General features: G+C 36.2%; 5 protein-coding genes and 1 pseudogene across 7 annotated transcripts in view; 2 read left to right on the top strand and 4 right to left on the bottom strand.

Annotated features, from left to right (window-relative positions):
- Positions 1 to 33821: 33821 nt before the first annotated feature.
- On the top strand, positions 33822 to 55105 carry traf6 (TNF receptor-associated factor 6). 3 transcript variants are annotated; one of them, XM_056462024.1, is made up of 8 exons: positions 33839 to 33897; positions 34012 to 34091; positions 39613 to 39911; positions 41614 to 41764; positions 44296 to 44454; positions 44604 to 44675; positions 44785 to 44862; positions 47863 to 55105. In XM_056462024.1, the coding sequence occupies exons 3-8, from the start codon at positions 39613 to 39615 to the stop codon at positions 48730 to 48732; spliced, it is 1629 nt and encodes a 542-aa protein (XP_056317999.1). In that variant the 5' UTR covers positions 33839 to 33897; positions 34012 to 34091; the 3' UTR covers positions 48733 to 55105. The 3 variants fall into 3 exon arrangements, with proteins under 3 accessions (XP_056317997.1, XP_056317999.1, XP_056317996.1); XM_056462022.1 differs by lacking the exon at positions 34012 to 34091 and having other exon boundaries at positions 33822 to 33897; XM_056462021.1 differs by lacking the exons at positions 33839 to 33897; positions 34012 to 34091 and adding an exon at positions 36004 to 36177.
- LOC130231449 (proline-rich protein 5-like) lies at positions 55034 to 65149 on the bottom strand. Its single transcript, XM_056460781.1, has 9 exons — positions 65137 to 65149; positions 63155 to 63248; positions 62883 to 62963; positions 62751 to 62799; positions 62427 to 62484; positions 62249 to 62340; positions 57544 to 57684; positions 57357 to 57456; positions 55034 to 55390 (listed from the first exon to the last, which is right to left on the bottom strand). Exons 1-9 carry the CDS (start codon positions 65147 to 65149, stop codon positions 55137 to 55139), a joined length of 882 nt encoding a protein of 293 aa, XP_056316756.1. The 3' UTR covers positions 55034 to 55136.
- A 2149-nt stretch (positions 65150 to 67298) lies between these two features.
- Positions 67299 to 94123, bottom strand: LOC130232934 (transient receptor potential cation channel subfamily M member 5-like). Its single transcript, XM_056462917.1, has 24 exons — positions 94031 to 94123; positions 93764 to 93944; positions 93519 to 93685; positions 92078 to 92255; positions 91933 to 91997; positions 91662 to 91847; positions 91447 to 91543; positions 89534 to 89652; positions 88020 to 88358; positions 86346 to 86489; positions 85903 to 86026; positions 85321 to 85466; positions 85123 to 85235; positions 83116 to 83214; positions 82762 to 83023; positions 75862 to 75980; positions 75647 to 75779; positions 75385 to 75559; positions 73087 to 73255; positions 70520 to 70698; positions 70177 to 70309; positions 69948 to 70020; positions 68799 to 68889; positions 67299 to 68647 (listed from the first exon to the last, which is right to left on the bottom strand). Exons 1-24 carry the CDS (start codon positions 94121 to 94123, stop codon positions 68535 to 68537), a joined length of 3498 nt encoding a protein of 1165 aa, XP_056318892.1. The 3' UTR covers positions 67299 to 68534.
- A 13453-nt stretch (positions 94124 to 107576) lies between these two features.
- On the bottom strand, positions 107577 to 126239 carry LOC130231448 (transient receptor potential cation channel subfamily M member 5-like; annotated as a pseudogene).
- A 5020-nt stretch (positions 126240 to 131259) lies between these two features.
- cdkn1ca (cyclin dependent kinase inhibitor 1Ca) lies at positions 131260 to 132846 on the top strand. Its single transcript, XM_056462916.1, has 3 exons — positions 131260 to 131933; positions 132067 to 132178; positions 132414 to 132846. Coding segments are annotated over exons 1-3 (639 nt in total). The 5' UTR covers positions 131260 to 131407; the 3' UTR covers positions 132415 to 132846.
- Positions 132847 to 139911: 7065 nt separating this feature from the next.
- The window catches only part of kcnq1.1 (potassium voltage-gated channel, KQT-like subfamily, member 1.1), a 103559-nt gene continuing 99291 nt past the window's right edge, over positions 139912 to 144179 (bottom strand). Inside the window, exon 17 of the mRNA XM_056462915.1 lies at positions 139912 to 140513. Within this exon, the coding sequence (XP_056318890.1) occupies positions 140316 to 140513 (198 nt within the window). The 3' untranslated portion in view covers positions 139912 to 140315. The remainder of the gene's footprint in view (positions 140514 to 144179) is intronic.

The following is a 144179-nucleotide window of genomic DNA, read 5'->3' as shown; positions in this document are numbered from 1 at the left end:
GTGTGTATATGTATGGAGTGCATCATGTGTGTAGATGTATAGAGTGTATCATTTGTAAAGAGTGCATCATGATTTTATATGTATATAGTGTATTATGTGTCTATTTGTATAGAGTGTATGATGTGTGTATATGTATAGAGTGTATAATGTCTGCATATGTATAGAGTGTATTATGTGTTCATATATATGTGTAAAGTGTATCGCGTGTGTATATGTATAGAGTGTATCATGTGTGTATATGCATGGAGTGCATAATGTGTGTGTAAATGTATAGAGTGCATCATGTGTGTATATATATATATATATATATATATATATATATATATATATATATATATATATATATATATATATATATATATGTAAAGTATATCATCTGTGTATGGTGTGTAAATGTATAGTGTATGTGTACAGAGTAAAGGGTGTATCATGTGTGCAGGCTGTGTTCGTCCACTCTCAGCCACTCTCTGACTGTGGTCATCAACTCCAAGTGGCTCAGTTGGTAAGCAACTCACCTCTCACCTCTCACACCAGAGACCCGGGTTCTATCCCAGACCTTGACAGGCATCATGTGTGTGTATATGTATAAAGTGTGGATATGTATAGAGTGTATCATGTATGTATATGTATCATGTGTTTGTAATTGTATAAAGTGTGGCTATATGTAGACCTGTGTATATATCTGTAAAGAGTCCATGATCAGTTGATGTATATAGAGTGTATCAAGTGTGGATATATATATATATATATATGTGTTGTGTATATGTATCATGTGTTTGTCGTTGTATAAAGTGTGGCTATATGTAGACCTGTGTATATATCTGTAAAGAGTCCATGATCAGTTGGTGTGGATATATATATATATATATATATATATATGCAAAGTTTATCATCATGAGTCTGAGTGGATATGTATAATGTGTTTGTAATTGTAGAAAGTGTGGCTATATGTAGACCTGTGTGTTTATATGTAAATGTATAGAGTGTATCATGTGCTCATATATATATCTAGTGAATTATGTGTGCACTTATATGTAGAGTGTCTCATGTGTTTATATGTAAAGAGTGCATCATTAGTCTATATTAATCTATATGTATAGAATATATGTATAGAATGCATAGAGTGTATCTTCACTCTATATGTATAGTGACTTGTGTGTATAGGGTGTATCATGTGTGCATATGTAGAATAGGATCATCAACTCCAAGCAGTTCAGTTGGTAAGTAACTCACCTCTCATGCCAGAGACCCGGGTTCTATCCCAGACCCTGACAGGCATCATGTGTGTGTATATGTATAAAGTGTATGTCATATATCATCATTTGTATGGAGTGTATCATGTATGTATATATTTGTGTGGCTATATGATATGTGTTGTGTATATCTATCATGTGTTTGTAATTGTATAAAGTGTGGCTATATATGTAAAGTATATCATCTGTGTATAGAGTGGATCATATGTATATGTAGACTGTGGTCATCAACTCCAAGTGGCTCAGTTGGTAAGCAACTCATCTCTCACACCAGAGACCCGGGTTCTATCCCAAACCTTGACAGGCAGCGTGTGTATATGTATAGAGTGTATCATGTGTGTATTTCTGTAGACTGTCATGTTTCTACATGTATAGAATGTACCATGTGTGCATTTGTATGGAGTGTATCATGTATGTATATATATGTGTTGTGTATATGTATCATGTAATTGTATAAAGTGTGGCTATATGTAGACCTGTGTATATATCTGTAAAGAGTCCATGATCAGTTGATGTATATAGAGTGTATCAAGTGTGGATATATATATATGCAAAGTGTATCAACATGAGTCTGAGTGGATATGTGTTTGTAATTGTAGAAAGTGTGGCTATATGTAGACCTGTGTGTTTATATATGTAAATTATATCATCTGTGTATATGTATAGAGTGTATCATGTGCTCATATATCTAGTGAATTATGTGTGCACTTATATGTAGAGTGTCTCACGTGTTTATATGTAAAGAGTGCATCATGAGTCTATATGTATAGAATGTGGAAATGTATGCAGTGTGTATATGTATGGAGTGCATCATGTGTGTAGATGTATAGAATGTATCATTTGTAAAGAGTGCATCATGATTTTATATGTATATAGTGTATTACGTGTCTATTTGTATAGAGTGTATGATGTGTGTATATGTATAGAGTGTATAATGTCTGCATATGTATAGAGTGTATTATGTGTTCATATATATGTGTAAAGTGTATCGCGTGTGTATATGTATAGAGTGTATCATGTGTATATATATATATATATATATATATATATATATATATATATATGTAAAGTATATCATCTGTGAATATGTATGGAGTGCATAATGTGTGTGTAAATGTATAGAGTGCATCATGTGTGTATATATATATATATATATATATATATATATATATATATATATATATATATATATATATATATATATATATATATATATATATATATATATGTGTGTAAAGTATATCATCTGTGTATGGTGTGTAAATGTATAGTGTATGTGTACAGAGTAAAGGGTGTATCATGTGTGCAGGCTGTGTTCGTCCACTCTCTGACTGTGGTCATCAACTCCAAGTGGCTCAGTTGGTAAGCAACTCACCTCTCAAACCAGAGACCCGGGTTCTATCCCAGACCTTGACAGGCATCATTTGTGTGTGTATATGTATAAAGTGTGGATATGTATAGAGTGTATCATGTGTGTATGTATAGAGCAGGGGTCAGGAACCTTTTTTCAGCAAAGAGCCATTTCTGATTTTTTTTAGCAAATGGATTTTTTTAGAGCCATTGGGGATGTGTGTATGTAACAAAAGCTTTATTTGTGTCAATGCACAACTCAAAAATAAACTAATATGATGCATCACAATGAATGAATATAGGACAATTTATAGATTTTTTTTTTCTTTTCTTGAGCTACCTGGAGTTGATTAAGACACCCTACTGATACTCTGTACATATACACTCTATACATACACTCTATACTCTAAACACACAGTGTATCATGTCTGCATATGTATATAGTGTATTATGTGTTCATATATATGTGTAAAGTGTATCATGTGTGCATTTGTATGGAGTGCATTGTGTGTGTATATGTATAGATTGTATCGTGTGCATATGTATGTGTTTGTGTAGAGTGTATCATGTGTGGACATATATGTATCGTGTTTATATGTAAAGAGTGCATCATGAGTCTATATGCATAGAGTGTATCTTCACTCTATATGTATAGTGACTTGTGTGTATAGGGTGTATCATGTGTGCATATGTAGACTAGGATTATCAACTCCAAGTAGCTCAGATGGTAAGTAACTCACCTCTCATGCCAGAGACCCGGGTTCTATCCCAGACCCTCACAGGCATCTTGTGTGTATATGTATAAAGTGTCGATATGTGTAAAGTGAATGTCATATATCTTTGTTACAGTCAAATGTATATATTATGCCTGTCTGTTTTGCTTGTGTGTGTGTTCGCTCGCTCTCTCTCTCTCTCTCTTTCGCTCGCTCGCTCGCTCCCTCCCTCTCTCTCTGTCAATTCTTAGGTACGCCCATTCCAGTTTCCCATTCGTCCGTGAAGATGTCAATCTCTATTCCACCCTGTGACGTCATCGACATCTCTACCAATCACATTAGGAGCTCACCGTTTAAAGGGACGCGAGCGGGGAAGCTCGTTCTGCTTTTTGCTCTGTCTTGTTTGTCTTATGCTGCTTGCTTTTGTGTGTGTTTTGGCTTATGATGTGATATTGATGTTAGTTTAGAGTTTTGATTTTGGTCTTGTTCTTGTTGTGTTCATAGCTCTTGTTTGTGTGCTTGTAAATATCCCTGATCTCTGGCGTCAGCCTTTCCCTGGGATTCGAGGAGTTTAGAGGTCACGTGACATACATTTTGCATCATGTAGATAACTATACTGTCTAAACACACTAGTTTAGAAGTGAGCGCCACCCGCTGTAAGTTTTCTTCGTGTTTTTGGTTAGAAGAGTAGGATTAGATATAGCGTGAAAACGCTGAAGATGTTCTGTTTGTTTATATTCTATTAGATAGATTAGAGGGTCATAATAGCTAGATTTGGGCGTTTTGTTATATTGCTTTCATTTATTTGGCGCCACTTAATTCTCGTTTCCCCAACCATAATACGTTGATTTATTCTCTTTTGTGTGATCTTGTAAATAATACTTTTCTTTTCTGTTTGCCTTTTCACTATTGTAAATAAATTCACCTATTTTTGGCAGTATTTTGGTTGTTGTTTAAGTTTTGCCACCTACTCACCACAAATTTTAACCACCTTTAAATGTTGCCGCTTAATCCCTAGAACTCAACTATAAAGTCGTAACAATCATCATTTGTATGGAGTGTATCATGTATGTATATATTTGTGTGGATATGTGTTGTGTATATGTATCATGTGTTTGTAATAGTGTATGTGTACAGAGTAAAGGGTGTATCATGTGTGCATGTGTTTGTATAGAGTGTATCATGTGTACACATATATGTAGAGTGTATCGTGTTTATATGTAAAGAGTGCATCATGAGTCTATATGTATAGAGTGTATCATGTGTGTATATGTATGGTGTGCATAATGTGTGTGTATATGTATAGAGTGTATCATGTGTTACATATATATATATATATATATATATATATATATATATATATATATATATATATATATATATATATATATATATATATATATATATATATATATATGTAAAGTATATCACCTGTGTATATGTATGGAGTGCATTATGTGTGTATATGTAGTGTATGTGTACAGAGTATAGGGTCTATCATGTGTTTTAGAAAAGATACAATACATGGTGAGAAGTATAGCCCTAGGCTGCAAAAATTAAGCAAATGTAAGTATTAAGTTCTTTAGCCTTTATAGTGCCCTATTAAATTGAGTTGGGGTGAAGTAATGTTTCGATTTCTTTGACTATCATGGCGATGTTATTACCTCAAATCTTAAACGTGCGCACACTGCAAGATATGAAAACCACGGCACAGTATACACTACAAAATAATATTAAGGTTATCGAGCTGATGGACCACATCACCTGATTGCAGTATAACTTGCTTTATCAATAATTGTTATTTATTATAGGCTAGGTTACAAATATTTGACAATCTGCCTCTCCATGCAAAACACTCTCATACACTCAAAATATGTTCTCTTTTGCATAGCTATCAGTGGCACTTATGAATGAAATAAATGGGTGTATCCGCAAGCAAAGTAAATCGTATATTATTTATCGTCTGTTCAACTTTCCTCTGTCCATTTCTTTTCCCCACGCATGCAGAGCGAACATGCAGAAAGAAAAAAATGTGCTTGTTTAAAAGAACGCATCCTCTTATACCCGGGACTGAATGTTTTTTTATACTGTATGCTATTCTATCCCCTATCCTAAACATAGCCAACATAAAATATAAGTATTTAAGGTTTCTAAACGCACCGTTTTAATGTTTAGGCATTGTTTATTGCATATGTATAGAGTGTATCATGTGTCTATATGTATAGCGTGTATCATGTGTATATGTACAAAGTTTAGGGTGTATCCAGCCTGATCTCATGAGAAAACGTAAGTATTTTACGTTTTGTCAGTTTAGTGGCTAATTCGTACGAATTCGTACGGGTTCAGTTGTACGAAATTGTACGATTTTAAAAAGGAGGCGTGGCACCTAACCCCACCCCTAAACCCAACCGTCATTGGGGGATGAGCAAATCGTACTAAAATGTACGAGTTAGATCGTACGAATTCATACAAATTAGCCACTAAATCAAAAAGTTACGAATTGCCGTGAGACTGTGTTGGTGTATCCTGTGTGCTTATGCATGGAGTGTCTTCATCAACTCCCACTAGTTCATTGGTTACATGACTCACCTCTCACGCCAGAGACCTGGGTTCTATCCCTGACCTTGACAGGAGTGTATCGTATGTGTATAGACTTTATCATGTGTGTATAGAGTGTATCATCTGTGTATATGTATAGAGTGTATACAGAGAGTGTAACTTGCTTTATCAATAACTATTATTTATTAAAGGCTAGGTTACAAATATTTGTACCACTACATGCAAAACACAGAAAACCATTTCTGCCACTACATGCAAAACACTCTCATGCACTCAAAATATGTTCCCTTTTGCATAGCTATTAGTGGCAGTTAGGAATAAAATAAATGAGCGTATCCACAAGCAAAGTGAATCGCATATTATTTATCGTCTGTTCAAGTTTCTCTGTCCATTTCTTTTTCCTACGCATGCAGAGTGAACATGCTGAAAGAAAAAAATGTGCTTGCTTTATTAATATATATAGTGTGGACATGTATAGAGTGTATCGTGTGTGCATATATAAATAGAGTGTATAATGACTGTATCATGTGTGCATATGTATAGTGTAACGTGTGCATATTTATGTAGAGTGTATATGTATAGAGTTTATCATGTGTGCATATGTATGTAGGGTGTATCATGTGTGCATATATATTAGGGGTGTCAAAATGAATTGTTTCTTCGGTGCACCGCGATGCACATGCGGACAAATCGGTATCGGTTCAGTAATAATCATAACCGGTTATTATGTACTGACGTCATTTATCTCATATGCGCTCTGTCGCGAGGGAGGCGAGCGTGGGTATTTACAACACTACAGGCACCAACTACTTAAAAACTTCACTGTGTGTGTGTGTTTTCTGGAAAGTCTTTCACTGGCACTTACAGCAGAAGCCCCTATTTGTCTGCAATTGAGGGAATGAAAGTACTCCATTTCTCTCTCTCTCTCTCTCTCTCTCTCTCTCTCTCACTCTCTCTCTCTCTCTCTCTCTCTCTCTCTCTCTCTCACTGTGGCCCATTTCACCTGCTGGCGTGACTTTTCCTCTCGGCTGCTGGCGTGACTCTTCCTCCCCTCTCTTTTCCTCTCGGCTGTTTGCAAATTTCAGAATAAAGCGCGGCAGCGGTCGGTAACTCTGGTGTAATTTTAACAGGAGTGGGCGGTCTCACAATATCGCTCCTGAGCGAGTGAGCAAGCAAGCAAGCGTGCATGTGTGTGTGTGTGAGAGTGCGCGTGTGTGTGCGTGTTTTTGTTTGGTGTTGTCTGTGTTTGTGTATGTGTGTGAATGAGAGACAGTGTGGTGCTGTGTGTCCATGTGTGTTTATACAGACAGCTTGTTATAGCCACCCCCCAAAATACAACACTGTGTATGGAAAGCATCTTCAATGCACCGTGATGCACCAAAATATCGAATTGAACCGAATCGATGGCATGATAATTGTAACCGAACCGAACCGTGAGACCAGTATAGGTTCACACCTCTTATATATATGTAGAGTGTATCATGACTGTATCATGTGTATAAAGTGTATCATGTGTCTGTATGTGTAGCGTGTATCGTGTGTATATATATTGAGTGTATCATGTGTGTATTTGTATAGACATGTATCATATGTATAGGGTTAACATGTGTGTATCATGTGTATTTCTATAGAGTGTCATGTTTGTATATGAATAGAGTGTATATGTACAGAGTATAGGGTGTGCATATATAAAAGTTGTTCATCAACTCGCAGTAGCTCAGTCGGTTAGTGACTCACCTCTCACGCCAGAGACCCAGGTTCTATCCCAGACCTTGAGAGGCATCATGTGTGTATGTGCATAGAGTATCTGTTTATATAGAGTATATGAGTAGTGTATCACGTGTTTATTTGTAAAGCGTGCATCATGAGTCTATATGTATAGTGTATTACGTGTGTATATGTATGGAGTGCATAATGTCTGGGTATAATATAGAGCGTATCATATGTGTATATATATGTAAAGTATATCATCTGTGTATATGTGTGGAGTGCATCATGTGTGTATATGTATAGTGTATATGTACAGAGTATATGGTGTATCATGTGTGTGTATATGTAGGATTTGTTCAACAACTCCCAGTAGCTCAGTTGGTACTTAACTCACCTCTCACACCAGAGACCAGGGTTCTATCCCAGACCTTGATTGTAGACATGTATAGATCAGGGGTTAGGAACCTTTTTTCAGCAAAGAGCCGTTTCTCATTTTTTTGACTAATGAAGTTTTTTGTGTCATGTTTGTCTATGTAAAGAGTGTATCATGTGTGCATTTGTATAGAGCGCATCGTGTGTATATGTATAATGTATGATGTGTGCATATATATTAGGGGTGTCAAAATTAATTGTTTCTTTGGTGCACCGCGATGCACATGCGGACAATTCGGTATCGGTTCAGTAATAATCATAACCGGTTATTATGTACTGACGTCATTTATCTCATATGCGCTCTGTCGCGAGGGAGGCGAGCGTGGGTATTTACAACACTACAGGCGCCAACTACTTAAAAATTTCACTGTGTGTGTGTGTTTTCTGGAAAGTCTTTCACTGGCACTTACAGCAGAAGCCCCTATTTGTCTGCGATTGAGGGAATGAAAGTACTCCATTTCTCTCTCTCTCTCTCTCTCTCTCTCTCTCTCTCTCTCTCTCTCTCTCTCTCTCTCTCTCTCTCTCTCTCTCTCTCTCTCTCTCACTGTGGCCCATTTCACCTGCTGGCGTGACTTTTCCTCTCGGCTGCTGGCGTGACTCTTCCTCCCCTCTCCAAGTAACTCACCTCTCATGCCAGAGACCCGGGTTCAATCCCAGACCTTGACAGGCAACGTGTGTGTATATGTATAAAATGTGGATATGTATAGAGTGTATCATGTGTGTATTTGTGTAGACTGCCATGTTTCTGCATGTATAGAATGTATCATGTGTGCATTTGTATGGAGTGTATCATGTATATATTTGTGAAGACTGAATCATATGTGGAAATATGATATGTGTTGTGTATATGTATCATGTGTTTGTAATTGTATAAAGTGTGGCTATATGTAGACCTGTGTATATATCTGTAAAGATCAGTTGATTTATATGGAGTGTATCATGTGTGGATATATATGCAAAGTGTATCATCATGAGTCTGAGTGGATATGTATGATATGAATCATGTGTGGATATATAGAATGTAGATTCGTGTTTGTAATTGTAGAAAGTGTGGCTATAGGTAGACCTGTGTGTGTATATATATATATATATATATATATATATATATATATATATATATATATATATATATATATATATATATATATATATATATATATATATATATATGTATATGTAAAGCATATCATCTGTGTATATGTATAGAGTGTATCATGTGCTCATATACTGTATATATATATATAGAGAGAGAGTGAATTATGTGTGCACTTATATGTAGAGTGTCTCATGTGTTTATATGTAAAGAGTGCATCATGATTTTATATGTATATAGTATATCACGTGTCTATTTGTATAGAGTGTATCATGTGTGTATATGTATAGAATGTATAATGTCTGCATATGTATAGTGTATCAAGTGTTCATATATATGTGTAAAGTGTATCACGTGTGTATATGTATAAAGTGTATCATCACTATGTATGTATAGAGTGATTGATGTGTGTATATGTATGGATTGCATAATGTGTGTGTAAATGTATAGAGTGCATCATGTGTGTATATATATATATATATATATATATATATATATATATATATATGTAAAGTATATCATCTGTGTATGGTGTGTTTATGTATAGTGTATGTGTACAGTGTACAGAGTAAAGGGTGTATTATGTGTGCAGGCTGTGTTCGTCTACTCTCAGCAGCTTAGTCGGTGTGTAACTCACCTCTCTTGCCAGAAACCCAGGTTCTGGTCCAGATCTTGAGAGGTCTATATGTATAGAGCAGGGGTCAGGAACCTTTTTTCAGCAAAGAGCCATTTCTGATTTTTTTTAGCAAATGGATTTTTTTAGAGCCATTGGGGATGTGTGTATATAACAAAAGCTTTATTTGTGTCAATGCACAACTCAAAAACAAACTAATATGATGCATCACAATGTATGAATATAGGACAATTTATTTATTTATTTTTTTCTTTTCTTGAGCTACCTGGAGTTGATTTACACACCCTATTTATACTCTGTACATATACACTCTTTACACTCTATACTTACAGTCTATACTCTAAACACACAATGTATCATGTCTGCATATGTATAGAGTGTATCATGTGTTTATTTATATGTGTAAAGTGTATCATGTGTGTATATGTATAAAGTGTATCTTCACGCTATATGTATAGAGTGTATCGTGTGTATAGGTGTGTATAGGTAGACTGTGGTCATCAACTTAATGTGGCTCAGCTGGTAAGTAACTCACCTCTCACGCCAGAGACCCGGGTTCTATCCCAGATGTTGACAGGCATCATGTGTGTGTATATGTATAAAGCGTGGATATGTATAGAGTGTATCATGTGTGTGTTTCTGTAGACTGTCCTGTTTCTATTTGTATAGAATGTATCATGTGTGCATTTGTATGGAGTGTATCATGTATGTATATATTTGTGTAGACTGAATCATGTGTGGATATATAATATGTGTTGTGTATATGTGTCATGTAATTGTATAAAGTGTGGCTATATGTATATATCTGTATAGAGTTCATGTATATAGAGTGTATCATGTGTGGATATATATATATATATATGCAAAATGTATCATCATGAGTGAATATGTATCTTGTAATTGTAGAAAGTGTGGCTATATGTAGACCTGTGTGTGTGTGTGTGTATATATATGTATAGAGTGAATTATGTGTGGACTTATATGTAGAGTGTTTATATGTAAAGAGTGCATCATGATTTTATATGTATATAGTGTATAACGTGTCTATTTGAATAGAGTGTATCATGTGTGTATATGTATAAAGTGTATCGTCACTCTGTATGTATAGAGGGATTTATGTGTGTATATGTATGGAGTGCATAATGTGTGTGTAAATGTATAGATTGCATTATGTGTGTATATACATACTGTATATAAAGTATATCATCTGCGTATGGTGTGTAAATGTATAGTGTATGTGTACAGAGTAAAGGGTGTATCATGTGTGCAGGCTGTGTTCATCTACTCTCAGCCACTTAGTCGGTAAGTAACTCACCTCTCTTGCCAGAAACCCAGGTTCTATTCCAGATCTGATTTTTTGGCAAATGGAGTTTTTTTAAAGAGCCATTGGGGATGTGTGTATATAACAAAAGCTTTATTTGTGTCAATGCACAACTCAAAAATAAACTAATATGATGCATCACAATGTATGAATATTGGACAATTTATTTATTTATTTATTTCTTTTCTTGAGCTACCTGGAGTTGATTTACACACCCTATTGATACTCTGCACATATACACTCTATACATTCACACATATTATGCACTCCATACGTATACACACATACATGGTACACTCTGTATAAAGAGTGCATCATGAGTCTAAATGCATAGAGTGTGGATATGTATGCAGTGTATTGCGTATATATGTATGGAGTGAATCATGCGTGTATATGTAAAGTGTATATGCACAGAGTATAGGATGTATCATGTGTGCATATGTATAGAGTTTGTTCAACAACTCCCAGTAGCTCAGTCGGTACGTAAGTCACTTCTCATGTCAGCGACCAGGGATCTATCCCAGACCTTGATTGTAGATTTGTATAGATCAGGGGCTAGGAAACTTTTTTCAGCAAAGAGCCGTTTCTCATTTTTTTGACAAATGGATTTTTTTTGTGTCATGTTTGTCTATGTAAAGAGTGTATCATGTGTGCATTTGTATGGAGCGCATTGTGTGTGTATATGTATAGATTGTATCATGTGTGCATATGTATGTGTTTGTATAGAGTGTATCATGTGTGCACAAATATGTAGAGTGTATCGTGTTTATATGTAAAGATTGCATCATGAGTCTATATGTATAGAGTGTATCATGTGTTACATATATATATATATGTAAAGTATATCATCTGTGTATATGTATGGAGTGCATTATGTGTGTATATGTAGTGTATGTGTACAGAGTATAGGGTCTATCATGTGTGCATATGTACAGAGTGTGTTCATCTACTCCCAGTAGCTCAGTTGGTAAGTAACTCACCTCTCAGGCCAGAGACCCAGGTTCAATTCCAGATCTTGATAGGTCTATATGTATAGAGCAGGGGTCAGGAACCTTTTTTCAGCAAAGAGCCATTTCTGATTTTTTTGGCAAATGGAGTTTTTTTAAAGAGCCATTGGGGATGTGTGTATATAACAAAAGCTTTATTTGTGTCAATGCACAACTCAAAAATAAACTAATATGATGCATCACAATGAATGAATATAGGACAATTTATTTATTTTTCTTTTCTTAAGCTACCTGGAGTTGATTTACACACACTATTGATACTCTGTACATATACACTCTATACTCTAAACACTCAGTGTATCATGTCTGCATATGTATAGAGTGTATCATGTGTTCATACATATGTGTAAAGTGTATCATGTGTGTATATGTATAAAGTGTATGTTCACTCTATATGTATGGAGTGTATTGTGTGTATAGGGTGTATCATGTGTGCATATGTAGACTGTGGTCATCAACTCCAAGTGGCTCAGTTGGTAAGCAACTCACCTCTCACGCCAGAGACCCGGGTTCTATCCCAGACCTTGACAGGCATCATGTGTGTGTATATGTATAAAGTGTGGATATGTATAGAGTGTATCATGTGTGTATTTCTGTAGACTGTCATGTTTCTACATGTATAGAATGTAACATGTGTGCATTTGTATCGAGTGTATCATGTATGTGTTGTGTATATGTATCATGTGTTTGTAATTGTATAAAGTGTGGCTATATGTAGACCTGTGTATATATCTGTAAAGAGTCCATGATCAGTTGATGTATATAGAATGTATCAGGTGTGGATATATATATGCAAAGTGTATCGTCAGAGTGGATATGTGTTTGTAATTGTAGAAAGTGTGGCTATATGTAGACCTGTGTGTATATATATATGTAAAGTATATCATCTTTGTATGTACAGAGTGTATCATGTGCTTATATATATATCTAGTGAATTATGTGTTCACTTATATGTAGAGTGTCTCACGTGTTTATATGTAAAGAGTGCATCATGAGTCTATATGTATAGAATGTGGATATGTATGCAGTGTATCGTGTGTATATGTATGGAGTGCATCATGTATGTATATATTTGTGTATACTGTATCATGTGTGGATATGATTTGTTGTATATATGTATCATGTGTTTGTAATTGTATAAATTGTGGCTATATGTAGGCCTGTGTATATATATGTAAAGAGTCCATTGATGTATATATGATCAGTTGATGTATATAGAGTGTATCATGTGTGGATATATATATATGCAAAGTGTATCATCATGAGTCTGTGTGGATATGTGTTTGTAATTGTAGAAAGTGTGGCTATATATGTAAAGTATATCATCTGTGTATTGAGTGGATCATGTGCTCATATGTATAGAGTGAATTATGTGTGCACTTATATGTAGAGTGTCTCATGTGTTTATATGTAAAGAGTGCATCATGAGTCTATATGTACAGAATGTGGAAATGTATGCTGTGTATCGTGTTGTGCATTGACACAAATAAAGCTTTTGTTATATACACACATCCCCAATGGCTCTTTAAAAAAACTCCATTTGCCAAAAAATCAGATCTGGAATAGAACCTGGGTTCTATTTGAGTAGAATGCAGGTTTGTAAAGTCGAAGGCGAGCAGGGGGTAAATCGGCCATACGGGGGATCTCAGGTTTACCTCGCCATTTTCTACACTCGGTACACTTATGTTGATGATATCTTACAGCCTCTCGTCCTCTCAAAATCCAATATTGTCGGCGGATCTCAGCATATACTCTTTCAGGACCGGGGTGATGCAATTTTTCATCAAAATGCTGTATGAGTAGCTGACTCAGGGGATGTTTGGTTTCTAGTATTATGGGGTGAACAGTTTCTGGATCAAGCAATTCACTGCGTCGTAGACGCCCACCAACTCTAATGAGTCCGGTAGATTTGTCCAGCTCTGGAGCAAGAGTAAGTAACCGACTGTTAGAGGGTAAGGGTTTGCCAGTTGTCAGTGCCTCTAATTCATGGGAAAGCATGTAGCTTGTGCTTCCTTCAGTAGGGTGATCTCGGCCTCTGCATAATCTTTGGCGGATAAATCTTCTGGTTTCTTGTCTAGGCCAAATTGTTCCAAAGCTTTGGACTCAACTGCTTGTGATAAACTGTGAAACTGCGAGAATCCCTGAATGGCCTGGGAAAAGTCTATTCTAGTTAAGCCACAAAAGCTTATCTTTGTTTCATCATCCGTGTTGTCAGTGTTTGGCTTCACTGAGTCATTGGGCCAAGTAAGTGGGTCTTGCCGGAGGAAATGAGGCCCTAGGTTCCATCTTGTAGGTTGTGCAAGCTGCCAAAGTGATTTACCACGAGTGATATCATCTGCCGGGTTATCTTCAGACTTAACATACTTCCATGCTTGAGGAGAGGTTAATTCTTGGATCTCGGCAATTCTTGTGCCCACAAACACCTTGTATCTACAGGACTCCGATTGAATCCAGGTCAGCACTACTTTTGAGTCACTCCATAATGTTAGGTGTTGGATGGGCAGAGTAAGCTCTCTTTCTAAAAGGCTTGCCAACTGAGCTCCAGTTAGGGCAGCGCAGAGTTCCAATCTTGGAATAGACAGCTGCCGCTTAGGTGCAACTCTGGATCTTGCTGCAATGAATGAAACCTCCACTTGGCCTTCTGTATGTTGTGTTCTAAGGTATGCAACTGATCCGTATGCAGATTCTGACGCATCGCAGAATATGTGAATATCCCTCACACATGTCTCAGCATCCAGATGTGGGCTAATGTAACATCGTGGGATTACAATTCTCTCAATGTTTTTCAGCTCCTCTTCCCATGTACACCAGGCTTGTTGAAGATCATTGGGCAGTTTGGGGTCATCCCAATCACGACTTTTGTCCCACAACCGTTGTATCAGCACTTTAGCCCTGGTGGTATATGGGACAATATAGCCCAAGGGATCATACTGGCTAGCCAAAACATGATAGATGTATCTCAATGTGGGCACTTGCCTTTCTCGCTGCCAGGCCTTGTAGCCTAGTGTGTCTGTTTGACAGAGCCAGCGTAAGCCCAAAGTGGACTCTGCAACATTCCACTGTTTTTCTGAGAGCCACAGTTCATTCTTCTCTGATCTGGCTTCAAGGGGAAGGTGGCCTACAACGGAGGGAATATTACTCGCCCATTGTCTCAGTTCAAACCCACCTGAGGCTAGAAGGGATTGTAGTTTATTCACCAGTTTTGTAGCTTTGTCTTCCGAAGGTACACTCTGCAAGAAATTATCAACATAAAAGTGTCTCTCCACAGACATGCGTGCATCTTCATGTGGTGATGTGTGGTCCCGGGTATGTTTCAAAATGGCGAACGTGGCACAGCATGGGCTACATGTTGTTCCGAAGGGCAATACCTGCCACTCATACACATTTACTGGGCTCTCTCGCTGGATGTTCCTCCATAAGAACCTGAGCAGAGGTTTATCCTCTGGCAGCAGGCGAATTTGGTGAAACATTCCCTTAATATCACTTGTCACGGCAACTGTATGCTCTCTGAATCGAAGTAATATGCCCAGGAGAGTGGAAGTAAGAGTTGGACCTGGCAAGAGATACTCATTGAGATTGTGACCCTCAAACCGAAACGAACAATTGTACACCACTCCGTTTTTTCCATTATGGCAAACCATATGGTGTGGTATGTACCAAGACTCCTGTGACTGGTCTACAGCTTCCAGTTTAATTTTAATGACATAACCAGCTTTCTCTAGTCTGTCAATCTCTTGGTTGTATGATCTTGCCCACTCTTGGTTTCTGCCAAGCCGTTTTTCTAGGCCTCTGAGCTGAGGAAGGACTGCTTCCTTTGGTGCCTGTAGCATTGGCATCTCTTTCTTGCGTAGCAGAGGGGTAGCATACCTGCTCACTCCATCCACATCCACCCTTACAGTCTTAGACTCAAGCAAATTAATGGCATCTTGATCACAGCGTGAGCGAGTCACTTCCTTTTCTGTTTTGTATGGTAAGGTGTCTATTTTCCATAGTCGTTCAACATTTTGCAGAAGCTCCGATGATGAGACAACTGAGGTGAATAGGCATTGCTGTGCTGAGAGCTGATGCTGAACAACATTGGCAGGTCCTTGCAATGTCCAGCCTAATCTAGTTTTGACACCAGCAGGACCACCTGGTGGACCAAAGCGCACTGGTTCAATTGGGGCAATCAGATGATGGTGGTCAGAGCCTATTAGTAACAATGGCTGTACTTGAGAGAAACTATGAAGGGGCAGACTCTTGAGATGATTTCTCTTGTAGAGCTTGAACTGGATGTGAGTGCTTTGCTAGCCCTAAATGGTTTGCAGTGAATGCACCCCGTATTTTGAATTTCTTGTTGGGCTGAGAGGCAGGGGATAGAGTGAAGGACACCTTGGCACCTGAAAGCACTTGTGTGTCATGTCTGACTGTCCTCAGAGCAAGGTTCTCTGGCTCACCATTGATCTTAAGCTGCTGCGCTGCCTCATGCAATAAGATGATGCGCTCTGAACCATCATCTAGTATGGCGTAAGTTGTCAATGTATGTTTGCCATTGTGCAACAGTACCTTACTGATTTTTAGAAGAACCTGGCTGCCACCTACTGGACGGTCTAGGTATAGCGTTTGACTCTCTTGCTGCACTTTGGGACTCTTTGCTGCTGCAGACCTGCTATTTACCTCATGCAGAGTGGTTAGATGCTTTCCTGTGCAAACCTTACATGCGGCTTTCAACTTGCATTGTGCTGCCTGATGTCTCCCTCCACACTTCCAGCATCTTTTATTAATTTTAATCCAGTTAGCTTTCAGCTCAGAAGGCAGCTGTGCAAAACACTGCATCAATCAAACCAGCATCAAATCAGCACGCCAGATATGTCTGGCCTTTACAACATGTATAGAGTGTATCGTGTGTATCATGTGTGCATATGTAGGCTGTCGTCATCAACTCCAAGTGGCTCAGTAGGTAAGCAACTCACCTCTCACACCAGAGACCCGGGTTCTATCCCAGACCTTGACAGGCATCGTGTATGTGTATAAAGTGTGGATATGTATAGAGTGTATCATGTGTGTATTTCTGAAGACTGTCATGTTTCTACATGTATAGAATGTAACATGTATATGTACCATGTGTTTGTAATTGTATAAAGTGTGGCTATATGTAGACCTGTGTATATATCTGTAAAGAGTCCATGATCAGTTGATGTATATAGAGTGTATCAGGTGTGGATATATATATGCAAAGTGTATCAAAATGAGTCTGAGTGAATATGTGTTTGTAATTGTAGAAAGTGTGGCTATATGTAGACCTGTGTGTTTATATATGTAAAGTATATCATCTGTGTATATGTATAGAGTGTATCATGTGCTCATATATATATCTAGTGAATTATGTGTGCACTTATATGTAGAGTGTCTCACATGTTTATATGTAAAGAGTGCATCATGATTTTATATGTATATAGTGTATTACGTGTCTATTTGTATAGAGTGTATGATGTGTGTATATGTACAGAGTGTATAATGTCTGCATATATATAGAGTGTATTATGTGTTCATATATATGTGTAAAGTGTATCGCGTGTGTATATGTATAGAGTGTATCATGTGTGTATATGTATGGAGTGCATAATGTGTGTGTAAATGTATAGAGTGCATCATGTGTGTGTGTATATAAATATATATATATATATATATATATGTAAAGTATATCATCTGTGAATATGTATGGAGTGCATAATGTGTGTGTAAATGTATAGAGTGCATCATGTGTGTGTATATATATATATATATATATATATATATATATATATATATATATATATATATATATATATATATATATATATATATATATATGTAAAGTATATCATCTGTGCATGGTGTGTAAATGTATAGTGTATGTGTACAGAGTAAAGGGTGTATCATGTGTGCAGGCTGTGTTCGTCTACTCTCAGCCACTTAGTCGGTAAGTAACTCACCTCTCTTGCCAGAAACCCAGGTTCTGTTCTAGATCTTGAGAGGTCTATATGTATAGAGCAGGGGTCAGGAACCTTTTTCAGCAAAGAGCCATTTCTGATTTTTTGGCAAATGGAGTTTTTTAAAGAGCATTGGGGATGTGTGTATATGACAAAAGCTTTATGTGTGTCAATGCACAACTCAAAAACAAACTAATATGATGCATCACAATGTATGAATATAGGACAATTTCTTACTATTTTTTTCTTTTCTTGAGCTACCTGGAGTTGATTTACACACCCTATTGATACTCTGCACATATACACTCTATACATTCACACATATTATGCACTCCATACATATACACACATACATGATACACTCTGTATAAAGAGTGCATCATGAGTCTAAATGCATAGAGTGTGGATATGTATGCAGTGTATTGGGTATATATGGAGTGAATCATGCGTGTATATGTAAAGTGTATATGCACAGAGTATAGGATGTATCATGTGTGCATATGTATAGAGTTTGTTCAACAACTCCCAGTAGCTTAGTCGGTACGTAACTCACTTCTCATATCAGCGACCAGGGATCTATCCCAGACCTTGATTGTAGATTTGTATAGATCAGGGGCTAGGAAACTTTTTTCAGCAAAGAGCCGTTTCTCATTTTTTTGACAAATGGATTTTTTTTGTGTCATGTTTGTCTATGTAAAGAGTGTATCATGTGTGCATTTGTATGGAGCGCATTGTGTGTGTATATGTATAGATCGTATCATGTGTGCATATGTATGTGTTTGTATAGAGTGTATCATGTGTGCACATATATGTAGAGTGTATCGTGTTTATATGTAAAGAGTGCATCATGAGTCTATATGTATAGAGTGTATCATGTGTGTAGATGTAGGGTGTGCATAATGTGTGTGTATATGTATAGAGTGCATCATGAGTCTATATGTATAGAGTATATCATCTGTGTATATGTATGGAGTGCATTATGTGTGTATATGTAGTGTATGTGTACAGAGTATAGGGTCTCTCATGTGTGCATATGTACAGAGTGTGTTCATCTACTCCCAGTAGCTGAGTTGGTAAGTTACTCACCTCGCAGGCCAGAGACCCAGGTTCAATTCCAGATCTTGAGAGGTCTATATGTATAGAGCAGGGGTCAGGAACCTTTTTTCAGCAAAGAGCCAATTTTGATTTTTTTGGCAAATGGAGTTTTTTTAAAGAGCCATTGGGGATGTGTGTATATAACAAAAGCTTTATTTGTGTCAATGCACAACTCAAAAATAAACTAATATGATGCATCACAATGAATGAATATAGGACAATTTATTTATTTATTTTTTCTTTTCTTGAGCTACCTGGAGTTGATTTACACACCCTATTTATACTCTGTACATATACACTCTATACATACACTCTATACTCTAAACACACAGTGTATCATGTCTGCATATGTATAGAGTGTATCATGTGTTCATATATACACGTGTAAAGTGTATCATGTGTGTATATGTATAAAGTGTATGTTCACTCTATATGTATAGAGTGTATCGTGTGTATGATGTGTGCATATGTAGACTGTGGTCATCAACTCCAAGTGGCTCAGTAGGTAAGCAACTCACCTCTCACACCAGAGACCCGGGTTCTATCCCAGACCTTGACAGGCATCATGTGTGTGTATATGTATAAAGTGTGGATATGTATAGAGTGTATCATGTGTGTATTTCTGTAGACTGTCATGTTTCTACATGTATGGAGTGTATCATGTATATGTGTTGTGTATATGTATCATGTAATTGTATAAAGTGTGGCTATATGTAGATCTGTGTATATATCTGTAAAGAGTCCATGATCAGTTGATGTATATAGAGTGTATCAGGTGTGGAAAAATATATATGCAAAGTGTATCATCATGAGTCTGAGTGGATATGTATAATGTGTTTGTAATTGTAGAAAGTGTGGCTATATGTAGACTTGTGTGTATGTATGTATGTAAATGTATAGAGTGTATAATGTGCTCATATATATCTAGTGAATTATGTGTGCACTTATATGTAGAGTGTCTCATGTGTTTATATGTAAAGAGTGCATCATTAGTCTATATTAATCTATATGTATAGAATGTGGATATGTATGGAGTGTATCATGTATGTATATATGTGTGGATATATGATGTGTTGTATATATGTATCATGTGTTTGTAATTGTATAAATTGTGGCTATATGTAGGCCTGTGTATATATATGTAAAGAGTCCATTGATGTATATATAATCAGTTGATGTGTATCATGTGTGGATATATATATATATATATATATATATATATATATGCAAAGTGTATCATCATGAGTCTGAGTGTATATGTATGAAGTGGATATATAGAATGTGGATATGTGTATGTAATTGTAGAAAGTGTGGCTATATATATGTAAAGTATATCAGCTGTGTATAGAGGGCATTATGTGCTCATATATATATATGTATAGAGTGGATTATGTGTGCACTTATATGTAGAGTGTCTCGTGTTTATATGTAAAGAGTGCATCATGAGTCTATATGTATAGAATGTGGAAATGTATGCTGTGTATCGTGTGTATATGTATGGAGTGCATCATGTGTGTAGATGTATAGAGTGTATCATTTGTAAAGAGTGCATCATGATTTTATATGTATATAGTGTATTACGTGTCTATTTGTATAGAGTATGATGTGTGTATATGTATAGAGTGTATAATGTCTGCATATGTATAGAGTGTATTATGCGTTCATATATATGTGTAAAGTGTATCACGTGTGTATATGTATAGAGTGTATCATGTGTGTATATGTATGGAGTGCATAATGTATGTGTAAATGTATAGAGTGCATCATGTGTGTATATATGTATATATGTATAGAGCAGGGGTCAGGAACCTTTTTTCAGCAAAAAGCCATTTCTGATTTTTTTTAGCAAATGGATTTTTTTTAGAGCCATTGGGGATGTGTGTATATAACAAAAGCTTTATTTGTGTCAATGCACAACTCAAAAATAAACTAATATGATGCATCACAATGAATGAATATAGGACAATTTATAGATTTTTTTTTTCTTTTCTTGAGCTACCTGGAGTTGATTAAGACACCCTATTGATACTCTGTACATATACACTCTATACATACACTCTATACTCTAAACACACAGTGTATCATGTCTGCATATGTATAGAGTGTATTATGTGTTCATATATATGTGTAAAGTGTATCATGTGTGCATTTGTATGGAGTGCATTGTGTGTGTATATGTATAGATTGTATCGTGTGCATATGTATGTGTTTTTATAGAGTGTATCATGTGTGCACATATATGTATCGTGTTTATATGTAAAGAGTGCATCATGAGTCTATATGCATAGAGTGTATCTTCACTCTATATGTATAGTGACTTGTGTGGATAGGGTGTATCATGTGTGCATATGTAGACTAGGATCATCAACTCCAAGTAGCTCAGTTGGTAAGTAACTCACCTCTTAGCCAGAGACCCGGGTTCTATCCCAGACCCTGACAGGCATCGTGTTTGTGTGTGTATATGTATAAAGTGTATGTCATATATCATCATTTGTATGGAGTGTATCATGTATGTATATATTGTGTGGATATATGATATGTGTTGTGTATATGTATCATGTGTTTGTAATTGTATAAAGTGTGGCTATATCATCATGAATCTGTGTGGATATGTGTTTGTAATTGTAGAAAGTGTGGCTATATATGTAAAGTATATCATCTGTGTATGGAGTGGATCATGAGCTCATATGTATAGAGTGTATAATGTGTGCACATATATGTAGAGTGTATTGTGTTTATATGTAAAGAGTGCATCATGAGTCTATATGTATAGAGTGTATCGTGTGTGTATATGTATAGAGTGTATCATGTATTACATATATATATATATATGTATGTAAAGTATATCATCTGTGTAAATGCATGTAGTGCATGTGTGCAGAGTATAGGGTCTATCATGTGTGCATATGTACAGAGTGTGTTCATCTACTCCCAGTAGCTCAGTTGGTAAGTAACTCACCTCTCAGGCTAGAGACCCAGGTTCAATTCCATATCTTGAGAGGTCTATATGTATAGAGCAGGGGTCAGGAACCTTTTTTCAGCAAAGAGCCATTTCTGATTTTTTTGGCAAATGGAGTTTTTTTAAAGAGCCATTGGGGATGTGTGTATATAACAAAAGCTTTATTTGTGTCAATGCACAACTCAAAAATAAACTAATATGATGCATCACAATGAATGAATATAGGACAATTTATTTATTTATTTATTTCTTTTCTTGAGCTACCTGGAGTTGATTTAGACACCCTATTGATACTCTGTACATATACACTCTATACATACACTCTATACTCTAAACACTCAGTGTATCATGTCTGCATATGTATAGAGTGTATCATGTGTTCATATATATGTGTAAAGTGTATCATGTGTGCATATGTATGTGTAAAGTGTATCATGTGTGCATATGTAGACTGTGGTCATCAACTCCATGTGGCTCAGTTGGTACGCAACTCACCTCTCACACCATAGACCCGGGTTCTATCCCAGACCTTGACAAGCATCATGTGTGTGTATATGTATAGAGTGTATCATGTGTGTATTTCTGTAGACTGTCATGTTTCTACATGTATAGAACGTAACATGTGTGCATTTGTATGGAGTGTATATATATGTGTTGTGTATATGTATCATGTAATTGTATAAAGTGTGGCTATATGTAGACTTGTGTATATTTCTGTATAGAGTCCATGATCAGTTGATGTATATAGAGTGTATCAGGTGTGGATATATATATGCAAAGTGTATCAACATAAGTCTGAGTGGATATGTGTTTGTAATTGTAGAAAGTGTGGCTATATGTAGACCTGTGTGTTTATATATGTAAAGTATATCATCTGTGTATATGTATAGAGTGTATCATGTGCTCATATATCTAGTGAATTATGTGTTCACTTATATGTAGAGTGTCTCACGTGTTTATATGTAAAGAGTGCATCATGAGTCTATATGTATAGAATGTGGAAATGTATGCAGTGTATATGTATGGAGTGCATCATGTGTGTAGATGTATAGAATGTATCATTTGTAAAGAGTGCATCATGATTTTATATGTATATAGTGTATTACGTGTCTATTTGTATAGAGTGTATGATGTGTGTATATGTATAGAGTGTATAATGTCTGCATATGTATAGAGTGTATTATGTGTTCATATATATGTGTAAAGTGTATCGCGTGTGTATATGTATAGAGTGTATATGTATGGAGTGCATAATGTGTGTAAATATATAGAGTGCATCATGTGTGTATATATATATATGTAAAGTATATCATCTGTGAATATGTATGGAGTGCATAATGTGTGTGTAAATGTATAGAGTGCATCATGTGTGTATATATATTTATATATATATGTAAAGTATATCATCTGTGTATGGTGTGTAAATGTATAGTGTATGTGTACAGAGTAAAGGGTGTATCATATGTGCAGGCTGTGTTCGTCCACTCTCAGCCACTCTCTGACTGTGGTCATCAACTCCAAGTGGCTCAGTTGGTAAGCAACTCACCTCTCACACCAGAGACCCGGGTTCTATCCCAGACCTTGACACACATCATGTGTGTGTATATGTATAAAGTGTGGATATGTATAGAGTGTATCATGTGTGTATTTCTGTAGACTGTCATGTTTCTGCATGTATAGAATGTAACATGACTCCATTTGTATGGAGTGTATTGTGTATGTATGTATATATATATATGTGTTGTGTATATGTATCATGTGTTTGTAATTGTATAAAGTGTGGCTATTTGTAGACCTGTGTATATATCTGTAAAGAGTCCATGATCAGTTGATGTATATAGAGTGTATCAGGTGTGGATTTATATATATATATATATATATATATATATGCAAAGTGTATCATCATGAGTCTGAGTGGATATGTATAATGTGTTTGTAATTGTAGAAAGTGTGGCTATATGTAGACCTGTGTGTATGTATGTAAATGTATAGAGTGTATAATGTGCTCATATATATCTAGTGAATTATGTGTGCACTTATATGTAGAGTGTCTCATGTGTTTATATGTAAAGAGTGCATCATTAGTCTATATTAATCTATATGTATAGAATGTGGATATGTATGGAGTGTATCATGTATGTATATATGTGTGGATATATGATGTGTTGTATATATGTATCATGTGTTTGTAATTGTATAAATTGTGGCTATATGTAGGCCTGTGTATATATATGTAAAGAGTCCATTGATGTATATATAATCAGTTGATGTGTATCATGTGTGGATATATATATATATATATATATATATATATATATATGCAAAGTGTATCATCATGAGTCTGAGTGTATATGTATGAAGTGGATATATAGAATGTGGATATGTGTATGTAATTGTAGAAAGTGTGGCTATATATATGTAAAGTATATCAGCTGTGTATAGAGGGCATTATGTGCTCATATATATATATGTATAGAGTGGATTATGTGTGCACTTATATGTAGAGTGTCTCGTGTTTATATGTAAAGAGTGCATCATGAGTCTATATGTATAGAATGTGGAAATGTATGCTGTGTATCGTGTGTATATGTATGGAGTGCATCATGTGTGTAGATGTATAGAGTGTATCATTTGTAAAGAGTGCATCATGATTTTATATGTATATAGTGTATTACGTGTCTATTTGTATAGAGTATGATGTGTGTATATGTATAGAGTGTATAATGTCTGCATATGTATAGAGTGTATTATGCGTTCATATATATGTGTAAAGTGTATCACGTGTGTATATGTATAGAGTGTATCATGTGTGTATATGTATGGAGTGCATAATGTATGTGTAAATGTATAGAGTGCATCATGTGTGTATATATGTATATATGTATAGAGCAGGGGTCAGGAACCTTTTTTCAGCAAAAAGCCATTTCTGATTTTTTTTAGCAAATGGATTTTTTTAGAGCCATTGGGGATGTGTGTATATAACAAAAGCTTTATTTGTGTCAATGCACAACTCAAAAATAAACTAATATGATGCATCACAATGAATGAATATAGGACAATTTATAGATTTTTTTTTTCTTTTCTTGAGCTACCTGGAGTTGATTAAGACACCCTATTGATACTCTGTACATATACACTCTATACATACACTCTATACTCTAAACACAGTGTATCATGTCTGCATATGTATAGAGTGTATTATGTGTTCATATATATGTGTAAAGTGTATCATGTGTGCATTTGTATGGAGTGCATTGTGTGTGTATATGTATAGATTGTATCGTGTGCATATGTATGTGTTTGTATAGAGTGTATCATGTGTGCACATATATGTATCGTGTTTATATGTAAAGAGTGCATCATGAGTCTATATGCATAGAGTGTATCTTCACTCTATATGTATAGTGACTTGTGTGTATAGGGTGTATCATGTGTGCATATGTAGACTAGGATCATCAACTCCAAGTAGCTCAGTTGGTAAGTAACTCACCTCTCATGCCAGAGACCCGGGTTCTATCCCAGACCCTGACAGGCATCGTGTGTGGATATGTATAAAGTGTATGTCATATATCATGTATGTATGTATATATTTGTGTTTACTGTATCATGTGTGAATATATGATGTGTATATGTATCATGTGTTTGTAATTGTAGAAAGTGTGGCTATATATAGACCTGTGTGTGTATATATATGTAAAGTATATCATCTGTGTATATGTATAGAGTGAATTATGTGTGCACTTACATGTAGAGTGTCTCATGTGTTTATATGTAAAGAGTGCATCATAAGTCTATATGTATAGAATTTGGATATGTATGCAGTGTATATGTATGGAGTGCATCATGTGTGTAGATGTATAGAGTGTACATGTGTTTATATGTAAAGAGTGCATCATGATTTTATATGTATATAGTGTATTAAGTGTCTATTTGTATAGAGTGTATGATGTGTGTATATGTATAGAGTGTATCATGTGTGTATATGTATGGTGTGCATAATGTGAGTGTATCATGTGTTACATATATATATGTAAAGTATATCATCTGTGTATATGTATGGGGTGCATTATGTGTGTATATGTAGTGTATGTGTACAGAGTATAGGATGTGTTCATCTATTCCCAGTGGCTCAGTCGGTAAATAACTCACCTCTCAGGCCAGAGACCCAGGTTCTATCCCAGATCTTGAGAGGTATATATGTATAGAGCAGGGGTCAGAAACCTGAGCCATTTCTGATTTTTTTTGGCAAATTGATTTTTTTTAGAGCCATTGGGGATGTGTGTATATAACAAAAGCTTTAAATTAAAAAAAAAAAAAAAAAAAAAAAAAAAAAAAAAAAAAAAAAAAAAATATATATATATATATATATATATATATATATATATATATATATATATATATATATATATATTATATATATATATATATATGTATATATGTATATATATATATATATATATATATATATAGAGTGTATCATGTGTGGATATGTATAGAGTGTATATGTATGGAGTGCATCGTGTGTAAATGTATAGATTGTGGATATGATGTGTGTGTGTGTATGTAAAGTGTATATCATATGTGCATATGTAACCAGCCATCAAAAATTCTTCAATCCATCAGAAATTCTTCAAAAATTATCATCTATCAATGAAACAAAGTTTCACACCATTTTTTAAATTTAGCTGATTATTTTGTCATTATATCTTTAATAAAATTACAGCTTCTAACTTCTGTGTGTTAAAATCAAAAGTAGCTTTCAGTACTGTTTTTGTAATTGCTATTGTCCCTTGGCCATTTTAACTAGATTAAACTAATTAAAGTATATTGCAATAAATTAGCGATTAATAAACTAATCGAAAGGTTGAGTGGCACAATAATAGGAGGCAGTGAACAAGTAACTTCATTCATGGTCATATTCATATTTGCTTATATTTTTGTTTGCTATTACCATGTAGGACATTGTGGCGTATCTGTGATCAAAATCGTGTTGCGGTTTTCCTAAATTGCACCTACCCGCTCAAAACAAAACTGGAAGTCTGTTAAAAGAGAAGTACTGTGTAAACATTTGCACAGATTTCTGTTTGAGCAAGAAGGCGTGCTCTGCATCCTGGGGCCGCTCAATAAGGGGCCTTGTTATATGCGGGTTGTTGACCCTGCTGTTTATAAAATGTGCTTTTCATAAGTGACATAGAAGCTTAGTGTGACCCCCACCTACCCAAAATTCTGACATAGTATGTGGGCTGTGATAGGGCTACAAACAGACTTGCAGAAATGTACTTATAAACCAACGCTCAGTCCTTTGGGGGGGTTGGCTGCTGACATCAGTTGTAAGGTCTTGCCCACGGATGGCATTCATGTATCACTGTGTATTTTTACCCTATGTGTGTTTTAAAAAACAACAGGAGGTTATCTTTTTAATTTACATGGATCATTAGCAAACATAACTAACTACTCAAATTTGTTGCAAAAAAAGCTTTGTTTTTTCAAAGTAAACAAATAGCTTTTACTCACAGCAAAGAGCTTAGAGTCAAATACAGTGCATCCGGAAAGTATTCACTTTTTCCATATTTTTTTAAGTTACAGCCTTATTCCAAAATGGATTAAATTCATTATTTTCCTCAAAATTCTTTACACAATACCCCATAATGACTATATGAAAAAAAATATTTTTTTTAATTGTTGCAAATTTATTTAAAATAAAAAAGCTGAAAAATCACATGCACATGAGTATTCACAGCCTTTGCAGTGAAGCTGTAAATTGAGTTCAGGTACATTCTGTTTCCACTGATCATCCCTGAGATGTTTCAGCAGCTTAATTGAAGTTCACCTCCCAGGGTTGACAGTGCATGTCAAAGCACAAACCAAGCATGAAGACAAAGGAATTGCCTGTAGACCCCTGAGACAGGTTTGTCTCGAGGCACAAGACTAGGGAAGGTTACAGAAACATTTCTGTTGCTCTGAAAGATCTAATAAGCACAGTGGCCTCCATGGAAGATGTTTGGAACCACCAGGACTCTTTCTAGAGCTGGCCGGCCATTTAAGCTAAGTGCCATGGTCACTCTGTCTGAGCTCCAGCATTCTTCCGTGGAGAGAGGAGAACCTTACAGAAGGACAACCATCTGTGCAGCAATCTACCAATCAGGCCTGTATGGTAGAATGGCCAGACAGAAGCCACTCTCCGCCTGGACTTTGAAAGGCATCCAAATGACTCTCAGACCGTAAGAAACAAAATTCTCTGGTCTGATGAGACTAAAATGAAACTCTTTGGAGTGAATGCCAGGCATTACTTTTAGAGGAAACCAGGCACCACACATCACCAGGCTAATACAATTCCTACAGTGAAGCATGGTGGTGGCAGCATTATGCTGTGGGGATGTTTTTCAGCAGCAGGAACTGGAAGACTAGTCAGGATACAGGGGAAAAATGAATGCAGCAATATACAGACACATCCTGAATGAAAACCTGCTTCAAAGTTCTCTTGACCTCAGATTGGGGAGATGGTTCATCACCAAACAGGACAATAACCCAAAGCAGACCATCAAAATATCAACAACTCAGTGAATGTCCTTGAGTGGCTCAGCCAGAGCCCAGACCTAAATCCTATTGAACATCTCTAGAGAGATCTGAAAATGGCTGTACACTGTCACTTCCCTTCCAACCTGATAGAGCTTGAGAGGCACTGCAAAGAGGAATGGGCAACAATTCCCAAAGACAGGTGTGCCAAGCTTGTGGCATCATATTCAAAAAGACTTGAGGCTGTAATTGTTGTCAAATGTGCATCAACAAATATTGAGCAAAGGCTGTGAATACTTATGTACATGTGATTTTTCACGTTTTTTTTATTTTTAATAAATTTGCAACAATTTAAAAAAATCCTTTCTCACATTGTCATTATGTGATATTGTGTGTAGAATGCTGAGGAAATTATTGAATTTAATCCATTTTGGAATAAGGCTGTGACATAAAAAACTGCGGAAAAGGTGAAGCGTTGTGAATACTTTCTGGATGCACTGTAAAACATACTTTCACACCCTCACAAACAATAACAGTGTACATACACACATGGCAGGAGAAGTCTTTTTCTTTGTGTGTTCCTATTATGGATGTTCAATAATGACCTATTATGCCTACAAATATTTACATCTGAAAGTGTGCCGTGTATAAAACATTCTCTTACAGAAAGAGTTGATTCAGTCATTACAGCAAGTTGTGTTCAAGTAATTTCATATCAACATTAAACAATAACAGACTGCCCACTCACTTGTTGCACAAGCAAATTCACAAGATGATGCGCTCTGCAATGAGGGCAAATCTTTTCTTTTTCTTAACTGCCAAAGAGAATAGTCAATGATTTAAGTTAATTTTTACACCAAAGCAGTGAAGACCCTACCCTGTGTTTTTTGGGACTCGTCTAGTTCAATACAGCGTACAAAGCAAAGTTTAAATAGTCTTTAGCCATTTTAAAACGGTAATAGTTGCTTGAGTGGAGATACCCATGTCATTTTACTAGCAGGTCAATGTAAAAGTCAACAAAGTGATCTTTGATAAAGTGTCCACATTTTGGCATGTTCGCACTCTAGAAACTGAAAACGTTTTTTTATAGCAATGCATTAACACTTCAGAATAAAGGGCTAGCCAGCACAATAGGAACTACATACACTTACTCTAGTGACATACATTTACACAGCATACCAGAGCAGTGAAGCCCCAACCCTGTGTTGGCTCCCTGTCACTTGTCCACTACAGTATAGCAACCTAAATGCAAACAATTCAGGGTTCACTGAATTTTTTTTTGTATATTTTTGTCAGAATTTTTGTATATTTTATTTAAGATTGGTTCCCTGTCAGACTCCGGCTTTAATTGATAAGCTAGAATTAAAGCTGCGTTTTCTGTTCATGCACTTTATACAACACTTGAAAAGCCATAATCCAGAAACTGTGATGGTATTCAGTTTCTAACATGATCTCTGAACATGCTCTATGAATTAGATTAATCACCACAGATTACCCTTACAAAGGATAACTACAGTAAACTGAAGTAACTTGCAGTACAACAGCAATTTAAAAGTATAACTGCAGTAAAATTAAGTACAATTGCAAAATTGCAATACAATGAAGTATAAACACAGTTCAAATACAGTACAATAAAGTTTAACAGCATTATAAGTTGCAGTAAACTGGAGTAAAATCAAGTCAACTCCAGTCAACGCCAATAGCCTAGTGGTTAAGTGCACTGATATATAGCACTGTGACCTGAGTTCGATTCATGGCTTGAGATCCTTTGCTGACCCTTCCTCTCTCTCTGCTCCTAATACTTTCCTGTCTGCAACCTCTACTTACCTCTTAATCCCAAATAACGGTGAAAAAACCCTAAAAAATAATTACATAAAAAACAAGTGAACTCCGTCTTTACTGCACTTGTGCTGCTGCAGTCTAATATGCCACTGGTGTGGTAAGAAATGTACTGCACTTGTGTTCCAAGGAGTTTGTTCTTCCAAGAATATTTTGTCCTTTTTTTCAGGGATGTTTTTTGGATTGAAGTAATTTTCTAATTAGTGTTTTAAGAGTTTATTTGCAAAAACAGATAATAAAGAATAACTGCAGTGAACTGAACAGTATAACAGCAGTAGCCTATATACAATACAAAGAATACATACAATTTGTATACAATACAAAAAATACAGCAGTAAAATCTGTAGTACAACTGAAGTAACATTAAATAAACTGAGAGGGGCAATATAGTGATATGTCATGTAATTTATTGGACTTAGGTACAAAAAGTGCACTTTAGCTTTATTATGTCTTGCAGAATTGTAGATGCATTTCTGCAGTTATTTATACTTCTAAAAAGTGCAATACAGTATATAGTGGTGGTACTTCAGCGATCCAACTGAAAGTACTGAATCCTCATTTGGAAACCTTTGTCCATTGAGCAGGAAAAGTAGTAGTTGTACTGCAGTTGTATTGCAATAGCAGTACTGCATTATAGTAGTAGTAGAATCACTTCAATACTATTGCAGAAGTTGTACTGCATTTGTACTGTAATAGTACTTCAGTTGTATTGATGTAATACTGCAATATACTGTGCTTGAGTAATGCAGTTTTTTTCATGTCCAAAAAACTTCACTTTTCAGAAGTTAACTAAAACTGCAGTATTCTTTTTTTAAAACTGCAGTACTTTTTGTAAGGGTAGCATCACAAAAAAGAGCTGGATTGGATTAATTTATCATTGAGGGTATAATAAATACTTCTTCCTACTAAGTAAAGAAATCCACTTTAAAATATTTTGTATGTGTGAATTTGTTCAGAAGTTTTGGTTTGACTTGCATCATTACTTAAACACCCCTCCTACCTATGCACAATCGTTTATGTTTAAAAGAAATTATTTGTTAGAACTCAGAATCTGCACATGAATCTAAAGAATTTATCTTCAACTTTTTTATCCTGTTTGGACATTTTTTTATACACATGAACAAAAATGCATGGCTTCAATCCCTACTTTTCAACGTTTCTGATTGAAGTTGACTCACTGCTCAAATCTTTCCGATTTTTGTTACTATATGAAGAAATTTTGTTTGTTGACTTTGATTAGAGTTAGATAGCTTTCCTGTAATGCTCTTATCGTATTTATTTTCATACACTTTTTGTACAATTGTAATTCACTTACCCCTTTCTTTGTTTTGTTAGTCCTTTTTATCTCTGCATTAGATGTAACTTGATCTCCAGATTGTGGCTGTATATTTTCATTCATGAATAAAAATAAAAAAAATCATCTGCCGTGCTGTTCATGTTAAATCAAAGGCAACAGTGCCATCTTGTGTTATTAAATGTGAATAGACGTGAAATCCAGTGCCGTCTGAAATGTTCTTCTAAAATTTGATTTCTCACGACTCGAGTGTCGGTTTAGTAGTTTCATGTTTATGCTAATGAGTAGGTTATTTTCACTGCCTTACGTGACTAAACAAACATAGGGGGCAGGAGGAAAACGCTTATTTTAAAAGAAAATGTCAGACGACACAAGGTTTATGCATCTATTCATTTTCAGATGTAAAACCCCTATGCGTGAACGCGCTTTTTTTCTTATGATCCAGTAAATCTAATAAAGCACCAAACTGAGAAGAGCAGACAGCTAATTACCTCGATACAGTTCACGCGAGAGTTGTAAGAGTATGGCAAGCCGTTTAACATTTAATCTATAACTCGTACCAGTATCTATTTTTGTTTTACTAGTGCTTATTTTCAGATACTAGCATCTCTTCCATTAATTACTAGTACTTGTTCATTAGAGACTAGAGCATATTCTTTAGATAGTATGGCTTTTAAAAAATACACGTGTGCTTGCTCTTTAGACACTAGTTCTTTTTTATGAAATAGTACTCATTCGATACTAGAACTTACTCATTAGATACCAGTGCTTCTTAGATACTTATTATGTACTACACTTTTGTACTTTTTTGTACTTTTGTACAACTTACTACACATATTTTTTTTTTAAGTTAAGTGATTTATTTTCATTTTCAATTTATTTGGGCTGATTTTTAAACAAACAAATTAAGTTGAACATTACTGAATTTCATTTGCTTGTTTAAATTCAACACATATAAATTGTTTGCAACAATTTTGCAGACATAATTTTTTAGTGTAGTGCATATTCATTAGATACTTATTAACTAGATACTTTTAGATACTTTTACTACTATATATATATATATATATATATATATATATATATATATATATATATATATATATATATATATATATATATATATATATATATATAGTAAATAACTATTATAGTTATAACTATTCTATTGTTAGTAACAAATTAAAACTTTTTTCTATTGATTTCTATGGGACCTGTCATTAAGGTATCAACTATTCAGTTTTGACTAGTATATTTTCCAGCTGGGACTAGTACATATTTTAATGTACTACTAGTTAATCATTACTAGTTACTTATTAATTAGATACTGGTTCCTAAATAATAGATACTAGTACTTCTTCATTAGATACCAGTATTTATTCAGTGAATACTAGAATAAATTTAGTAGATATAGTGCTTATTAATTAGATACTAGTACTTACTAAATAGATTCTAGTTCTTATGAAATAGATACTACGGCTTATTTAAAAGATACTTGTACACATTTATTAAATACTAGTACTTGTTTGAAATGTTATTAGTAATAGTTATAAAAGATACTACTGTCTAATAAATAAATAAATAAATACTACTAATAATGAATAACTACTATCTATTTAATAGTTACTAGTATCCAATACATTGGTACCAGTATCTATTTAATAAGTACTATCAATTAAACAGATATCTAATAAATAAGTACTAGTACCTATTAAATAAATAATAATGATTAGTAGTACCTAACGAATAAGTAATATTATCTAATACATAAGTAATGAATAAATACTATTACCTAAATAATAAGTATTAGTATCTAATACACAAGTACTAGAATCAATTATTTAGGAATTATCTAATTAATAAATACTTAATGATTAACTACTAGTACATAAAAATATGTACCTTTCCAAGCTGGAACAGTAAGCACTTTATTTTTAAAAAGCACTTTTTAGAGAAAAACATACTAGTAGCCTATGTAAAAAATAAGCACCAGTAAAATGAAAATAGATACTAGTACGGGTTATAGATTAAATGTTAAAACGGCTTGCCATTGTAAAAGAGCTGGTCTGGGATCAGTCACGAGGCGCTTTGACCCAGTGACGTTGCGCAAGTGATGTTTAGAGTAACTTACAGGAAGCAGCAGTATAGACGGCGAGGCCGTACCGAGCTAAGTAAGTAAATGAAAACTATTCAGAATAATATATATCTATAAACGATTCGTATATTATACTAAGAAGGTTTTGTAATGTAACAACAATGTCAAGTTAATTTATGTGGTCCCATAGGCGACAGCTGGAAAGTTGCTGATGTAACCCTCAATTGTGTTCTCCTCAAAGTTTAATGAAGTTTTAGATTTAAACTGGAGGTAAGCTAACATGTTTGGATACATTTTAAGATAACGTTTACCCGGTGTATTTTGGGTTTTTTAAGTAACCTATTCTCAACCCTCCACGATAAGCCCCTCCCAGGCGGGTGCGCGCAAGGAAACGTCAAATTAAAACTAAATGCATTTCTGGGTCTTTATCGACCCGTAGCTTTTGTATTACAGCAGAAATTATAGCCTGATATCTATTTTCATGCCACTTTCTATGTGTATTTAAGGATAATTCACCAAAAAATGGTAAATCTAATCATTTACTCACTCTAACGTTACTTGTTCCCAGGGATAGGCAAACATACCTCAGTTTTACATGTATCAAAATAGATAACAGAATAAAGCAGCCACAAATGTATCAAAATAAAATACTGTATTTTGAAAATACTTCAAAATACTTTAACAAGTGAGCATGACTTTTTTCATAAACCTTCCATCAATTGGCCTAATTAAGATATGCTTTTCAATTGTCTCTCTTAGCCTTCTATAATAGTTTTGAATGTATTATGCAGTTTGCTAAAGCTCACCTTCATGTACTTCCGAGTGTACAGTATTAGTGCACACATTTCCAAACAAACATGCCTAGACCAAAAATATATACTATGCCACCAGACCAAACTGTGGGCTGGCCCAAACAAAACAGAAGTCCACTGTGGGGGCTGGCCCACACAAAACAAGTCCACTGTGGGCCCATAGCAAGTCCACACAAAGTGGAGTGTATATGGCCACACTGGGCAAAGTAGAGGTATACTGGGGCACAGTATCTGGGTCAGAAGTATGCCCTATGAGCATGCTCTGTGGGTATATAGTAATTAACAAAATAGTTAGGTCCCACTAATACTAAGTTGAGTCCAGGCACAAAATGTGCCTATACGGTCCCAGTAAAGCACTCATACAAAGAAGTGTGGTTATGAACATGCAGGGCAATTGTGGCTTTAACACAAAAGAAAACTAGTTCACTTCTACTATGTAGCAAAATAGCACATTATTACTTCAACTGCATAATTACATATTTTGAAAGCATAAAGTCAAGTCAGTAATAAATAAAGCCATCTAAAGATATAAAGACAACATGTACTATTTTTCAGTCCTCTCAGGGGCATCAATATATTTATGCCTAATCACCGATCTTCTGCTCTTTCCATCACCTTGTCTCTTGCAAGTTTCCACTTTGGATGCTGCGGCCAAGCTGCTTTTTGTATCAGCATCTAAGTGAGACAAAACAACAAAACATAAAAAATATATTCAGTTAAACAAAACAAAGTAAGATTTTCATGTGTGTATTTTCTCTACCATTTGTACCTTAAGATTTCCAGAATAAAGAGTTTTTGGGAGGAACTTAGGAAATAAAATATTTACAGGAGTTCCAGGATGATAAAGTTCTAGATATTCCAACACTTAAAACAAATTTAGGCTTTGATTTAATTTTTTTTTCAGAGAGAGAGAGAGAGAGAGAGAATGCAAACTAGTTGAATAGAAAACAAACGGATGCATGTATGCAGAAAACCATTTCTGCGCAATTCCCTGAGAGTCCCAGTTGTTAACATGCACGCAGAAAAAAATATGCACTGCTCATGTGTTGTGAGACTGGCGTAACAGCCTTCCATGCAGAGGTGTCTGCACACAGCGAGTTTGCACGTCAACTTTAATCATCAGATAAAACTAAAGTGTAAATAATATGATGATTGTATTTTGACTGAGCTTGACTCCTGTAAGATAGATTGTTTTTTATGGAGCAGAAAGGATCAATTTAATTCTTGTCCACCAGAGTCAGGTCTCTATAGATAATTCTATAAAAAAAGATTAAATTAATATTCAGAGAAAAATTATTTCTTAGATGATCTTAACATATCACACCAGTTGAGTCTTGGTTCTCAGTTGAGGGGAAGCCATGCTAGATTGATCACTTACAGTAGTGATGTCCAGTCCTCATCCTGGAGTTTGGCTCACAGCTGCCCACACATCTGCTTGGTAGCTTCAGGTCCTTGATCGGCAGGTATAACTGTGCAGGACTGGAACTGGAGTCAAAATGCAATCAGGACTAAATGGCATCCAATACTGCAAAGAAAAAAAAGGAGTATGTTAATTGCACAAACACAAAGTTTAAAAAGAAGATATAATTTTTTTTCTTTCAGCAAGCAAATACTAACAACGTGTCAGTGCAGAACCAATGATCTGATCACACAAGATAAGGAAGAAAAAAAAAAAATTCAGTCAAATAACACAGAGACGTGTGAAGAGAAATTAAATAACATGTTAAATTGATAAACTGTTGATACACTCATCATTGACAAGTTGTGACAACATTAATAATGGGTTAATCTAACATTTTAAAGCTTAAATGCTAGCGTGAGGGCAATATGATTTACACAATATGAAAAGCACACTTTTAATATATATATATATATATATATATATATATATATATATATATATATATATATATATATATATATATATATATATATATATATATATATATATATTACATTGTTTGTGAGATCAACAATAATTCATCACGTAACGATAGTTTAAACTAGAGCGTATTATGTGTGTTGCTGCAAAATACTGTAAATTAACTGTTAATTACTTATCTACTAAAAAAGAGAGACTGTTATCTTATTTATTTTTGTTATTAGCAAAACTGAAGAGGCTGATTAAATAAAAGACAAATTAACAAAATGTAGTGTTTCATTAGTATTTGAAATGAATATGTTTATTTATAATGTAATATATAATGTTCACTGAAATGTTTATTATATTGTAATTTTATATGTTCATATTATAATCATTATACTTTAAGAAAAAATCAGGTCTTCGAAAACAAAAAAAAAAATCCTATACTATAGTGATCTAAAAAATAATGAATTGACAGAATCAGAAATATCCTATAGAAAAAAGTGAAATTCCATAAAAAACACAATCTAATCACAGTCTAATAATTCTAAAAATCAGAACCAGATCCTAAAGACAAAGTGGAAATTCTAATAAATTAAGTCATAATGCCCAAAAGAATTTTGCAATCCTATAGGACAAAGTGAAAATCCTATAAGAAAAAATCTGAATGTCCATTAGAATTTGAAACTATGAGGGCATAAATTAAATAAATCAAATTATTGTTTATTAATCGTAATCGAGTTAAAATGTTCAATTAATTGAGATTTTGATCTCTTTAAATCATTGATTGATTGTGGAAGTTGCCACAATCTCTTAAAAGTTTTATTTTTGAACATTTTTGCAATTGAAATCTTCGATACTCAATGTAAAATCAAAATTTTTGAAAACTACAAATGGCTCATTTCCACTGACTGGTACGGTTCGGGTCGGTACGGGTCACCTTTATCAGGCTTGCGTTTCCACTACCAAGGGTACCCTTTTGGTGGGCGTGGTGTATGACAAAGTTTCAGTCGACGTCATTTTCGCTGGAGGAAATGTCTACAATAAAGCTGTACAGGTCACTCACATATCATATGAAAAGCACTTCTCACAAAACAGATGCTTTACACATATACATACTTGTGTAGAAATGTTTATTACTAACTTCCATGAACATGAGTTGATTATAACTGCAGATCAATGACAGTGCGAAACAGCCTCCTGTAACGTCTGTAATTATATTAAATAACTAAATAAATGAACATATATAAACACATACAGCCCCTTTCAGTCTCCGATATATTACCAACTACAGAAGAACTACACACAGCAGACATTTCCTCCGTATTTAGGTTCAAATACACAAAATATGGCCTACAGTCAGTGAAAACCTCTCATCTGTGTCTGTAATCTTCAGCAGCACATGTAACCTCTGTTAGACAGTAATTCCATCATTCTGAGTTCATATTAGTCCAAAAGGTGAAGATAATAAGTTAGTTATACATGGCATTTTGTTCGCGTTTGCTGAATAATGTGCTCCTTTTTTCCGGCTTCCCCTTTGTTTCTTCACGCTTCACTCTCGCGTTTGTCAGTGTCTGACAGGATCGGGTTTAAAAAGCACGTCAATAATCAAGCGCACGTTATTATCATCAGCTCAAGAAGTTTGTTATTTCATATATAGACGTGCGGCGAGCGCAAGGAAGAAAGCGAACCGCTTGCACTTCAGATTGCCTCGTAAAAAACTACAAGGCACAGGGTAGATTCTGCTCTACTTCATGGCTTTGTGGCTGTTTATCAAGACGTCGACAAGGTTTGTTTGAGCCATTGTTCAACCATGGCTCGTTATTATATGTATGTATAATTCCGCTGTAATCTCTCGCTGTGTATTTTAAACATGGCGTTTTTTTTGTTTTCATTCTGACTTGTTGCGTAAGCGAATGACGTATCTCTGTAAACCAATAGCGTTCAGCTGCGCGTCTAGCTCTGCCTTTTAGTATCCTTTCTCGTGTTTGGTACCCTTTTGAAAGGGTGCCAAAAAAGTGGTATGGTTCGGTACGCCTTTTGACAGTGGAAACGGCCATAAAAGCGTACCGAACCGTACCGTACCACTCAGTGAAAACGGGCCAAAAAATCTCCAGTTTTAGTCATTTCCCTAAATCATGTTTTTTTGCAATTGTTCTCTTCAAAACACAATATAAAACATGATATCTCAAAAAAAAACTGAGTTTTTGACCAGTAGACTGGAATATGATTATATATTTTTGTCTCATACTGATTAACTAGGTCAAAGTTTGTAATTAACTATAAGAGCACCTGCAGATCAGCTACTGGCATTTGAAGCAGCCAATTTATTTCTGTAGGTATCGCCACTGTAGAACTGTCGTTTGTCTTATTTTCCTGTCTGATTTTGACCTGCTTCTGGATTAACTCCTGCTATTTGTCTGTTACTTTCTTTATATGTGATGCATAGATTCCATCCATACTTCAAGCATTGATCAACGTCTTTAATATTAGTCAATTTTCTGTTCTGATCTCAAGCCTAGGCAAAAAACTGAGAAAGCACCAATCAAAGGCTGCAATTTTATGATGTCATCATGTAGACTTTTATTATTTTAGAGTATTTTAAAATACAAGACACTTAAGTATTTTGATACAAAATATAAACCCATTTTCATCAACACTTTCAAATACTAATTACAAAATACAGTTTTGTACTTGAAATATATGTATCGTAAGTACTGGCAATCCCTGCTTATTACAAAACTGATTGTCTTCTGTTGAACACAAAAGAAGATATTTTAATGAAAACTGAAATCCAGTAACCACTCACTTCTACTGTATTTGTTTTTCATATTATTGAATTAGATGGTTCTAGGCTTTCAGTTTTTTAAAGCATCTTTTTAGTGTTCAACAGAATAAAGAGACTCATTTAGGTTTGGGACCACTCGAAGGAGAGTAAATAGTGAGTCAGTCAGTTAGTTTTCATATTTTCAATCTTTTTAAGTCATTTTTGAATTACTTGTGTTGGTATCATAAAACCTTGTGGTCAGTTTCTACACTTCAGGTATGCCATATGCATAGCTACAAGTTTATGGTCAACTAATTGCACTCATAAGTAATCTTAATATCATTACAGATGGCTTGCAACGACGTGGACAAGTCCAGCTTCGATGATGTCTGTTGTGACAGCGGACACTCTAGTTGTGCCGCAGCTATGGAGAAGGAGAGGGAGTCGTTTCTCAGCCCGACAGAAAACCACTCCACCATCAGTGTTTCGTCTAGTATAGCTCCAGACCAGCAAGGCTATGATGAAGAGTTTGACCCTCCACTAGAGAGCAAGTATGAGTGCCCTATCTGTCTGATGGGTCTCCGCTCGGCAGTACAGACCCCCTGTGGACATCGATTCTGCGACTCATGCATCAGGAAATCCATCAGGTGTGTAATATTTGATGCACAGAGTTTTTTAAATGAGCAACATGATGAAGATCTCTCTAAGGGCGTACTGGCACTAGGCGCAGTTGTCCCCCGTCCTCTCTTCCCCGATGGCCTGCACTCACACTACATTTTGCCTTCCCAACCTGAGCACACTTCAGTCATCGATGATGCGACAGTTCAATTTAACAGGAAGAGAAGCACTCTCGCTCAGCACAGTGGAGATTGCTTTAGTTATATCAACTTAGTCATTGGGATGCAGTGACACGCAGTCAAATATTTTGCCGAACAGATCCACAACTTTTGACGCTCCTAAATTATTATAGAAGTCCTTGTGCTGCATGTATTAGGACGTTTGCTGAAGGTGACCGCTGATGAGCAACGAGGGGTTTGCATCTTTAATAAACTATGACAGTTTGTGTTCATTAAAAAGTAAGAATGATTAATGAATCCATATGAAACAGTCCCTTTAAAGTGACGTTGCATCTTCAGTTTCGCGCTCTGGCACGCTTTGCACTTACACTACAAGTGTACCTTGCCAAAGCCCAAACGAACTGTGCTTTGGCATACCTCTTCCAACTGGGCGCAGGCACGATTCAGTTGGCCAGAAACAAATTTTAAACATCTTTCATTTATACTCTTTTTTATTTATACGTTTTTAAATGTAAGTGCTTATATTAGCGAGTCTTTGTTATAGTGCAGACACCGGCAGTCAAGTTAAAAGTTCGGGGGGCGTGGTTGATTTGATGTACAAGCGTTTGGTTGGAGGCTTGATTCCGCGGCTTCGCCTGTGGCTCCATCAGGCAGTCCTTCTTGGCATGCCCAGGCTCCAATTTCAGCAGTGTTTTGCGACAGTTTGTACCCGTCACGAGGCGTTGTGCCTTCAAAGCGTCCAATGGGAAAAGGCGCTGTCTTGTTATCCATATTTTTTGCAGTCATTGGTATCTATTTGGTATGTTCAATTTACTAAGGTTGTGTGTTTTTTGGACTGTGAGAGAAAACCCATGCGTGCACAGGGAGAACGAGCAAACTCCGCACAGAAATGCCAACTGGTTTAGAAGGGACTTTAACTGGAGACTTTTTTGCTGTGAGGCAACAGTGCTAATGACTGGGCCGTCGTGTTGCCAATTTGGAAAGGAGGGGGAGTAGGGATGTGTAGGGGGGTTCTTCAAGACGAAGATACTGAGATAAGAAAACTTTATAGTGAGTCAGGAATCGTCTGATTGGAGAATCAATCGTGAGCTGATGTGGGACCAGCTGAGAACAATCAAAAGCACGTGATCGTCTGGAAATTAGTTTATAAATAAACTTCACTTAAAAATATTTTAGTTTAATTCATCTTTACTGATTTTTATAAAGTGAACATGATGAACTCCTACTAGAAGAGTTTACAAAATCAGGTGTTTGATTTATGTTTACACATATCACTCAACCTATGTTCTCTTGCTTTGCATTATATTTGCTCCCAACCTGCACACACATTATTAAAACAAGCTTTGATTATAAAACTAAGCTTTAAAATATCATCTTACAAAGGCTTTTTCAATCTTCAGATATGACCTTTATATTCAATATATCATACAATTGAGCCATAAAAGCCCGATTTCAATCAAAGCATTTTTTTCAATAACACCTTAAATCATTAAGTCATAAAGACTTCATTTGTCAGGATTTACATGTTTAAAATGTCTTATTTCTCTGACAGGGACACAGGGCAGAAATGTCCAGTTGACAACGAGGTGCTGCTTGAGGAACAGCTCTTCCCTGATAACTTTGCCAAGCGAGAGATCCTCTCACTCACCGTCAAATGTTCTAACTTTGGATGCTGTGAAAAAATGGAGTTGCGCCAGCTAGAGGTAAATTTGCTGTTGTGTCATGTTGAATGTGTGTTAAATGATGTTTTCAACATTTGTGCTTGCAACATAAGTCACACCACAAAACCCATAAAAATAAGTGAGTGAAGAAAACATCTGAGAAAATACTTGAAACTTTTGAAGTATTTTTGCAAGAATTGCCCTAAGGTCAAAGAACTTTACGAACTCAAAGTCTGTTAGGGGAAAAAAAAGACATGATAAACAATACAATTAGCAATACAGGTCAATAATAATAATGTTTTCTCAGATTGAACAACAGCTAACATTAAAATTGGATTCTGTGAAACATCCAGCTGATTAATACATTTATACTTTACAGTTGCATTTACACTGCAGATCTTGATGGTCTATTCCGATTTTGTGACTGCATCTGAATTTTTTTGTTGACCAGCTTAGATCATCTTTTAAAAGTGACTCCTATCCGATTGTCTGCATTTACACAGCACAACGCAAAGGCTCTTTTAAAAAAAGAGCGGGCGTTGACTGACAGCTTATAATAAGAGCACGTTTTTTTCAATCTGTTTGCAGGGTTTCATTTATTTATTTTAATCCTTTTTGACAAGTTATTTTACTATAGTTTTTGACAGAAAAGTTCTCATTTGGCCGTCTTTTAATCAAGGCCTTTTTAAACCAGTAGGCATCTTAATGTGATGTTCATGGCATGACTTTTGCACATGATGTATGCAACTGTTTTATATTAGTTACGTGGCAGATGTTGCGATCTAGCTCTCTCTCCCTCTCGTTAACATGAGTAAATACTTGTGCTACATGACAAAATAAACGCTTTTTTTTTGTCCTTGTGTATGAGATTTAAGGTTTGGGACTCTGTTCTGAAATGAAAGCGTCAGAGTTGATGTCATTTAAAAAAAAAAAAAATGTTATGATGCGCGACTCACATTGACAGGAGAAAATCTGATCTATCTGTGACACCGCAGACACGAGGACTCAGATTTGATTCATATCGGATACATTTCCACTTATGAACAAGGCCTGAATCTGATTTGAGTAAATCGGAATCCATGGGATTTGTTCCCACTTACACGTACAGCCATATCCGATCTGTGCCACATGGGAGAAAAAAATTGGAATTGGGTCACCTGAACCATGCAGTGTAAATGCAGCCGACTTTTTTTTAAATTATTGCTAGAGGAGTTTGTACTCTTCATGGAACTTTATTAACATCTTAACATTTATTTATGTTATTAAGTAACTTCACAAAGATAGTCATTAAAAAAGGTCGTTTGCAACAGGGAACCCCAACTCCTGGGTTGTGAAAGAGCTGCTACCTGGTCGCAAGAATGCAAAGTTACTCCATATGCAATCCCACTGCGTTTCTTCTTTAAGAGCCAGTATCCATATTTGTGCACATCTCACACTGTGCCATGCCATGTCAGATCTTTAATATTCCAAACATTGTTTTCTGAACGAAGCGACATGGTGGCTTAGGGGTTAGCATGATCGCCTCACAGCAAGAAGGTCACTGGTTCGAGCCCCGGCTGGACCATTTGGCATTTCTGTGTGCAGTTTGCATGTTTGTCCCATGTTGGTGTGGGTTTCCTCCAGGTAGTCCGGTTTCCCACAGTCCAAAGACATGCCCTATAGGTGAATTGAATAAACTATATTGGCTGTAGTTTATGTGTGTGAATGGGTGTGTATGGGTGTTTCCCAGTACTGGGTTGCAGTTGGAAGGGCATTCGCTGTGTAAAACATATGCTGAATAAGTTGGCGGTTCATTCCGCTGTGGTAACTCCTGGTGAATATAGGGATTAAGCTGAGGGAAAATGAATGAATGTTAAATAAACACAGGCACTAGGATTCAGCTAATGCAGCATGAGTGGAAAACAAACATCCATCGAAAGTTTCTCATATTGTTGCAGGGATACAAACTCAGTGCTCACATTGAATGTTATGGTGAGCTGTATTATTTTGCTGTTGCTCAGTTTGCTCAACACAAATACCGGTCCAATTCAATTCAATTTTCATCTCACCTTTATTTGTATAGCGCTTTGACAATGTAGACTGTGTCAAAGCAGCTTCACATAAAAGGTCATAGTAAATTGAAACAGTGTAGTTCAGTTTGTAGTGTTTAAGTTCAGTTCAGTTTAGCTCAGTTCAGTGTGGTTTAAAGATAACTACTGAGAGTCCAAACACTGAAGAGCAAATCCAATGATGCGCAGCCAAACCATGCAAGCTAGAGACGACAGCGGAGAGGGAAAAAAACTTAACTAATTGGCGAAAGTGAAGAAAAAAAAAACCTTGAGATGTCGTTGATCTTGGATCGAATCAGTGAATCTGGTCCATGCTATGAATAAGATTGGAGATCCCAGATTTACAGGATTTGAAAAATACTTCTGGTTTTATAAATCATGCTATGCATAAACTCCTTTCAGACAGGGACCTTTTATCAGTGGCATTTAAAACCCATTAGCGAGCAGTCATGAATGGGATTGCTAAATATCAGCTGTCGTGGTGGCGTTTTGTCTAAATGTGTTGTCTGACTCTTTCTCTTTCAGAAACACTTGTCTCAGTGCAGGTTTGCCACTGCGCCGTGCCCTCAATGTCAGGAGTCTGTTCCCATAAGCCATCTGGATGAACACAAGAGCCAGAATTGCTTACAGCGGATTATGACCTGCCCTGCCTGTGCTGGGAGCTTTGTGTATGCTGACAAACAGGTAAAAGGAGAACTTTGGTTTCCTGTTTGCATACTGGAGACTTTTAGATCTAATTACAAAACCATTGTTTTATGACAAAAAAATGTATGCTTTGCAAAACTCTTCTTGGTAGTTTCAAATTGTATTTAAACATGTTTTTTTTTGTGTAGATTCACGAACAGTTTTGTCCTTTCGCCAATACAGTGTGTGAATATTGCGAAATGGAGCTCATTCGGGATCAGGTGTGTCACTGTTATGCTTTCTACCTGAAGCAAAACAGTAATTAATTCTGTCTGATACTTTGTACATTATGAAACTGAAGCTGAATGAATCTGTTCTTGCTGGTTTCAGTTGGCGCTGCACTGTGACACAGACTGTCTGAAAGCTCCTGTGGCCTGTACTTTCAGCACTTTTGGATGTCGTGAAAAGGTGGGCCATATCATTGCATAGCAAAAACAGGACATGAGACAATTTTTAGACAATATTTGGTGAAGTTCAGTACCAGTTTAGGTTGTTCATACATCTGTCTTTTTGATAAAGAGAGTTACTATTCAAAACCCTTGCTTTTAGAAAGTAAGCTAGCAATTATTACTTCTGTTCAGCATGGATGCAGCAACTTGATCAAAAGTGAAACTAAAAAGTTACAATTCATTCAGAAATGAATGAATGCTGTATCATGTATCATTGTGCTTCAAAGCAGTTCGGAATAAATGTGAAACTGGAATGAAGGCTGCTGAAAGTTCTGCTATGCTATTATAGAACTTTCAAGAGTTCACACTTAGCTGATGATTGATTATAAAGCTTGTTTGTCATGCTGCCCCGGGAGAGAGCCCTGAGCCTATAAAATTCTCGAGCCTGTGGCTTCCTCCAGTTTGCAAGGCGAGAGAGGAGTTTGAGCTCGGGTAGATCTCGAGAACTCCCCTGCTGTAGTAGCTAATGAACAGATATTGATTGCTCTTAAGAGATAACTACTTACTAGGAGCATGTCTATGGTGCTGATTTTTATTAGTCAATTAACTTAAGTTGCATGTTTTTGGATGGTGGGAGGAAACCGGGGAACCTGGGGAAACCCATGTGAGCACAGGGAGAACGTGTAAACTGCATACAGAAACGTTGACTGGCTTGGTGAGGACTAGAACCAGTGACGTTCTTGCTGTGAGGCGACAGTGCTAACCACTGGGCTACCGTGCCACCCATCTAGGAAAGGAGGAGGAGTAGGGGTGGAAGGGGGGATTCTTCAAAACGAAGATGGCTGTTATATGGAACTTAGGGTATTATAGTGGCTTAGGAATCGTCTGATTGGTAACCAATAAATTGAATAATGCGGGACCAGCCGCAAGCAATCATAAGCACGTGATCCTCTCAAAATTAGTTCATAAAAAAACTTCACAAATTATAGTTATTTGTTCAAATATATTTGTTTTATATATATATATATATATATATATATATATATATATATATATATATATATATATATATATGTATATATATATATATATATATATATATATATATATATATAGATGTGTATGTATGTATGTATGTATGTGTATATATATATATATGTATGTATGTATGTATGTATGTATGTATGTATGTATATATATATATATATATATATATATATATATATATATATATATATATATATATATAAAATAAGATTATATATATATATATTAAGAAATTAACGTTTTAACCCTTAGACACTTAAATATTGCACTGCTGCATCACATGATCAGCTACTAATTTCAAATCTGCTTTTCCTGATGACTCTGAACACACGTGTCACCTGTTTATTTTAGGTTTTAGGCATATAAATGCTCATAATTAATTAAGTGCTTAAAAAAAACATTAATGGTTTGTAAAATACACCCTGATGTCAATGGAGATTCCAATCAGGGATGGGCATGGGAATGGGAATGTATTGTAAAATAAAATACCAATATTACATGTATCAAAATAAACTACAAAATACAGCAGCCACAACAAGTATCAAAATAAAATACTGTATTTTGTATTTTGAAAATACTACAAAATCCTTTTACAAGTGAGCGTGACATTTCTTTTCAAGACTTGCATCAATAGACCTATTGGATCAGTCCCTTCACCAATAAACTGACTTGGTGAACAGTCTTATATTTTAAAAGGATGATATATGAAGAAATTATTTAAGTTTTTTTTGCCCACTTAAATTTTTTAGATACATTTATATTATTTTTTTTGCTATTGAAATCTTCTATACTTACTGTAAAAACATGACTTCCGAAAACTACAAAAATCTTCAGATTTATTTCCATAAATCATGTTTTTTTGCATTTGTACTCTTCAATGAAAAACATGAAACATGATATCTCTAAAAATGGAGTTATCAGTTTTTGCAAATAAACTTCATATACGTCTTGCTGCTGCCGTGTAACGGGAGTCTGTAGTTTTTGACCTCTCTGTATAGATGAGTATTGTTAATTATTTTTTTTGTGTCTCATATACTGTATTGTGCAACTGAAATCTTTAGTCAGACATCTTTTCTCTTCATTAACTATACAAGTGCACCTGCAGATTAGCTACTGGCATTTGAAACAGCCAATGATGCATTGTAGGAATCGCCACTGTAGGACTTTTTTTAATGTTGTTTGACTTATTTTTTTGGCATCTACATCAGCAATCCATCCAAAACTACCATTATTTGTCCAGTTGACTTATTCTCCCAGTGTTTTTCAGTTCTTCTTTAACTGAAAGAGTCTCAATTTACACCCTTAGTGAACACCAGTACACAGTCTTTAGGTGTTTTTATATTTCTAAAGTTCCTCTGCATTTCCACCTGCAGCACTGAGACTGAGAATGATTATATGCTGAAGGCTCCAAATTCCTGTTTTTGGACTGATGTTTTATTGCATCCAGTTTCTTAAGCAACGAAGCTGATGCATTGTACACTATACTGCCGTTGAATATTACTGGTCTTAGCATTGTGCAGTATACTATTTTCAATGATTGTGGACTTACTCCCAAATATACCGCTGCCATTTGTCTGTTTCCTTTGTGTGATGCATAATTTCCATCCATACTCCAAGCATTAACCACCTTCTTTAATATTAATCAGTTTTCTGTTCTGATCACAAGCCTAGGCAAATAACTGAGAAAGCAACAATCAGAGGCCACATTTTTTATGATGTCATCATGTAGACGTCTTACAAAGTATTTTACAGTATATACAGATGTGCTTTATTTACATTGCATACACACTTTTTATGTAACTAGAACATTTCCTCTATTCTTATCCCTTTTAAACAGCCACTTTCATGTAACTCAAGAGGACTTGATGAATTAACATGTAGTAAATCCAGCAGCTTGCATAACTGTAATAAATGGCAAAACTGTATAACATGGAAATGTAAAGACCTTTCAATTTCTTTCAAAATGTCGCAGATGCCAAGAAATGAGCTGGCCCAGCACATGCAGGAGTTTACACAGATGCACATGCGTTACATGGCTGAGTTTCTCCGCAGTCAGACTCTCAGTAACTGCACAATGCCCTCAGCTGCTGCCCACTCTTCCTCAGATGAACGTGGAGCCTTGGTCCGTTCGCCAGATTCTTGTCAGTGCAAACAGGAGCTCCTGAACCTGCGAGAGACGGTATTGGAGCTGGAGGGTCGGCTAGTCCGTCAAGATCAACAGATCCGGGAGCTGTGCATCCACAACGACACGCAAAAAAACCAGGTCATGGAGCTGCGGCGAAAGCTCGTCTCACTAGAGGAGAGCACCCGAGAGCTGGAGGCGCAACAGTACCAGGGCGTCTACGTGTGGCGCGTGGAGAACTTCTCGCATCACCTGCGCAACCAGGAAGCCGGTCAGCCTATCGTCCTCCATAGTCCACCCTTCTACACAGGCCGGCCTGGGTACAAACTCTGCCTGCGACTGCACCTGCAAACCCCCAGTGCCCCTCGCTGTTCCAACTTCATCTCACTTTTCGTGCACACTATGCAGGGTGAGTTTGACAGCCAGCTTTCCTGGCCCCTACAGGGCACCATCCGACTGGCAGTGCTGGACCAGGTAGAGGGGCAGCACCATATTGAAGTGATGGAGACCAAGCCGGACCTGCAGGCTTTCCAGAGGCCCACCGTGCTGCGCAACCCCAAAGGTTTCGGCTATGTAACGTTTCTGCACCTACAGGCATTGCGGCAGCGTGGTTTTGTAAAAGAGGACGTGCTGTTGGTGCGCTGTGAAGTCACACCACGATTTGACGCTAGCCTCAGGAGGGAAGGTGTTCAGCCTCGAGGACCAGAACCTTCACTTTGAGCTCATTTTTGCCACTCCTGCCTTCTTAAGTTCTCATAGACACTCTGCTGAATGGCAGAAATACAGCAAAACCTGTTTTTTTTACCCATGCCCATTTGTTCTGTTGGTTGAATTTATTGTGTGTTTTATTTACAAATGTTTCCCAATGCATTTTTGTGCAGTGCAATCAGTGGTCAAATATCTGTAGGATTCACATCTCAAACTCACAAAATATTGTGTCAACCAAGCTAAGGGTGTAAAAACTGTTGTTTTAATGGTGCTGCTTATGCTAAGTGTTAGCTTTCACGAATTTATTTCACGATACTACGTTCAACTGCTCATTCTGCCTTAAAAGCGGTGTGGAGTGAAGAGTGTAAATACAAGTGTTTGTGTAAAATATATACTTTTAAATGAAGAGATGTCTGACGGAGTACAGAGCAGCACTGTTTATTGTGATCGTAGGGAAGTTTGAACCTCAAGGTCATAGGTTTCAAACTGGATTCCTGGAAGGTCGCAGCTCTGCACAGTTTTGCTCCAACCCTAATCAAACACACCTGATCCATCTAATCAAGGTGGTCCAGACTACTGTTGAACACCTTGGCTGTTTTCTCAATTCCTAGAATGCAGGGAACAGACTTGTGTTCTTGTGGAGACTACAAGAATACAAGGGAGACCGCGAGAACAGTCCTGTCAGAAATGAGATGCTGCGTTCTTCACTGCTTCTTCCTGATGGTCACATGACTTTAACGTTTTTTTTATGGAAAATTATTTAAAGATTATAGGATTTATACAACGATTTAATGTTTTTCCCCTTTTCACAATATATGCCATGCATAAAGACCTGACAAATATATGTTGCACAATATAAATAAAACTCATTATGGTGGCTTGAGATTATATGCATCTCCTCCTAAACCTTTCAAGCTACAACAACCAAACTAACTCCAAACCTCCAAACTATACTGAATTAAGTTGCTTTATCTTTTCCAACTGATCCGACATATGGTTTTCTGAAAACTGACCCGTAAAATTCGGAAAAGTCCCATTGACTTAACATTGGACCAAATTTTATGACCTGTCATACAGACTTGTGTTTGGGCCCATTTAAATCAGACTACCAATCTGCCAATTACTACCTTTCAACTTACTAGCCACACCCTAACTGTCCCATAGACTTCCATTGTAAAAATAACACACCATTTGCTTTATATTGGACATACTTACAACATACCAATCCATACTAGAAACAAACTAACCATACTAGCAACATGCTAATTCATACTGTAAACATACTAGCAACATGCTAATTTATACTATAAACATACTAGCAACATGCTAATTCATACTAAAACCATGCTAAAACATGTTAGTTTGTACTAGAAACATTCTAGCAACATGCCAATTTATGTTAGCAGCCACTTAGCAACACCTTAGTTACCACCTAAAATGCCCTAGAAACCACCTAGCAAAGCCTTCACAATCACTCAGAACACCCTAGCAATGCCTTAGTAACTGCCTAGCAATTACTCAATTCACACTAGCAACCACCTAGGACACCCTAGAAACCGTCTAGCAATGCCTCAGCAAATACCTAGAAATCACTCAGAACACTTTAGCAACCGCCTAGAACACCCTAGCAACTACCTTGCAACACCTTACCAACCACTCAGAACATCCCAGCAACCGCCTAGCCAGAAACATGCTAACATACATGTAGTTGTCAATCTATGCCAACCGTTTCAAACGTCTTAAAATCTACTTCAGTTATTTCAATTTGAAAACTACTTCAACCTTTCAGACGAGGCTTTCTCAAGACACCATGAAGTTTGTTTACGAACTTTACTTGTCTAGTTTTAATATGAATTTCAGCAAATAAACACCCTTAATGTGTTCATTAAGATATTCATGGTAATGTTTACTTCCACCGTCTTGTTAAGGGAAACTCTTGAGATAAATAAGTTTTATCTCTGAACTTTAAGAATAAATATATAAAATGCTGTGCTTCCCACCTCCTTTATTCAACCGCAATGACTTCTGGGACTTCTCGAGCGAGTTTTGCGCTCAAGTCTGCTTCAATGTGTCCTCAATATTAAGAACACATGCAGGAAGTTTCACGCGTCCTCCTTTCTTGCAGTCTTGAGTTTTGGAGCTGAGCTTTGGCAGCTGATGATGACGTTACTCGAGGATGCAAGATCGCCGAAGAACACATACTGAGAAACAGCCCTTGATTAGTTGGATCAGGTGTGTTTGAATAGCCTTGGAGCAAAACTGTGCCGAGCTGCGGCCCTACAGGAATTGAGTTGGAGACCTATGTGTCAAGGTCATTAACAGCTTTAAAATGTTTATAGATTTAAAGGGGTTATATGGAGAATTCAGAATTATCTTTGTGGTTTGAAGTTGAAAATGTCTTCATACAGTCTATTCAATTCACCTTTATTTATATAGCGCTTTTACAATGTAGATTGTGTCAAAGCAGTGTAGTTCAGTTTAGCTCAGTTCAGTGTGGTTTAATAATCACTACTGAGAGTCCAAACACTGAAGAGCAAATCCAACGATGCGCAGCTCTACTGATCCCGAACCATGCAAGCTAGAGGCGACAGCGGATGCTTCAAACCAATATATACTGATAATGACCATCAACGTCATCCGTGATGCTGTGAGTGTGTACGTTCTTCTCAACAAAACAAACACAGCAAAATTTACCACAGTGAGAAAACTGCAGTGAAGAAAGCATCTGACCATAGCAGTGTCAATTAGTTGAAATTTTATTAATTCACCAGCATCTTGTCGACAGATGAGGTAATATTGATATGAGACATGAAAGTTAAGCTAACAAAGCCTTGTTTACTTTAATATCAAAGGACAACCTCCAAAGTTGGAGAATGTTTTTATATTTTTATAAGGTTTTTACATAATGGCAGTAAATGCATTTAGTACTTACTTAAAGATTCCATTTAACCTCTTTAAGGTGTGATCATTTAAGCAACATTTCACTAAAAATAATTTTTTTTATCTATTTCATCTATTGTCCCAGCAGCTTTCTGTCGTCTAATGCTGCACATTTGAAGTCATTTTGATATCAGCCTGGGGAAATCTCTCAGCCTCACATGAAATTCCCAGTCGGGACATATTGTAGTGACTGGACTGTACTAATCATGTCCTATAAATGATGATGTTTTAATGTAACTTTTTTCATCTGGTCACTTCACTTATTTGTGCCTGATACTGCCTGATCATTTCCATTGTTGTAGTGTTCTACGTGCTTCACTTTTTTATTTAATCAATTCAAATCATGTTTATTATGGTGGCTTGAGAAAGACAACACACTGTTATACTACACAAACCTCTTCTTCTTCTTTGACTATTTTAAGAACGCATCTCGACCAAATGACCAAACTAACTCCAAACCTCCAAACTATACTGAATTAAAGTGCTCCATCTTTTCCAACTGATCTGACTTTTGGTTTTCTGAAAACTGAGCCGGAAAATTTGGAAAAGTCCCTTTGACTTAACATTGGACCAAAATTTATGACCTCATTACTTTCTGCCAGACTGTCATACAGACTTAAGTTTGGGCTCATTTAACTCAGACTACCAATCTGCCAATCACTGATGACTTTTCAACTTACTAGCCACACTCTAGCGACTGTCCTATAGACTTCTATTGTAAAAAAAACTGCCATTGACTTTACATTGGACATACTAACAATATACCAAGTCATGCCAACGACCAGGGCTTGACATTAACTTTTTTGATCACCAGCTACTGTGGCTAGTAGTTTTCCAACATTACTAGCCACTCGCCATTTTCACTAGCCACAATTTTATTGTTGGGAAAATATATTTTATCCATATAAATATGACTTTGACATGCTAAAATTCTTTGATTTAGATTTCGCGTTATCTCCACATGCCTCCTCATTCATTTCACTTTTTGTGTGTCGTGCATGAGCTTGCTCAATAATCGTGAGCAAATGGGTCATGTATCATAGTATTACAATTAGTTTTTAATTTACATAATTTCAGAGCACACATTGGACCCATAAATAATCTGTTCAAAGAATGGTTAAAGCAAAAGCAACCGGTGCTGCTTACAAAAAGACAAATCTGGAACTCTGGAAAGCAGGACTGTGGGTGCATGTTCATCACTTTTTGTCATATCTATTTGAAAGAGAACTAATCACATCAGCTGTGTTTCTAGACACAGTTGCTTCATGCAAGGAAACGGGAGTGCACGTGTTTTAAACAGTCGCGCGCATCGCCTCAGCTGTTAGCACGAGTGATTATCCTCTCATTCGGTATTTACCTGCTTTCTTTTGCTTGCGCGAACACAATAATTTTTGTCAGTCGTGTTGCTTCTCAATTCTAAGATCGCCTTTGCATGCATATCGGACCATCCTTAATGTCGAACCCTGCTTTTAAGAATTATTATCTGGGAAAATTATTTTCAACCAGCCAAAGTGGCTAGTGGAAGTGTCTGTCTTACCCGCCACCGCTGAAATCTACCTGCAATATGCTAATTTATACTGTAAACATACTAGCAACATGCTATTTCATACTAAATTCATGCTAACATGTTAATTTATGCTAGAAACATGCTAGCAACATGCTAATTCATACTAAAACCATACAAATTTATGTTAGCAACTGCCTAGCAATCACCCAGAACACCTTAGAAAGCACCTAGCAATACCTTAGCAACCACCTATCAACGCCTTAGCAACCGCCTTGCGGCCACTCAGAACACTCTAGCAACACCTAAGCAACCACTCAGAATACCCTAGCAACCACTTAGCAACACCTTAGCAACTGCCTAGCAACGCCTTAGCAACACCTTAGCAACTGCCTAGCAACGCCTTAGCAACCACCTAGCAACACATTAGCAACCACCTAGCAACACCTTAACAACCACCTAGCAGCACCTTATCAGCCGCCTTAGCTCCCATCTAGCAACACCTTAGCAACCACCTAGCAACACCTTAGCAACTTCCTAGAAACGCCTTAACAACCACCTAGCAACACATTAGCAACCACCTAGCAAGTCCTTATCAGCCGCCTTAGCTACCATCTAGCAACCACCTAGTTACACTTTAGCAACCACCTAGCAATGCCTTAGCAACAACCTAGCAACACCTTAGCTACCACCTAGCAATGTCTAAGTAACAGCCTAGCAATGTTTAAGTAACAGCCTAGCAACCACTTAGAACACTCTAACAACACCGTAGGAACCGTCTAGCAACACCTTAGCAACCACTCAGAACAACATAACAACTGCCTAGAAACACCTTAGCAACCATTTAGAACACCTTAGCAACCACCTAGCAACACCTTAGCAACAGCCTTGCAACCACTCAGAACACCCTAGCAACTGCCTTGCAATACCTTAGCAACCACCTAGCAACCAATTAGAAAACCTTAGCAACAACCTAGCAACACCTTAGCAACCACCTAGCAATGCCTTAGCAACTGCCTAGCAACGCCTTAGCGACCACCTAAAACACCCTAGCAAACAATCAGAACACCTTAGCAACCACCTAGAACACCCTAGCAACCACCTAGCAAAAAACCTGCCAATTCATACAAGAAACATGCTAATAGGTATGTACTTCCCTATCTATACAGACTGTTTCAATCTTCTTTGAAACTACTTCAGTTATTTAAACATTTAAACTACTTCAAACTTTCAGGCTAGGCTTTCTCTAGCCACCATAAAGTTTGTCAATGATCTTTACTTTTCTAGTTTTAATTGCGCTTTTTCCAGTGCTTAATTTGAGAATTGCAGGTCCCGGAACAGATCGGGGTAATTGTGTGTAAAACACACATCGGGGTAATGCGGAATGTTACTCGAGGATGGAGAGGCGTCGCGCACGAAAGTGAGCGGAGCGTGGGTGTCGCGGACGAACGTTAAAAAGGTTGGGGAGTCGCGGAAGAAAGTGAAAGTGAACAGTGGACGGGGGAAGAGGGCGGTTAAGAAGGGGGATTGGTAAAATGAGGTGCCAGATCAGAATTCAGAGGTTCTGGATCCGGCGTGTTCCGGCACAAATGAAGCCCTGGCTTTTACAACGTAGATTGTGTTAAACCAGCTTAATATAGAAGTTCTAGAAAATTTTAACTGTGTCAGTCCAGTTTTCAGAGTTGAAGTTCAGTTTAGTTCAGTTCAGTGTGGTTTAATTTTCACTGCTGAAAGTCCAAACACTGAAGAGCAAATCTATCGATGCACAGCTCCACAGGTCCCAAACCAAGCAAGCTAGTGGTGACAAATGGAAAAATGTTTTACAAGTTAAACTGATAAGTGTATTGACACTGGAAGACATCCTTTTTGTGTTGATTTGTTTTTATTTCCACCACATTATACAGTTTATATATGTCTTTATAAACTATTGTTGAATGTGAAGTCTCTTCTGTCTTTTCCTGCGCACCTCAAGTCACTTTCTCAGGTGTGTCCTACTCACATCTATGGCCTCAACACAGCTGTTGTCCTTCCCAGAAAACGCTCTGCCGCTGACCGTGAGCAGCTGGATGTCAGAGTGAGCGTTTGTGACACTGTGACGTCGCTCGAGGTGAACCTCTCCTTCCTGCTCCTCTACAGGCGACAGCAGAGAGCTTTCAGAGATGTAGTGAGTAATCTTTATCTCAGGGTGACTCAGCTGTGCTCTGCTGCCACTTCGGTCTCTGCAGCCTACAGGGCAGAGGTCATGAACCTTTTTTCAGAAAAGAACCATTTCGAATTTTATTGGCAAATGCATTCTTTTAAAGAGTCATTAGGGATATATATATGAAGCATCAGATGTTGAGCAAGTCCATGTATTAATAAAGAATAATTTATAGAATTTCTTTCTTTTCACCACTCATGAACATTGTTGGAAATTTATGGCGCAACGTTACCATAGAAATGTAAGTGGCATGCCCTTTATTGGTGTCGCGATTCAAGTTAAATCCACAGCGCCGAACACGCGCATTGGTTGAAACGTCCTTTTATTCTTATTCATTTTGCTGTAAAATATATATAATAAAAGGTCATTTTTAATTGTATTTTCAATAGGAAACTGATTTTAGTGACATTTTAAATTTTTTACTGAAGGGAGACCGCTGGAGAGCCACATGTTTTTGGTCATAGAGCCACATGTGGCTCCCGAGCCATAGGTTCCCTACCCCTGCTATAGGGGAATTTGAGGAAGTCATCGATTCACACACAAGGGAAAGGCTTTAGAATTGTAGTTCACCCACAAATGATAAAAATAGCATTATTTACTGGCTTTGTCATCTTGTAAATCTTGCTTGCATGGAAAAGGGTGGTTTTTTGAAGAATCACATGGGAGACTTTTTTCGCAATATGAAAGCGAAAGAGAAGTGGGGCTTTCAAAAAACAAAATGACAGAAATAGTACATTAACTTGAGCTTAACTCATGTGAAAGCTGTAAAGGGATAGTTCACCAAACAACTTTTTAAAAAGTTTTTCAGTTGGAATGTTAGGAAAAAGAAATTATTGACTTCCATACATTCAAAAAAAAAAAAAAAAAAGACACACACACACCACACACGCACGCACGCACACACACACACACTCTCTCTTATTTGTTTATTTATTAACAGAAAAATAATACAACAGCTCTGAGAACTAACATTCAGAAAACACCTGAAAATAATCTTTGACTTTTTAAGCCAAAAGGTCCTAAAATGTATATATTATGCTGGCATGTTAGCCTTAACTACCAGGTACAGTAATTTGACGTAACTGATTGCCAGTTGATGAACATGAAAGGAATAAAATACAGCTGAAAAATAGACTAACCATAACAACAGCCATAAAAAAAATAAAAATAAAAATTTTTTTAAGTGAAAGTTGTTTGAACCATATGGGACATTTTTTAATAAACTTTAAACTCACTGGCCACTTTATTAGGTACACCTTACTAGTACCGGGTTGGGCCCCCTTTTGCCTTCAGAACTGCTTTAATCCTTCGTGGCATAGATTCAACAAGGTACTGGAAACATTCCCCCACACCATTACACCACCACCAGCAGCCTGAATCGTTGATACAAGGGAGGATGGATCCATGCTTTTATTTTGTTGACGCCAAATTGTGACCCTACCTTCTGAATGTTGCAGCAGAAATTGAGACTCATCAGACCAGGCAACGTTTCTCCAATCTTCTTGTTCAATTTTGGTGAGCCTGTGTGAATTGTAGCCTCGGGTTCCTGTTTTTAGCTGACAGGAGTGGCACCCGGTGTGGTCTTCGGATGCTGTAGGTTGGATGTATTGTGTGTTCAGAGATGCTCTTCTGCATACCTAAGTTGCTGCCATGTGATTGGCTGATTAGAAAATTGCGTTAACGAGTAGTCTGACAGGTGTACCTAATAAAGTGACAAGTAAGTGTATGTTATGTTACACTGTAAAAAATGCAGGGTTCCACACAATTTCTTTATGTTGTCCCAACACAAATCGATTAAGTTAACTTTTTTTTTAATTAAGTGGATTGAACAAAAAAAAAAACAATTAAAAACAAAAAAGTTGTCCAGCCCAAAAGCCTAATAAATGTGTTGTTTCAACTCATTTAAATAAGTAGGTTGAAAAAGCAGCAAAAGAAATGTTTTGAGTACATGTTATGTTACTCGAAGGTTAAATGAAATTCCGTTTTTCTTACTTGTGTGCCTGCAGTTCCATAGATAAGGTGAGACCACAAGCTCTACCAGACTCTCGAGCTGACAGGATTCCTTTGAGGGACCTCTGGATTCCTGAATTCCCTATACACATACAGTACATACACAACTGACATGAATAGCATGGTCCTACAGATGGTCATTCACCACGGGTTTGCGGTTAACATTTACCTGTAGCACGAGAAGCATCTGTGTGATGGACGCTGGGATGAGAGACAGATTGTTGCTCAGCAGGTCAGCCAGAGAGAGCTTCATTATGACCAGATCCCTGAAGCCCAGAAGAGCCATCTGTCTGACTGTCAGCTCCTGCCCCTGCGCGCAGCATACAGAACAGAAGACATCTTCATGCAGGACCAAAATACAGCTCAATTCCATCAAATCTTTAAAGAGATGTTCAAAAAAACACATCTATAATATTTGAACACTATATATTTATATTGATTCTCATGGCAGATCTTCAACCTCTCTTTTGTCCACTGTAAAATTGTCATATCTTTAAGGTGAAATCTGTAAAAATCTACAACCTGGTTAACAGCAAGTTTCCTTAAAATATATTGTGAAAAACCATATATTGACTCTTCCAGAATTCCCAGCACAAATTAAGTTGTTATCACACATTAAGTTAACCTCATTGTTTTTACAAATTTAAGTTGACTGAATATAAAACAATTAAGTTATACCCCCAAAAATGGAAAATTGTGTTAATTCAGCTCGTTATAAATAAGTAGTTTGAATAAGCGGCGAAAACATTTTTTGGAGAGCATGACACATCACTTTTCATGTTTTTTTTGTTGCTGTTTTTGTGTTGTTGACATTACTATGGTTTGTTTTAGTTTTTTTAGCAGCGATGTAGTTTTATGTTAAACTTAAAAGACCAGTACGAAAGTTTGACACCCAGTGGTTGAACTAGGTATTGCATTCCTGTATCAAAACAAATGCAATTGCAGGTTGCCAGATTGACGACCAACAGGAGTGAGTCTGACTAATGAGCCTAAAGGCTGATTTGAATCGTGTTCAATATAAAAGCAAATGCATGCGATAGAAGGAATATTTCCATATTAAAAGCTTTTTTTATCCTAACAAACACCTGAAATTGATATTTTAGAAATTGCTATTTCTTGTAGCTGAACAACAGATACAGCTGATCACCTCAGGTACACCTCATGTGCTTTAGTCAGTGTTAAATGCTTATGATGTGAGTTTGAATGTCATTCTACATGACATTTATTGCCATACTACCGAAAGCAGCAGCAGAAAGTTCACCTCAGATCTTGAACAAAAAATAAACAGTTTAAAATTGAACTTCAGAACTGTGACTCAAAACCAACACATATCAGTGATTCAGCATCTACATTCAATAATGTTAAAGAGGTTTAATATGTATAAATTAGATTATAAACCTTAGCATTTCGCTTGAGTGCAGTGAGTGCACTATTCTGTGCTTCTGAATGACTGTATTTAAATTTCTGTCGTGTTTCATCTGGTGCAAACAGCCAAATTGCTCATCACTGCAAATCTCATCATGTAGCATATTGTTAGGACACGGGTTACAATGTAATCTGCTTACCTTATGTTTATGCTTGTAATATTTCTATTATTTGCTAATTAATAACCTCATGTGGAACTCTGAAGAGTAGCATACACACATACGTATATATATATATATACACGTAGTACAAAAACCATATACAGATCAGTGAATCCAATAACCAAATAAATAATAACATCCTCAGGAAAAACAAGTACAATTCAAAGTTAAATATGATAACAAAGTTTGCTTAAAGACCTTAAATGATGTAATGGATTAAATGTTAGCAGGTAAATTATTCCAATCTGTTGGACCCTTAAGCATAAAAGCTCTTTTACTCATAGATTTTTACAATGAGGGACAAAAAATAAGTCTGAACAAAATGACTTAATAATTTAAGGAAAAAATACAAAATTTTGTTGTTAATAATAAGGATACACAATATGAATACATTTAAATATTGAATTTAAACATTTAAATTTAAACATTTAAATTGAAGCCAGTGAATATGTCATCTTGTGTGCAAAGATGGCCACTGCAACATACATTAAACAATGATGTGTGTAAAAAGAACAACCAAAAACAAATCTGCAAAGTCTATTATATGCCATATTAAGCGGAGCAAGATCTAAGTTCGACGCACTCTGATAAACAATATCACAATAATCAAAAATTAGCAAAATAAGTTGAAGAGCAAGTTTCTTGCGAACACTAGTTGAAAAACAATGCCTAGACTGATATAAGGTACTAATTCCAAAGTTGAATACGATTAATATGTGAATAATACGCTCCAAGGTATTTAATCATATCAACTTCATCCAAAGAAGTACATAATTACATTTATTAATTACATAATATAAAATGAGTAACTTTTTGATTCAAGTTTTCGTCTGGAACCAAAAACCATAATGTAAGACATTGAGCGGGTTAAAAGACCAAAACAAAGACAGCCGTTGCTGCACGTAACGCACATTTTCAAAGCAGAATATCTGACTTCAGCATTGTTTTTCAGATGAACAAGAATGTTCACAGCATGTTTCTTAATTATTTGCGAACATATTATGCTATTTTTATGCTTTAGAAGAGTCTTAAAACTAACATACAGCACCTTTAAAACCTAAACGTCTACTGCTGATAAATAATGTTTATTGCATTAGCAGCGTGTGTTACCATGATGGTGTGCACGACATTGATCACTTTCTATATATTTACTGTAAAAATTTAGAAATTTCCTTTTACGGTTTCATAGTTTTACTGTAAAATACAATTTTTACCATAAATGTTTGGAGTTTTTTTGTAATCAGCTTTGGGCCACATTTAGATTCAAATAAATGCTGTTCTTATGAATTTCTGTTCATAAAGGAGTCTAGAGAAGAGCACATTTAGAAGTTTATTTTAAAACATTTAGAAGTTTTTTTTAATCTAAATCATTACAATGGGGACATGGTGGCACAGAGAGTAGTGCTGTCGTCTCACAGCAAGAAAGTCGCTGGTTCGAGCCCCGGCTGGATCAGTTGGCATTTCTGTGTGGAGTTGTCATGTTCTCCTTGTGTTCACGTGGGTTTCCACCAAGTGCTCCGGTTTCCCTCACAAGTCCAAAGACATGCGGTGAATTGGGTAAATTAAATTGTCTGTAGTGTATGTGTGTATGTCCTGGTCCTCCAGGTTGGGGGTTGGGCGTTGGGCTAAAGACCCACCTCATAAAAATTAGATGTTATGAAACACCAATGTGGTGCGGCTAAAGATCAACTAAGTAAATCATTAAGCAGGTCGCACACTGGATGTGCTGCTCAGTGCTGCAACAAGGCGCACGCATGACAGTTGAAAGTATCGCACACCAGACACGCATATTTGAATGTTATTTAATATAAAAGTATTCAGATGGCACTTTGTGGCACGGCAGAAATATAAACAGTGTCCCGAGTCATAGCTGGGTGCTGCGGACAGCCGGCGACTTGCGGCGTCGGTGTGCATACCCTCATGGAAATCTGTTTAAAATTCTAAAATGCATGGAGTTTTGGTCGCCTAGCGGCGCATCTGGTGTGCGACCCCCTTTAGAAGCATTTCTGTCCGTGAAAACTGAAATATTGACATTATTAATAAATAACAAGCTAATAATAACAAATATAGAGATTCTTTACACTCTCTGAGCACAACAATGCAATAAAACCAAAACGTAAGCATTGGGCATCCACTTTGTAAAAACATACGCTGGAGAGGACTAAGCCAAACGAAAGCAGCAAAAGCATGACATTTGTTGAATTTACAGTAAAATACCATAGGATATAGTTTTTGCATATAAAGTGAAAGAGCATCTTATCATTTACAATGAGCCTCACAGGCATTTTTTTCTTTAGTATACGTATATTAGGGTCTCGTGCTACATCTTATATTGTTTGAATAATGTTTATTGCATTGTTTTAAGATTTGTTGTTACCATTATTATGTGTATTTTTTTTTTTTATTTGGTTTGACAGTATATGGTAAAAATACAGAATTATTAGAAGTGCGGTAATGCTAGTTTAGCCGAAATAGCTAGGCTGCTATATATTTCTGTTGGTGAAGTTTATTCATAAATTAATTTCAAGATGATTGAACATGGCTGGTCCCGCATTAGCTAACTCATGTTCATCAGATGATCCCTAACTCACAATAAATAATCAGAGATTCTTACTCCAGTTATCTTCGTCTTGAAGAATCCCCCCTTCCACACCTACTCCTCAACAGTGGTTAGCACTGTTGCTTCACAGCAAGAATGTCACTAGTACAAATCCTTAACAGGCCAGCTGTTGTTTCTGTGCAGAGTCCACATGTACTTCCCGTGTTCACATGGGTTTCCCCCGGGTTCTCCGGTTTCCTCCCACAGTCTAAAAACATGCATCATAAGTGAATCAACCAATCTAAATTAGCATTATTACTAGCAAACAGTCATCAGCTCTAAACAAAAGAGACGGGGGGTGGGAGGGGTTCTCAAGACCTACCTGAGCTCAAACTCTCCTCTTGCCCTGCAAATGGGAGGGAGCCCCGGGCTCAAGGATCTTATGAGCTCAGTGCTCTCTCCAGTGACAGCATGCCAAACAAGTTTTATAATCAATCATCAGCTAAGTGTGAACTCTTGCAATTCATTTGGCAGATGATTTAACCTAAAGCCACTCACACACTGCAGTAATGGGATAAGGTTGTTTTACTGGTTTAAAATGTTTTATTCTGGCAACCACAGAAACCAAATGTTCTATTATTTTTAATAACAATATTAATAATTATTTGTAATGTTTTTTTATAGCCATCACTTTTTAGCTATTATGCTAGCAAAATCTGAGGAATGTCTGATTCACAAAGCAGATTTACCTGCAGAGGATATAAAATAGCCTGCAAAGTGGGTAGAATCTCAGTGAAAAATCGTTCCCAAATTTCAGCCAAAATAAAGAGTCGTTTCTCCTCTGAGGAAAAAAAAATTAATATGCTTATTTATTATTTTATTTTAGTGAAAACTCATAAACCAGATCCATTAAATCTTGTACCTTACCTTTATGCTTCTGAATCTCATCCAAAATCATCATCAAACTTTTGGTCAAAATTTGATTCTGCAAACAATCAAGAGAGAGAGAGAGAAATATATATTACATATATTATTATTATAGTTGCTTAATTAGTTACTTTGTAAGGAAAAGAATGTGAAATTATGATATTTTTGTGTTCTTATTTTCATATTAAGAGCAAGATTGTTATGTATTACTTAAAATTGTAATGTATTACTTTTTACACACACACACATACACATTTGTTTATTTGTTTATTTATTTGCAGAAAAATAATACCACAGCTCTAAGAACTAACATGCAAAAAACACCTGGAAATAATCCTTGATGAAGTAGCCCATATCTGATCTTAATAGCCACCTGCACATACGAAGACAAAGAACTAGTCAATGATAGGTATTACACAGTTTCAAAAGTGATTTTACAGCTAGTTTATCATATACCTGGTATTTTCATTTAAAGAATAAAGCTCGTTCAGCTGTAGTTCTTCTCCTTTGAACACTTTAATTACAGCAGCACAGATACTAAAGATAAAAAAAGAAACAGTGTTGTTCAATATTTGAAAAATAAAATAATATTCAAGACAGAACCTAAATTTAACATTAAAAACAAAATGCAAGTAAACAGTTACTGGCCAGTGTGTTATAAATACTGTGTGACTCAGCTGCTGGCCGTAAATATATAATATAGTCACTGGCCACTTTATTAGGCACACCTTACTAGTACCGGGTTGGACCTCCGTTTGCCTTCAGAACTGCCATATCCATAATCTTTTATGGCATAGATTCGACAAGGTACTGAAAATATTCCTCAGAGATTTTGGTCCATATTGACACGATAGCATCACGCAGTTGCTGCAGATTTGTCGGCTGCACATCCATAATGCAAGGCAGGATGGATTCATACTTTTATACTTAATACAAGGCAGGATGGATTCATACTTTCATGGTGATGATCTCTAATTCTGACCCTACCATCTGAATGTCCAGGCAGAAATCAAGACTCATCATTTGTCCAATTCTTCTATTGTCCAATTTTGGTGAGCCTGTGTGAATTGTAGCCTCAGTTTCCTTTACTTAGCTGACAGGAGTGGCACCCGGTTAGTTTTTTTGCTGCTGTAGCCCATCTGCCTCAAGGTTGGACGTGTTGTGTGTTCAGAGATGCTCTTCTGCAGACCTCGGTTGTAACGAGTGGTTATTTGAGTTACTGTTGCCTTTCTATCAGCTGGAACCAGTCTGGCCATTCTCCTCTGACCTCTGGCATCAACAAGACATTGGACAGGTGTACCTAATAAAGTACATTTAATATATAAATATATATTCATATAAAAAATACCTATACAAAGGCATTACAGTTTCATTGGCAGTAAATATATATTTATGGCCAGTAAAGTGTTCTCAAGTCACTAGCCATTAGCAAATGTGGCAAATTGTTCCAGGCCCAACAAAAATAAAAACAAAAATAAGAAAAATAAATATATCTAAAATGATATTATACTTATTTGTAAGTGCAGTGCCGGGATCCTTCGGGATGGATTCTGCGGTGGATGGAGCTGAATGGAGGTCTGTTTGGGTTTAATAAGTGAGCCTGTAAAACTCTATAGCTTCTGAAATGAAGGAACACAGAGCTTTCTTTTTAATGAAACAGCTACTGCAACTGTGTCAGTTCACAGGAACAAGGCCATTTCCAGGTTTTCAGAGCCGTGTGAAAGTACACAGGTGGATCTGACACGTTACCATTCGAGAATCAACTTTCTGTGGTGCACCGACTTCCTGTTATATTCGCTGTCCTGTTCTGTTTGCATCTGTTCACTGATTAACCTCAAATCAACTTCACCAATTTGAGTTCAACTGAGGATCTGCCATTCTGACAACATCTCAACATAAACACTGGCATATCTACAACCTGTATAGGCTATATTTAGAGAGAGAAATAGCAAAACAGTACACTGGAAAAAAGATTCATTGGATTTTTTTACTACGATTTACTACTACACCACTACTACAAGTTAAGTGGTTGCAAACAGTTTATATGGGTTGAATTTAAACAAGTTTAACTGAGTAAAGGGCGAAACAGTGGCAGCAATAGCTCACAGCAAGATCATTGGTTTGAGTCCCGGCTGGGCCAGTTGGTGTTTCTCTGTAGAGTTTGCATGTTCTCCCCGTGTTGGTGTGGGTTTCCTCTGGGTGCACAGTCCAAAAACATGCGCTATAGGTGAACTGAATAAACTAAATTGGCCATAGTGTATTTGTGCGCATCTGAGAGTCTATGGGTGTTTTCCAGTACTGGGTTGCAGCTGGAAGGGCATCCACTTTGTAAAAGCATATGCTGGAGAGGACTAAGCCAAAGGAAAATGAATGAATGAATGAATTGTGTGATGTTCAACTTAATTAGTTTGTTTAAATTCACCCCATACTAATAGTTTGCAAACACTTAAAGGAATGTAGTAAATCCAATGAATCAGTGTACAATTCTTCACACTCAATCAAATACACATTGAAAAGTTACAGTAAATTTAAGCAGTTTGGCAATCTCTTGAGAAGTTTTTATTCTCTACATTCAATCTGATGCCTCAGACTCAATAAGGTGTTACAAAAATGAGTAAGCAATCACTTATAGTATTCCGAAATTGCAGCACAGATAAATAAACACAAGCCTGGAAGCACAAAGTGGTTTTAAATGAATTCTAATACATACCGAGTCTGTCCATGACACTGCAGAAATGACTATGAAGATTGCAGAATCAGCTTCACTTAACTACAGCAGATCTTTTGGCATAAAAAAACACTGCAGGCTGGAGTGAATGTGTTCTCACTAGTATTCTTACTGAAAAGGTATTTTCCCTCGAGGCTGGTTTTGGGAAAATTTGCTAAGTCAACTGGTTACTGATTCATAAGCTATGGGAACAGCATCGGTCATTCTTGATAATGAATAATCAGTGTCTGAAACTGTGAAGGTACACTATGAAAGAGGTGAGAAATAGGCATAGCTTGTATTCTTCAGAAACTGGGGTCAGTCAGGAGTTTTATTTATTTTTTGCTCAACGAAGTTAAAACTTTTTCCATCAAGGATGTATTCGATTGCATTAAAAGTGACTATATTTTAAATGAACGTTGTTCCTTAATCAACATTGTTGATTCGATTTAAAAAGCAACCCTGAAATGCAGCCTTAGTGAGAGTTATAAACATTACTGACCATAAACTTTTATTATTATTAGTTATTAATGCTTAGCAGTGTAGACTAAATCAGTGGTGAGAAACCTAAGGCTCTCGAGCCACATGTGGCTCTTTGACCAAAATATGTGGCTCTCCAGCTGTCTTCCTTCAATATTATTTTACCACTTAAAAAATATAACCATCACCTAAAAATCAGTTTCCTATTGAAAATACAATTACAATCCCCCTTTAAATTGTAATTTTATACAGCTAAGAATAAGAACTCAGTTAACAGTATAAGGACGTTTCGACCAATGTGCGTTTTTGGCGATGTGGATAAACTTGAATTGCGACACCAATAAAGGGCAAACAACTTACGTTTCTATTGTAACTTAAATTCAAAGAACATTCATGAGTGGTGATGGTGAAAATAAAAATACTATAAATGTCTTCATTCATGGACTTGCTCAACGTGATGCTTCAAATTTGTTTATTTTTGAGTTGTGCATGGACATAAATTAAGTCTTTTTTTAAAACCTGTATTATTTATAGTGATATAATAATAATAATAATATAGTATTAATAGTAATACTATAATATTTTTAGCAATTTATAGTAATACAGTGCATTTTTAAAGAGGCATTTTGAGATATACAGTTGAAGTCAGGATATTTCCCAAATGATGTTTAACAGAGCAAGGAAATTTTCACAGTATGTCTGATAATTTTTTCCGATATTTCGAATATTTCGATATTTCGGTATTTTTTTAGAATAAAAGCAGTTTTTATTTTTATTTTTTAAACATTTTAAGGTCAAACTTATTAGCCCTTTTAAGCAATATTTTTTTTTCGATAGTCTACAGAACAAACCTTGAAAATATCTAGTCAAATATTATTTACTGTCATCATTGCAAAGATAAAATAAATCAGTTATTAGAAACGAGTTATTAAAACTATTATGCGAAGACATGTTGGAAAAATCTTTTCTCCGTTAAACAGTAATTAGGGAAAAAATAAACAGTGAGCTAAAATTTGACAGGAAGGCTAAAATAATTTGACAAGCTGTTTATGTACATAAAAACCTACTTAACTAGGAAAGATTGATTGTAAAATTCAGTCTACCTAGTGTTGTTTATACAGTTCCTCACAATGCTCATTCAACTGATATCATTCATTTTACTGTAAAAACAAGTGCTGATAATAGAAACGGAACAATCTTCATTTTCTGTACAAAATATTTTAACATTTGAATTAGGGCTGCACAATATATCCTTTCAGCATAAATATCACAATGTGCGAGTCTGCAATAGTCACATCGCAGGGATCTACAATATAGTCTGGATCATAGTTGACCAGACATAACAGTTAACAACATAGTGGAGTCATTTCAAATTTAAACCTTAGAGAAAGTTTATTTATTTATTTATTTATTTATTTATTATTATTTGCATGTGTTTTTAAGATATGACTGTAAGAATTTGAATCAAATTTAAGCCATTTGTGCACAATAAATATAACATTTGTAGCTTAAAGATGAATTGTACATTATAGAATTATCTACTCAATGGTACAATGTTATTAATGATACAGTATTATTAATATTATTATTATTATATAGTGATTATTTAATTTCTGCTTCTGAATACTTTTTTGACTTCCCAAAAAATCCTAAATCATAGTTTATTTGAATCTTTTCTCGTTTGTATTGAACTTTGCTTGTCATTTTAAAAAGATGCCTATATTTTATGCAGATACACTCCCCTACAGCAATCAATCCCAATCGATCTAAAATGATAATAAGTCATCTGGTCAAACAGCATATAAATCGCAGTGAATGAAAATATTGCAATGTTTTTTTCCAATATCGTGCAGCCCTAATCTGAATTGCCTGAAGTGCATTGACAATTATAAACTGAAAAAAAATATCTAGATTTTGTATTGCAAATGTTATATAGTGATCATATTTATAAAGTGCTATAGCTACAAATAAGGCACAAAACGTTTTATAAAACTCAAAATATTAATCTGCACATATTATGTCTTTCATTTTTTGTCTAAATATTAAAGGTCCCGTGAAGTGCTTTATAATGTGCATTTTCAAGAATTTTCAACTGAGGGGGTTGAAAAGAGAGGGCGGGACATAGAGTAGCTCCTCCCCTTTGTTAAAAAAACAGCCAGTAGCATTTTGGTTTTATTACAGCTCTGCCAGTGAGAGTGGTTGAGATCAAGTGCATCAAATGCGAAGTGTCTTGAAAGAGGCGGGACATGTCAGATACTAAAGAGCATTTGATTGGTCAGAAAATTGGACGAGAAACTGAAGTTCATTTATTCATTAATTTTCCTACAGCTTAGTCCCTTTATTCATCAGGGTTAGGGTTAAGTATAAACTGCCCACTACAGCGGAATAAATTTCCAACTTATCCAGCATATGTTTTACACAGTGGATGCCCTTCCAGCTGCAACCCACTACTGGGAAACACCCATAAACTTTCACATGCACACAATCAAACTACAGTCAATTTAGTTTATTCAATTTACCTACAACGCATGTCTTGTGAGAGAAACCGGAGCACCCGGAGGAAACCCACGCAAACACAGAGAGAAAATAAAAACTCTAATGACTCAGTCAGGACTTGAACCAGCGACCTTCTTGCTGTGAGGCGACAGTGCTAACCACTGACCCACCTTGTTATGCCAAAAACTGAAGTATGAAGAAAACAATCTTGATCCATTAAGGCGGAAGTGACAAACAGCAAGCTTTGGATGTTTATTTCAGGTTTATATCTACAAAATGCGAACTGTCTCTGTTTTGGAGCACACTGGTTTATAGATATCCTTACATATCCGAACATACTGATACTAACTATCTTAAACGTTATTTTAATTTCACAGGACCTTTAATTTCCTATTTCTAGGTTACAAAGAAAATATAGAGGTGGATCACTGATCAATGAAAGGCAGTTTCTTGTCAGTGGCATATCCTGGATGTCCTCCTGGCTGCTGGCGTTTGGCCCCTTGTGGCTGCTGGTCTCTGGAGCTCATGGCAATGGACCCTGCCAAACACACAGGAAGTGTAGTGTTACATAAAGAGGACAAAAAAACTGTCTGGCAATGGAAACAAGACACTCAGGCAGAGTATGAGATTGAACAAAGGAGATACAGAGATAAAGTGGTGATTTAAGACAAAAGCAAAGGGAGCCTCACGTGGGGCTTTTGGTGCTTCTCTGTCACACTTCAGAGTACTTTTGTGAAAACATTCGGCAATCCAAGACAAGACCTCTCCACAATACCTCACCTATACAGAGGAAGAGTCAGTTATTCAGTAACACAAGCTTGAACGGCAAATAACAAAACAGACTCATTCATTCACACACACACACACACACACACACACACACACACACACACACACACACGCACACACTTTTCAAGAGTTCACACTTAGATAATGCTCGACTATAATAGCAGGTTTGGCATGCTGTCCCGGGAGAGAACCCTGAGCTCATAGATAGATGAGTCCAAGGTTCCCACTCGCTCAATGAGCATTAGGAGGCATACGAGATCAGGTATTTCTCGAGAGCCTGCCAGTTCATTTTTTACCTATACATTTGTTAACATGGTGGTTCAAATTAATTCAGTATGTATGTGTTAAGTGCTTGTGACTGTTATTACAATTTGCTTATGAACATGTTTTTAGACTGTGGGACATGCAAACTCTGTGCAGAGAGTCTGGCTCAATTAGAGCTTGAACCATAGGCAGCAGTGCCAGCCACTGAGCCGCCTTGTCGCCCGATCATAGACTTAAGAGGAGGGAGAAGGGAAGGATAGAGGGGGAGAAAACAAATGTTTTTCTAAAAACAAAGATAGAGAATGAAGCAGGATATTTATAGTAATTTTGGAATGATCCGATAGGCTAGCTAATGATTAGCAATAAGGATCAACTGTAGTCAATCATATCACATGCTCCTCTCAAAATTAGTTTGAGAAACTTCACTTTTTTTCCTTTGGATCAAATAAATGCAGGTTTGGTAAGCTGAATAGAAAAAAAACACATGAAATTGTACTGTCCTAAAACTTTTGACCTGGTGTTTTTCCTTTGGTTCATTTATCATTTATGAATTTTTCTAATTTATGAACATAATAACGATCCTTCAGGTTGAAAATGGATCCAGAACAAGAACAAAAAACAATACATATTTTAAACGTGTTATGAGTTATTCCATCTGTATTGTTCCTCTGTGCCATTACTGTTATAATAATAGTGAGACTGTGAACTCTGCTATTGTTTTAAATGTAGAACTGTTTTATTATTTATCTCCATCAATATAATTAGCATTAACTATTTCACTTCACCTCAGTCTCCACTGTTGCCATTCGCTTTTCTTGGTCCTTAAAACCCCCAACCATCCTTAGCAAAGTCTGTACCCTAAGTAACACATCAAAAGCAGGTCAAAAGCGGGTATACATGCATGGGTATATATGCAGTCATTCATATGGATATGGACTTAATAATCATGAAACAAACCTCAACATAAGCTAAGATGGGTAATGATCCATCTCATATGAGCGCAGCCTTACTCACTTTGAGGAAGTGTATCTGAGTCTCTCTCCGCTGCTCTCTCTGTGCTCATGCTCCAGTTTAGCCAGATAGTTCTCTTTCTGCACCGTCTCCCATGTCATGAGCTTCTGGTCCAGGCCAGCCGGCAGTTCCCTCTCTACCCACCACAACAACAAAAGAGGAACTAAGATTTGACGCTGTTTCTTTAAATATAACATTTGCTTTTCCTGCCTTGTCGTGTGATCTAATCTACGTGTACTTAATTGACCTCACTTATCATTGAGGTCTTGTGCAAACAATAAGAAAAATAGATCCGTATAATATTTTAGCAAAAAAACAGTGCTCAGACAGAGGGAAGTCTACTTGCCCAGCAGATCCTGTGTGTTTTCTGTCTTTTTGATGAAGCTGAGGAGAGCCTGTGTGATGTGGCTGATGATGATGAAGGGTGGTGCAAGTGCCGGGCGGCTGTGGTATTCAACAATCAAGTTATAGCGCTGAAACTTCCAGAAGATGTCTGCATTCTCCTGCACCACTTGAAATGTGTAGCTGTGAATAGGGGTGATAAGATGATTGGTTAAATTTTTTTTTGCATTTTGTGTCTTTTTTTATTAAAAGCAAATATATATATACACTTCTTCCTATATTAGTGACATCAAAAATGCTCAAATTTACATAAACCCACCCCATCTGGAAAAATGTTTCAGATAAAAAATGTTAAAACGGGATGTATCATGCTCATTTTGCCTAATGTCATATTAATCTTAAAAAGCTACATAGAGTATAGAGTAGTACTGCATAAATCTTTTATCCAAAAAGACTTTAGTTTTTATACTTTTAAGATAAAGTTACAGCTTTCTGATTATTTCTATATGATAAATATCATATAAATATAAATAAAAGAGGAAAACAACTTGTTAATGCAACATTTTGAAGCATACAATCAAAACAGTGTGATCAGTCTTGGTTGGTCATTGTGATTTTTGTTAGTAAACTGAATAGTGATGTTTCATACGATTTATGCTTGTAGCTACATGTTTGTTTTTTTATCCATGGTTGACAGTATATTGTACAAAATAATTAAAGACCATTCAGAAATGTTTTCTTTATAACCACTTAGTAATGCCATGTTCTGGGAAAACTGAAATTGTGCGGCAGACATCAGTCACGGTAACTTTTATTTCCTGGTTTTATTCCAGAAATTATTCATTTACAAATAAGGCACTGCTTATTAGTACTTTCAACGAAACGACATTGCATTATACATTATACATTTTAATATACATATTTACAAGCAAAACAAAAAAATGTCCATTGTAAATTATACATTTATGTCTATGAAAGACTGCAACAATAATAATTTTACACATACTAGTTCAATGTGTGTTATTCAGAACAGATGCACACTCTTTAAGTAACTACAACATTTACACTGTTCTTCTCTCGGTTAAACAGACACTTGTTTGCAATTTAGAAGAAGTTGATGTACTGATGTGCTGTAAATCCAGCAGCTCTAATCCCCATTGCAGTACATGGGGCTGCAGCATGTCATAATCCAGACATAACACCATGGAAATATAAAAATTATGCATTTTAATTAACTCCCAAAGGGGGGGTCAGCGGAAATATTGAAAACTTAAGGTTGAATTTTTAAAGAGGATCATGTGCTTATCATGTGTCAACACATCAGCCAACACATGATTCACCAAAGAGGTGATTCCAAAGCCACCATAAATAATCAGTTTCTCACCTCAGTTATCTTAGTCTTGAAGAATTCTTCCTTCCACCCCTACTCCTCCTCTTTTCCTAGATAGCACAGCGGCCCAGTGGTTAGCACTGTTGCCTCACAGCAAGAATGTCACTGGTTCAAGTCCTTATCAGGCCAGCTGACATTTCTGTGCAGAGTTTACATGTTCTCCCCATGCTCGCGTGGGTTTCCCCTGGGTTCCCCGGTTTCCTCCCGCAGTCCAAAGACATAAGTGAATCGACTAATCCAAAGTGGCACCATAGATGAACTCTTAGTCAGCAGTATATCTCTCTTAGCAATTCCTAACTAGTCATTAGCCATACCATGTAGGGGAGTTCTCAAGATCTACCTGAGCTCAAACTCCCCTCTCTCCCTGCAAACTTAGAAGATCCTCGAGCATGGGGCTGTCTCATGGGACAGCATGCAAAACACGCTTTATAATCAATCATCAGCTAAGTGTAAACTCTTAAAATGAACTACGGCTAATTCTTACATTCTTAATTAAATACAGCTTTCTGTGGACTCTAGCTGGTCACTCAGACACTTTTCAGGGAGAAGTGACTATTGGAAGTGCAGAAAGGTTTTCTGCCCTTGATTACGTAACCAAGACCCAGACTCGAAACAAAAAAAAATGTGAAACTAGACACGAACCTGAAGTAAAAATTTTGGAACAGAAAAAGTCTGTTACTTTCAAATCTTGTTTTAAAACTTTACCTTTGCTTGAGCAGGAGAGTCCAACACCTTTAGTGTAAAAAACTCTGAATGCATGAAATACCATTAGACCACCCCTTTAACTGGGTGGTTAGTGAATCAGAACACATAGGCCAGCTCATCAATCAGAGCACAATGCATATTTCTGAGGGAGGGGCTTCACAGAGCCAGGAATCAGCCAAGCTTTTTAGTTTAACAGAAAAAACTGTGTAATATAAGGAAACAATGGATATATTTTAAAAAAAGCATAAATATGTAAAAGTGTGCACCTCAGAAACACAATCAAGCCTTCAAAATACCTTATTGATCACATATTTAAAAGAAAGATTCTATACAGTTGAATAAAGTCACAAACAAAGTATCCATCTCTACTGGAAGATTTATTTTTAACTTGTACTTAAATATAAAAATATAAATATAACTTGTACATCTCCACACTAAATTCAAATTCAAAATTAGGTTTTTGTTTAAGTTCTGACCTGAACATGGCAATCAGCAGGTTGAGCAGCAGTACATTTGTGACCAGCAAATAGATGACAAGCAGCAGAATGACCAGCCAGTTGGCATAGACGTTTGGGCAGGGTGGCAGAGTGCCTAATATAATCTCCTGCACATCAGTAGTGCAGTTATCATCTGGCATTTTTGCCGCTGTATAGAGACATTGAGAAATACAGTCAGTAACAAAATTCAATAGCTCCATCTAGTGCTCAGGACTAGCAACAACAAATTTGTTTTAATGAAAGAACAAATATTGACAGATAATGTCTACTCTGACTAGACTCATTGAGCATAAAATGAGCATAAGCACTGAACTGATACCCAGTGCAAACTAGCTGCTGGAGTTTGCTCTAAACCTGTTTCTGTTCCTTTTTTTTTTATAACGTTTTTTGAAATTCATTTATTAGTTTAAAGCTGAAAAAGTCATACTTTTAATAATCACCCATGTTCATTTGTTTGTCTCTTATACAAAAATAATAATAATAACAATGACCCACAAACAAAATTGGAAATTTATATACTTTTCAAGACATCCTTTGGCACTAAACACACTACTGAACTCTTTTCAAGAGTTTTTTTTAAATGATTATTTACGTATACCATACTTACGTTTCCATACTTCCCTGAGTTCACATTTTATTTTATTTTATTTTATTTTCGGCTTAGTCCCTTTAGTTATGAGGGGTCACCATAGCGGAAGGAACCGCCAACTTATCCAGCATATGTTTTATGTAGCAGATGCCCTTCCAGCTGCAACCCAGTATTGGGAAACACCCAAACACATTCATTCACACACATACACTACAGCTAATTTACTTTAAAATAAAATGTTCAACACGGGGAGAACATGCAAACTTCCCCCAGAAATGCCAACTGCCCCAGCCTGGACTCGAACCAGCGACCTTCATGCTGTAAGGCCACAGTGCTAACCACTGAGCCACCATGTCAGCCTTTTTAGTTTAATTCATTTTAATTTAATTTAATTTTTATTTAGATATGATTTATTTGTTTTCTCTGTCCACTCCAGTTAATTCCATACTACCCCAATAACGTTCAGGTTGGGACCCTGTGGAGGCCAGTTTATGACTCCCCAAATATAATTCATAACATTATAAGGTTCTTTGACGCTAACCAATTTTTAAAATCTGAATGGCAATTACAGTTTATGTTGCAATCTTTGTGTTCTCTGGTACAATGCCAGTGAAGTTTGAGCTGTTAGGTGCGCTTTCAAAACAAAATTTTAGGTTACTAAGCAGAAAGTTGGCTGCTTGAAAATGATCTACCACAGAACGTATACAAAACAATTCAGTCACTTTTGACAACCTCAATGGTCATAAGAGGACAAGCTAAAAATAAAAGACCCCATTTACACATGCACTTAGCTTCATCCACTTGTATTATTAGTATTGGGTTAATGAGAATGTAAATAAACATCAGGCGTACATGTGGAAAAATATATCTAATATTTAAAATGACATATACAAATACACTTCATAGAACATGTACACGATGACATCCTCTATTTACCATATAACTGCAGGTTAACTATGCTTCTATATAATATTGTTAACTGTTAAAAGCTATTAGTTACTATTAATAAGTTAAAGTTACTACAAACTAATAAAGTTATGGTAACTAATAACCTTAACTTTTCAGATTTTTATTGTAAAACAGTAAGTGTGGAAAGCATTATACAAATAAACTTGAATTGAATAATATAATATAATATAATATGTTATAATATAATATAATATAATATGTTATAATATAATATAATATAATATGTTATAATATAATATAATATAATATAATATAATATAATATAATATAATATAATATAATATAATATAATAAGATATAATATAATATAATATAATATAATATAATATAATATAATATAATATAATATAATATAATATAATAAGATATAATATAATATAATAAGATATAATATAATATAATATGTTATAATATAATATAATATAATATAATATAATAATATAATATAATATAATATAATATAATATAATATAATAAGATATAATATAATATAATAAGATATAATATAATATAATATGTTATAATATAATATAATATAATATAATATAATATAATATAATATAATATAATATAATATAATATAATATAATATAATATAATATAATATAATATAATATAATAAAAGGTTTGTTATGTTTCTTAGAGCATCATATAAATGGTATTATGCATAACCTATTTATTGCAAACAGAGAGCTACAGTGTACTAGAAGAAAGTGTACCATCTATTTCCTCCAAAGGAATCTGTCCAAATATATGAAGATATGGGCGGTACAGTGCCCTTCGGAAGACCCAATCAATGCGCGGGTCATTGGGGTGAAGAAGGGCCTGTGTGGTCACTCCATACGCTATCAGCCAAACACTCAGGAAGAAGAGGAAGAAGAACACATCCTTGATCTGTAAAACCATAAAAAGAGGTTAGATGTAAGTTTTGTTTCCTGATTCTAAATATAATGTTTACAAAATGATGCTGTTGAGTTTTACCATTCTCTCAACAATGATTATTTTGGGTCCCAGCTGCTTATGTATGGCAAAAATGTGAATGAGTCTTAGGGTGAAAACCATGAAGTCCAAAGCAAGAACAGTGCGGCCAGCCTCATATGTACTCATGGCCATCCTTCAAATGGAAAGAAACCAGTTTAAGTGCAATACTACTCTTAAAACTGCTCATGCAATTGGCCTATATGTGATAAGAATACCTGCATGACAATCCCACCACAAAGAGGGAGATGGCCACCATGTCACATTTGTTCCAGTTGTCCTCCACATACAGCTTCATCTTCTTCAGAATACTCATGTCCTCATCCGTGAAGAAACTCTGCGCATCAGAGATTTACATTTGGTCACTTAGCAGATGCTTTTGACTAAAGCGACTTACAATTGAGGAGGCATTCAGCATTTCAACAAGAGGAGGAAATACATACAAGAAGTGCTACCAAGTAACTTGTTTGTGCTAAGAGAATTTAGTGCTAGAGTAAGAGTGCTAGAGTTTGATTTAGATTTTATCATTTTAAAGATCTTAAAACCTAAGAAATAGACATTGAAAAAAGTCCCCTGATTTAGATGGGCCTGAAGTTACAAACACAAACCAACACAATGAATATGACTAACAGCAGTCAGCATCAGGACACGGACATGCTCATCCACAGAATTAAGCCCTTTGAAAAGAACAGTATCTCATTTACTGGAAGGAAGCAGCAGGAAAACAAAGTAAACTTCAATGTTATGTAGACCTAAATAGAGATTATACCACATCAACATATCTGAGTGCAGTAAAGAACAGTAATCTAAGAACAACAATGACCAAATACAGACTGAGGGGTCACAGTCTGACTGTAGAGACGGGTTGATACAGACAGAACTGGCAATCTGATGTGCCCAGCCTGAGGTGGAGACGGAGGAACACTTCCTCACCCGCTGCACATCAGCACATCAGAGAAACATTCTATCCCAAACTCCACAGCATTTACCCTCAATTCACTGAGTTACACAGTAAAAAACTTCAACATTAGGGAAAAAAACTGACTGTGTCCTTCTAGCAGCACAATATATTAATGCCTGTCACAAAAAGAGAGAGGAGACCAATAAAAATATCAGTGATGCGCACACACGCACATACACACACACACACATCTAGATTATAAATGACTCATTGTAAATATACAGATTTTTTGTGTGTTTTTATCCTAAAATGTTGACTGTTAAATGTACAGTTTATTCTGATTTAATGTTTTATTGATCTATATGATTAGTATGAGATATTGAATAATATATGACATATCGAATAGTAATATGATATATTGAATAATGATATTTTAATATTTTATATTTTAATAATAATAATATTTTAATCATATGTATCTTTTTTTACTTCTACTACTTTTTTCACTTCATTACTGTTTTTTTTATTATATGTATGTTCTTTTTTTTAAGGGCGTTTCTACAGGTGGGTTGTCAAGTCCACTCACCTGTGGAGAAGCACACGTCATAAATGCACAGTGTTTTTGTCAATTAATGTGTCAGTGAGATGAAAGAGTGTATTTTTTACAGGTGGTTTGTTAAGCCCACTCACCTGTGTGAGGCACACTCAGAATTGATAGTATTTTGGGTTGTTTGGTGAGGTTGGAGAGAGAAAAGGAGGTCAGGTTCAGATCATGCTGAATAACAGCTCTGCGTGTTTCATGGTTTTATCAATTATCCTTATAGACCACAGGTGTCAAACTCAGTTCACTCAGTTCCTGGAGGGCCACAGCTCTGCACAGTTAAGTTCCAACCCTAATTAAACACACATGATCAAACTAATTGAGTCCTTCAGGCTTATTTGATAAACCCAGATAGTTGTGTTGAAGCAGGGCTGGGACTAAACTCAACACAACCTGTCATCAAACTATTTCAGAACTTTAACAAGATGTGATTCAGTCATAACTCATGTTAACACAGCTATCATTCAAAATATATTAATATGTAGAGCTTTCTGGATTCTTAGAAGCTCTGGAAATTAAAAAAAAAACCTAAAACAGGAAATTCAGCATAACCATTGTTATTGTTTACATCCCTCGAATGGTCTATTAGCAATAGCTCTGTTACAACAAAGGATGCACTGATTGAAATGCTCAATGTTTATTCCTTTACAGGCCCTGCTGAACTAGAGGCATCTCTGTTATTGAATCTGTCCTCGCCTCATCCATACCTGTCAGACATGACATATTGAATATCACCATGCATGAATCCACACCTGTGCACATTAGACACACTATAAAAGGCTCATCGACTGCCGTTTACTTTCCTTTCAGGATTCTAACACAATGTCTGAAGCTTAGATCACTGACTTTGGTAGCATTTCAGCACAAAGTTACCTCACAAAACTGATGGTAGAGAGGTTTTATTAATGATTTAAAGAGAGCTTTAAAGAGACAGTTCACCCAACAATAAAACATAATACAATTCCGCCGTCATTTACTCCACATCCTCCACTTGTTCCAAAACTGTTTGAGATCCTTTCTTCTGTTGAACACAAAGGAATATATGCTGAAGAAAAAAGCAGCCATTGACTTCAATAGCAGGTTTTGGTCCTACTATGGATGTCACAGGCTGTTTCCCTTCAATATTCATTAGAATATTGGTATTTTGTGTTCAAAGAGGAAAGAAATTTATAAGTTACTCTCACTTGAGTGAGAGTAAATGGTAAATGTTTATTTGTGTGTGAACTATCCCTTTTATGATACACTGTAAAAAAATAAACCGTAAATTTTACAGTAAAAACACAGCAGCCATGGTTGCCAGAACTTTACTGTAAAAAAATGGTAGCAACGTTATTGGTTTTACAGGATTGAACCCACTGCACCATATATTTTACAGATTTTAATTGTTTTTAACAGTTTATAACTGTCTATAACTGTGCTATAAAACAGTTTAAACCCATCAAATTCCAGGGTTTACATTATAATATTTACAATTCATTACCATCTCTTTTACAGTTTAGTACTGTCTAATTAAAATGTTTTTGTTGTAATATTGGCCATAACTAGTTTTACTCATAACTAAACAAAAAAGCAAGAAACCATTTTAGTAAAACCTCTGCATATTTCTGATCTAATTATTATAACTCCATGCCACCAACCGCTCCACTTGCAGATGGGAAAGTTTATACTCTGCAGTCCTCATTTCTGAAACTTTGTATTACTTTTTTCCCACACAAATTTCTCAACTTTGGATGTGAATGGTGCAACAGACACTTTATATTTCACTTTAACCTCATGTCTAGACGATATTCACCAGATCAGCATGTTCTACCCCCTCAATGCCCTTTATACAATGCCCTTTGTGAACACTGGACTGAACTCAGGGCAGCAGAGAAAAAAAGAAAGCCACAAATCTAAAGACCCAAACTGACCCAAGTATGAATCAGTCTCTGCAGATAATGTTTTCTGTCAAGGTCAACAGCAAAAGATCAATAGCACTTCAGATACTGTAAAACACTTGGTTAAACAGAGAAACAAAAGTTCACCTGCTGCTTTAAACTGTCAAGTCAAGTCAAGTCAACTTGGAGAAATCCTTTGTTTTATCTCAGAATACTGAGTTTTCCTACTTATCTAATGATCGTATATTGTTCCAGCATCCTTGTCTGGGTTACTGTTACATAATCACTTCAAGGAAACTAAAATTTGCTCATAAAAAATGTCACTTGGTCGGCTAAACATATAAAATTTTTACTGAAGCAAATTCAGTTTAAGCTTTAACACTGGTTCAAAAACACAACTGACTTCAGTTACAGCCCAAGATGAAATCATCTAATCAAACACATTTAGGGGCCGATCACACCAAACACGCTTTTAAGTTCCAAAACAAGAGGTGCACCACACTGCCATCTTTGTATACAAGAAAAAAAGAAGCATGGTACGCTTTTTATGTTGCTAGGTAATGACTGAATCAGCTGCCTATTGTGCGCAAGTGTTGCTGTTGATATTTTTATAATTGCAATATTTAATAATATTGTGAAATTCAAGTTTTGTGAGTCATACAGCTCTGGATAACTCAAGACAGCAACCACTAGTCTCTCCTCCATCTTCAAAAGTCTCTGTATAGCTGTCTTGACAACAAAAGCACTGTTGTCACCTTAATGGAAACCCCTTCCTCTGCTTTCATTTGATTGGAAAATGAAAAAGACTGATGTAGCGCGATTTTTCCGCTCAGAGTTGACTTTTTTCAACTGTGAGCGCACAGTGCGCAATGGCAAAAACGTGAGGCGAGCAGGGTGCATAAGCATTGAACAAAACATTAACAGCCATTAGTAAATCATTGAAAAAAGGTGCCTCTCAACGCAAAAAGTGAGATCGGTGTGATCAGCCCCTAAAAATCTCAAAATCTCAGCAGAGGAACTCTATAAAGAGTTTCAACAACTTCATTATGTTATTAAACCAATTTCATTTTCATTTCTATCACTGGTCACATCTATTGAGAACTAAAAGTTTGAAATAATTTCCCAATACTGGGTTGAGGCTAGAAGGGCATCCGCTGCGTAAAACATATTCTGGAATAGTTGGCGGTTCATTTCGCTGTGGCTACCCCTGATGAATAAAGGGACTAAACCGAAAGAAAATGAATGATTGAAAGTTTTATTGACAATAATTTTCAGAATACTTTTCAAAAAGCCAACTCTACAATGACAAATAGTTCTAGAAATTCTAAAAATTACTATTATAAAAAATCTAATCATCAAGAAATAAACCTTTCAATGATTATGAAGATAGATATCTTACAGAGTGCTTTATAAGACAAAAATGTTTAATATGTGACTGAATTACACAAAGAGTGCTTCTTTTATAATCTTTTATATAATCTTTTATAATATTCTTTTTTAATCCCTAAAGTTAGTCAGTCAGTTAATTCTAAAAATAATGATACAGGCAACATTTAAGGAGGGTAGGATATATACATTTCCATTATAATGTATTTTGCATGTTACTTACTTATTTACTTACTTACCTACTTACTTACTTACTAACTTACTTACTTACTTATTTACCTACCTCCTTACTTACTTAATTACTTACTTACTCACTCACTCACTCACTCACTCACTCACTTCCAGGGCTGTTTATATCAAAGTTGATATTTAGTCGCACCATGTTGGTGTTTCGTAACATCTAATTTTTACGAGGTGAGTCGTTAGCCCAATGCTCAACCCCAAACATGGAGGACCAGGACATACACACATACACTATGGACAATTTAGCTTAGCCAAATCCCCTATAGCACATGTCTTTGGACTGTGGGGGAAACCGGAGCACCTGCAGGAAGCCCATACCAACGTGGGGAGAACAAGCATACTCCACAGAGAAATTTTGCATGTTACTGAAGCTAATAAAAGTAATCAAACTCTAATTAATAAATACATTGTCTTGCCTTGTCTTTACCTTTACTGCATGAACTCCAAATTCATTTTTTTCTCTCCTGGTTGACCAACAAGCTCTTTTGTTTCAATGTATTTTACTAAATATTCCAAATAATAAAATAACATAATTTTTTTTTACATTTTATTTTTATGTTGCAAACCTTATATTGATTTTTATGACCGCACCCCTCCAGACCCCCATTTTTATCTTGGATTCCAAGCCAGGGGGTCTTCATGTTCATTACCCCTTCATCAAGTTCATTGCTGCCACTGTTTGATCAGCTGCTTAGGCACATTGGACACTTTAATGAGAAACCGCATCTCCTCCTGGTATTTCAGATGAATAATATGTGTGAGTTTATGGCATATATATTGTGTATTGTGAATGTTTTCCTGCAATGCATTGCACTATATTGTGTACATTGCACTGTAATACTGCATGTAGCATTGGCTTTAATCCTGTATTTGTATGATGTAGTTTTATGTTGTGCTTAAAGTCATAAACTCATAGACATTTAAAAAGTACTTTAAATATATATATTTAATACAAACCTTAAATATTGAATATTAATACATTTATGTGTCTATCATGACATATTTACAGCTAATTAATAAAAAATGAAATGTATTATTGTTAACATTTTTAAATCGCATTAGATGTGCTACTTTGATTCAACTCACAATAGAATTTATAGGAAACGATTTATTGCAAGTCATGGTGAAACAAAATGAATAACTGCCAAATCATGAGTTGTTTTGACTTCATGTGGTACACGCAACACTTGCAACACAATGTTATTTTTGCATTATTCAAAACGAATGTATTTATTCATATTTATAAATCAAAATTAAACATTTAAAAATAATAATAGTTTTAATTTTGAGTCCAGAATGTAGATGTACTTTTTATTTGAGTTTTTTTTTATGTATTAATCATTGTAATTTCAATATTTCATTTTTGTTTCTTTAGGCAGCATTTGCCTTTTTAAAGTTTTTTTTTATTCTGTGTTTTATTTCAGGTTTATTTCGATTAATGAAGGTTTAATTGACAATAACAATACTTTATATATTATAAATAATCCTAAAATTAACCGTCTTCAAGTCTCCAATTTTTTTTATGAACAGAGAACCTTACAAGACTTTGTAAACATTAATCCTCCTGTTAAATGTATAGTATTTTATATTTTCCCCAATTTCTGTTTAATGGAGAGAAGATTTTTTCAGCCCATTTCTAAATATAATAGTTTTAATAACTCATTTCTAATAACTCATTTATTTGATATTTTCCATGATGACAGTAAATAATATTTGACTAGATATTTTTCAAGACACTTCTATACAGCTTAAAGGGACATTTAAAGGCTTAACTAGGTTAATTAGGTTAACTAGGCAGGTTAGGGTAATTAGGCAAGTTATTGTGTAACGATGGTTTGTTCTGTCGACAATCAAAATTTAAAAAATGCTTAAGGGGGCTAATAATATTGAGCTTAAAATAGTTTTAAAACAATTAAAAGCTGCTTTTATTCTAGCCGAAATAAAACAATTAAGACTTTCTCCAGAAGAAAAAAAAATATTATAGGAAATACTTTGAAAAATTCCTTGCTCTGTTAATCATAATCTGGGAAATATCAAAAAAAATTACAGGAGGGCTAATCATTTGACTTCAACTGTGTATAAAACATAGATCACTGACATTTAGTCCTACCTGTCTGATTTCCTCCAACACCAGGGTAAAGACCCAGAAGTAGAGGATGATCTCAGCTGCAGACGGGCCATACGGTGGTGGAGGCCTGAAGTCCAAGAGCAGCACATAACTGAACAGAATGAGGAAAGCAAAGTACATGATGACGTTCCCCATGAACACGGTGACTGGAGCGCTCCAGAAACGGTTCCAGCGCCGTAGAACCACACGGATGAAGGTCGCGCTGCAACTGTGAGCGGCAGTGTCAGCACTACCTTCCCCAGCACTGAGGAAAAAAAGATAAAAATGGTTGTGTCTTCAAAAAATGTTAAACTTCACTGTAGTTTTTATGTATTCCAGTATGAAATAGAGTCCTACACAGGATCCCCGTCTGTGAGTAACAGTGCTGGTTCTGTTTCCAAACTGTCCAGCTCAGCAAACGGCTCCCCTTCATCTTTGCTCACCTGTTCCTCTGGACTGTCACACATATATTGAAGCACAAGGAAGATTATGGGCACTCAAGAATTTATTTTTGACCAATTTGATTGGTTAAATTGTGTTTGCTGACTCTAAAATTCAATTAAGTTTTTTGCTTTAATAATAACTTGTGTACAAAAGGTGGGCTGATACATTGCCTGTTAAAGGGTTAGTTCACCCAAAATTATAATTGTCATTGATTACCCACTCTCATGTTGTTTCAAATCCATTAGATAATAGTTCATATTCAGAACACAAATTAATATACTTTGTTGAATAAAATTCAAGACCTTTCTTATCCTCCACAGACAGCAAGGGTTATGAAATCTTAAAGGAACAGAAAGACACCAAAATCATTGTCAAAACAGTCATCTAATAATCATCAGTGTCATCAGTGGTTTAAGTATTCCACATTTTCATTCCACATGAGCAGAAAAAATCTCTTCTGCGTTAGTTCATGGTGTGCGCTATGTGTCAAACTACAGATAAGGTATAGACAGTATTTATTGTACATGTATTTCAAATACACATTTAAAATGTAATACATTCATATTCATTCATTCATTTTCCTTCGGCTTAGTCCCATTATTAATCAGGGGTCACCACAGCGGAATGAACCACCAACTTATCCAGCATATGTTTTAGGCAGCGAATTGCATTCCAGCAGCAACCCATCGCTGGGAAACACCCATGCACTCTCATTTACACACATACACTATGGACAAATTAGCTTACCCAATTCACCTGTAGCGCATGTCTTTGAACTCGCACCTGGAGGAATCCCACACCAACACGGGGAGATGTGTTCTCCACATGCAAACTCCACACAGAAATGCCAACTGACCCAGCCGAGGATTGAACCAGCGATCTTCTTACTTTGAGGCGACATCGCTACCCACTGCGCCACCACGCTGCCCAAATTTAAAACATTTAATAATACAATATTTTGTAATTTGTATTTGATAGGCTTAAAGTGGCTTAATATTTTGTATCAAAATTGTTTCTTTTAATACTGTAAAATATTTTGTAAGAAGTCAACATGATGACATCATAAAATTGATGAAAAGTGTATGTCTGAAGACGTCATACTGTTGTGGCACAATATATGAAACATTCACTCATTCATTTTCTTTTTGGCTTAGTCCCTTTATTAATCTGGGGTCACCACAGTGGAATAAACCGCCAACTTATCCAGGGAGAACATGCAAACTCCACACAGAAATGCCAACTGACCCAGCTGAGGCTCAAACCAGCTTTTTTTTGCTGTGAGGTGACAGCACTACCTACTGCGCCACCACGTCGCCACTATAAGAAGCATAATATATAATAAAATATTTTAATAATACTCCTGTCTATACAGATTTTTTTTAAATTCCAACTCAGGTTAAATGGCATCAGCATGATATATATGAATAGTTTATTTGCCTTTATAGTCACTGAAGAAATATTTTAAGACAGTCTTGATGTCTTTCTAGGCTTTAAATATTTGAGGGTTATTGCTGTCTATGGAGGATTGAAGAGCTCTCAGATTTTATCCCCAATATTGTAATTTGTTTTCAAAAGATGAACGAAGGACTTATGGGCTTGGAAAGACATGAGGGTGGGCAATTGAGGACATATTTTAAGATTTTTGGTGAACTGTCCCTTTAAAGCAGGTCTCAAATTGGATTCCTGGAGGGCCGCAGCTCAGCAGTTTTGCTCTAACCCTAATTAAACACAGCTGATCCAAATAATCAAGGTGTTCAAGACTACGAGACACTACTAGATCCGCTGTGTTTGATTAGGGTTGGAGCAAAACTGTGCAGAGCTCTGGCCCTTCAGGAATTGAGTTTGAGACCTATACTTAAAGGGTTAAAATGTCATATATGGAATTATAAAGCATTATACAGAATTATAATTCATCCCCACTTGAACTTGACAAGGCTGGTCCAAACAAGGGGAGGGATGAAGAACGTGAGCACGAGTCTAGATATGGAGGTGTCTGTCCTCATGGCTCCCCACCAGACTTTGGTCAGCAAGGCCTGTGCAAACAAAATCCATGTGAGGTTTATCATGGACATACGGCTGGTAGGAGGATTGCTGTGAGAATTTGAATAAAACTGTAACCTGGACTCCATCGTGAGCAAAAAAGCATTTGGCTTCTGCCAAAGTGGCGATATTAAGGACAGTTGCTTTGCTCCAACAGCACGTTTTCCTCACCAGGAGAGAATAGGCTCTGTCTTCACTGTTTGAATAACACTCACTGAAAAGATCTGTCAAGATAGACATTAGGACTAAACACTTCACATAGTTCAAACTGAAAAGCAGCACTCTGTTTAATTTACTCAATCTTAATTTTAATCTTAAGGGATATTTGACTTAATAGTCAATCAGAAATTTAGATTTTACACTAAATCCATCCAAATTTGCATGTAGAATTTTCTATCTCGTGCTGAATATAAAACATATTCTAACAAATTTCTCAGTGTTTTTTATTGTATATTTCTATCTATACAATGTAAAATCAATAGTCAATTTTACTGAAGTCAGTGGTCAGCTACTTTCTTCAATAGCTCTTCTATTGTGTTTCAAAAGAAAATTTTGGCTAAGACCCCAAAATATCATTTATATTACCCAGGGGAATGAATCATTTCAGGCTTGACTCTATATATATACTGAGTCTGTGGCTGATAGTGGTGTGTTTCTCACCCATTGCAAACTGCTCATACTTGGCATTCTTCATACTGCGAGCAGACTCCGCTTCAGTAGCCAGATGGGCCATCTCCTTCATGATCTTACAGCCCACCAGAGCAGCTGCCACTGCCTCGGGGCCCTAAAACACACAAAGGGTTATTAAACACTGATGTACAATAATGCATTGTACTAAAAATATGCACAAGCGTGTACCACAAGAATGCCTTAAGCATTTAATATTGACTCTTAGCTTCTCAGCAGTTTTACTCATGCAAATTTCTCATTGACCCATATAAAGTGTGATCTTTAGAAAATACTGAGGTCATTTGTAACTCAGCTGCAAATGAGTTGTGACACATTAAACTACAGCTTCTTATAAGGTCTAAAGAACCATTTGTGAACATGTAAATAGACTTGGTTTATGAAAATGAGCCCATCGCTCATATTGGTTGACCCACCATGGCCCAGAAGTAGTTTGCCATTTCCTGCCTATTCTGCAGAATAGCCCAAAGAAAGAGGTCTCTCCAAGGGTGCTCACATCGTCTGTCCATGTCTGGGAGGTTTTTCTGGCTGTGGAAAAGTCTGCCTTTTCCCATCCTTTCCTGGAATAAATACATGTAATATGTGACCCTGGACCACAAAAACTAAATCTTATTTTGCATGAGCATATTTTTTGGCAAAAGTCAAATACACTTTGCATGTGTCAAATTGATTGATTTTTTATGGCAAAAATCATTTGAATATTAAGTAAAGGTCACGTTCCATGAAGATATTTTGTAAATTTCTAACTATAGTAATATCTACATTTCATTTTTATTAGTAATACACATCGCTACGAACTTAATTTGTACAACATTAAAGCCAATTTCTCAGTATTTTAATTTTTTAACCCTCAGATTCCAGATTTTTTAATTATTGTATCTTGGACAAACAATAAATCAAGTGAAAGCTTACTTGTTGCACATTTTGGGGTGAATAGGATCATGTTAATTTGGTTTAAATCCTATCTTTCTAGACGTTCACAGCTCACGTACTGTTCCTTTATGTCATGGTGTCCCCCAAGGGTCAGTACTTAGTCCACTTCTCTTTTTTTTGGGTGGGGGGGGGGGGGGGGGGGGGGGGTTGGGTTTGGGTTCACCTTAAATGGACAGGACAGTAGAGAGTATTAACAGGAAAGCGTGGGGAGCAGAGTAAGGGGACAGCACTACCCCTGTCTATGACCGGCATATGACTGCGAGGCGGGAATCGAACTCGGGTCACCGTGAGCACCTGAGTGCATGTGTCGACGCACTAACCACTACGCCACTGGCACCGACAGTCCACTTCTCTTTAGTATTTTTATGTTGCCTCTTGGTCAAATCCTGCAAATATTTGGTACTGCATATCATTTCTATGCCGATGACACGCAGATCTATATTAGCACTTCTCCCAATTTATCAGCATCAATGTTGTCGCTTACTTAGTTGAAATTAAAGCCTGGATGCAACTTAATTATCTTAAACTGAATAGTTCAAAAACCGAGATTTTATTGATTGGCACTCCTAACATTATGAGATGTTATGAATTTGCTTTTACAGTTGATGGGTCTGTCTTATCACCATCTCCGCAGGTGTGTAATCTTGGTGTTCTCCTTAACACTCAGCTTAGTCTGAAGTCTCATTTTAAACATTTAACTAAAACGGCCTTTTATCATCTTCGAAATATTGCCCGCATTCGTCTTTTCCTCTCGAGGCCTGATGCTGAAAGAATTGTCCATGCTTTTATCACGTCTCGGCAGGGCATTCTCTTACCATGCACCCAAACTTTGGAATGCTCCTTCCAACAAACATACGGAATGCTGGTTCCTTGGACTGTTTTAAGAAGCTACTTAAAACTCGCCTTTTGTAGGACTGTTTTTAATTTGTGATATCTTTTTTAATCTCACTGTGTGTGTTACTGTATTCTTTATTGTTTTATTGTGCTTTGTTGTTTTTTACTGTATTGTTAGCGCTTTGGGTCTGAAAAAAGTGTGTTATAAATAAAATGTATTATTATTATTATTAAATGATGACTGGTTTTGTGGTCCAGGGTCACATATAGCCATACTGCAGCCTGCTGGGTTATGTGTAAGTGCACTGTAAAGCTCTACTCACCGCTGGAAGTTTTTGGTAGAAACCCTTACAGGTGTCATCAAGAAAGTCTTTGAGGACTTTTGAGACCTCGTGGAAGGTGAAACGGAATTTGCGGTCACCTAGTTCATTGTTGGGGTTTCCTGACATTCGTTTTCTGGCCAATTGAGCCTGTCTCTCCTGATTCTTTTTCAGGAGCAGTGTGTGAAGGAGGTTTTTCTCAGACACAGAGCAGTAGAGCTCTTGGAGACGGCCATAAGTCAGGAACTGCTTTATGTTCACACCGTTATCAACAAACAGACGCACAAAGTCAGGCTTGTCATTCACCAATGCCTCCATCATGACCTCCTCCAGGTCCTGTGCCTAATAGAGAATAAAGACATTTTGTGAACGAGAATCCAAAATACAGTAGGGAAAATTTAACACGTCACCATTTTTCTCAGAAAACATATTTCTAATGGTGCCGCTGAATTTAAACTTTCCCGGATGTTGGTAACAACCAAAGAAATCTATATATGCAAAAAAAATCTAATTAGATTATGAATTAAGTTATGCATAATTGAACACATGAAGAAAGGGAAGTGTAGAACAGCAGTGAAAGCCCAGACAGCAGCTGAAGTCTCTGAATATTAGCTGATTCAGTCCAACAACTACATTAGCAGGATGAATCCAGGGTGGACATTTTAACAAGACAATCATCCAAAACAGCCAAGGAAACACTCCAATGCTTTCAGAGAAAAAAATCAAGCTGTAGAATGGCCCAGCCAATCACCTGACTTGAAAACAATATAAAAATACAAACTAAGGCTCAGATTTGATAGACGAGACCCACAGAACCATCAAGATTTTTACATCAAGTTGAAGGCTTACAGCTGAGAAATTCATGTGACTTCATTCTCCATATGAGAGGCATCTTTAAGCTGCCATCACCAAAAAAGTATTAAATAGATTTCAGTAGTTCAGTACAGGCAGCATGGTGGTGCAATGGGTAGCACAATCGCCTCACAGCAAGAAGGTCACTGGTTTGAGCCCTGGCTGGGCCAGTTGGCATTTCTGTGTGTAGTTTCCATGTTCTCCCCGTGCTCGCGTGGGTTTCCTCTGGGTGCTCTGGTTTCCCCCACAGTGCACAGACTTGTGGTACAGGTGAATTGAATAAGCTAAATTGGCCGTAGTGTATGTGAATGTGTGCAAGACTGTGTGGGTGTTTCCCTGTGTTGGGTTGCGCCTGGAAGGGCATCCGCTGTGTAAAACATATGCTGGATAAGTTAGAGGTTCATTTCGCTCTGGCGACCCCTGATTAATAAAGGAACTAAGCCAAAAAGAAAATGAATGAATGAATGAAAAGCTCAGTACATTCCCCTTGTGTCATATCATTGTTATTACACATAACAAATTTTTCAGATATTTTTGTTCCACATCAACAGCTCCTTTAGAAATAATGTTCCCAGAAAAAAACATGACGTGTTCAATACTTATTTTCCATGCTGTCAGTAATGGCAAATTATACATATGTAAATGAACATTAGTTAAATTCTCACACTCCATTGGACATCTCCACTGAAGATCTCACTCTTGGCGATGTCCACTCTATTCCAGGCCACGGCCAGTTTCAGCTCATCCAGGAAGTCCTGCGCTTCCTGACTCTGACTCTTACACGCTAAGTCCACAAGAAGACAACACAGTTATGAACTTTTTGACATTATTATACAGGAATAAAGAGATGAGTCAAAATATTATGACTGCCAGTCTAATATAATAACGAGCAACAGCTAGCTACCAAAACATTGATACAGCATGGTATTGTGACATTTTCCACTGTAATACTATATAAATACATTAAAAGCTATATCAACATATCAGCAAGATTGTTTTATACATATTGGTTGAATAATAAAATCAGTTTCTTTACAGTCTACTAGATGGTGGTGTTAAACTTGAGTTTGTTTTTGGCGAGTGGGGTCACCTTCAGCACAGTAATTTAGTAAAACAAAGATGATGGCATCGTGAAAAGGTGTCTAAAACATTTATGACAGGCTTTCATTAAAGTGTTTGTCAGTTTGCTTGACAATTTCATTTTGCTCTAATGCAATAAAACTGAAGGCAAGAACATTTTTTTCTTTTTCCCTTGCGGACATAACTGGAAAAAGGTCATAAATTACAATATATTGCATAATATTCCATTAGAAATTGCAATAATATTGTATCATGATGTATCAAAATGATTTCTTGGATTTACTACAAATTTTTAAGTTAAGTGGTTGTAAACAAATTATTTGGGCTGAATTTAAACAAACAAATTAAGTTGAATGTTAATAAATGTAATTTGTTTGTTTGAATTCAACACATAAACTGTTTGTAACAATTTTGCAGACATATTTTTTTTTTCAGTGTGATAATATTGTATCTTGGGGACTTCCCACCCATACTAAATAAACTATATAACACCCCTAAAGGTGTCTTGAGGAATCTGAAGATGTTAGCAACAGACCATTCAAGTCATATATGTTGCAAGACGGAGTTTGGATTGAAGTTGTTGGTCCAGCACATCCTAGATGCATAGTTGGATTGAGATCTGGGGAATTTGAAAGCCAAGGGAACCTTAATCTCTTCATCGTGATCTAAATGCACGAAGTGCAGTGTGTATTGTTGTGCTGAAGAGGCTATACTTCCACCGATGAACACCACTGGCATGAAGGGTATCAAATTTACACCTGCAAAAATGGCTGAACCCATGGTTTCCCAGCAGAACACAGCATCACACTTCCTCAAACCCTTTGGTGTCAAAACAGTCCACACAAGCACAGGGGTCCATGTGATGTAAATGAAAATGGAATTAATCAGAGCAGCAACTGTTTCACTGCCCCAAAGTCCATGTTTAATGCCTGTGTGCCTATTGTAAACACTTTTAATGGTGGACAGGGGTTATCACAGGGATACTGATTGGTATGCAGCTACACATCCCCGTATTCAGCAGAGTGTGAAGCACTGTGTTTTGACAAGTTCCTCCCAAAACCACCATTAAAATTTTGTGACATGTGCTACAGTAAACCTTCTGTTGGCTCACAGCAGATGGGATAGCTTTTGTTTGATAAGCCCCACCACCAGACACCTTGTCTTCCGTGTGTAGTGTTTCTCTCCTTGAACCACTGAATTCTCACCAGTGATGACAGGAGCCTTGCTGTTTCCCAAAAAGTCTGACCCAACTGCCTTGTCAATGTCACCAATGCTATTCCTGCTCATTTGATCGTAAAAACTGATTGCTTGCTTATCATCTACTGTAATCAACTCAGAACTCAATAAGTGGCCTTGTTAGGAAGTTAATCAATGATATTTGATTATAAATCTGTGTTGTTTTGGCTTATTAGTGTATAGTGCTCCTTAATGCTTTCAAATAAGAGAAAGTTATGACAGAGGTTTGTTGGAATTTCACTAAGCCTGGATAGTTGCTTACCCTTAACCAGTGCTTTGAGAATTACTGTATCCAGTTCTGAATCCTGCTCTGGGTCATGCACTGTTAACAGGTGACCATGGTCCAATATTCTCTGAATCTAATGATGGAAAAAACAAATATAATTTACAGAAAGGTCTTGTGCCTAAAACAAACGCATATGTTGTAAAAATTCTAAAAAAAAATAGAACTATTGTAAAACAAAGGTTGTCTATTACCAGTTTGGTCCAAGACGTGATTTCAGTGCTGTGCAGACCATCAGGAAAAGTGTTAATTAACAGCTCTTGAACAATATCAGCATCCCAGCATCCTCTGTCCATCAGGGTCACTAAAATATCAGCGACTCCTCCTGAGCCAGCCAATATTAGCCAGGGAATTGAATTCTGAATATTCTTGTACATTTTCTGTATAAACATGCATATTATCAGACTTTGAGAATAATAAAACCTTCATTCAAACTCATTAGATAAGACTTTTCATAAATCTGACCTGTAATATCCTTGGCTCTCCATGAACCAGAAGACATAAAACAGGTATTTCTATGCTGCCTGTGCCTGTCAGAACAAATACAAATTTGCAAATATCTCAAAGCACAAGAAGCATTTAGAGACTGTTGAAATGCATCTCAACTCACCCCCATATCCTGTGCGCTGCAGAGAGATGTGTTTGAGCATCTTGACCCTCATCTCACCAGTGGCTCCGGGCCTCTTGGCGTCCTCGTCCACCAGGATGAAATGTGAATGATTGCAGTCCAAGGAGTACACAGCGCCATAAGGGAGATCCTCGGTTGGGTATGTTGCTGGATGATCAGGCTGAAGCAAAATATTAAATAATTTTCTTCTAAACAATATGAACAAATCTGCTATACCTGATAATTTTGAACAAACTATTAGAGTTTAAATATGCGTACAACTAATCTGGAGTGTTAGCAGATTCTGTACTTAATTAATAAAAAATTCCAGATAAGAAAACATTGGTGAATGTCAGATATTTAAAAAGTGCATAAGTGGGGTTTCATATAAACTATAGTAAAACAGCTTGTCCAAAGCTGCGAACAGATTACATACAGGAATAGAGAAAAGAGTGCTATTTAATTATCAGCTGTTAGTCAGTGCCCGCTCTTTTCTTTCCTGGTCATTGCGCCTTTGCCGTGTGTTGTGTAAATGCAGACGATCGTATACGAGTCACTTTTAAAAGATGATGTAATCAGGTCATCAAAAAAATCAGTCACAAAATTGGATTTGACCATCAAGATCTGCAGTGTAAATGCAGCCATAATGGTGGGTGGATGAGGCCCATTAACTGTGTGATGGAATTACAGTTCAAAAGAGATTCTAGAGACATTTTCTCAAAATCTTTTTGTTAGATAATAAATTCATTCAACCCAGGCTCATTCTGAAAACGTTTTTGCAGTTTTTGTTTTCGCAAATCCACCAGAGGCCGCTGTGTATGCTTTTTGAGATCTCAAATTTCTCTTGCGAGTGCCATGCACACCTGCTGTTCACACGTAAATCCACCAGAGGCCGCTGGCAACTGACTGACTGACTGACTGACCAATTGACTGACCCACCCTCGTCTTTCCCCAAACCCAACCAACAGTGTTTTCAAAAGCACGGACTGACTTGCCCACCCACTTTCCTAAATTCAACCGACAATTTTAAAAAGAAATCCAGAAAGCCCTCGCCTGATTTTACCACGTTTTCAGATTTTACCACATTCTCACCCTGTTATTTACCTGTTTATTTTTATTTTTTTGCTTCTGTTTTTGTCTTACCCACTTTCTGGAATAATTATTCACCAGACTCGAACCCCGTCATCGTGGTCAACTCCTCTCTGCGTCTCAAGTCCACCGACATGCATAGCAAGCTATACTGGAAAGCCGTCCATATGAAGGTAAGCGATCAGCTGCTAGCGCAAAAAGGAACGGCATCATGCCGCCCCATAGCATTCATTTTAAAGACAAAATGTAAACATACGTACTTCTGGCTACATAATTCGCGATCTCCAGAAACGTATATAGGGCTACGTTTTTAGAATGAGCCGGTGTTGAATCCATTTGAACAGGCAGTTCTCACCTTTGCAGAGAGCAACAGATCTCGGTTCTGAATCATGTTCCAGGGGGCAATTCCAATAGCCACAACTCGCACCTTCGGGGAAGTGCTTGCTAGGGAGTGGTCCCTTACGGCCTGACCCAGATTCTTAGTGATGCCAAAGCGCAAACCACTGGTGAGGATCCAGGCCCCTATGTAGATCCAGCGTTAGAGTTTTGTGAAAAAAGCAGAGTGTGATTTTTATTTTTAATGACCAATAAATGATCCACCTGTGCTCTGTGCTGCCTTCACAAGGCCTTTCCTAAGTGTGTCCCTCAGCCAAGGCTTAAGCTGAGCAACTTCATCACCTCCCATCAGTGCCACCACAAGATGAGGTGGAGCCAGACCCCACTGCTTAGTCAAAATCTGATAGATCTCAGCTGGATCCGTGGAGCTGGTCACCCTTACAAACTGGACTGACAAATAAAATATGTTAATAATGTGCAAATGCTTTAACTCATCAAGATCTGTGATTTTCTAAATATGTCATTTTTTACCTTGCCCCTGGTTCGACTGACACCTGTAAAATCTATATCTCCCAATCGTCCGGCCATCTGTTTATCATATCTCTCACTGGACTTCTCGACCATACTAACAACAGACTGTGTAAGTGGGGTGTAACACCGGCATCCCACTAGAGAACTGCAAATAGTGACACAAAAGGTCAAGGATTCTGGTTTGTATTACATGTTTAGTGGTGATAAGTGGGGCCATTAGTCTCACCTGTATCCTTGGGACTCGTTCATCAGTTCCCCACATTGCAAACACCTCCTGCTTTGCCGTAACACACCCTGGAGACAGAATAACAATGCATCTGCATCACATCCTGTCAAATACAGCCCTGAGAGCTGTGGTTTTGCTCAGTGAGGTAGGTAGTTGTAAATCTTTATGTAAAGCAGAAGCCATTTTTATTTTCATTCTTTACAGACATGTAAATACACCCTCCCTCCTGGTAAAGGACACACATGATTTTGGACACTAATGTGTTTAACCAAACTTTTTTCAATTTTTTGGAATATATTAAGAATCAGAAAAAAAGTAACACTTTACCACTTACAATAAGTTTAAAAAAAAATTCCATGTAATGTAATGATTGTGAGGGTGCATGTGAGATGTAATTTTTCAAGAGGCACTCAAAAACATCTCATGCGTTGTGTCTATAAGTCATGTAAAACAATAAATAGAAAACTGAAACAAATCTAATTTGATTATATGGTTTGGAATTGGATGTTTTATGAGATTATTTACATTTTTTGTGATTATTTTCTATTAAATAAAAAATTTTGCAGGATCGAAATGAATTGCGACTTTTGTTGATTTTGCATTGGATTCAGTGATCGAGGAATTGCTAAAAACTAGGGGGTCTGGATAATCAGTTTCATAGTTACAAAACAAATAAATATGAAACAAATTATACAAAAACTGACTGATTGACTGAATGAATGAATGGATGAATGAATGTAACAATGCTTCCAACAATGCAAATCATATATACGATACTGTTAAATAGCTTTGGGTCATGGAGTCTCTTAGGCCCACCAAGGCTTTGTTTATTTGATTTGGTATAATACAATCAGTTTTGGACTAATTTGCATAAAAGTTCAGAACATAAATCTGGACTATATGGATAACTTCAGCTTTTGCATTATTGTTAAAATAGTGAAGTGATAAGCCTACACTCACTCACTTTATTAGGTACACCTTACTAGTACCATGGTTTGATGGAGTTTAGAGATGTTCTTCTGCATACCTCGGTTGTAACGAGTGGTTATTTGAGTTACTGTTGCCTTTCTATCAGCTGGAACCAGTCTGACCATTCTCCTCTGACCTCTGGCATCAACAAAGCATTTGTGCCTTTTACACATTATAACGCACAACTCATGTATATTAGCGGGTCAGGTTTAAGATTGATGTTATTGGAATAAGCTGAAATAGTTGCAAAGTAACTTTTTGGAAGTACAATGTCTCCTAGGGGTCCATCAAAATAAAGTGTTTTCTCTTGTTAACTGCCATATGTAAAGCACAAATAATGTCCTTCAATTCAGTCACGTCCAGTGGCCTGTTTGTTCCATTGCGCTGTTTGTTAGATGTTTGCTCATATTTTCTTTTGCAGTCTGAAGCACGTCAAATGCATAAAATGCATTCGTGCCACAGGATATCTAATCCCATCTTTGCTTTGACTTCACATGTAAATCACTTGCGCTTCATCCGCATCTGCTTACTGAATTGGCTGTCTAACCTCTTACATGGTTAGTGCATGTTATGTTAACTAAAACTTAACCCTTATTGTAAAGTGTTAAAACACTCCAGGAAATAAAGCTACAAATGTGCTAACTAGGGCAGAACCTTTTTGCATAGTAGTTTGTACCTAAAGAGTCCATATTGGTTTCTTAAAGGGGTAGTTCACCCAAAAATGAAAATTTTATGTTCTCTACCTTAAGTGATTCCAAACCTTTATAAGTTAATTTATTCTGCTGAACACAAAAGAAGATATATTTTTTAAGAAAGTTGAAATCTGGTAACCATTGACATCGATAGTAGGAAAAACAAATGCTGTGGATGTCAGTGGCTACAAAGTTCCAACATTTAAAAAAATATCTTTATTTGTGTTCCAAAGAAACTCAAGCAGTTTTGTGATAAGTGAACAGTGAGTAGTGAGTATTAGTTTATTAATAATAATATATTCTTTTGTGTTTAACAGAATAAAGAAACTTAAACAGGTTTGAATCAAGTGATGGGTGAGTAAATAAAGACAGAATTTTTATTTTTATCCCTATAAAGGTTAGTACTTAAATCGTGCACAATAGTACTTAAAAGTATAAATGCGTAACTTGAGAAAAAGTGCTACCCAAGTGACGGCTTTTACACCTTTAGTTCTGAGAGAAATAAAATAAAATAATTTGAGAGACTACATACACAGTTGAAGTCAGAATAATTAGCCCCCTGTTTATCTTTTACTCCAATTTCTGTTTAACAGAGAGAAGATTTCTTCAACACATTTCTAAACATCATAGTTTTACTAACTCATCTCTAATAACTGGTTCATTTTATCGTTGCCATGATGAAAGCACATAATATTTGACTAGATATTTTTCAAGACACTTCGATATAGCTTAAAGTGACATTCAAAGGCTTAACTAGGTTAATTAGGTTAACTAGGCAGGTTAGGGTAATTAGGCAAGTCACTGTATAATGATGGTTTGTTCTGTAGAACAAAAAAAATGTATAGCTTGAAGGGGCTAATAATTTTTACCTTAAAATGGATTTAAAAAATTAAAAACTGATTTTATTTAAGTCGAAATAAAACAAATAAGACTTTCTCCAGAAGAAAAAATATTATCAGACATACTGTGAAAAATTCCTTGCTCTGTTAAACATCATTTGAGAAATATTTAAAAAAGAAAAAAAAATCAATTCTGACTTCAAGTGTACATGTTTTTTAATGTAGAAATATGCACAGATATATTTAAAAACACCCTTGTAAAATTAGGCATGTTATAATAAACACTAATGTCAGGCAAAATCTGTGATCCAAAGAAGTTTCCTATGCAGTTGAAAACAGCTTATTTGCATTCTGGTCAACAGTGATTGGAGTTTGACTCGTGTGGTTGAAGAGGAACAAACCAAAAGCAGTCAGAACAAAGGCATCCTTGCTACAAAAACATTTCAAATAGCCAACAGCATTCGATTGATGTAATCAGATTTGATTGAGCTGATTAATGTCTTTTCAATCAATTTGTTTTTATCTGAATGCCATGAGATCACTTGCACACCTGCTCCAGGCATTTTCAACCCTTCCCAGCCCTCCAGATCTCTAATAGCTGCCATCAGTGGAATTGTTTTCATAAAGAGATACAATCTGGTTTGATCAGTGAACATGCAATTGCTCCCAATCAGCATTCGTTGAAACCAGTAAAGCCTTTGAGCTATAAGAATATGTATGTAAAACATGGCTTAAATAATAATTGACTGCTGAACGTGCTCAGGTGTCGATCACTAAAAAGCACAAATGGCTTGTATGCAAATGTTACTGATGTGTGTGGGTGTGTGGAGAGGTCTGGGTGCTGCCCATGATTTGACTAGGGGATAGGATGGGTAAAATGCCATAGACTACATAGCACACGATCATTTGCATTAAAGGTCACAGAAAAAATGGTATTTGAATTGTGAGGAAACAGATCTATTAAACAATGGCACACATTCTGACAATAATATTTTACTTTAGTTTTTCTCAGTGGCTTTGGTGCATTTCTCACAACACTATTTACATTTGCACAAGAGTTAATCCATTTTTCAAAACAATTAGTACAAACTGCAAAACCTAGTTGATAACCTGCAAAAGTGTGTCACTTGCTCAAAATGGATAGCTTATTCCTCAAAAGCAAGTATTCATGTCAATGGAAGCGTCAGTGTCATCAAGATGAAAAGTCCTGACTCCGTTGTTTATGAACAAGATAGTCAAATGGTTTTGTCATGTTTCATTATGACAGTTTACTCTATAAGTTTTTTCTAATGCAAAAAAAGATTTTGGTGACACGACCAGAAAATGCTCAAGACAGCACTAGATACTTTTGCACAGCCATTTGAAAACTACAGTACAGATAAACATCACTGCATTTAGTGAGGCATCTGAGTGCAAGACACTGAATATGTATGTTTCACATTTTTACCGCATTTGCTCTTTGCAATTCTAATTTATTCACAGCATTGTGCAAAAGAATAAACACACCCATATTTACAACAAACATAAACTCTCTTTGAGTAGAGCTGTGCACAACTGTACACAATATTGCAGGACATATTGGAACTGAACCTACAACATACATCGGTCTGTAAATCATTCATGAAATTGTTCAATTTTAGAAGACATTTTAAGGAAAAAACGATTTACATTTTTGTATAAAATTAGCTTGACAGATTTTGACAACTAGCTCAACATTTTTGTATGTAATGACTCAAGTAGTGAAATAAGGGCTATTAGTTTTATATGGAATGATTATTCAGCATTCACAAGCTTAGTTAATTTTGACTGATATGACATAAGCAAATGATAATGTTATAAAACAGCAGAGAGTTGTATGAAAGCAGTTGATGCATGTCCAAAAGCATTCTCAGTTTGTTGGAAGGAATGAGAAACTGCTACGATGATGTGCACATAAGACTAAATGTTTTGAGAAATGCATTAACTGTTGTGCAAATGTAGATAGTGTTGTGAGAAATGCACCAAAGTGACTGAGAAAAACTGTAATAAAAAACTACAAGTTAGTTAGTTATGCCGAGTTCAGACTGCATGATTTTAGCCCTGATTTTGACTTGCCGATAGGTTTTGTGAAATCGCTGACAAATGCCTGAAATCACAGGCAAATCGGTGCTCATTCACATGAGTGACAATCATACAGTTTGACCTATCAAGGACGCGATATGAGAGAATCTCAGATGAGTCACCGACGCCCGTGAGATATTTGCCATGCTGAATGTCTGGAGCTGTCGGCGATTAAAATCATGCCGTGTGAAATGTGTTCTGATTGAAAATAACATCCACGATCAACTACAGCCAATGAGAGCGCAGCATACACTAGTGTGTGTATCTGCAGGCCAGCGGGAGGCTGGGGAGAAGTTAAAAGCGCTCATTTTCAGTTTATTTGGACCCAAGAAATGGAGGAAAAACTAGTGGAAATTTCGCACTGTGTCTGTTTGATGTGTCATCTGATCAGCCTCACAATCAGGTCGAAAAGTAAAAAAAAGTTGAGGAGAGATTGTTAATTCTCTTCAAAAGCCAGATGAGCAATACAAGTTCCTAAAGCTAAAGCCTTTTTTTTCCATTATGTAGTTAATAACGAAAGATATATTATGTGACCTTGGGTTGCTTCCATGTCACTGCTCATGTTTGTTTGTTTGTGAGACATATTTTGGACAAAGTTATCTGTGATTCTTCCTATTTTAAAGTCATGCAGTGTGAACTCTCCTGTCGCCGATCCATCCTACAGTGTAAACACAGCACCGACAGAACGCTAACCCAGATAGTCATGCAGTGTGAAAACATCCGTGACACGACTACTTTGAAAATCATGAAGTCTGAACTCGGCATTAGTTAGTTAACTTTATTTGTGCCAGTAGGGAAATTTCATTTGCAACATACACTCATAGAGACTTCTGACATTTCACATTTGGCATATGTATATATACAGTTGAAGTCAGAATTATTATCTTCTCTTTGTTAAACAGAAATTGGGGGAAAAATAAACAGGGGGGCTAATAATTCTGACTTAAACTGTATATATAAATCATTTAAAAACATGGTAAACCTACTCTAAATAAATATCCAGTCTACTAGCCAACAACGGAGGGAGGAGGAATTCAAGAACTTAATTGCTTGGGGTATAAATGATATTTCTTTCCTATTTCTTACACACCTGGGCACACAATATCGATGACCTGATGGTAACAGTTAGAAGGTGTTTGATGTCTCTCAACATTGACAATCATGATAGCCTTATTTAGTGCTCTTTCTTTGTATATACAATCAATGATCTTTAGTTTTATTCCCAACAATTTACTGGCTATTGTTACCACCTTCCCCAGTGACCTCTTCTGGGCCCCAGAAGCATTTCCTTCCCAACAGATCACACAAAGTGTTGCAATACTTTCAATAAAAGCACTAAAAAACATGATCAACAATGTGTTGTCAACATTAAAAGACAGAAGTTTCTTCAAGAAGTACATACTCTTTTGAAGTTTTTTCCTTACACAGTCAGTCCATACACCCCACTTTAGGTTATTGTCCAACGTCACACCCAAATATTTATAAATTGTTACTGTAACTGAATTTGCTCCCCTTTATTTAATATGGGCTGAGTTTTGCTTTGTGTTCTCTCTTTAAAATCAATAACCATCTCTTTAGTTTTAGGAAAAGGTTTGAATTTTCACACCAGTTTAAAAAGAAGTAAAGAACAGAGCAGTGTTCTTCCTCCTCTTCATTTAAAAGGCTCACCAAAGCGGTATCATCTGCATAGTTTACAATATATCTATTTTTAAATGAACTTATACAAGAATTTGTATATAAAAGAAACAATGACGGAGATAAAACACAACCCAGGAGAGCTCCAACTGAAGTACACATTTTATCTGAAATAAAACCTCCCATTTTAACATCTTGAATTCTAGAGCTAAGAAAATTGGTCACCCAGGCAATCATTTTGTTGTCTGATAATTTTTTTTAATTAAGACATATCCATATCTTTTAATCTCTAATAAGTTTTTAAATACTTTATTCTGTTTAACTGTACCACTTAATAACATTAAACACAGACATTTTACTGAAAATCATTACCTTCAGAAATATCTAAGACAGTGGAAATGTATTATTATTATTATTAATAATAATAATAATAATAATAATAATAGTATAACAATACAATAATATAATACTTATACATACTAAACTTTACAGATTTCTATCAAATCTATAGCATCGTTCTCAGAATGCAAAACGAGTGAAAAGAGATTCATGAGATTGCATATATTTTTCAACAGCCCCTGAGAATTGATTTGTTTGCATTCTGTTGCCTTGTTTTATGATGAAAGCGTTGACTTACCAGTGGGGTATCGTGATGCCCAAGCATATCTGGATGTTGGCTTTGCTCTTGGATGCTCTGAGTTTTTTTAGGCCACTACAGGTTTGGGCAGCTCTAGAGTGTCACTAGGAAGTGAATCTGCAGGTTTATGATGACAAAACCACTCCCTAAACAAATGATGTTTTGTCCGTCCATTCACCTGCCTTTCTTCCGATCTACAACATAAGCATTCATAAAACAGGGGAAAACTACTTTAAAAAGGCAATTACTGGACTGTATGTGTGCTTCCTTACACCCCATTTGGTTGTTTGCTTCAGATATTTACATGTGTGGTTTAAGCTTGACTGCTTCTTGCTCAAATTAAAAGTTCTGATTATTTAAGACAATGTAGCTCACTTGCTATTTTCCCCCCTTTTAACATGAGAAGGCTCACAATTCTTACTCATAGGGGAAAAATAAAATTTGGAAAACTGTTGTAGCTAATGCAAAACAGATAAATAGGAAACAAATAAAACAAAAACTGACTGATTGACTGACTGACTGACTGACTGACTGAATGAATGAATGAATGAATGAATGAATGAATGAATGAATGAATGAAAAAAATTTCCAACACTGCAAATGAGACATAATACAATCAGTTTTGGACTAATTTGCATAAAGTTCAGAACACAAATCTGGACTATATGGATAATGACAGATTCTGCATTATTGTTGATAAAGATAAACACTCACTGGCCACTTTATTAGGTACACTTTACTAGTAGCAGGTTGGACCCCATTTCGCCTTCAGAACTGCCTTAATCCTTTGTAGCATAGATTCAACAAGGGACTGGACATATTTCTGAGATTTTGGTCCATATTGACATGGTTGGTCCATATTGACGCAGTTGCTGCAGATTTGTCGGCTGCACATCCAATATGCCAATCTCCAGTTACACCACATCCCAAAGATGCTCTATTGGATAGAGTTCAGGTGACTGTGCATGCCATTTGAGTACAGTGAACTCATTGTCATGTTCAAGAAACCAGTCTGAGATGATTCGTGCTTTGGTGAGCCTGCGTGAATTACGTTTCCTGTTCTTAGCTGATAGGAGCAGCACCCGGTGTGGTCTTCTGCTGCTGTAGCCATCTGCCTCAAGGTTGGACATGTTGTGCATTGAGAGATGCTCTTCTGCATACCTCAGTTGTAACGAGTGGTTATTTGAGTTACTGTTGCCTTTCTATTAGCTCAAACGAGTCTGGCCATTCTCCTCTGACCTCTGGTATCAACAAGGCATTTGTGCCCGCAGAACTGCCCCTCACTGGATATTTTCTCTTGTTCGGACCATTCTCTGTAAACCCTAGAGATGGTTGGAAAATCCCAGTAGATCAGCAGTTTCTGAAATACCAGCGTGTCTGGCACCAACAACCATACCACATTCAAAGTCATTTAAATCCCCTTTCTTCCCCATTCTGATGCTCGGTTTGAACTGCAACAGATCATTTTGACCATGTCTACATGCCTAAAAGCATTGTGTTGCTGTCATGTGATTGGCTGATTAGAAATTTGTGTTAATGAGCAGTTGGAAAGTATCTGATTTTAAAGATATTACTAATTTACCATCACTCAACCAATCTGAAAATATTGTCAGCAGCCAGACAAAAAATCACTATGATTTTAGGTGTGAAGTGTTAAATTTACTAAATAAATCAGGTGGACATATTAACAAACCCTATAAAAACCTTCATAAGACACTAAATAGTGACACTAGATTTTTTTAAAGCCTAGTTAGGCTACAAATAAACAAAATATTTCAGCATTCACTTAAATTTAGAGTTTGTTTTCTTTCTAGTAGACTCAAATAATTATTTGATGTTAACCAACACTGCCTGAAACGATAATGACAAAAAATGAAGAGTAATAAAAAAGAAAATAAAAAAGGAAGGTGCCATATACGAAGTTTCTTGATTTAGCTATGAAAATGTACCTTGGAAGGCCACCATCTGGGCTGTCTGGAGGTCCAAATATAAGTGACGTTTGGTTTTCGTCCAACAACAGTAGTTACACATGTCAGCCACTAGGTGTCAGCAGCCCCTTGGGGAAAATAACACGGCGGTCCTAGAAATCTACAACCGTTTGAGGTTTGTTTCTTCAGAGTGCAGTAGGAGGGTAGAAAGGAGCCCACCAAATTAAACGAGTTTGAGGTATGTAACAGGGATAATTTATTTATTTAAATTATATCTAATTACTGAGACAAAGCTATAAAGATGTGCGTGTAAGTTATCAAAAACCGTTTAAATATATATATATATATATATATATATATATATATATATATATATATATATATATATTATATATATATATATATATATATATATATATATATATCATTCACTTTTAGAGTGATTTTGGTGTGCAGCGATTGCTTTTGTTTGAAGTAGGCCAAGTTTGTGTAACTTATTAATTGTCTAATCTAGATCATTTAAAAAATACGTAACAGGTAAGCTGTTTGTTTGTTTGGCAGTTGCTCTTATGAATGGTGTATAGAACTGACGAACATACCCGCTGGATATCTCGCAGAGCAGCCATCTTGTAGATGTGCTTGACGTCAATATTTCTCAAGTCACCTGGTTGGTTGAGTTTCGCGCGCCATTGGTGGACACCGCCCAGCTGCGCCAGAAATGCGCGAATTTGAGAAACGTCTGGATTTTATTCCACGTTTCGAAGGTATGTGAGGTTCAGTATGATTAATTATTTGTTACACAAAGTAGAGTCTTACACACACAATTTAAATATTGGATCTACCTGCACATATTTCAGAATCTATTGGAGCTGCTGCAGGTTTACGTTCAGCGGAAACACACATGTGCGACCTTATTTACATTTCAGTTTTGGATCATTTCAGCTGTTAATGCAAACACGTTATATATTTTGGTTTGTTTTATTGAACTTTTAATATTTTACTACAGTTTCTTTTCACAAATGTGGTTAGAAAGTTGCTCGACTACATGCAGTGCCATTTATATAGGCTAAAATACTTATTTGTTTTCATCTTTTTTATTATTATTATAGGAGAAGCGAGGGGAGATTTTTACGAAAACAATTTTTAAATAAGGTTTTTAAATACATTTATAATTTAAATTTTAAATGCATTTTTAATTTTGGCCTGTGAAGAAAAAACAAACCCACACCCCATTATTTTCATACTGCAATCAAATTAACTAAGTGAATTAAGTTATGTCATTTTAATTATGTGGTGTGTTTGTAAATGTGTCCAAGTTTGCTTTGTATGTAAATACTGAGAATTATTGTTTGTGTGGTATTTTTAATGTGACAAAAGTTATAATGATAATACCACAAAATGAGATTTTAAACAAATTTAATTTAATTAAACAGACTTTACTGTATAGGAACAAATAGGTTGTAGTTCTTGTCTGAAAAATAAACAAAAACAACATTGTGGCATCAGGTGAGTTAGAAAAATCACTGAAGTGTAAAACAATTCTGAAATGTGATACTTTCCACCATTTTGTCCTCTATGAAACTCTATGAAACATATTTAAATGAAATTATGCCAGACCATATAGACTACGCACCTAAGATGACAAGCGTTTAATAAAGATATATTGCAGAAAACTAATCCAAACATTAAAAATATTCAAAATGTTTTTTCATATATAATTCCATAGCCTATAAAGATATTTTATATTGTATTATGTGTGTTGCGTAGCCTATATGATACTGGCCTATTGTGTCGAATATAGAGGAAGAATATTGCTTTGATACATAGTTTAAAATATATATTATTTATAACATTGTAACTTTTTCATTCTTTCCCTTTCTCTCTCTTTCGCTCTCTTTTTGGAAAACAATCACTTAATTCATGGCCTTCATGGGTCGTAATTTTCAGACTGTGGTTTTCTTAAAAGAGGGGGAAGGTGACTTTGTTGATACTGGTGGGGGGTTTATTACACAGGGCGTGGTGTCTGTCTAGCCAATCGGAGGCCTTTTCTCGTGCAAACGCTGGCCTTTAACCACCGGCACGGATATAAACAGATTACAAACAACAAGAACCAAACAAACGTCGGCTCACGGCATTGACTTTTAGACATCATGGCAAACGTGGACGTATCAAGCAATCTGGAGCGTCATGTTGCACGGAGCACTTTTCCTCTCCTCACCCGCACAAAGGTCTGCCGTAACCTATTCGGACCCGTAGACCATGAGGAGCTGCACTGTGAGGATGAAACGCAAACTGCAGGAGATCTCCGAGCGAGACCAGAGCCGGTGGAATTTTAACTTTGAGACCAACTCGCCTTTGCCTGGAGATTACGAGTGGGAGGCGATCTCAGAGGACACTTTGCCATTTTTCTACAAGGATAAAGTACAACAGAAGAGAGCTCGTGCCGCGACGTCTGTTAACGCAACAGGAGACGCTTCAAGCACTGGTCGACTGCGGGATTTCCAGGAGTCCGGTAGCTCAAGAATCCGAGGGAGTCCCAAGTCGACCCAACGAACCCAACCAGGAGAACATCTCTGGCGCACTAAACTCCAAACCAGCTCGTTCCTCAGTCCTCAGAAACAGACGGAAGAGGTCACTTATCCCAGAGAGCCCCAGAAACAGCACGCCGCAAATTACAGGTAAATGCTTCGAAACGATCAAATAGTTAGGCTATATGTAAAGAACTGTCACAATTTTCGTCTGCTAAATAATTAAATTTGAATGTGAAATTAAACTGTAACTAATGAAATAAAAACCTTGATTTACGCCAGACTTCTTCCCGAAAAGAAAGAGGGTCGTGGAGTCCGAAGCAGGATGAACGCAGTTACCTTCAAGCCGGCACATCCACGAGCATTGAAGTAACTCCACGTAAAACAATTAGATGGTAAGTGTCTTCGTTTAATAGTTCATTAAAACTTCGTTTAATAAACTTCGTTTAATAGTTTAAATTCATTAAATAATTGTTAGTTTGATTTGAATAGCCTAGCTATTATAAACTTATTAGCAATGTAATAAAGCCGTAAGTGATTGGTAACCAACAGAATCTATACTCCGTCTATGTCTGTTCTCCGATAACTGTCATGACACAAATGTTAATTGTCATTTCTTTGCTTTACCAGATGTTTGCACTAATACATGCATCAGTCCACCTGTGTTTATCTGCAGAGCGGATGAAAGAAAGAAGTGGACGAGACCTTTCTCTCTGAACTCATGTAGCAATAATGGCTCCGCCAACAGAGACTTTGTTGCAGTGTTACAATGTCTAAACGGTGCAATTTTCTCTTTTCTTCTGTTATAATTGTGTAGAAGGCTAGGCCACAGTGCTCTAAACAGTCTAGAGCAAGACGTGTTTGTTTTATTTTTGAATATACTAACTTATTTTATTTATGTTCATAATAGTTGGTTACTCTTTATTATTTACAGCAATTGTTATTATTATTTTTATTGTTTCTGCCATATTTTATGTTATGTTTTATTTAAGTTTGGTTTGCAATTTCATGCAAAGAATGTTTCTGAGCCTTGTTTGTTTAAAAAATATATTCTGTAGCTCACGTTGTACCTTTGAATCAAAGTGTAAATAAATTAATATTTTTGCTAACTTGGTCGCAATCAATTGTGTTCTTCTGGAAGTCACGTATAATCTTTCAGATACATTATTGTGCATCATTATGGGATGTTGGTAAACGACTGAAAAAAAATGTTTGCCCTACACTTTTGGGGCGTCAACATTTTGCTAGCTGTGACAAAAGAGAGAGTTTGGCCTCTAAACAGAGGGACTCAGCTGTTCCGCCCTCAGTGTTTGTGGGGAGGGCTATGCGGGCAGCTGCGTCCTATAGGGAGGATTTAAATGCCATTTTCTTTCCATAATGAAGGAGGCAGGTGCCCTTGGAACCCCGCTTTGTCCGCATAAGACCTTCATTTTCAGCACCCTCTCAGCTATCCCGCTAATGAAACACTTACCAAGACTCGAACAAAATGGGCTCCTTCTATTTACACGCCAACCACCTGCCTCCCCTCCCCCTACCTACACACTATCTGTGAATAACATTTACTATAGATACCACCTTAGCTTAGCCAATCCCCTATAGCACATGTCTTTGGACTGTGGGGGAAACCGGAGCACCTGCAGGAAGCCCATACCAACGTGGGGAGAACAAGCATACTCCACAGAGAAATTTTGCATGTTACTGAAGCTAATAAAAGTAATCAAACTCTAATTAATAAATACATTGTCTTGCCTTGTCTTTACCTTTACTGCATGAACTCCAAATTCATTTTTTCTCTCCTGGTTGACCAACAAGCTCTTTTGTTTCAATGTATTTTACTAAATATTCCAAATAATAAAATAACATAATTTTTTTTACATTTTATTTTTATGTTGCAAACCTTATATGATTTTTATGACCGCACCCCTCCAGACCCCCATTTTTATCTTGGATTCCAAGCCAGGGGGTCTTCATGTTCATTACCCTTCATCAAGTTCATTGCTGCCACTGTTTGATCAGCTGCTTAGGCACATTGGACACTTTAATGAGAAACCGCATCTCCTCCTGGTATTTCAGATGAATAATATGTGTGAGTTTATGGCATATATTGTGTATTGTGAATGTTTTCCTGCAATGCATTGCACTATATTGTGTACATTGCACTGTAATACTGCATGTAGCATTGGCTTTAATCCTGTATTTGTATGATGTAGTTTTATGTTGTGCCTAAAGTCATAAACTCATAGACATTTAAAAAGTACTTTAAAATATATATTTAATACAAACCTTAAATATTGAATATTAATACATTTATGTGTCTATCATGACATATTTACAGCTAATAATAAAAAATGAAATGTATTATTGTTAACATTTTTAAATCGCATTAGATGTGCTACTTTGATTCAACTCACAATAGAATTTATAGGAAACGATTTATTGCAAGTCATGGTGAAAAAATGAATAACTGCCAAATCATGAGTTGTTTTGACTTCATGTGGTACACGCAACACTTGCAACACAATTTTATTTTTGCATTATTAAAACGAATGTATTTATTCATATTTATAAATCAAAATTAAACATTTAAAAATAATAATAGTTTTAATTTTGAGTCCAGAATGTAGATATACTTTTTATTTGAGTTTTTTTTTGTATTAATCATTGTATTTCAATATTTAATTTTTGTTTCTTTGGGCACATTTGCCTTTTTAAAGTTTTTTTTTATTCTGTGTTTTATTTCAGGTTTATTTCGATTAATGAAGGTTTAATTGACAATAACAATACTTTATATATTATAAATATCCTAAAATTAACCGTCTTCAAGTCTCCAATTTTTTTATGAACAGAGAACCTTACAAGACTTTGTAAACATTAATCCTCCTGTTAAATGTATAGTATTTTATTTTTCCCCAATTTCTGTTTAATGGAGAGAAGATTTTTTCAGCCCATTTCTAAATATAATAGTTTTAATAACTCATTTCTAATAACTCATTTATTTGATATTTTCCATGATGACAGTAAATAATATTTGACTAGATATTTTTCAAGACACTTCTATACAGCTTAAAGGGACATTTAAAGGCTTAACTAGGTTAATTAGGTTAACTAGGCAGGTTAGGGTAATTAGGCAAGTTATTGTGTAACGATGGTTTGTTCTGTCGACAATCAAAATTTAAAAAATGCTTAAGGGGGCTAATAATATTGAGCTTAAAATAGTTTTAAAAATTAAAAGCTGCTTTTATTCTAGCCGAAAAAAACAATTAAGACTTTCTCCAGAAGAAAAAAAAATATTATAGGAAATACTTTGAAAAATTCCTTGCTCTGTTAATCATAATCTGGGAAATATCAAAAAAAATTACAGGAGGGCTAATCATTTGACTTCAACTGTGTATAAAACATAGATCACTGACATTTAGTCCTACCTGTCTGATTTCCTCCAACACCAGGGTAAAGACCCAGAAGTAGAGGATGATCTCAGCTGCAGACGGGCCATACGGTGGTGGAGGCCTGAAGTCCAAGAGCAGCACATAACTGAACAGAATGAGGAAAGCAAAGTACATGATGACGTTCCCCATGAACACGGTGACTGGAGCGCTCCAGAAACGGTTCCAGCGCCGTAGAACCACACGGATGAAGGTCGCGCTGCAACTGTGAGCGGCAGTGTCAGCACTACCTTCCCCAGCACTGAGGAAAAAAAGATAAAAATGGTTGTGTCTTCAAAAAATGTTAAACTTCACTGTAGTTTTTATGTATTCCAGTATGAAATAGAGTCCTACACAGGATCCCCGTCTGTGAGTAACAGTGCTGGTTCTGTTTCCAAACTGTCCAGCTCAGCAAACGGCTCCCCTTCATCTTTGCTCACCTGTTCCTCTGGACTGTCACACATATATTGAAGCACAAGGAAGATTATGGGCACTCAAGAATTTATTTTTGACCAATTTGATTGGTTAAATTGTGTTTGCTGACTCTAAAATTCAATTAAGTTTTTTGCTTTAATAATAACTTGTGTACAAAAGGTGGGCTGATACATTGCCTGTTAAAGGGTTAGTTCACCCAAAATTATAATTGTCATTGATTACCCACTCTCATGTTGTTTCAAATCCATTAGATAATAGTTCATATTCAGAACACAAATTAATATACTTTGTTGAATAAAATTCAAGACCTTTCTTATCCTCCACAGACAGCAAGGGTTATGAAATCTTAAAGGAACAGAAAGACACCAAAATCATTGTCAAAACAGTCATCTAATAATCATCAGTGTCATCAGTGGTTTAAGTATTCCACATTTTCATTCCACATGAGCAGAAAAAATCTCTTCTGCGTTAGTTCATGGTGTGCGCTATGTGTCAAACTACAGATAAGGTATAGACAGTATTTATTGTACATGTATTTCAAATACACATTTAAAATGTAATACATTCATATTCATTCATTCATTTTCCTTCGGCTTAGTCCCATTATTAATCAGGGGTCACCACAGCGGAATGAACCACCAACTTATCCAGCATATGTTTTAGGCAGCGAATTGCATTCCAGCAGCAACCCATCGCTGGGAAACACCCATGCACTCTCATTTACACACATACACTATGGACAAATTAGCTTACCCAATTCACCTGTAGCGCATGTCTTTGAACTCGCACCTGGAGGAATCCCACACCAACACGGGGAGATGTGTTCTCCACATGCAAACTCCACACAGAAATGCCAACTGACCCAGCCGAGGATTGAACCAGCGATCTTCTTACTTTGAGGCGACATCGCTACCCACTGCGCCACCACGCTGCCCAAATTTAAAACATTTAATAATACAATATTTTGTAATTTGTATTTGATAGGCTTAAAGTGGCTTAATATTTTGTATCAAAATTGTTTCTTTTAATACTGTAAAATATTTTGTAAGAAGTCAACATGATGACATCATAAAATTGATGAAAAGTGTATGTCTGAAGACGTCATACTGTTGTGGCACAATATATGAAACATTCACTCATTCATTTTCTTTTTGGCTTAGTCCCTTTATTAATCTGGGGTCACCACAGTGGAATAAACCGCCAACTTATCCAGGGAGAACATGCAAACTCCACACAGAAATGCCAACTGACCCAGCTGAGGCTCAAACCAGCTTTTTTTTGCTGTGAGGTGACAGCACTACCTACTGCGCCACCACGTCGCCACTATAAGAAGCATAATAATAATAAAAATTTTAATAATACTCCTGTCTATACAGATTTTTTTTAAATTCCAACTCAGGTTAAATGGCATCAGCATGATATATATGAATAGTTTATTTGCCTTTATAGTCACTGAAGAAATATTTTAAGACAGTCTTGATGTCTTTCTAGGCTTTAAATATTTGAGGGTTATTGCTGTCTATGGAGGATTGAAGAGCTCTCAGATTTTATCCCCAATATTGTAATTTGTTTTCAAAAGATGAACGAAGGACTTATGGGCTTGGAAAGACATGAGGGTGGGCAATTGAGGACATATTTTAAGATTTTTGGTGAACTGTCCCTTTAAAGCAGGTCTCAAATTGGATTCCTGGAGGGCCGCAGCTCAGCAGTTTTGCTCTAACCCTAATTAAACACAGCTGATCCAAATAATCAAGGTGTTCAAGACTACGAGACACTACTAGATCCGCTGTGTTTGATTAGGGTTGGAGCAAAACTGTGCAGAGCTCTGGCCCTTCAGGAATTGAGTTTGAGACCTATACTTAAAGGGTTAAAATGTCATATATGGAATTATAAAGCATTATACAGAATTATAATTCATCCCCACTTGAACTTGACAAGGCTGGTCCAAACAAGGGGAGGGATGAAGAACGTGAGCACGAGTCTAGATATGGAGGTGTCTGTCCTCATGGCTCCCCACCAGACTTTGGTCAGCAAGGCCTGTGCAAACAAAATCCATGTGAGGTTTATCATGGACATACGGCTGGTAGGAGGATTGCTGTGAGAATTTGAATAAAACTGTAACCTGGACTCCATCGTGAGCAAAAAAGCATTTGGCTTCTGCCAAAGTGGCGATATTAAGGACAGTTGCTTTGCTCCAACAGCACGTTTTCCTCACCAGGAGAGAATAGGCTCTGTCTTCACTGTTTGAATAACACTCACTGAAAAGATCTGTCAAGATAGACATTAGGACTAAACACTTCACATAGTTCAAACTGAAAAGCAGCACTCTGTTTAATTTACTCAATCTTAATTTTAATCTTAAGGGATATTTGACTTAATAGTCAATCAGAAATTTAGATTTTACACTAAATCCATCCAAATTTGCATGTAGAATTTTCTATCTCGTGCTGAATATAAAACATATTCTAACAAATTTCTCAGTGTTTTTTATTGTATATTTCTATCTATACAATGTAAAATCAATAGTCAATTTTACTGAAGTCAGTGGTCAGCTACTTTCTTCAATAGCTCTTCTATTGTGTTTCAAAAGAAAATTTTGGCTAAGACCCCAAAATATCATTTATATTACCCAGGGGAATGAATCATTTCAGGCTTGACTCTATATATATACTGAGTCTGTGGCTGATAGTGGTGTGTTTCTCACCCATTGCAAACTGCTCATACTTGGCATTCTTCATACTGCGAGCAGACTCCGCTTCAGTAGCCAGATGGGCCATCTCCTTCATGATCTTACAGCCCACCAGAGCAGCTGCCACTGCCTCGGGGCCCTAAAACACACAAAGGGTTATTAAACACTGATGTACAATAATGCATTGTACTAAAAATATGCACAAGCGTGTACCACAAGAATGCCTTAAGCATTTAATATTGACTCTTAGCTTCTCAGCAGTTTTACTCATGCAAATTTCTCATTGACCCATATAAAGTGTGATCTTTAGAAAATACTGAGGTCATTTGTAACTCAGCTGCAAATGAGTTGTGACACATTAAACTACAGCTTCTTATAAGGTCTAAAGAACCATTTGTGAACATGTAAATAGACTTGGTTTATGAAAATGAGCCCATCGCTCATATTGGTTGACCCACCATGGCCCAGAAGTAGTTTGCCATTTCCTGCCTATTCTGCAGAATAGCCCAAAGAAAGAGGTCTCTCCAAGGGTGCTCACATCGTCTGTCCATGTCTGGGAGGTTTTTCTGGCTGTGGAAAAGTCTGCCTTTTCCCATCCTTTCCTGGAATAAATACATGTAATATGTGACCCTGGACCACAAAAACTAAATCTTATTTGCATGAGCATATTTTTTGGCAAAAGTCAAATACACTTTGCATGTGTCAAATTGATTGATTTTTTATGGCAAAAATCATTTGAATATTAAGTAAAGGTCACGTTCCATGAAGATATTTTGTAAATTTCTAACTATAGTAATATCTACATTTCATTTTTATTAGTAATACACATCGCTACGAACTTAATTTGTACAACATTAAAGCCAATTTCTCAGTATTTTAATTTTTTAACCCTCAGATTCCAGATTTTTTAATTATTGTATCTTGGACAAACAATAAATCAAGTGAAAGCTTACTTGTTGCACATTTTGGGGTGAATAGGATCATGTTAATTTGGTTTAAATCCTATCTTTCTAGACGTTCACAGCTCACGTACTGTTCCTTTATGTCATGGTGTCCCCCAAGGGTCAGTACTTAGTCCACTTCTCTTTTTTTTGGGTGGGGGGAGGGGGGGAGGGGGGGGTTGGGTTTGGGTTCACCTTAAATGGACAGGACAGTAGAGAGTATTAACAGGAAAGCGTGGGGAGCAGAGTAAGGGGACAGCACTACCCCTGTCTATGACCGGCATATGACTGCGAGGCGGGAATCGAACTCGGGTCACCGTGAGCACCTGAGTGCATGTGTCGACGCACTAACCACTACGCCACTGGCACCGACAGTCCACTTCTCTTTAGTATTTTTATGTTGCCTCTTGGTCAAATCCTGCAAATATTTGGTACTGCATATCATTTCTATGCCGATGACACGCAGATCTATATTAGCACTTCTCCCAATTTATCAGCATCAATGTTGTCGCTTACTTAGTTGAAATTAAAGCCTGGATGCAACTTAATTATCTTAAACTGAATAGTTCAAAAACCGAGATTTTATTGATTGGCACTCCTAACATTATGAGATGTTATGAATTTGCTTTTACAGTTGATGGGTCTGTCTTATCACCATCTCCGCAGGTGTGTAATCTTGGTGTTCTCCTTAACACTCAGCTTAGTCTGAAGTCTCATTTTAAACATTTAACTAAAACGGCCTTTTATCATCTTCGAAATATTGCCCGCATTCGTCTTTTCCTCTCGAGGCCTGATGCTGAAAGAATTGTCCATGCTTTTATCACGTCTCGGCAGGGCATTCTCTTACCATGCACCCAAACTTTGGAATGCTCCTTCCAACAAACATACGGAATGCTGGTTCCTTGGACTGTTTTAAGAAGCTACTTAAAACTCGCCTTTTGTAGGACTGTTTTTAATTTGTGATATCTTTTTTAATCTCACTGTGTGTGTTACTGTATTCTTTATTGTTTTATTGTGCTTTGTTGTTTTTTACTGTATTGTTAGCGCTTTGGGTCTGAAAAAAGTGTGTTATAAATAAAATGTATTATTATTATTATTAAATGATGACTGGTTTTGTGGTCCAGGGTCACATATAGCCATACTGCAGCCTGCTGGGTTATGTGTAAGTGCACTGTAAAGCTCTACTCACCGCTGGAAGTTTTTGGTAGAAACCCTTACAGGTGTCATCAAGAAAGTCTTTGAGGACTTTTGAGACCTCGTGGAAGGTGAAACGGAATTTGCGGTCACCTAGTTCATTGTTGGGGTTTCCTGACATTCGTTTTCTGGCCAATTGAGCCTGTCTCTCCTGATTCTTTTTCAGGAGCAGTGTGTGAAGGAGGTTTTTCTCAGACACAGAGCAGTAGAGCTCTTGGAGACGGCCATAAGTCAGGAACTGCTTTATGTTCACACCGTTATCAACAAACAGACGCACAAAGTCAGGCTTGTCATTCACCAATGCCTCCATCATGACCTCCTCCAGGTCCTGTGCCTAATAGAGAATAAAGACATTTTGTGAACGAGAATCCAAAATACAGTAGGGAAAATTTAACACGTCACCATTTTTCTCAGAAACATATTTCTAATGGTGCCGCTGAATTTAAACTTTCCCGGATGTTGGTAACAACCAAAGAAATCTATATATGCAAAAAAAATCTAATTAGATTATGAATTAAGTTATGCATAATTGAACACATGAAGAAAGGGAAGTGTAGAACAGCAGTGAAAGCCCAGACAGCAGCTGAAGTCTCTGAATATTAGCTGATTCAGTCCAACAACTACATTAGCAGGATGAATCCAGGGTGGACATTTTAACAAGACAATCATCCAAAACAGCCAAGGAAACACTCCAATGCTTTCAGAGAAAAAATCAAGCTGTAGAATGGCCCAGCCAATCACCTGACTTGAAAACAATATAAAAATACAAACTAAGGCTCAGATTTGATAGACGAGACCCACAGAACCATCAAGATTTTTACATCAAGTTGAAGGCTTACAGCTGAGAAATTCATGTGACTTCATTCTCCATATGAGAGGCATCTTTAAGCTGCCATCACCAAAAAAGTATTAAATAGATTTCAGTAGTTCAGTACAGGCAGCATGGTGGTGCAATGGGTAGCACAATCGCCTCACAGCAAGAAGGTCACTGGTTTGAGCCCTGGCTGGGCCAGTTGGCATTTCTGTGTGTAGTTTCCATGTTCTCCCCGTGCTCGCGTGGGTTTCCTCTGGGTGCTCTGGTTTCCCCCACAGTGCACAGACTTGTGGTACAGGTGAATTGAATAAGCTAAATTGGCCGTGTAGTGTATGTGAATGTGTGCAAGACTGTGTGGGTGTTTCCCTGTGTTGGGTTGCGCCTGGAAGGGCATCCGCTGTGTAAAACATATGCTGGATAAGTTAGAGGTTCATTTCGCTCTGGCGACCCCTGATTAATAAAGGAACTAAGCCAAAAAGAAAATGAATGAATGAATGAAAAGCTCAGTACATTCCCCTTGTGTCATATCATTGTTATTACACATAACAAATTTTCAGATTTTTTGTTCCACATCAACAGCTCCTTTAGAAATAATGTTCCCAGAAAAAAACATGACGTGTTCAATACTTATTTTCCATGCTGTCAGTAATGGCAAATTATACATATGTAAATGAACATTAGTTAAATTCTCACACTCCATTGGACATCTCCACTGAAGATCTCACTCTTGGCGATGTCCACTCTATTCCAGGCCACGGCCAGTTTCAGCTCATCCAGGAAGTCCTGCGCTTCCTGACTCTGACTCTTACACGCTAAGTCCACAAGAAGACAACACAGTTATGAACTTTTTGACATTATTATACAGGAATAAAGAGATGAGTCAAAATATTATGACTGCCAGTCTAATAATAACGAGCAACAGCTAGCTACCAAAACATTGATACAGCATGGTATTGTGACATTTTCCACTGTAATACTATATAAATACATTAAAAGCTATATCAACATATCAGCAAGATTGTTTTATACATATTGGTTGAATAATAAAATCAGTTTCTTTACAGTCTACTAGATGGTGGTGTTAAACTTGAGTTTGTTTTTGGCGAGTGGGGTCACCTTCAGCACAGTAATTTAGTAAAACAAAGATGATGGCATCGTGAAAAGGTGTCTAAAACATTTATGACAGGCTTTCATTAAAGTGTTTGTCAGTTTGCTTGACAATTTCATTTTGCTCTAATGCAATAAAACTGAAGGCAAGAACATTTTTTTCTTTTTCCCTTGCGGACATAACTGGAAAAAGGTCATAAATTACAATATATTGCATAATATTCCATTAGAAATTGCAATAATATTGTATCATGATGTATCAAAATGATTTCTTGGATTTACTACAAATTTTTAAGTTAAGTGGTTGTAAACAAATTATTTGGGCTGAATTTAAACAACAAATTAAGTTGAATGTTAATAAATGTAATTTGTTTGTTTGAATTCAACACATAAACTGTTTGTAACAATTTTGCAGACATATTTTTTTTTTCAGTGTGATAATATTGTATCTTGGGGACTTCCCACCCATACTAAATAAACTATATAACACCCCTAAAGGTGTCTTGAGGAATCTGAAGATGTTAGCAACAGACCATTCAAGTCATATATGTTGCAAGACGGAGTTTGGATTGAAGTTGTTGGTCCAGCACATCCTAGATGCATAGTTGGATTGAGATCTGGGGAATTTGAAAGCCAAGGGAACCTTAATCTCTTCATCGTGATCTAAATGCACGAAGTGCAGTGTGTATTGTTGTGCTGAAGAGGCTATACTTCCACCGATGAACACCACTGGCATGAAGGGTATCAAATTTACACCTGCAAAAATGGCTGAACCCATGGTTTCCCAGCAGAACACAGCATCACACTTCCTCAAACCCTTTGGTGTCAAAACAGTCCACACAAGCACAGGGGTCCATGTGATGTAAATGAAAATGGAATTAATCAGAGCAGCAACTGTTTCACTGCCCCAAAGTCCATGTTTAATGCCTGTGTGCCTATTGTAAACACTTTTAATGGTGGACAGGGGTTATCACAGGGATACTGATTGGTATGCAGCTACACATCCCCGTATTCAGCAGAGTGTGAAGCACTGTGTTTTGACAAGTTCCTCCCAAAACCACCATTAAAATTTTGTGACATGTGCTACAGTAAACCTTCTGTTGGCTCACAGCAGATGGGATAGCTTTTGTTTGATAAGCCCCACCACCAGACACCTTGTCTTCCGTGTGTAGTGTTTCTCTCCTTGAACCACTGAATTCTCACCAGTGATGACAGGAGCCTTGCTGTTTCCCAAAAAGTCTGACCCAACTGCCTTGTCAATGTCACCAATGCTATTCCTGCTCATTTGATCGTAAAAACTGATTGCTTGCTTATCATCTACTGTAATCAACTCAGAACTCAATAAGTGGCCTTGTTAGGAAGTTAATCAATGATATTTGATTATAAATCTGTGTTGTTTTGGCTTATTAGTGTATAGTGCTCCTTAATGCTTTCAAATAAGAGAAAGTTATGACAGAGGTTTGTTGGAATTTCACTAAGCCTGGATAGTTGCTTACCCTTAACCAGTGCTTTGAGAATTACTGTATCCAGTTCTGAATCCTGCTCTGGGTCATGCACTGTTAACAGGTGACCATGGTCCAATATTCTCTGAATCTAATGATGGAAAAAACAAATATAATTTACAGAAAGGTCTTGTGCCTAAAACAAACGCATATGTTGTAAAAATTCTAAAAAAAAATAGAACTATTGTAAAACAAAGGTTGTCTATTACCAGTTTGGTCCAAGACGTGATTTCAGTGCTTGTGCAGACCATCAGGAAAAGTGTTAATTAACAGCTCTTGAACAATATCAGCATCCCAGCATCCTCTGTCCATCAGGGTCACTAAAATATCAGCGACTCCTCCTGAGCCAGCCAATATTAGCCAGGGAATTGAATTCTGAATATTCTTGTACATTTTTGTATAAACATGCATATTATCAGACTTTGAGAATAATAAAACCTTCATTCAAACTCATTAGATAAGACTTTCATAAATCTGACCTGTAATATCCTTGGTCTCTCCATGAACCAGAAGACATAAAACAGGTATTTCTATGCTGCCTGTGCCTGTCAGAACAAATACAAATTGCAAATATCTCAAAGCACAAGAAGCATTTAGAGACTGTTGAAATGCATCTCAACTCACCCCCCATATCCTGTGCGCTGCAGAGAGATGTGTTTGAGCATCTTGACCCTCATCTCACCAGTGGCTCCGGGCCTCTTGGCGTCCTCGGTCCACCAGGATGAAATGTGAATGATTGCAGTCCAAGGGAGTACACAGCGCCATAAGGGAGATCCTCGGTTGGGTATGTTGCTGGATGATCAGGCTTGAAGCAAAATATTAAATAATTTTCTTCTAAACAATATGAACAATCTGCTATACCTGATAATTTTTGAACAAACTATTAGAGTTTAAATATGCGTACAACTAATCTGGAGTGTTAGCAGATTCTGTACTTAATTAATAAAAAATTCAGATAAGAAAACATTGGTGAATGTCAGATATTTAAAAAGTGCATAAGTGGGGTTTCATATAAACTATAGTAAAACAGCTTGTCCAAAGCTGCGAACAGATTACATACAGGAATAGAGAAAAGAGTGCTATTTAATTATCAGCTGTTAGTCAGTGCCCGCTCTTTTCTTTTCCTGGTCATTGCGCCTTTTGCCGTGTGTTGTGTAAATGCAGACGATCGTATACGAGTCACTTTTAAAAGATGATGTAATCAGGTCATCAAAAAAATCAGTCACAAAATTGGATTTGACCATCAAGATCTGCAGTGTAATGCAGCCATAATGGTGGGTGGATGAGGCCCATTAACTGTGTGATGGAATTACAGTTCAAAGAGATTCTATGAGACATTTCTCAAAATCTTTTTGTTAGATAATAAATTCATTCAACCCAGGCTCATTCTGAAAACGTTTTTTGCAGTTTTTGTCTTTCGCAAATCCACCAGAGGCCGCTGTGTATGCTTTTTGAGATCTCAAATTTCTCTTGCGAGTGCCATGCACACCTGCTGTTCACACGTAAATCCACAGAGGCCGCTGGCAACTGACTGACTGACTGACTGACCAATTGACTGACCCACCCTCGTCTTTCCCCCAAACCCAACCAACAGTGTTTTCAAAAGCACGGACTGACTTGCCCACCCACTTTCCTAAATTCAACCGACAATTTTAAAAGAAATCCAGAAAGCCCTCGCCTGATTTTACCACGTTTTCAGATTTTACCACATTCTCACCCTGTTATTTACCTGTTTATTTTTTATTTTTTTTGCTTCTGTTTTTGTTCTTACCCACTTTCTGGAATAATTATTCACCAGACTCGAACCCCGTCATCGTGGTCAACTCCTCTCTGCGTCTCAAGTCCACCGACATGCATAGCAAGCTATACTGGAAAGCCGTCCATATGAAGGTAAGCGATCAGCTGCTAGCGCAAAAAGGAACGGCATCATGCCGCCCCATAGCAATCATTTTAAAGACAAAATGTAACATACGTACTTCTGGCTACATAATTTCGCGATCTCCAGAAACGTATATCGGGCTACGTTTTTAGACTGAAGCCGGTGTTGAATCCATTTGAACAGGCAGTTCTCACCTTTGCAGAGAGCAACAGATCTGGTTCTGAATAATGTTCCAGGGGCAATTCCAATAGCCACAACTCGCACCTTCGGGGAAGTGCTTGCTAGGGAGTGGTCCCTTACGGCCTGACCCATGATTCTTAGTGATGCCAAGCGCCAAAACACTGGTGAGGATCCAGGCCCTCCTATGTAGATCCAGCGTTAGAGTTTTGTGAAAAAAAGCAGAGGTGATTTTTATTTTTAATGACCAACTAAATGATCCACCTGTGCTCTGTGCTGCCTTCACAAGGCCTTTCCTAAGTGTGTCCCCTCAGCAAGGCTAAGCTGAGCAACTTCATCACCTCCCATCAGTGCCACCACAAGATGAGTGGAGCCAGCCCCACTGCTTAGTCAAAATCTGATAGATCTCAGCTGGATCCGTGGAGCTGGTCACCCTTACAAAACTGGACTGACAAATAAAATATGTTAATAATGTGCAAATGCTTTAACTCATCAAGATCTGTGATTTTCTTAAATATGTCATTTTTTACCTTGCCCCTGGTTCGACTGACACCTGTAAAATCTATATCTCCCAATCGTCCGGCCCATCTGTTTATCATATCTCTCACTGGATCTCGACCATACTAACAACAGACTGTGTAAGTGGGGTGTAACACACGGCATCCCCTAGAGAACTGCAAATAGTGACACAAAAGGTCAAGGATTCTGGTTTGTATTACATGTTTAGTGGTGATAAGTGGGGCCATTAGTCTCACCTGTATCCTTGGGACTCGTTCATCAGTTCCCCACATTGCAAACACCTCCTGCTTTGCCGTAACACACCCTGGAGACAGAATAACAATGCATCTGCATCACATCCTGTCAAATACAGCCCTGAGAGCTGTGTTTTGCTCAGTGAGGTAGGTAGTTGTAAATCTTTATGTAAAGCAGAAGCCATTTTTATTTTCATTCTTTACAGACATGTAAATACACCCCTCCCTCTGGTAAAGGACACACATGATTTTGGACACTAATGTGTTAACCAAACTTTTTTCAATTTTTTGGAATATATTAAGAATCAGAAAAAAAGTAACACTTTACCACTTACAATAGTTTAAAAAAAATTCCATGTAATGTAATGATTGTGAGGGTGCATGTGAGATGTAATTTTTCAAGAGGCACTCAAAACATCTCATGCGTTGTGTCTATAAGTCATGTAAAACAATAAATAGAAAACTGAAACAAATCTAATTTGATTATATGGTTTGGAATTGGATGTTTTATGAGATTATTTACATTTTTTGTGATTATTTTCTATTAAATAAAAAATTTTGCAGGATCGAAATGAATTGCGACTTTTGTTGATTTTGCATTGGATTCAGTGATCGAGGAATTGCTAAAAACTAGGGGGTCTGGATAATCAGTTTCATAGTTACAAACAAATAAATATGAAACAAATTATACAAAAACTGACTGATTGACTGAATGAATGAATGGATGAATGAATGTAACAATGCTTCCAACAATGCAAATCATATATACGATACTGTTAAATAGCTTTGGGTCATGGAGTCTCTTAGGCCCACCAAGGCTTTGTTTATTTGATTTGGTATAATACAATCAGTTTTGGACTAATTTGCATAAAAGTTCAGAACATAAATCTGGACTATATGGATAACTTCAGCTTTTGCATTATTGTTAAAATAGTGAAGTGATAAGCCTACACTCACTCACTTATTAGGAACACCTACTAGTACCATGGTTTGATGGAGTTTAGAGATGTTCTTCTGCATACCTCGGTTGTAACGAGTGGTTATTGCGTTACTGTTGCCTTTCTATACAGCTGGAACCAGTCTGACCATTCTCCTCTGACCTCTGGCATCAACAAAGCATTTGTGCCCTTTTACACATTTATAACGCACAACTCATGTATATTAGGGGTCAGGTTTAAGATTGATGTTATTGGATAAGCTGAAATAGTTGCAAAGTAACTTTTGGAAGTACAATGTCTCCTAGGGGGTCCATCAAAATAAAGTGTTTTCTCTTGTTAACTGCCATATGTAAAGCACAAATAATGTCCTTCAATTCAGTCACGTCCAGTGCCTGTTGTTCCATTGCGCTGTTTGTTAGATGTTTGCTCATATTTCTTTTTGCAGTCTGAAGCACGTCAAATGCATAAAATGCATTCGTGCCACAGGATATTTAATCCCATCTTTGCTTTGACTTCACATGTAAATCACTTGCGCTTCATCCGATCTGCTTACTGAATTGGCTGTCTAACCTCTTTACATGGTTAGTGCATGTTATGTTAACTAAAACTTAACCCTTATTGTAAAGTGTTTAAAAAACTCCAGGAAATAAAGCCTACAAATGTGCTAACTAGGGCAGAACCTTTTTGCATAGTAGTTTGTACCTAAAGAGTCCATATTGGTTTCTTAAAGGGGTAGTTCACCCAAAAATGAAAATTTTATGTTCTCTACCTTTAAGTGATTCCAACCTTTATAAGTTAATTTATTCTGCTGAACACAAAGAAGAATTATTTTTTAAGAAAGTTGAAATCTGGTAACCAGTGACATCGATAGTAGGAAAAACAAATGCTGTGGATGTCAGTGGCTACAAAGTTCCAACATTTAAAAAATATCTTTATTTGTGTTCCAAAGAAACTCAAGCAGTTTTGTGATAAGTGAACAGTGAGTAGTGAGTATTAGTTTATTAATAATAATATATTCTTTTGTGTTTAACAGAATAAAGAAACTTAAACAGGTTTGAATCAAGTGATGGGTGAGTAAATAAAGACAGAATTTTTATTTTTATCCCTATAAAGGTTAGTACTTAAATCGTGCACAATAGTACTTAAAAGTATAAATGCGTAACTTGAGAAAAAGTGCTACCCAAGTGACGGCTTTTACACCTTTAGTTCTGAGAGAAATAAAATAAAATAATTTGAGAGACTACATACACAGTTGAAGTCAGAATAATTAGCCCCCTGTTTATCTTTTACTCCAATTTCTGTTTAACAGAGAGAAGATTTCTTCAACACATTTCTAAACATCATAGTTTTACTAACTCATCTCTAATAACTGGTTCATTTTATCGTTGCCATGATGAAAGCACATAATATTTGACTAGATATTTTTCAAGACACTTCGATATAGCTTTAAAGTGACATTCAAAGGCTTAACTAGGTTAATTAGGTTAACTAGGCAGGTTTAGGGTAATTAGGCAAGTCACTGTATATGATGGTTTGTTCTGTAGAACAAAAAAAAATGTATAGCTTGAAGGGGCTAATAATTTTTACCTTAAAATGGATTTAAAAAATTAAAAACTGATTTTATTTAAGTCGAAATAAAACAAATAAGAGTTTCTCCAGCAAGAAAAAATATTATCAGACATACTGTGAAAAATTCCTTGCTCTGTTAAACATCATTTGAGAATATTTAAAAAAGAAAAAAAAATCAATTCTGACTTCAAGTGTACATGTTTTTAATGTAGAAATATGCACAGATATATTAAAAACACCCTTGTAAAAGTAGGCATGTTATAATAAACACTAATGTCAGGCAAAATCTGTGATCCAAAGAAGTTTCCTATGCAGTTGAAAACAGCTTATTTGCATTCTGGTCACAGTGATTGGAGTTTGACTCGTGTGGTTGAAGAGGAACAAACCAAAAGCAGTCAGAACAAAGGCATCCTTGCTACAAAAACATTTCAAATAGCCAACAGCATTCGATTGATGTAATCAGATTTGATTGAGCTGATTAATGTCTTTTCAATCAATTTGTTTTTATCTGAATGCCATGAGATCACTTGCACACCTGCTCCAGGCATTTTCACCCTTCCCAGCCCTCCAGATCTCTAATAGCTGCCATCAGTGGAATTGTTTTCATAAAGAGATACAATCTGGTTTGATCAGTGAACATGCAATTGCTCCCCAATCAGCATTCGTTGAAACCAGTAAAGCCTTGAGCTATAAGAATATGTATGTAAACATGGCTTAAATAATAATTGACTGCTGAACGTGCTCAGGTGTCGATCACTAAAAAGCACAAATGGCTTGTATGCAATGTTACTGATGTGTGTGGGTGTGTGGAGAGGTCTGGGTGCTGCCCATGATTTGACTAGGGGATAGGATGGGTAAAATGCCATAGACTACATAGCACACGATCATTTGCATTAAAGGTCACAGAAAAAATGGTATTTGAATTGTGAGGAAACAGATCTATTAACAATGGACACACATTCTGACAATAATATTTTACTTTAGTTTTTTTCAGTGGCTTTGGGCATTTCTCACAACACTATTTACATTTGCACAAGAGTTAATCCATTTTCAAAACAATTAGTACAAACTGCAAAACCTAGTTTGATAACCTGCAAAAGTGTGTCACTTGCTCAAAATGGATAGCTTATTCCTCAAAAGCAAGTATTCATGTCAATGGAAGCGTCAGTGTCATCAAGATGAAAGTCCTGACTCCGTTGTTTATGACAAGATAGTCAAATGGTTTGTCATGTTTCATTATGACAGTTTACTCTATAAGTTTTTTCTAATGCAAAAAAAGATTTTGGTGACACGACCAGAAAATGCTCAAGACAGCACTAGATACTTTTGCACAGCCATTTGAAAACTACAGTACAGATAAACATCACTGCATTTAGTGAGGCATCTGAGTGCAAGGACACTGAATATGTATGTTTCACATTTTTACGCATTTGCTCTTTGCAATTCTAATTTATTCACAGCATTGTGCAAAAGAATAAACACACCATATTTACAACAAACCATAAACTCTCTTGAGTAGAGCTGTGCACAACTGTACACAATATTGCAGGACATATTGGAACTGAACCTACAACATACATCGGTCTGTAATCATTCATGAAATTGTTCAATTTTAGAAGACATTTTAAGGAAAAAACGATTTACATTTTTGTATAAAATTAGCTTGACAGATTTTGACAACTAGCTCAACATTTTTGTATGTAATGACTCAAGTAGTGAAATAAGGGCTATTAGTTTTATATGGAATGATTATTCAGCATTCACAAGCTTAGTTAATTTTGACTGATATGACATAAGCAAATGATAATGTTATAAAACAGCAGAGAGTTGTATGAAAGCAGTTGATGCATGTCCAAAAGCATTCTCAGTTTGTTGGAAGGAATGAGAAACTGCTACGATGATGTGCACATAAGACTAAATGTTTTGAGAAATGCATTAACTGTTGTGCAAATGTAGATAGTGTTGTGAGAAATGCACCAAAGTGACTGAGAAAAACTGTAATAAAAAACTACAAGTTAGTTAGTTATGCCGAGTTCAGACTGCATGATTTTAGCCCTGATTTTGACTTGCCGATAGGTTTTGTGAAATCGCTGACAAATGCCTGAAATCACAGGCAAATCGGTGCTCATTCACATGAGTGACAATCATACAGTTTGACCTATCAAGGACGCGATATGAGAGAATCTCAGATGAGTCACCGACGCCCGTGAGATATTTGCCATGCTGAATGTCTGGAGCTGTCGGCGATTAAAATCATGCCGTGTGAATGTGTTCTGATTGAAAATAACATCCACGATCAACTACAGCCAATGAGAGCGCAGCATACACTAGTGTGTGTATCTGCAGGCCAGCGGAGGCTGGGGAGAAGTTAAAAGCGCTCATTTTCAGTTATTTGGACCCAAGAAATGGAGGAAAAACTAGTGGAAATTTCGCACTGTGTCTGTTTGATGTGTCATCTGATCAGCCTCACAATCAGGTCGAAAAGTAAAAAAAAGTTGAGGGAGAGATTGTTAATTCTCTTCAAAGCCAGATGAGCAATACAAGTTCCTAAGCTAAAGCCTTTTTTTTCCATTATGTAGTTAATAACGAAAGATATATTATGTGACCTTGCGGTTGCTTCCATGTCACTGCTCATGTTTGTTTGTTTGTGAGACATATTTTGGACAAAAGTTATCTGTGATTCTTCCTATTTAAAGTCATGCAGTGTGAACTCTCCTGTCGCCGATCCATCCTACAGTGTAAACACAGCACCGACAGAACGCTAACCCAGATAGTCATGCAGTGTGAAAACATCCGTGACACGACTACTTTGAAAATCATGAAGTCTGTAACTCGGCATTAGTTAGTTAACTTTATTGTGCCAGTAGGGAAATTTCATTTGCAACATACACTCATAGAGACTTCTGACATTTCACATTTGGCATATGTATATATACAGTTGAAGTCAGAATTATTATCTTCTCTTTGTTAAACAGAAATTGGGGGAAAAATAAACAGGGGGGCTAATAATTCTGACTTAAACTGTATATATAAATCATTTAAAAACATGGTAACCCTACTCTAAATAAATATCCAGTCTACTAGCCAACAACGGAGGGAGGAGGAATTCAAGAACTTAATTGCTTGGGGTATAAATGATATTTCTTTCCTATTTCTTACACACCTGGGCACACAATATCGATGACCTGATGGTAACAGTTAGAAGGTGTTTGATGTCTCTCAACATTGACAATCATGATAGCCTTATTTAGTGCTCTTTCTTTGTATATACAATCAATGATCTTTAGTTTTATTCCCAACAATTTACTGGCTATTGTTACCACCTTCCCCAGTGACCTCTTCTTGGCCCCAGAAGCATTTCCTTCCCAACAGATCACACAAAGTGTTGCAATACTTTCAATAAAAGCACTATAAAACATGATCAACAATGTGTTGTCAACATTAAAAGACAGAATTTTCTTCAAGAAGTACATACTCTGTTGAAGTTTTTTCCTTACACAGTCCATACACCCCACTTTAGGTTATTGTCCAACATCACACCCAAATATTTATAAATTGTTACTAACTGAATTTGTTCCCCTTTAATTAATATGGGATGAGTTTTGCTTTGTGTTCTCTCTTTAAAATCAACAACCATCTCTTTAGTTTTAGGAAAAGGTTTGAATTTTCACACCAGTTTAAAAAGAAGTAAAGAACAGAGCAGTGTTCCTCCTCCTCTTCATTTAAAAGGCTCACCAAAGCGGTATCATCTGCATAGTTTACAATATATCTATTTTTAAATGAACTTATACAAGAATTTGTATATAAAAGAAACAATGACGGAGATAAAACACAACCCAGGAGAGCTCCAACTGAAGTACACATTTTATCTGAAATAAAACCTCCCATTTTAACATCTTGGATTCTAGAGCTAAGAAAATTGATCACCCAGGCAATCATTTTGTTGTCTGATAATTTTCTTTTAATTAAGACATATCCATATCTTTTAATCTCTAATAAGTTTTTAAATACTTTATTCTGTTTAACTGTACCACTTAATAACATTAAACACAGACATTTTACTGAAAATCATTACCTTAAGAAATATCTAAGACAGTGGAAATGTATTATTATTATTATTAATATATATAATAATAATAATAATAGTATAACAATACAATAATATAATACTTATACATACTAAACTTTACAGATTTCTATCAAATCTATAGCATCGTTCTCAGAATGCAAAACGAGTGAAAAGAGATTCATGAGATTGCATATATTTTTCAACAGCCCCTGAGAAATGATTTGTTTGCATTCTGTTGCCTTGTTTTATGATGAAAGCGTTGACTTACCAGTGGGGTATCGTGATGCCCAAGCATATCTGGATGTTGGCTTTGCTCTTGGATGCTCTGAGCTTTTTTAGGCCACTACAGGTTTGGGCAGCTCTAGAGTGTCACTAGGAAGTGAATCTGCAGGTTTATGATGACAAAACCACTCCCTAAACAAATGATGTTTTGTCCGTCCATTCACCTGCCTTTCTTCCGATCTACAACATAAGCATTCATAAAACAGGGGAAAACTATTTTAAAAAGGTAATTATTGGACTGTATGTGTGCTTCCTTACACCCCATTTGGTTGTTTGCTTCAGATATTTACATGTGTGGTTTAAGCTTGACTGCTTCTTGCTCAAATTAAAAGTTCTGATTATTTAAGACAATGTAGCTCACTTGCTATTTTCCCCCCTTTTAACATGAGAAGGCTCACAATTCTTACTCATAGGGGAAAAATAAAATTTGGAAAACTGTTGTAGCTAATGCAAAACAGATAAATAGGAAACAAATAAAACAAAAACTGACTGATTGACTGAATGAATGAATGAATGAATGAATGAATGAATGAATGAATGAATGAATGAATGAAAAAAATTTCCAACACTGCAAATGAGACATAATACAATCAGTTTTGGACTAATTTGCATAAAAGTTCAGAACACAAAATCTGGACTATATGGATAATGACAGATTCTGCATTATTGTTGATAAAGATAAACACTCACTGGCCACTTTATTAGGTACACTTTACTAGTAGCAGGTTGGACCCCATTTCGCCTTCAGAACTGCCTTAATCCTTTGTAGCATAGATTCAACAAGGGACTGGAAATATTTCTGAGATTTTGGTCCATATTGACATGGTTGGTCCATATTGACGCAGTTGCTGCAGATTTGTCGGCTGCACATCCAATATGCCAATCTCCAGTTACACCACATCCCAAAGATGCTCTATTGGATAGAGTTCAGGTGACTGTGCATGCCATTTGAGTACAGTGAACTCATTGTCATGTTCAAGAAACCAGTCTGAGATGATTCGTGCTTTGGTGAGCCTGCGTGAATTACGTTTCCTGTTCTTAGCTGATAGGAGCAGCACCCGGTGTGGTCTTCTGCTGCTGTAGCCCATCTGCCTCAAGGTTGGACATGTTGTGCATTGAGAGATGCTCTTCTGCATACCTCAGTTGTAACGAGTGGTTATTTGAGTTACTGTTGCCTTTCTATTCAGCTCAAACGAGTCTGGCCATTCTCCTCTGACCTCTGGTATCAACAAGGCATTTGTGCCCGCAGAACTGCCCCTCACTGGATATTTTCTCTTGTTCGGACCATTCTCTGTAAACCCTAGAGATGGTTGGAAAATCCCAGTAGATCAGCAGTTTCTGAAATACCAGCGTGTCTGGCACCAACAACCATACCACATTCAAAGTCATTTAAATCCCCTTTCTTCCCCATTCTGATGCTCGGTTTGAACTGCAACAGATCATTTTGACCATGTCTACATGCCTAAAAGCATTGTGTTGCTGTCATGTGATTGGCTGATTAGAAATTTGTGTTAATGAGCAGTTGGAAAGTATCTGATTTTTAAAGATATTACTAATTTACCATCACTCAACCAATCTGAAAATATTGTCAGCAGCCAGACAAAAAATCACTATGATTTTAGGTGTGAAGTGTTAAATTTACTAAATAAATCAGGTGGACATATTAACAAACCCTATAAAAACCTTCATAAGACACTAAATAGTGACACTAGATTTTTTTAAAGCCTAGTTAGGCTACAAATAAACAAAATATTTCAGCATTCACTTAAATTTAGAGTTTGTTTTCTTTCTAGTAGACTCAAATAATTATTTGATGTTAACCAACACTGCCTGAAACGATAAATGACAAAAAATGAAGAGTATAAAAAAGAAAATAAAAAAGGAAGGTGCACATATACGAAGTTTCTTGATTTAGCTATGAAAATGTACCTTGGAAGGCCACCATCTGGGCTGTCTGGAGGTCCAAATATAAGTGACGTTTGGTTTTCGTCCAACAACAGTAGTTACACATGTCAGCCACTAGGTGTCAGCAGCCCCTTGGGGAAAATAACACGGCGGTCCTAGAAATCTACAACCGTTTGAGGTTTGTTTCTTCAGAGTGCAGTAGGAGGTAGAAAGGAGACACCAAATTAAACGAGTTTGAGGTATGTAACAGGGATAATTTATTTATTTAAATTATATCTAATTACTGAGACAAAGCTATAAAGATGTGCGTGTAAGTTATCAAAAACCGTTTAAAGATATATATATATATATATATATATATATATATATATATATATATATATATATATATATATATATATATATATATATATATATATATATATATCATTCACTTTTAGAGTGATTTTGGTGTGCAGCGATTGCTTTGTTTGAAGTAGGCCAAGTTTGTGTAACTTATTAAATTGTCTAATCTAGATCATTTAAAAAATACGTAACAGGTAAGCTTGTTTGTTTGTTTTGCAGTTGCTCTTATGATGGTGTATAGAACTGACGAACATACCCGCTGGATATCTCGCAGAGCAGCCATCTTGTAGATGTGCTTGACGTCAATATTTCTCAAGTCACCTGGTTGGTTGAGTTTCGCGCGCCATTGGTGGACACCGCCCAGCTGCGCCAGAAATGCGCGAATTTGAGAAACGTCTGGATTTTGATTCCGCGTTTAGAAGGTATGTGAGGTTCAGTATGATTAATTATTTGTTACACAAAGTAGAGTCTTACACACACAATTTAAATATTGGATCTACCTGCACATATTTCAGAATCTACTGGAGCTGCTGCAGGTTTACGTTCAGCGGAAACACACATGTGCGACCTTATTTACATTTCAGTTTTGGATCATTTCAGCTGTTAATGCAAACACGTTATATATTTTGGTTTGTTTTATTGAACTTTTAATATTTTACTACAGTTTCTTTTCACAAATGTGGTTAGAAAGTTGCTCGACTACATGCAGTGCCATTTATATAGGCTAAAATACTTATTTGTTTTCATCTTTTTTATTATTATTATAGGAGAAGCGAGGGGAGATTTTTACGAAAACAATTTTTAAATAAGGTTTTTAAATACATTTATAATTTAAATTTTAAATGCATTTTTAATTTTGGCCTGTGAAGAAAAAACAAACCCACACCCCATTATTTTCATACTGCAATCAAATTAACTAAGTGAATTAAGTTATGTCATTTTAATTATGTGGTGTGTTTGTAAATGTGTCCAAGTTTGCTTTGTATGTAAATACTGAGAATTATTGTTTGTGTGGTATTTTTAATGTGACAAAAGTTATAATGATAATACCACAAAATGAGATTTTAAACAAATTTAATTTAATTAAACAGACTTTACTGTATAGGAACAAATAGATTGTAGTTCTTGTCTGAAAAATAAACAAAAACAACATTGTAGCATCAGGTGAGTTAGAAAAATCACTGAAAGTGTAAAACAATTCTGAAATGTGATACTTTCACCATTTTGTCCTCTATGAAACTCTATGAAACATATTTAAATTAAATTATGCCAGACACATATACGCACCTAAGATGACAAGCGTTTAATAAAGATATATTGCAGAAACTAATCCAAACATTAAAAATATTCAAAATGTTTTTTCATATATAATTCCATAGCCTATAAAGATATTTTATATTGTATTATGTGTGTTGCGTAGCCTATATGATACTGGCCTATTGTGTCGAATATAGAGGAAGAATATTGCTTTGATACATAGTTTAAAATATATATTATTTATAACATTGTAACTTTTTCATTCTTTCCCTTTCTCTCTCTTTCTCTCTCTTTTTGGAAAACAATCACTTAATTCATGGCCTTCATGGGTCGTAATTTTCAGACTGTGGTTTTCTTAAAAGAGGGGGAAGGTGACTTTGTTGATACTGGTGGGGGGTTTATTACACAGGGCGTGGTGTCTGTCTAGCCAATCGGAGGCCTTTTCTCGTGCAAACGCTGGCCTTTAACCACCGGCACGGATATAAACAGATTACAAACAACAAGAACCAAACAAACGTCGGCTCACGGCATTGACTTTTAGACATCATGGCAAACGTGGACGTATCAAGCAATCTGGAGCGTCATGTTGCACGGAGCACTTTTCCTCTCCTCACCCGCACAAAGGTCTGCCGTAACCTATTCGGACCCGTAGACCACGAGGAGCTGCACTGTGAGATGAAACGCAAACTGCAGGAGATCTCCGAGCGAGACCAGAGCCGGTGGAATTTTAACTTTGAGACCAACTCGCCTTTGCCTGGAGATTACGAGTGGGAGGCGATCTCAGAGGACACTTTGCCATTTTTCTACAAGGATAAAGTACAACACAAGAGAGCTCGTGCCGCGACGTCTGTTAACGCAACAGGAGACGCTTCAAGCACTGTCGACTGCGGGATTTCCAGGAGTCCGGTAGCTCAAGAATCCGAGGGAGTCCCAAGTCGACCCAACGAACCCAACCAGGAGAACATCTCTGGCGCACTAAACTCCAAACCAGCTCGTTCCTCAGTCCTCAGAAACAGACGGAAGAGGTCACTTATCCCAGAGAGCCCCAGAAACAGCACGCCGCAAATTACAGGTAAATGCTTCGAAACGATAAATAGTTAGGCTATATGTAAAAGAACTGTCACATTTTTCGTCTGCTAAACAATTAAATTTTGAATGTGAAATTAAACATGTAACTAATGAAATAAAACCTTGATTTACGCCAGACTTCTTCCCGAAAAGAAAGAGGGTCGTGGAGTCGAAGCAGGATGAACGCAGTTACCTTCAAGCCGGCACATCCACGAGCATTGAAGTAACGCCACGTAAAACAATTAGATGGTAAGTGTCTTCGTTTAATAGTTCGTTTAAAACTTCGTTTAATAAACTTCGTTTAATAGTTTAAATTCATTAAATAATTGTTAGTTTGATTTGAATAGCCTAGCTATTATAAACTTATTAGGAATTGTAATAAAGCCGTAAGTGATTGGTAACAACAGAATCTATACTCTGTCTATGTCTGTTCTCCGATACTGTCATGACACAAATGTTAATTGTCATTTTCTTTGCTTTACAGATGTTTGCACTATACATGCATCAGTCCACCTGTGTTTATCTGCAGAGCGGATGAAAGAAAGAAGTGGACGAGACCCTTTCTCTCTGAACTCATGTAGCAATAATGGCTCCGCCAACAGAGACTTTGTTGCAGTGTTACAATGTCTAAACGGTGCAATTTTCTCTTTTCTTCTGTTATAATTGTGTAGAAGGCTAGGCCACAGTGCTCTAAACAGTCTAGAGCAAGACGTGTTTGTTTTATTTTTGAATATACTAACTTATTTTATTTATGTTCATAATAGTTGGTTACTCTTTATTATTTACAGCAATTGTTATTATTATTTTTATTGTTTCTGCCATATTTTATGTTATGTTTTATTTAAGTTTGGTTTGCAATTTCATGCAAAGAATGTTTCTGAGCCTTGTTTGTTTAAAAAAATATATTCTGTAGCTCACGTTGTACCTTTGAATCAAAGTGTAAATTAAATTATATTTTTGCTAACTTGGTCGCAATCAATTGTGTTCTTCTGGAAGTCACGTATAATCTTTCAGATACATTATTGTGCATCATTATGGGATGTTGGTAAACGACTGAAAAAAAATGTTTGCCCTACACTTTTGGGGCGTCAACATTTTGCTAGCTGTGACAAAAAGAGAAGAGTTTGGCCTCTAAACAGGAGGGACTCAGCTGTTCCGCCCTCAGTGTTTGTGGGGAGGGCTATGCGGGCAGCTGCGTCCTATAGGGAGGATTTAAATGCCATTTTCTTTCCATAATGAAGGAGGCAGGTGCCCTTGGAACCCCGCTTTGTCCGCATAAGACCTTCATTTTCAGCACCCTCTCAGCTATCCCGCTAATGAAACACTTACCAAGACTCGAACAAAATGGGCTCCTTCTATTTACACGCCAACCACCTGCCTCCCCTCCCCCTACCTACACACTATCTGTGAATAACATTTACTATAGATACCACCACACGCCAGATCTTTATAATGTCATTGAGATAGGGGAAAAGCTAATGGAAATAAAAAAAAAAGACCGAACAAAACTACACTGACAAAATAAGCACCTAAGGGAAATGTGAGCACAGGTAGAGCTACAACTTTCTTTTTAGTTAAATCAGGAATAAGTTGTGCGTCAGTTCTTATCTATAATTTATATATAAATATATTTATACATTTATTTATATATAATAATTTATATATAATTTATAAATAAAAAAATAAATATATACGAATTTATATAAATTTTTTATCAGGTTATTACGCTTGTTATTAATTATAACATTAAAACTTTTAACTTACACCTACGTTTCAAATGATGAATAGCAACATTACCAAATAATGTAAAATACGTTACATTTAATATAAGTAAAAACAGCAATGCATGTGTAATTGTCGCTAAAACATTCTAACAATACCGATAATAAATTGTATTTATGGGAAATTATTAAATTTTTTAGGCTACACCAAAAACGAGAAACTGTGTTTTTTTTTCGCATCAAAATAAAGAAAACGAATCTTTAGGACTAAGATTATCAACGAATTGTACATATCACTCGGACTTTTTTCTTTTATTTTCTGCCATCATCGTCTGGTGTAGGTGAAGAGTGCCAGTGTTTCGCCAGATATAGCCTTTCTCTAAAGAAGTTTCCCATTTCCATGACCATCTGGCACCAAAAAAAGCGAAATGGAACAAAGGCAGCTAAAGGCGTAAGGCGAAGCGAGTGCCATCGCATTCACCTGCAAATGAGGCTTTGTGCTCTCACAGAAGCTCTTGGTGCTCACAAATCCTGTTTGCTTTTGTTTCTAGTCCGTATCTAGTCGTGTGCAAGAAAACAGAGATACTCCAGGCCGTCATGCCAGCGACTGACCATCATTCATTCAAATAAAGAAGACAAAAAGACAAAATAAACGAATAACGTTTAAAGATATGCGTGCGCAAAGATGAATAGCACATAAAAGTGTAATAAAACTGCTTTAAAAAATATGTAATATGCCAGTAAATAGCTATAATAATGAATATAATAATAATAGATATAATAATAATAATATCTAGGCTTTACTTGTTACCGACAGCTATACTTTTTATTTATGGTAGGCCTATACAAGCAGGCCTAACAAATAAATGTTCATTTGAACTAATCAGCATTGGAACGCATAATGCAAGTCCTTTTATAAAAAATCATTATGGACAAGTAGTATAATACTTATTTTTTTAACCTCAAAAGTCTGTTTTAGCTAATATATTAGGCCTATAATTCTTTGCGCTGTATTCGTCTGAAACCGGTATCCCAATATTATCACAGCACCATGCTTCAAAATTATTAATGAAAAACGAGGATTTTAATAATCTTAATTGTGCGACATGTAATATGAGAAATCCCCCAGGGTTCAACTAGACCTCATTATTTGAGCTTTTACACTAAAATCATTATGTCCAGATTGACAGGGTTTCCAATATGTTCCGTTATAGCTCAGCTGGGTTTCCCGACCAGATGGATTACCTCCTCAGGCTCATGGGACCTCGACTTTTATCAGCAAATCCCACAGAGACGCATTCATTCAGGCCTTGCAGTCTGTACATCATTAAATGAAGTTAAGAGTTCAATTCCTATTCTTTTATTCCGACTAAAACATTATTCAAATTATGTTCGTTTATTTGACTGCAGAACAATACGAAATACTGTGTGATGTAAATAAACTCTCACAAACAAAGGTTCCAACGGGCTGTTTTGCAGGCCAGGCAACAGAAGAACCAGTTTTGGTTTCATTTAGTTTTTAAAATAACCATTTTATAGTGTAAATAATATTTTAATAAACGAAATAACATTTCCATCTACAAAAAGAACCTGCCATTGAATAGAATTGTTTCACGAAGTTAAAGGTTATTTATGAAATGGAAGTTAAACAGACTTTATTTGTGAACAATCTTCTGCTATTTAAGTAAACCAATACATATTTAAAATTAAACTGCTAGTATTCATGTTTGATAAAAATGTTTTTAATTAAAAAACTAAACCTAAGTTTTGTTCCACGTTAACTTAAAGAGATAGATCACCAAAAAAAAAAAAAAAAAAAAAATCTGTCATCATTTACTTGTTTGAGTTTCTTTCTTCTGTTGAACTCAAAAGAAGATATTCGGAAAAATGTTAAAAATCATTGACTTCCTCAGTATTTGTTTTTCTTACTATGGCAGTCAGTGGTTACATGTTTCTAGCATGTTTCTAAATAACTTATTTTGTGTTCAACAGAAAAAAGAAACTCCTAAAAGGTTTGAAACAATTTAATGTTAAAGTTTTCTTAAAAGTTCTCTTAGCCCATTGACTGCCGCTCTACCGAACGGTTGACCATGTTTTTACTGTTTTAAATAATGAAGTCATTTAAAGAATCATTGTTGTAAATAATGATTCAAACTACACTGTAAAAACTACTGGGTTCCACACAATTCCTTCATTTTATCTCAACACAAATCAATTAAGTTAACTTAATCGTTTTTACAAATTTAGCTGGATTGAACATAAAACAATTAATTTCCCCCCCCCCCCCCAAAAAAAAAACTTACATATTATGTTGTTTCAACTCATTTATAAATAAGTAGCTTGAACAAGCAGCAAAAATACTTTTTTTTTCAGTGTTCACAGCATTGTTGGTTTACAAAAAAATCAAAGAAACATAATCCTGTTGCACTATTAGATTTAGGTTTTGTTTAAAAAAAAAAAAAAAAAAAAAAGAAAAACATGTTAAATGAGAATCTGATTTAATATTTCATGGCATTCTTCACAAAAATGAAGATGATTTAGTATTCAAAAATGTTTTATTTTGAGTATTTTATACTTCATATTTTCAGATTTGTCCAAGTAATTCCAGTACTTTTACCATAAACTGACATATCAACCATTTGGTCGAGGTTGATATTTTTTAAAATTATGGAATGTCTTAAAAAATGCATTGAGTGTGTTAACTAGCGACATTAGGAGCTAAGAAATGCAATCCAATTTTTTTCTTGGTGGGGCAGTTAAAGGGTTAAAAATAAACACACAGAAGACTTTTCCCTCATGTAAATAACATTTTAATAACATGAATAAACTTTTTCATTCTAAAGAACTTTGTGGAATGAAATAACAGATTTCTTATTCAGGGTGTCCGCCAAGTTTTAAAAAGTCTTAAAATGACTTGAATTTCAATAACACAATTTTAGGCCTTAAAAAGTCTTAATTTCACTAAAACACTGTCTTGTAGTCTTAAATCATTTTAAACAGGTCTTAATTTTCCTTTGCTTAAACCTTTCACAGTACTGGGTTGCGGCTGGAAGGGCATCTGCTATGTACAGTGCTCAGCATATATAAGTACACCCCTCACAAATCTCTCTTTTAAATTGATATTTTCTATAGGAAGCTATACAATATTATATTTGTGCATATCCATTGGATTAGTCAGTACTGAAGCTAAATCTGGAGCTTATCTAACAAAATAACTTACGATTACAGTCTAAAAACTAGTACACCCAAATTTATATGTTATAGAAAGATATTAAATACAAATTTAAATGAGAAGAAAAATCAAGAGAAGCAAAATGGAAAAATTTAGTTGAAGTTTTGTAGGTTGTTATGTTTTTTTTTGTTTTTTTTTTGTAATATTTAGCTTGAATTAAATTGTATTATCTTTCAGTTTCTAAATATGTTTGGTGACTAAAATATAATTTTAATAAATATATCTGCACCAAAATACATTGCCTATATTCACTGAGAAATGGAGAAATATATTCTTTTTCATATTGGGGTGTACTCGGTTATGCTGAGCACTGTAAAACATATGCTGGAATAGCATAAAAAGTCATGGACTAAGATAAAGGAAATCTAGTGTAAAGCTACCCAATTGATCCAGCACACATCCAGCCACTAACAATACATCTCAATAAAACCTTTAATCAAATTATATTCATAACAAATATTGTATTATGTATTGTGTAAACATCTTTTTAAAAGGTTTTGTACACAGCCAGGGTCTGCTTGTTTTGACAGATTGTTTAAATATATATAAGAAATATAAAATATAAGAAATAACTAATTAGAATAAGTTTTTTTGATGGGGCAAGTACATATTTTTTTCTGCTTGGCCATTAAAAAATCCTTAGCGTTTAGTCCTATTCAAGTCTGAATTTTCATTCTTTGCAGTCTTCAAAAGGTCTTAAAAAGACTTAAATTTGACTTTGTGCAACCTGCAGAAACCCTGTTATTGAAACATCAATGCAAATAAAGAACTTTAAAAAAATAATAGTGAGAAAAACTAACTAATTCAATGTAAAAGAGTAATTTAAACAATAAAAAGAGTATTTAACAGATCAACTCGCCCCCTCAGCAGATATTCATTCCTTTATTTTTTTCCTCCCCAAAATTGATACCCCTTTTGTCACAAACATCTCCAATTTGCAGCAAAAACCTTGAGGGGTTGTAGCCCTCTCCATTTCTCTTTCACTAATAAAACCCATAAAACTAGCCGAGGCACTGGCAAGCTGTGTCTTCAAGGCTGGATACACCTCTATGGGTTCACTAGCTTGGATTAATGGCATTTGGTCCCAAAGTTTGCTCAGCGGTCCCAGAGACAGTGGCAGCAGTACGTCCTTTTAAACGAATAACAAAGGCTTATCATTTATCTGGCGGCATATGGGCCAGACCCCCTCTGTAGCAAGCCTGCTCTCTGTGCTGTCTGCCAATACTGTTGTCCTGTCCACTCCATTGTTGACATAGTTGTCCTGCCATGAGGAGGCAAGCGCTAAAGCGTCTTATTCCTCTTCCCTTGTGGGACTTTAGTCAAGTTTTTGGTGGAAACGTATAAGCCATATGGCGTATCAGGTTTTATCAAATTAAGATTAAGTCAGCACAAATGGCTAAGAGGAAGCTGACATCCTGGTTCCCGGCTTTGGCTTTCCTGATATTTAATCCTAAGCCCTCGATACCTTTAGCGAGGTAATAAAGACAAAATGTCATGCTTTTCAGGAATGTGTATGTGACGGAATGTCTGATTTGTTGCACATATTACAGGTGACAATGGTCCATACGAGAAGCTGCGCGCCAACAAAGGCCGAGTGGACAGCCGTGTTTGTGCCCAGGATAAGGTCAGAGGGGGCACATGTAGTGGTCCCCATAGCAACAAAGCCCCTCACCCCTGAGAGCAAATGCATTGTCATAAGATCAGAGGTCACGGTGCTCCCCATATGGTCGTGTGCTACATAAGTCATTGATCTGTCGGGATGCTCTAAAGGAATTCTGAAAGTGTCACTGAAAGACTTTTAGAAAAAGCACAACAACTGCGCCTGAATACCATAAATGCCTCCACAGCGGCATAAATAGAACCATTCTGGCCTGATGGTGCAGGAAAAAGAGCGGGAAGCCAGGCTGCCTACACACTTGTGTTTGAATAGCCAAGATGTTTGACCTCCACCGAAACATGGCAGAAATCAAAACGCTGCAAACTTGAGAAAGAAGAAACAAGATGTTTATTTAGGATAGAGGTGGATTTTACAGGAGAAATTTAATTAGTAGCGCTGTTTGTGGAATACAGCGTTTATTTGACAATAAAAATTTATAAAAATAAAAGCTTCCTGTCATAGAATGGTTGGACGGGGCTCAGTGAAAAAGCTGAAGTTAAACAGTTCACAAATCTGTTTTGAAAAGGTTTAGTGATCATAAGCAAAAAGCAGACTTTTGTTCCTGTCAATTGTAATATTTTAAAAACATCTGTCCGTTCATAACACTCCAGAAGAATGTCACAATGTGCAGATCTCAATCCTAAAAATACAGGTCCTTTAGTATCTATGGTTAAGTACATGGATCTTTAATATTCCAATGGACAAATGATAATGGAAAAAAGTTCTTTAGATTATTCAAATGTTCTTTAGACTCAATAAAATGGTTCTTTTAAGAACTTTTCTTCATGGAACCAAAATGGTTATCGCTTTGGTTTATCCTCAGTTAGCATCCAATCACATTTTGGGAATATTTCATTTTAACCCTCTGTTGCTCTTTGTGTTTAGTCATTTAAAAAAAAAAAAAAAAAGTAAATATAAATATATTTTTTAAGGATTACATACTTTGTCAGAGGCAAAATAAACATAGAAATGGTTTTGTTGTGATGTTTGTTGTCAATGAAAATGAATGGAAAAGTAATTAATTTTTAATTACTTATTAAAATGAATTTTAATAAGTAATCAAAAAGTAATTCATCAAGCAAAAATGTGCTACGGCCAAACTATTCTTCGTTTCATTATGAGACATCAACATCAAATTTAATCTAAAACTTTAGATTCATAGCTTTTATTGTCACTTTGATTGCCATGGCTTTGATTTTCAGCTTCAGAGTAAAATAATATATATTTACATAAACAGTGAAAATATGATTTAATTTTTTATATAAATAGTTTTTGTAATTTCCATTTTTTTGTAAACTTTTTAAATAATCTGCCACGTTTTTTTTATTTTATTTTGCCATCCAAATCACTCAGAATTCACAGCAGTTTTTCAGATCTATGCACAAAAAGTCTTTTATATGTGATAAATGGATTATAAGTAATGCATACTTTTGTACAACATATAAAAGGAAAAATAAATACTGAACTAAAATACAGTTTATTTATTTATTTGAAAAAACTTTTTTGACTGCCACGCAAACAGCACCAGAGAATCAAAAGACAATCATATATTTAATCAAAATAAAAAAAATCTAAGTCATACTCAGTATGCTAATATTTATAAATGTATTTAAAAATGAATTTAGCAGTCTGACCAAATATAATGATGAACAGAATTAGTCATATATTTAAAAAGTCATCTGATGCTGAACCTGAGCCAAACTTTTTTTTTCTTCTACTAAATCAAGCCGAAAAGGCCCCAGTAGGCACTTTGTGAGCAAGAGCTCCTTTGGTGACTCAGCTGTCCTCGTGAATAGCAGTTGTTGTGGACAGTTGCTCGCTGCTGTCCGGCACTGACAGGCTGAACGTGGCTGACTGTCGGCGCATGGTGCTACGCTGCTCCTTCCCCCTGGCCAGATCCCCCCGTCGCTCCCTCGCCAGCATGAGGTTGAGCGACTCAGCAATGCTGTTGAGGGTCCTGTCCATGTGTGTGATCTGTGGAGGAAACGAGTGTGTGGCCTCAGCACATCTCTGAAAACACTGTCTAAAATAACGTCTCCATAGCGCCTCAGTAAATAAAGTCATAAACAACAGACAATGTGTCCATGCAAGACGTAAAACTACCAGCAACCGATAAAAGGTCCCATCTGTATAAATAGTCAAGCAAAGGCTATAAATCTATTTATATATACTGCACATACACACACACATATATTTACATTTATACATTTATACACACACATATATATATATATATATATATATATATATATATATATATATATATATATATATATATATATATATATATATATATATATATATATATATATATGGTCGCTGATTGGCCAGTTTTCCTGCAGTATGAGGCTTTGATTTTTGTTTGTTTAAAATTTGTCATTTGTATATATATATATGAAAAAAGCAAACATATTAAAAATGGGATTAAAGTTTGATCAAAGATCAAAATGTTTGCAGTTTATTGAAAAGATTACATCATGCTAATAAAAAAGTCACCTGGGTGTAAACTACAGTGCAATCTGGACTGAAATACTCCAAAAAATCTTTAGAACACTATTTTGAAATATGTGACCCTGGACAACAAAACCAATATGTTGCACAGGAATTTATCAAAGACAAAATTCATTCAAGCAACTTCCATGAAGACATTTGGTAAATTTCCTTCCGTAAATAAACTCTTGATTATGGTGCATTGCTAAGAACTTAATTTATTCAACTTTAAATTGGTTTTCTTAGTATTTAGATTTTTGTGACGTCTCAAATTCCAGATTTTCAATAAATTCTTGACCAAATGTTGTCATATTCTGACAAACCATACATCAACGACAAACGACTTGACTCTTTTTTACACAAAATAACTGGGTATTTTTTCCCCTCAATTTTGGCTCAGATCTGGACAAACCCAGTTTTTGTGTAAAAACATGTTGAGTATGTCTGTTTACCACAAAATGTTTAGTGTAATCTTTGTGTTATTTAAAGTACTGAATAAAATTAATATGCAATACATGACTATGTGCCTAAAAAGCAAATTGTCACCTTGGAATTATAAAGTTCTATCTGTGTTCTGAATGATTTTGAGATATTGAGCTTCAAAGTGTTTGCATTCCATAGCAAACAGTATGTGTGTAACATTTTCTTTTTTAAATAAAAGGTCTTAAAATGTAATAATTGTATTATTTTAACAACTTATAAAAAACATCCCATAATGTAAATAAGTTGTCATTTAATAAGAATGTCAATAACTCAATTTTGACAAAATTGTCAGATAGAACCATATAATTCTAAGGTGATGAAATACAAGTTTAAGTCCATTAGAAATTGTTGCTAAATTCTTAAATGGATTCATGTTTGAAAGGAGGAAAACTGTCCAAGAAATACTTGTAATTCCTCATCATATAGTTGGGGAGCCGAATGTCGTGAGGTTCTCTCCCCTGGGTTCAAGTTAAGTGAAGTGTGGAGCCAGGACTGTCTACACTCCATTAGAAATAACCAGACGAGCGTCTCCACGCCGGACCACAGTTTACACAATGATAGTGCCACTGCAGTCACATACAAACACATGCACAAACACTGCCCACCAAACAGCATGCGTAAATATATACAGTCAGTCTCCTTATAGACATAAATGCAAACATCCAGACGGTTAACCACTGAGAGAGAAAGAGAGACAGAAAGAAAGCGTGAAAGAAAGACATGCTCACACACACAATGATTGTTTATTAAAACCTTTAAACCTATAATATTAAATAAATCTGCAGGCTAAGTCTGTGATAAACAATATAAAATGTAGTCAGTCATGTTCCCCTAGTAAACCAAACACACACATTAACTGTGTTCATTATAAATGCATTCATTTTATTCTTGTTTTTACAACTGCCACCAGTTTGGGACAGTATGATTTTTATTTATTTATTATTAAAAAAATCACAACCGTTTGATAATAATACTTTTAATTTAATTAAATTTTTTTTGAGCAGCATATATCAGCATATTAGAATGATATGTGATCATTTATATGGGATCATGTGACTAAAGACTGTAGTAATGGCAGCTTTTATTTAAAGCAATATTTTTTCATTGATTAATCATTAATGAAAATTTTTTGATTTGTTCATTCATTCATTAATTTTCCTTCGGCTTAGTCCCTTTATTCATCAACGATCGCCACAGTGGAATGAACCGCCAACTTATCCAACATATGGTTTACACAGCGCATGCCCTTCCAGCTGCAACCTATCACTGGGAAACATCGATACACACTCACATTCACACTCACACACTTTAGCTTATTCAATTCACCTATAGCGCATGTCTTTGGACTGTGGGGGAAACCGGAGCACCCTGAGGAAACCCACGCCAACACGGGGAGAACATAAACCCAGAACATTTCTGTGTGGAGTTTGCCACCGTGTTGCCCCTATATTTTGATTTGTATGCTGTATGCTCAATGTGGGGCAATGTTTATGAAAAGTAAGGGGGGGGGGGACTAAGTCGCTCCAGACTACTGATGTTTAGTGACGTTTCTTGTCAACAATGTCTGTGACTGTCACATTTTTTACCTTATTTTTTTCTTACCCCTCCAAGTGCAACTAACACTGTATAGCTGTACACTTGTACTGCGTGCGGCATCCGGAAAGGCAGGCTGCAAAATGCCTGCGCAGCGTTTCGCTCAGTGCTTAAATATTATCAAACACATATCGAACTGTCATTATCGCTTTATCGAAAAAATATATCGTGATAATTTTCGATATCGAATTATCATCCAGCCCTAATTGTAAACAGTAATTTATACGAAAAAAAAAAAGATTTTAAAATTTACTAAATTAAAAATATATATGTCTCTCAACATAAAATGTCCTTAAACAGGGTAGATGTTCCAGTCGAATTAAAGGCAGACGACTGCACTAGTGACGCAGCAATGAGCTTTTTTCAGATGGGTGTTTGCATAAATGTTAAGGCTATTTGTTCCTGTTTATGTCAGACACTGTCTGCTTCCTGTTTACCACAGAATTATGGGAAAAAGAAAGACACTGTAAGGGGCAGGGTATCCTGTCCACAGCCTCTACAGCTAATGACAAATTTTCAAGCAAACAAAAAATCAAAGCCTCGTCCAGCAGGAAACCTGGCCACTTAACATGTCATTAATTAGTACGGACAAACAAATATGCCTAACATGAAAAATGCAACAAGATCAAAAACAATCCTGATTTCCTCGACTCTTTCCCTTTTATAAAGCAGAACAAAAGAAAGATGTTGAAAATATCAGATATTTAAAAAGCAAACATTAAAATTCCCTCTAAAATGCTTTCCTAAACAGTCTCAGTAAAGAATCGAAAACATGTCAACCTGCCTTTTTCTCTAAAATCAGTCAATTTACTACTTAAATGCTTCTGAGAGAAAGAGAGTGAGAAAGAGAGAGCGAGTATGTGGCAGAAAGAGAGGGAGCGATCATGTGAACAAGTGTGTTCGCTGTTTCGAGTTCGTGTCAGGGATGAGAGCTGTTTGTAAAAGGATTTATGGCTGGAGTGGCAAATGAACAGGAGCAGAGTGAGTGTTTGTAGAGCTCCTGAATCCCTGTCAGTCTGGGAGGCCAAGAGACCTCTCACTTTTACACACACACACACACACACACACACACAC

The sequence above is a fragment of the Danio aesculapii genome, chromosome 7, assembly GCF_903798145.1.
Source record: "Danio aesculapii chromosome 7, fDanAes4.1, whole genome shotgun sequence".
NCBI lineage: Eukaryota > Metazoa > Chordata > Actinopteri > Cypriniformes > Danionidae > Danio > Danio aesculapii.
Note: the sequence above shows the minus strand (reverse complement) of the source record. Positions and strands in the feature narration are given on the sequence as shown.

Coding starts and splice junctions, on each gene's coding strand:
- LOC130231449 (XM_056460781.1), bottom strand. Junction 62,800..62,882: donor TCTTTAAATGAAAATACCAG/GTATATGATAAA, acceptor TCGTATGTGCAG/GTGGCTATTAAGATCAGATA. Junction 57,457..57,543: donor AGATGCTTCTCGTGCTACAG/GTAAATGTTAAC, acceptor GTATGTGTATAG/GGAATTCAGGAATCCAGAGG.
- traf6 (XM_056462021.1), top strand. CDS start 36,130: ATGCAATCAGGACTAAATGGCATCCAATACTGCAAAGAAAAAAAAGGA. Junction 36,178..39,612: donor ACTGCAAAGAAAAAAAAGGA/GTATGTTAATTG, acceptor ATATCATTACAG/ATGGCTTGCAACGACGTGGA. Junction 44,863..47,862: donor CTTTTGGATGTCGTGAAAAG/GTGGGCCATATC, acceptor AAAATGTCGCAG/ATGCCAAGAAATGAGCTGGC.
- LOC130232934 (XM_056462917.1), bottom strand. CDS start 94,123: ATGGTCGAGAAGTCCAGTGAGAGATATGATAAACAGATGGCCGGACGA. Junction 92,256..93,518: donor ATCTGTTGCTCTCTGCAAAG/GTGAGAACTGCC, acceptor ATTTTGCTTCAG/CCTGATCATCCAGCAACATA. Junction 83,024..83,115: donor CTCACAGACGGGGATCCTGT/GTAGGACTCTAT, acceptor TTTTTTCCTCAG/TGCTGGGGAAGGTAGTGCTG.
- cdkn1ca (XM_056462916.1), top strand. CDS start 131,408: ATGGCAAACGTGGACGTATCAAGCAATCTGGAGCGTCATGTTGCACGG. Junction 131,934..132,066: donor CAGCACGCCGCAAATTACAG/GTAAATGCTTCG, acceptor GATTTACGCCAG/ACTTCTTCCCGAAAAGAAAG.